We start from the raw sequence: 144,179 nt of genomic DNA on the forward strand, positions 1-144,179 counted from the left end.
CCGTGGTGGAGAATAACATCGTGGAGGAGAAAATCAGTGATGTCAATTGCGCAACTAGTCGGCAACAGCTTTGCTATTGCATAGCATGTCGCATAATCAGTAGCGACGGTCACCCACTTGTTCCCCCTCTAGTTGTCATCAGAAAAGGGCTGAGCAGGTCAAGACCTACGTGAAAGAAAAGGTTCAGAGGGAACTTCAATTGGATGGAGTCGTCCAACAGGTGGCAGGGGAGGTTTCTTCCGGCGCTGACACAATTAGCAAGTTGCGACATAGCAAGCTGGGACCGGGACCCATTCATGTGGCAGCCATGCGGCGAAGCGGCCAATCAGCGACCTATGAGTGGTCCCTCTGGCACCGACGGCAGCCTCGCCACATCGGATCATTCGGCGGCGCCGATATCGTCGCTAGGCCTTTTCCGGTTCACTTCAAAGCTAACACTGACGGTGCTTCAGAATGAATCATCGACTCTCACAAGCCGCAATATTTTCTTACCGTCGTCGCTCTAGTAATAATTATAGCAATCGCGGCATGCACTTCGAGTCGCCAGTTGTTTACCTCTGCTGGCAGAGCACGTGTTGCGCGAGCAGACGACACAGCATAGTTTTATGTTACTTTATTGTGACCCACGTGACCAAGCCGTGTTGCGTTTCCTCTCCTACGACGTAATAGCATCACTCGGAGCTCAGAAACCGAAAAATCGCTCGGTATAGTAATGCTATTATTAAATTATTTATCGGGTATATGTGAATCCCATGGTGTGTATCCTGCTTCCTGAAGCGGTATGCAACGCTTGAATCAAAGAACCCCTTTAAAAACCACTGCCTTTCCAATGTGCTGCTTTCACAGCCTTGGAACTTCTGCAAGATGTGGCCTCTCATCACTTTTGGCTTACTTGCAGTGATCTCATCTTATTTGAGAATAGAAATGAAGGAAGAATTACTACACAAAGAAACACGTACTTAGTGGCATGTACACTATGACATGGATATTTGAGCTTAATTGTCCTGCCAAATCCACCTATAAATTTTCATGCCTATTGTCGGTTCCAAAGCAAAGCAAGGTGCTGGGCATCATGCTGAGTTCCAGCGTTTGCTGCCAGCCTGGATAAGAATGGACTGTACAGTGTGGCTGTAACTGGCCTTTTTCATTCTGCACAGCTTCGATTGTTTTATGAATTTAAGTGCCGATAGCTCTTCTACTGGCACCAGCAAACAGTCTGCCGCAAATTTCGTTTGCTGCAAAAATATGTTTATTATGAACAAACCAGCATAACAGATGGCTTTTCTTGTCTTAAGATGCTTCCTTAGGCTTCTTTACATTGAAGATGTATTGCAGGTTAGCTTACCTAAAAAGCAAAATATATGGTGTTTAATAGTGGAACACTAAAGTATTGGTTGCTGTCTTTTGTAGCTAAACAGAGCTTGCAAACCAGCCATATGACAGTGGCTATTATGTAACTTTTTTATGCCTTCATGGCTGATGCTAATGTTATGGTCCGCCTGCACTACTGCACTTAATACAGGGCATGAGCAGCAGGTAACGGTAACAGATTACAGAGTGGACAAACCCATGCAGCTCGTCCCTTGCAGCTCTCTAGCATGCATTAGAGACAGTGTCGCAGAGTCATGGCTCTCCAAATTCTACAGGAATTCTGGTGGTTGAAGAGCAGACAAATTATATGAAATTGGAAGCCAAAAATCCACCCCATGAGGCTTCTAGTGCAGCTGCCATGCGACTAAGCTTTGCATTCAAGCCAAGCCAACTCGACGAGAATCCCATATTACTCAACAAAACAATGTGATGCATGTGTATGTGTTCTCACTGCAACTAAAGCTACTTTGGCATGCATGCCAGGTAGCATGTTCATGCGAAATAAATCGTACTGCATTTTAATATCCGAAACTTTTCGTTGAATCTTGCTTGAAGTGATTGCAGCAGATTTCCTTCTTTCACTTATTGCTGCAAATTGTAACAAAAATAACTTAGTTCTACATTTATTGCATTCTTCTTTTAGACTGCCTGGAGAAGTATGTGGCTACGCATCCTTCGGGGCCAGCAGCACCACCTGCTGAACACCGTCTCGCAGCTGTCAGAAAACACGTGCGCAGCTTTTTTGCAGAAGCTGGCCGACAGGGAAAAAAGAGTTCGCCTACAGAAAAGAGCAGAGGCCTCCCTGCCAGATGGACAATAAAGATATTTATCACATATAACAGTATACATATTGATTCCATACGGCATATGAACACGTAGCTGCATACTCAGTCACATGTAGATACAGGCTGCATACTTCGCAAGACTCAAGACTGCATGAATATAGACCATCATAAGCTTTTCAAGTGCAATTGCTGCTCATTCAATCCGTTGCACACCTTGCTCTTGACCCGCTGTGCCCATCAGTCACCCAGCACGCCACTCGTCACTCAGCATCACCCAGCACGGCACCCGCCCAGCACGTCACCCGGCATCACCCAGCACGCCACCCGTCACCCAGCATCGCCCAGCACGCCACCCGTCAACCAGCATCGCCCAGCATGCTACCCGGCACCCAGCACCACCCAGCACGCCACCCGGCACCCAGTATCACCCAGCATGCCACCCGGCATCCAGCATCACCCAGCACCCCACCCGGCACCCAGCACCCACCATGCCCAACACCCAGCATACCCACTACCATAATCCACCATTATGATGGATGATGGATTCCGTTATGCCCAGCATCGGGCAAATTTTCAATAGGGTTGTGTAACCTCACATTTCTGTTTCCTGTTGCAGATGGCAGTAGATCACTGAACAAAACATGTCACTTTGGCAGAAAACTCTGGGTGTTTATTGAGGAAGAACTGCCATCATGCATCCAGGTAGCCAGCGCAATGCCCTCCTGCTGTAGGAAACTCTTTCCTCATCCTATAAACAGAACAGCTTCGTAGAACAACCCGGTTACCTTGACTAAGTCGCCTGTACACTCACCGAACTGTCGGCATCAGTATCGACTGCCAAAAAAAGGACATACGCACAATAATATAGACTAAGAAATGCACTGCATGTCTATTACATGCCATGAACTGTTCGTTTAATTGTGTCTAAATAAAACACGCCCTCGATCCATTCCCTTTGTCTCGTTTATGTCATGCAATATATGCAGCAGTGACTGGGCTTCACAATTCTTTTTAGCCTCATTGCTGAATGAAAAGTGCTGATTTCTTATTGTACTTACTCATTCAACGTGCGTTGTCCAAGGTGGTATGGGCAGTAATGCTTCAGCTTGAGATACTCGAAGTCGAGTACATGCCTGTTGAGGCAATACAATTTAAAGTGCGGGTGCTTAGTAATGCATTCGTAACTCTCAGCTGTGTTCACCACCTTTTATTGCTTTGCGCAAGAGACCCTGTCTCTTTCTGCAGGCATGTTACTGCAGCAGTGACTGTAGGAACACCTGTTAAAAGAACGGAAATTACCTTTTCATTGCTTGTGCAAAAACAGATATTCTCAGGTTGCGACAGAGATTGTTCACTCTGCGAATGCATGTTTTTGTCAAAAAACATAATAGTCATGGTGTGCACACTTTTGCTGCGCCTATTATGGAATGAGAGCATATGAGCGCTGTTTTAATTGATAAAATATGCAAACGATAGCCAGTGAATGAACGCTGACAATAGCGCGCACGTGTACTAGTCTAAAATGCGCCGCGGATTTACCTTCACTAATGTTACACTCGTTTTTCAATTTGAAGCAAAAAATGACAGATTTTCATAGGCTTCTGCAAGTTCATGTGTAGGGGTTCATGAACTGATTATTCGCGCAGCATTTCCTTAATAAATGCCACAGCCAAAGTCTCCTTTCTCTACGGGCAAGTTGCGAACGTAGTTCCCGCGGCTACTAGGGCGGCCCTCGCGGCGCTGAGCGCGCACCCGGAAGGATACGACCGGCCCGCTTGCCTTTGGAAAGCCTGTCTGTGCACTGTTTCACGCGTAGCTGTTGCCTTTTCTGAGCAATGCCGAAGTGCAACACGAATTATTGCGTAGTGGGCTGCAACAGCACGTACAGCAACTCACCAAGAACGAAATTCAACACGTTTCTATGTCGACCGTATGAAGTAGAACGGTGTCAACAGTGGATCGCGCTCGTCCAACGGCAGAAGCAAGCCGTTTTATGTTCCGGCGTTATGCCAAGTGCGTTAACGCTGAATTCGTTTCTTTTACAGCAATGATGGCAGCAACGTGACACCTGCACTGCGTATCAGGATATGCCGCAAACAAAGCAGTTTGTTTCCACACTGCACCGCAGTAAAGATGTGGAACTCTTTCCCAATCCTCTTCCATTCAAACAACGTCAGGGCTTGCTGAGAGCTACGACGAGGGGTTGCAGCTAGCATACACCCTTCTGCACGCAGCATATCAACTAAGGGGCGGTTGAGATCACTAAAATATTTGACGACGTGGTTTATTGGAACCTCCTTTGCACGCACTGAAAAATCACAACATAAAAAGTATCGAACTTTTAGTAACTTGGGCTAAAATATTTTCCCAGCGTAGTCTAATGCAACTGGTAAGCTCCTCACTTTTTTTGTCTTTGGGGAGACCAACGTTAGCATACCTCGGGTAGGTCTTACGAGGCGTTCGTAGCCCCACGTTCTTAGATTAGATGTTTTCGATTCGCATTTGCCGTCCTGTGTGTACAGGGCAACTACCGCGGCGTGCTTGCACTTCCCTGCGATGCCAGCACGGCAATCGCAGCTCCCCGCTAGTATTTGTCTGCTGTCGCCGATCTGCAAGAATCAATGCCACCTGTAATTTCATGCGTCCACACCGTAGATAACGAAGTAACTTACGCTGAGCTTCACTCATCTCCCTGGTGCGCTGATTTTCGTTTGCGGAATACACCTAGCAGTCACTTCCGATCAGTGCGAGTTCAGCAGTTCCCTCATGTCCCGCCCCGCTTCGAATAGACAATTTCCTTTCTCTAAATTCTTTCTACAAAATGAGCTGTCAAGATCTTGTAATTCCCGAAACTCGGCTTAAATTAATATCGGCGCTCTGTTTCGCGCCATCAATACAGTTTTCTCAGGGCGCCAAACACGCAGCGCGAGCTGCTCACGCCGTGAGTAATCCTACCGCCTTCGAGCAACTATTCGTCAGATGGCGCAAGGGGTCCGAAAGACAGGGCACCGCCTAGCACTTGCAACGTGCCCATGGCCATAAATTCGATATAGCTAAGTGATCTGGTCGACGGGTCCCAAGCGTGCCCACCCAGTTCAACGAATTCAACCAGTAAATGGTTTCTAATGGCGTGGATTGGATGTGACAGTACCCGTAAACACATGGCTATGAAACGGTTGGAAAATTCCCCCCTCCCCCATGGCATGCCTCGTCACGAAAAAATGAGCTGCGCAGCCGTCTAAAGCCGACCGCGTAAGTAAAGACAAAGCGACGAGCTACGATGCTACTACCTACGATTCAGCCGTAGCGGAATAGCTGCCTTTCTGCCTGAACGTAACTCGCGAAACTAGCCATTTTACATCCTAGGTAACATTACTTTACGAACTGCTGCAGCAGCACGTTAAGTTAGCTAGAGAAAAAGTTTACCAAGTTGCTTGCCCGGACTGCCTGACCGGCACGTCTACGGCCGCCTGCTCTTTGTCACTTGACGCACAGAAGGCTCGTAAGCGGTTATATTTCTTGCAAAGTTGGAATGGTCCATATCTTCAGACGTGTGCTCATCGCTGGTAGAGGCACCAAAACTAGAAACCATTCTCGCAATAGCAGAGTCGACGCGCTTCGAATGACCGCGGACGGCCCGCTGGCTATCCAACGAGGGTGTCGTGACGTCATGGCTTCCGTGGCACGCGCTCACAAAAAAGCCAGAAGCCATCCGCTGAAAAATGAGCCTAGTGACTACTTCTCTTCGGTGCAATTGCACACTGAGGATTCATTTTCAGCACTTTCGTAAAATTTTCATATTTTATGTCGGTATTCAATCCGCCCAGAGACGTAGCAGAACTACACAAAGGGGAACCCCAATAACCACGAGGAAAGGCACGGAGATACATACCCATCGTCTAAAAGATCAGTCTTGGGTCTCTAGATAGAAGCCAGGGTAACAAACGCGGAAACCACAACGCGCCTGGAAAAGAAAGCCACGGTGACTGTTAGGCTAATACAAAGGGTCTCCAACAGCAGCGCGGCATTATAGAAACGTGCAACTCGTCCAAGCCTTCGCGGTTAGCCACGTCGCATACGGGGTGGCATTCGTCCACTGGAACAAGGCTGAGAAAGACAAGATCGACGCACACATTAGAAAATCGTACAGAACGGCACTGGGTCTCCCGCAGTACACAAGAAACGAAAGGTCACTACAGGTCGGGGTACATAACATGCTGGACGAAATCGCGGAAGCACAGAGGATAGCGCAACTCAAAAGATTCTCCGGAACGAAGGCGGGCAGAGAAATTATGGAAAAGATTGGCATAAACTACCACGGAATGAAGGGCCCCAAGACGCAGATTCACCCGGACATCCGAGCTGCAATCAACACGGAAAACATCCCAAAGAATATGCACCCCGTGCACAAGGTCAGGAGAAAAAAATGCTGCATGAAAATTATCCTCAAAAACCACGGCGCGCGAAGGGGGGTGCTCTTCGTAGACGCCGCCCGGTACGCCGAAAACCGGGAAGACAATGGTGGTGTCAGCGGTGACGACACCACCATTATACGAGGTACAATAGTAGTGGTGGAAAGCGGCATCCTCCACTTTCTTTTGTTATTGTCTTAAACGTCCTTTTTCTTGTCTGAGATGGCCCACACTCGATCCACGTGCCGCTCCGTGGGCACAGTGCACAGGCTGGCCTCCTGTGAATAGTACTATTGCTGGGTTTTCGGATCCCCACAAAACTGGAAAACAAGAGCATGGAAGCCCCGACACAAACAGATGCCACAACGCAAAACCCGTTGGTGGAGGCAGCACACGCGGCTTGGGTACGAACAGTGCCCAAAATGTTGCCCCCAAATGGTGAACTCCCAAATGTGTGTGACCAGGTCTTTCACCAGACCATTGGGACCGACCCTCGGTATCGCACCTATTGGCAGCGGGCGATCGCTTTCAGGCTGGTCCAACTAAGCGCCCACCCGCACGAAGCAGAACAAAGGGTGTCAGTGAGCGATGTGCCGATGCGAGTCGTGAGAAACGCTAGGCAGCCGGTGGTCCCTGCATCTGAACTGGATGTCACCCCATTTCTCAACCAGGCAACATTGCTCACTTCCGCATCTTTCGGCGATTTTCAGGCGAACAGGTTGTTCTCCATCTCGCTTTCTGCGGACACAGTCGATGGCACTGTTGACGTCCATGCTCATGAAAGGGGTGTCCGGAATTCGTGACGAGACCCCCCTGTTCAGGTCAGTGCTATTGTCCGAGTGTCTGGTCTCTACAGCCAACGCTCCCCGCTTAATGCAGCTTCCAAGCCCTGTTGCAGGGGACTTGGCCTGTAGGCAGAGACTACAAGAGCAGTGCCCTTACCCTGAGACAGCACCCGATGGGCGTGATGGTAGTAGACCTCATGCGGCTCCTCAGAATGATGGCAGGGAGGGACCCTTTGCCTGAACTTTGCTCAAAATTCGGAGGCGACACATGTGACTCAACAACAGCAATAGTCCCTGTGAAAAGCACATTATGTGGCTCAAGAAAATCCGGCCCTGATGTGCTGTCTTTTGTGACTACCAGCTACTAGAATGCCAGCATCAAGTACATATTTTCCTGTGGCTCAATTCACGAACCCAGCGAAAAAGCGGAGTTGGCCACTCTTCCCAACGCGAGCCTGGGGTTGGTTGACGGTGAGGAAAATGTGTTGCTGGTCGTGATGGACACTGAAGCCAAGGGGCGGGCAGGCGGGTAATGTCAGCATAGACATCACTGGCTGTTGCGTCCCTGTGGCCGGGACGTCAAATGAAGGCGTAGTTGAGCCTGCCGTAAAGGTGCGCTAGATCATGGATGCTGTTATAGGGGCCCAGTACCACCTTGGTGAGCCTCCTGTTTCGCATTTCCATGCGTATGGGTGCTGACCGAGTTGGCAGACCCGACTGGCATGTCCAATTGCATCTAGGCCGCGTTGTTTCTGGCCATGAACGTCCGTTGGGCGGACGTTCATGGTTGACCCATTCATGAACGAGGGACATAAGGGATCTCCCTTGGCCTGTACCAGTTGGAAGAAAACAGCATGTGCAAACATCTCGGCACGCAAGGGCCAAAGATTAAAAGGCCCGGTGACTAGGAGTGGGTGTCACATGAGACACCTATGCTCAACTACCTGTGCTGGTACATCAGCCAGTTGGGTATGTTGACAGAGGGGCATTTCAATGCAGGTGACCCTGCACATGTATAAGCGTGTACAGGGTCAAGCGATGGTACAGCGAGGACCCTGCACTAACGAGGGTACAGGGATAAGCACAGTTAAGGCGAACTTATTCTCCGACGTTTTAGACACGTGGGTGAGCGCCGGCTGAAGTCGGATACGTCAAGTCGGCGACGCTGCGCTGGCGTTGCAAGTTGGCGGCGCTGACGGGCGCGATAACGCGCCACTTGCGAAGCGCATGCGCAGTGTACAGCACGCCACCTGCCATAAAACGCGTGAAGCAATCCCGTAGCTGCTCGCTCCCTTTCTCCTACGCTCTTCCTCGCTCCCTTGCAGACGTTTCGTGCCTTTTCATTAAAAGCATTTGCAGCGTCTCCAGTTCCCGCCCTTCGTGGTAGGACTCCGATTCTTTCTGCAGATGGCGTGGACATACCGAGTGCAAAGAAATATAATCTCGCTGCTGCATTGCCTACGGTGCAAGAGGAGGCAGTCACTGTACATAAGAGAAATATTTGACAAATGTCCATGGAACGGGGAGTACCATCACCTCGTGCAAGAGCTACGACACAGTGATGACACTGAGGCAGGGCCTGTCGAGTAAGGAACTATTGTCGAGAAAATTCACTTTCCTTTATTTCGTATCCGTTTGTTTCATCGTGTTCGGCTCGCATAGCTATTATATTGAGTGCTTTGTTTTCCTTTCGCGTCAAATAATGACCAATCACGTTGCACGCACAGTTCAGTGTCCCTTTCTTGTCGCTGCGTATTACGGTAACACACACAGCGAAGAAATATACGTGCACGCACTAAGTACTCCGGCCTTCTGAAAGAACGAAAGAAGCATGCCGTCAAAAGAAGCTTGTAGAACCCCAACGCGGCCAATGGAAGCTCAGAGTTTGGCGTCGCACAACGCTTAATAAGGAATATCGGCTCAGTTCCCGCAGTAACAATGAAATACGCGCACTACTTCCGACAGTAGCACTCTTTCCGACAATGCGGCCAGCACGCACCGCCGTAGCAGACGACGCAGATCACGACTCCGCCCCTAGAGCGTCTGCGCCAGCTGCTTCCGCCGCCCGATTCGAGCGCTCGTCGCATCGCCGATGCAATGCGCTCAGTTTTCCCCTAAGTGTGAAACAGACTGTACATTGTAGCATCCTGTGAGGAGGTTCCTGAAGTACTGTTAGAGCACATATATATACACACACAAAACATCATAAACAAAAAGTAATTTACTGAAACATTTAGAATGAAACGCGTAAAAAAGCCGGAGCAGTTACGCTCACTCAACAAACCATGGAAAGCCTTGTTTCTGTACAACAGAGTGAGCGAAAATTGGACTAATTCAAGAGCAAATGCAAGAACAATGAGAAAAAAATTTTCGGATGCTGTCATATGTATTTTATTCACTATGCCTTGTGACAGTGTGCTTCCCTTCTTTTTTCTTTTAGCTGTGGATACTACATTGCAAGGATCTCGATATTATTTAATGGCAGTAAAAACTCTGAAATATGTGAGAAGAAAGACTTGAAAATAATCCATTCATCATTACAGTGGAACTGAACATCGTACACTTACGCTGTCCACTTCTGTCTGAACAATTCAACTGTACTGTTGTAAGTGAATTACAAAATATTGCGCTTTTTATATATGATGCTCAAAACACATATGCCATTCTCAAAACGTTAGAGGCCCGTGTACTGCATGATGTCGGGGCACGCTAAGGAACCCCAGGTGGTCGAAATTATCGGGAACCTTCCACTACGACATTCCTCATTCCCCGAGTCGCATTGGGACATTAACCCTTTGTGGGATAGAGGGACAATAACGTCCCAGTTTCTCGTAACTTGAAAAAACCCTTGCGGTACTCGCTGCACTCAGACTTTTTGTGCAATCTCTCAGGTTGTTTACGAAGCTATTTTTGCGTAACTTGTTTATTGCTCAGCAGATGGCAGCATAAAATGTTTCGTTCAAAGCGTTCCTAACGTGCACTCAGTGCGCCTTTTTTGGTGGATTTTGTCGCTTCAATGCACAACTTCTGAACGAATGGTGCATGAGTGCCAAAAGTTTATTTCTTATTCTTTATAGATGGAAGAGTTATGCTAGCTGGTTTTACTGTGCCATGCTCCCGCCGTTTAGTTGAAGATTTTAGCAATGTGTGGTGCAGTGTGTTTTCAGAGTATATATTTCTAAGCCTAAAGTGAGGGCTAGGTTCCCTGAAGCATAGCGCTCGTCATAGATTTCACAGACACGGGTTTCTTGATATTTGCAATAACAATTTTTACAGGGAAGTCACTTTCGGAGGCCGTGGAACTCCTGTTCAGCCTTCAGGATGAGCCACTGCAAAGTGATGTAGAAATAAGTAGTGATGAAGAGTTCGTCCCAGCGCTGGCGCCTACATGTAGCGACGAGTCTTGTGACGATCTCCATGAACCATCAACAAGCACAGGAAAGAAGCGGCGGAAGAATTGTAAAGTAAAAAAAAGCCTAAAAAGCGAAAGAAGCGCTTATCCATTCCACACTCAGACGACGGCGTGGAGGGATGGCCCGCTCCGTGGACAACCATTTTGCCGACAGTTTGCCGACCTTCCCATGTGCGCGAGCCGCAATATTCTGAGAAGTTGACTGCTTCATCGAAGCCTTTGGAGGCAATTCAGACTCCAAAGTTCAACTAAAAAAAGAAGTTAGAACATTATTTGTGTGTTGAAAGCGTCAAGTGCTACTTTGTGCATCTTTTTTTCCCGTTCCATGATCAAAACTAATACATTTTAACTGTCTGTTTGCACTACATGTTCAAATAAATCAATATCTTCTGAGCAAATTAGAGGACATGCCCTGTCCTTGCTTGTAGCTCACGGGACGTGGGCGTTCCATTCTGAATGACAATATTTAGATTTTTACCACTCAAGTTTTTTTCAGTTTTCAGCCTAAATTTACCTGACAAAAATATTGAAACAATTGTGCGTGTGACTCTGCAAAGTCAGCGAAATTTAATCTTGTTAGAAAAGCTCATATAGTCGATTGGGTCAGTGGGACCATAGCGTCCCACATTTTGGTGCGTGTTGTGGGTTCGATGGGACAAATATGTCACACTTTTATTACGACAATAGGACAATGTAAAATGTTAATTTTTTGTGTTTTAGGTGCTAAAGGTGCTACAGATTCCAGTATTATGTTCAAATTACATGCAACATGCGCTCACACATTTTGTCCCAGAAAGGGTTAAACACCATAAACCAAAGTAAATGTGTACTTTACCAAAAGTGCAATCAATATTTCAGCATTAATATTTGTAGTATTTTATCACAACATTAAATAACAGCATATCACGGCTTTCCTCATTGCCTGAGTTGCGCTGGGACATTAAACACGATAAACCAAAGCTAATGTGTGCTTTATCAAAATTGGATTCAATATTGCAGCATTATTATTTGTACTATTTTACGACAGCATTAAATAACGGAATATCACGCCTTACATCACAGCATACCACACGTACATCATTCCAGTAATTTTCGCAGTCTTGTGAGAATAAATGAAAGTATGATTCAGAATTCTTGATTATCTATATTGATAAGCCAGGTATTAAACACTTGCAGTACACAAAAACAAACAAAAATGTTAGATCATTACCATGAACAGGAGCTAAATGCACACCTCTTAAATATTTAAGTTCTTCAATACGTAATGTAAAAAATACGGTAATAAATGCCACAATCATTGATACTGAGTTCAAGCTACTGACGAAAACTGTAGTGCTTGCAATAGAGGGACAAAACAAAAACGACACCTCTTTGTTCTGTTACTGTGTTACGAGTAAAACATTTCTGCTCATGAGCAACCAACTGGCTGGAAAAATAAATCTCCTTGATCAATCTATCTCATCCTCCAGTTCTGCAATGATCTGTATAATGTGACTCCTTTTGATGCCACTTTACGCGGCATTCTATCTAAAATCAGCCCTATCGACAAACCAGAGGCCTCATTTTCTGCATTTGTTTTTCCAGTTTGCCCAAAAGTTGGTCCTCAAAGCTGTCTTTTCTTTGTCTTTGCTTTGGTGCCTCATGTCTCTCGGTCGACAACATTGATGCTGTCACCAGCTTCGGCATCGCTGGTGATGGCAGTTCTTCAAGTAGAGCATCAAAACTTTCAGCTGGTGAAGATGACGGCAATGTGCTCTGCATCCTTGAGAAAATACCTTTGGCAGTGTCATCAAAATCACCACCAGAGCCTCCTAGCTGCATGTTGTTCTACAGAGAAAGGCTGACATTATTCAAGAAAACAAAGGCATATGCATTTGTAAGGCTAAAAAAATGGATTTTGTGCGAATTTTGTTTGGCTGCACCGCTCGCTAAGAATGCCGAAAACTTTGTCGGAGGACTGATTAATATTGATTGTATACAGACAATTATATGGCTACAGCCAACTGAAAAAATGAAGGTTGAAAACTTTCGTGCACTATCGTAGATGCCGTTCCCCAAGCCCAAACCAAAAATTAAACCCAAATAAGGAAGGTAATTCTATCCAAATATATATGTTCAATTTAGTTGTGTTCAAGGGATATGAGAAAAACTGTAGCCTGAATGTTGTGTTAAAGAAAGAAAAAAGACTTAGCCAACTCTGTCAAACTCGTGTATTTTTAAATGAATGCACAAAACAGTGTTAAATACGCGCACTTTAAAAATGCAAACCGCGAAGCAAATCAGGCTAATGCAAGGGGCCTCGTGAATAGAGGCTCGCAAGCTAGGTTTCCTTCAGCGCATTCCAGCAGTGTCCCCATGCGATGAATCTTTAGGCAAAAAAAAAAAAAAAAAGAAACTGACAGTGATTGTGGAACAGTTATGAAAATAGGTGCAAAACTAATCAGCAATAATTGTTATCGCACTAGTGTGAAAAGGCGTAACTCACTTTCTCAGGCTGCCGCAGTATCTGCAGGAGGCCATCGATTCGGCGAATTCGCATGCACGCCTCGACACACATGCACTGCCGCTCCTTTTAGTACTCTATGGCTTTGAGTTCGCGAATGCAGCGGTCTCTTAAGTATTTCCACAGTATGTACCACTCAAGTGAAACAGGAAAAGCAATACAAAAACATTAATGGTGAGTGTGTACTCGGGCAGGAGACGTATCCACACGCATATGTAGCACTGACGCACCTGTCGAGAGGCCGGAGTACAATCGGATCCGCTCCGAGACAGATTTTACGATCCGAGTCCCGACAGTCGACCGGTTCGTATCGCAAACGCATGGATGCTGCTGAAAAGCGTCCAAAAACCTCTCGATCGCAGAACCAGAGGTCCACCGTATTGTCTTGTGAAGCAGCAGTCATCTTTTTCTGATGGCGAGTAGCAACGAGAGAGGGCGCTCGGTGCATACGAGTTCAGCACGGTCAGCGCGAAGTGCAAACAGCTGCATTCGGCGCCGGACGAGGTTCGAGCACACCAGGAGCGGCCGGTCACATGACGTCACCGTGCCACGCACGCTACGTCTGCGTATATTCGAGCCTTACATGCGAGCATGTGGCGACGGCACTGCCACGCCGCATCACGGCAATCGCTGGAAGCACTGCACATGCGCAGTACACGTTTGGCAAGACTTGCAACCGCGTGCATCACGTCACTGGCGAAGCGCGTGCTTCGTCTGCTAGCTGAGCTTTTGCCTCGTGAGCTGATACTTGCGGCACTGCAAGTTCGCTCATTCTTTAAAAATCTCTGCTTCAAGAGAACAGGACTGAAAAAAGAAAACGCGTACAGCTATGGGGGGCGGGACTAATATCTTCAGACTTGTTCAGCATGCAATGCCGCATATAAAACACCGAGCATCTTCGGCAGACGTCTATCGCCACATGTACACATTATGGCTAGTGTTCCCGATCATCAAAGACGCTCTATTGTTGACCTTTCACTGAAAAGTTATTCCAAGCGATGTGTCTGCTCTTTAGTGGATAGGCCTTTAAAAACTGTGAGCCGAATAATTCAGGCATATAAGCATGAAGGTTGCATTCGTGATGCGCCTCGTGCAGCCCCTGTCCTAGGGCTATCACAGATGAAGATGCATGCGTAATTGCATCTGTTGTTAAGAACCCTTTTCTGCCTGCCGCAGCAGTTTGCGAGGAGTTGAATTTAGACGTTTCGTACACTACTCTTCGACGTCACCTGCGTAGTGCAGGCGTTCACAGTTACATCGCAGCACAGAAGCCGCTAATTACGGCTGCCAACATTGACGCACGACGGCTGTTCGCTCAGCAGCACGAGTCATGGACAACTGAAAACGGGTCGCATCATCTTTTCGGACGAGTCTACATTTTTGACGCGACAAGACCAAAGATTGCTTGTGTGTAGACAGCCAGGCACACGGTAAGGCAAACTTTTTCGTTGAAGAGTGAGTTTTTTTACTGTAGTTAACTATACCATGCAGGAACAACCCAGACAACATGCAGCATGCCTCTGCCAGGGGGAGAGCAAGTGTGAGCGTGTGGGATGCGGTTTCACAATATAGTTAAGGACCATTACAACGCATACGTGGGCACTTATCATCTGAGCAGTATTTTGAACAATGTGCTGTTGCAATATGAAGGCAGTTTATTCCCAGACGGCGAAAGGGGCGGACCTTAACGTTATTGAAATTGAGTGGTGCCGCCTGAAAGCTGCCTTGGCAAGAAAGCCCATTTATTTCACGACTTCCCACCAGTTGTGGGCTGCAGTCAACGAGTGGGAAAGCCTGAAAGCCAATTGCGAAATGTGCGAGCACATTATGACTCGCTGACGCCCAGAACAGCAGCAGTCGCTGCTGTCCGCGGTGACATGACTCGGTAATAGAAATGCTCATATTTTCTTTCCCTGCAGTGAGTTTTTTCTACTTACACTGCGAGCTTGCAGTTTAGTTGAATAAATTGTTAAAATACAAACTGCCTTATACTGATTTATTTATTCACGCATCACACTTTATACCAGATGGACCAGCAAGTGCAGAAAGTATCAGCTCAGCAGACAAAACTGCAGCTAGCAGAACACGAACGAGCGTCTCCGGTGACGTGATGCACGTGGTGGTAATATTCTCTCGCACAGCGCATGTGCAATCCTTCCGGTGATTACAATGACCCAGCGCTAGCAGCACCGTCGGCCACGCGCTTGTGTGTTCACCCTAACTACAGTGAACTAGAAGGCTTGTAGTTCACTATATTCTAACTGTGCTCATCGCTGAATCTCCCTCTTCGCCATGGCGGTAGTAGACGCAAAAGGAAAGACTGACTGCGCGTTCTGCAAAGACGAGATGATCGGAAGCAGCAGAAGAAACGGCAATCGCATTGGCCATAATCAACGGTTGGGAACAAGACAAAACAATAATCAGCAACTCCAAGACGGCCATTAGAAACTTCACAAAGGGCTGGGTCTCCACTGAAGCAGCCAAAATCCTGAACCGCAGAGCAGAAAACTTCAAGAACGGCAAAATCACACCCAAATATCTAAAATGGATCCCGGCACATATGGGGGAATTAACAACAGAAGACTTGAGCACCCCTCCCAACCTTAACGACAAGGCTCACCGAGCCGCAAGAGAACTAACCCACCGCGGCTCGGGCAGTGACGGCCCAACACCTCGCACCCCCTGTGAAAAGAGGGGGAAGGGGGGGGGGGTGCGGTGGAGGCGACGGAGAACACAGAGGAGGCGACGATGATGAGATAGCGATACAAGACGACAGGCACAGCGGAGGCCATGTTTGACCGCCATAACTCTGCTTCTGCTGAACGCATTGAAGTACTTTTTGCGGAAAAGTATTTGTGAAATAGCCTCTTTTCACTTCGAATGCCCTTCTCCACTTCAATAAAAAGTGGTTCAGGGCCCCTCTAAAGAAACTGACTCTTTAATTATATGTAGTGGCACCGTATCCCGAAAGAAATTATGAGGATGCATGGTTCACTCAAACTAAAAGACCAAGTTGTTTGACACAACAGATCCTCCAACGCTGCACTCCAAATGCATGTCAAGTGTGCGCAGAATCCCACCTACACATAGAGTTCTGCGCGAAGTCTAAACACGCATTCGCACGAGTAATAAAGGCTAAACCCCATGAGAACGACTTTAGGTGCGACGGCGACGAGTGACGGCTTGGAACGATTAAACGGGCCATCACTTAAACAGATCGCTTGGTCTTGTCGCTCCATCGCTCGGTTCTGGAAATCTAAAATTCGTCACTTGTCACCCAGAAGTGCTATGAGCGACTAGCCAATAGTGCGGCGCCGGAATGAGACGTACATCAGTGTGACGCAGTACCAGTTTGCGCATGTGCGTGCTTCTCAGTATACAAAACGATGTGTCGGAGGCCCCAAGAGCAAATGTCAACGTGCTGGGTATGATCTGACAGCCTCGGGCTCATACGGGATCCCAAAGTGCGTAGTGCATAGGATCACTTTGTGGGGAAACAGGATATCTAAAAGTTGTAAATAGTCTTGGATTTGGCGATGGTTATGTGCTATTGATGCAGATTGTTGAAAAACATACGACAACTATCAGAACTGTGTTGCTGATGATAATCAGTGCACAACTGCCAACTGTGTATATTAGTACTCTCGTCATTCAGCACCAAAAAAGAAATAAAAAAACTCCCTTTACGAGGGTCACAGTTTAGGTTGTGGTTTCACGGTTAGCTGGTTAAGTGAGAGAAAGGGCCCAGCAAAGTGCGGGCAGTCAGTGCTGCTCGTGCTGCATATGTATGTGTAATATGCGAGTGTCAATGGCGCTGAGCCACATGCATATTGGATAGCCCGAACCTTTCGGAGGGCTTGTAAACTGGCGATTGAATATGCTTTCTTTGCTTTACTTTACCATTTTACATTTTTTGACGAGTTCAATTTCGCCTTAGTGCACCTTTACGAAATTTATGCTCACCTAGGCTGTGTTAAGCGTCCCTATTTGTTTTGTTTGATGAGATTAGTGAAATAGAAGACTGCCAATTGGACTTGTTGTATTCTATTCATGTTCTACTCAGGTCTGTGAGTGGTGGTGCTGGCTAACACTCCCAGGTCTCTACTAGGAAACATAAGTACGCAAGGAAGTGGATGGGGAAACGGCACCGTGGTAGCTCAATTCGTAGAGCATCGCACGCGAAATGCGAAGATTGTGGGATCGTTCCCCACCTGCGGCAAGTAGTTCGTTCATCCACTTTCATTTCCATTAATTTATCGTTTATTGCATTTATTAAACACAAGTAATTTCCTCTATGTTGTCCTTGGTGTCAGTGCTTGTTGGCTTCTTAGGATATGACTAATAAAAATCAGGCCCCTCGGTTAACCCCCTTTCTTCTCGTTTATTACATAACGAGGGTCTCGAATCCGGCAGCATTGATGCCTTCAGGTAGCATGTGTGGGTTTATTGCCCAGTTGCCTTCACCCAAAAAGATCACGTTCTCGTGACGCTTGCGGCAGAACGGAAGTTCCACATCCGCCGCCAAGGTTTGCGGGTCGCGGTGCTAACACTCCCAGGTTTCTACTAGGGAAACCTAAGTACCCAAGGAAATGGATGGGGAAACAGCGCCGCGGCAGCTCAATTGGTAAAGCATTGCACGCGAAATGCGAAAGTTGTGGGAACGGCTGCGGCAAGTTGTTTTTCATCCACTTTCAATTCCATTAATTTATTGTTTTATTTCATTTATTAAGCACGAGTAATTTACCCTATGTTGTCCTTGGTGCCAGTGTTGGTTGGCTTCCTACGACATTCCTGGTGAGACATTTCAATGTGGCATCTGTCAACACACCCTTGGGGTGTTTCGTGGTCCTTTACCATCGCTTCTCCCAACATGCTTTAATATTTGCTTGCTTTTGACTGCTACGCCAGCAATGACTAAATTGCTGATACTGTGTAAAATGTACAGAACCCTTTTGAGGCATAGAAACACTGATTTGAACACACCAAAGGTATCAGCAATTCTAAACACACTGTTTTGTGGACCCAAATAATTCAAAAGATTTAGGGTACTTTTTTTCAGCAGGTATTTATGGGCGTCTTCCCCCAGGCGTTAGGAAAGAAATCGGGCGACTTGAAGTGCCCTGCAAGGATATCAAATGGGTCTCTGAAAAGCAAAAAGAAAATAAAAAGCGCTTGGGCTCGTGATCAAAATACCTGGCCACAACTTCGTCGTAGTATCTTGGAATGTGACAGTGCAGTGGAGGAGTTCAGTACAGAGTTGGCTCATCACTGCGTCGAGTTGCACGCCTTCAGTATCACACTTTCGACTTCAATAACGTGGAAGTCATCCATGTCGTCATCAATATTAGCAAGCGTGTGGACCCACAGGATAAATAAAATGGCTTCTGGTTTGGCACATACACAATGTTTGCCGCTGCTTGTCCGAGCTGCTGTTTTTTTTTTCGTTTGTACACTTAACAGCGACAAGCCTGCACCTAAACATTCTATATTTTAGTGGTGGCACTACTGACAAGCTGTGTCTGCACAGCGTGTCGGCACCGCCTGCACCGACATGCACATGTTCTGAATCAAACATTATGGGCCACTGGACCACAATCCATTCGCAGTGCCCGTGCAAAAGTTTTGCAATTCCTGTACAAGAAATTCTCGAGTGTTCGAAGTTCAAATCTTGCTGTTTTAATCAATTTGTACATTTTCGCCCATCCTGGAGTGTTTTGGTGTCTCGAAAAAAAAAAAAAAGGGAACCTGTTAATGACGAGCACGCAGGGGGCCCATACGTGGCAGCAGCGGCAGTGTTCCTTCCGTCGCATTTCTTGATTTGTGATTCGTTAACCAAACAAACAATGTAGCACGTTGTTTTTTTTTCCTGATTGCATTAGTGTAAATCGATATACTTCACTTGAAAAATTTAAGAGAATCGAAGATGGGCTTTCTGGAAAAAAATTTTAAAGTGATGCAATTTAAGTAAAATGTTTAAGCTTGAATGCCTCACATCTACAGTTAGCGAGGACAAAGATATTCCTCTCAAATGTCAACTAAATTTATGTCAGCAGGCTGGTGAAATTTGAAAACAGTGCTCTGTACAGATGAGAAAAAATATCTGAACTTGAAGCAATATTGCCGAACTTTCGATGTTGGCAGTTTTTTCCGCTTAATATCAAAGCAGCGATACTTTGTGTTAAAAAGACAATCAATCCTATTCATCCGTCTCAAACTAATTATTCTGAGAGTTGTACCCGCAACACTCCTTTTATTTTGAGATCAACAAAAATGTGGATTCAGCAAAATCCTCAGAAACACCTTTGACCAACCAAACACTTTTAAGTTCTTTTTCCGGTAGAGATTTCTTCATTCAGAACACATTTTGTACTACTCAGCACTGATTCATATAATAGAATTTTTTTCCTCAAATTAAACATGGCTACAAGGATGCCCAGTCAAACTTATCGCAAACATACTGTAAACAACCTTTGTGGAACAGGCACTGCCTACTTGTTTGCCTGACACCGAATGCTGCGCCAGTGATATGCTGGTTTTGCTGGTGTAGGTAAGACTTTTTCATGGCTACCTTCTTTTTCTCAGTGCTGGATTGTCATGTCGTATTTAATATATCCTTGTTCTACGAAAAAAGGAGGCACCAGTGCTGCTTAAAGGTGCCAACATATCTTAAATATCATGTATTAAAAAAATTTTCAATTATGAATTATCCACGTAAGTCGATGCGCCATCGCCATCAGCGTAAAAGGGACTGTGCTGAAATTACAGGCTTCCTCAGAAAAGTGTGAGGAATGGAAGAGTCTTGGAAGAAGGCAGGAATGTATAATCAAGCGGCGAGCCACCAAGTTCATATTCCCCATGCCAAGTAAAAGAAATAAAATAAGCTCATGAGTAGCAATGAGTGCCACGGGTATACCCATCCTATATTGGACCTATGTGACACCATTCCTTTACCCATGAAATAACCAATGAGGGCCACATTCTTTCACTTTTTCCACCATCCAGCTTAGTGTCCCGCAACAGCAGATCATAACACCGTTTGAAGCTGAAGAGCAAAGGAGCAAACATGAAGGGGCAGCAGACCGCGACGAAAGTTCTCCATTCTCTAACGACAGCAGGTATCAAATGACTGGGAATGTGGGGCCATTGCAGTAGACCACATGCATTAGGCAGCAACTGGGTTGGCATTGAAAAATCCAGAAGGCTATGTGTGAGAAAGCCTAACTTTGCAGACTGATGGTAGATGATGTTAGCAGAAAGTAGCTATTGAAGTGGCTATATACCTATACATTAGAAACTGCAAAGGTAGGGCTTGGTTACAATGAAAAAAAAAACGGCTGTTGTCCAAGGGACGGGTGAAGCACTATGCAGTGAAGTTCTGTAGCTGTCTGGAACACATTGCAGGTCGTCGCATAGTACAAGTATTTCGGTACGACATTGTGCTCAGATATAGCTATATACAGGCAACAACACCATCGTCTGCCTATCACCTGCAAATAGGGAATGCTTAGAGCGGCGGCAGCAAGCAGTCAGCTGCACTGCTGTTCGATCCCGCGGAGCAGTAGGAAATGACACAGCCCAAGGAGACCTCGGCTGGTCCAACTTTAAATCATGGTAGGCGTCAAATAAGCTGGCTTTTCATTGCCACTTGCAGTTTATGCAGAGGGAGAGCGATGGGCCAAACTAGTCTTCCAACACCTGGCGGCGAGTTGGCTGTGCACGAACTGCACAAACTGCATGTAGCACTTAAAGTAACGGACTCTTCATGGCAGCTGTGCAAGCGGACTCAAAAAACCGTGAAACCGTGCTTAGTCGTGTTCAGGAGAGGCCCTCTGGCAGCAGTCACTTAGCAGCAAGACCGCAATGAGCATAGTATATCGCAGGCACAAGAGGACCATCAACACGGTACAGCTTTACAATAACAGTCTTGGGAGCCGCTTGCTCTTGAGGTATGAGCCAGGGCAGCGTCGATGAACGTTTGAGTGAGTTGCTCGAAGTGCTTTGCCGCATAGGTGGTGACATCAACTATTGAGATATGGTGCTGCAGTGTGCAGGAGCTACACTAATTGTCCAAAGAACATGTCCATCCAGGTTGCGCTGGGCTTTGAGGATACCCACGGTGTGGTCAACATGGACACCGTAGAGCGACTGAAACGGCGCTTTTAGAGGTGGGGAGTCGCAAGTCTAGAAGCATTCAGGAGGGAGTTGTATGTGATTATATATTTTGGCCTACTTGGTATTAATACTTCAGCATTCTTAGGGTGCTTCACACACTTTCTGGAAGCTATGCATGTTTGTATGTATGCATCTCTATGTTTGTACCTAACCATTTTTCCACCTACCTGGGTCACTGGGTGGCCTGTGGTCATTCGACCCATCAGACTGCTGTTCTGAGGTAACAGGGTTCCAAACCCACCATCGGACCAACTTGGGTCACTGAGTATGTGCCAATGTGTCCATGTATGCCACTCTTCAATGAACATCTTTCATTCACACCGACACTGAACAAGGCATATGAGGGAGTGGGTAAGCACCGCTATTCGAAGAAACTTTGACGCTGACTTGGAGCACTGGATATATGCCACTCTGGCCTGTGCTGGTCTTCAATTAGACTTTTACAGCGAAGCTGTACACGGCTGCCCCAGAAAACTTTCTGCGTCCATGCGTGTACACCGTCGCGTCAACAAAAGAAAAATTTTCGTCTCCAGAGCTAGTGTGAATGAGAGTACAGTCTTGTAGCATAGAGAAAGAAATTAAACAAGAGGGGACACTCGGCGAAAACTGGCAACAGGAAATACGCCACGCTAGCATTAACACCGACCGTTTGCTGCCTGGAGCATCGAAAAAAAAAAGGATGTGAAATAAAGTTAACAGAAATTGTTTCTTTTTTTATTATTCCCGACAAAAGCAAAAATATCTGCTTTAAATTAAACTCTCTGGCTTACTTCTGTTGCCTAGCAACAGGCAAATCAGCAAATGACGAGCCAGATGCATGCGTAATTTTTCAGACACACCAGTTGGTTATTTATTCGATGGACACACCGCCGAAGCCAGCGAGACCGGCTGCGCATCAGAGCGTTGGCCTGTTCGGCGACCCGTCCGCCTGTACTTCTATTTTTGGATTTAGCCTGGTTTGGTGGGCTCCCGGCAAATTCTTGCGTTCCTTCTGAACTTCGACAAGGCACCACTGCACTATTGGATACTGCAAGGTGAGAAATTTTGTTGGACAGTCTGCGACACATTTCAAGCAATTAGGCTTACAGCACTTAGGCTAGATTTGCGACACAGTTAACAGAAAACGGCACGGCCGTCGTGGTGCAGTTAATTTGAATTAGTGACTCGTACTGTGAGATGTGTGCGACGCTTTCTATGAGCCTTATTTACTTATTTCGGTAGTTTTTCGACACGCTAGTCGCACTGGGAGCTGTGACGCAGTTTCGCGTGTCCTGAATCTTACCGCGACAAGTTTGCGACAATTTTTATGGGCCCGCAACAATTTAAGCGTTTTTTCAGTACTCACACTTATCGAAAATGCGACGAGCAATTGCAAAGAGTGATAACACAGGAGTGTGTTGTTTGTGCCGGCAGAACGCGCAAAAGATAATGCCAAGTAGCTCAAATGCCAGGAACTTGTAACTCGAAAATTCTGTCTTCTGAACAACTGAAGACAGGCTTTGCACCGACGCATTTGTCTTTAGTGCAAGTAGAAGGAATTCTGCGAGCGTCCTGCGTGGTCTGATTGAGAGCCTGTGTTGTGGCCATCTGTGTGTATTCATAGCATACTATCGCGTTGGTTGTAGCCAAGTTCTCCTGCAAACGCACAGTAGCCCGTGTATTCGTGCTCTTAAAGTGCAAGAAACAAGGCCCGGGAAAAGGGGAATGCTTGTAAATAGGATGTTTTCATGGTATGTACGGTATTGTTTGGGATGAGTCGGGTATTTTCTACACCGTGTATGTAAAAGCGAACTGCTTTTGTTTGTAATGTCACCCATTCACCACTTTCGCACGTTTCACCTCTACACGCATTATTTGTACATGTTAATACCAAAATGGCACTTGCTTGTAATTAAATTTTTTCAGCTGACGTCGTCTGCTGGAGCTTCATACAGGAACTACTGCTGCTTACCTGGTACCACAACTTTGGATGAATGCACAAAAAGCCCACAACAAGCATTTATATAGAATAAAATAAACATTTCCTCATTTCACAATGCACTTTTCATTTTGCGTCTTTATGAAATTGCACGTGGCACATGTTCGACAGAGGCTTGTAAAGATTGTTCGCAATCAATTTTAATTTTTCTTAAAACGATTTTGCACGAAGACGGTGCGCGATTAAGCTGTAGAGGCAAAAAAAAAAAATAGATCAGCGCAGCAGGCGTAACGCGTACCAGCTAGCGTTGAAACGCATGTGCCCAAAACCGACACCGGAAATGTGGTTCAGGTATTAACGCCGACGGCTTGGTGCACTGCAGTCAATTCGGCCGCTGGGCTCCATGGGAGTGTCCGCTCTCATTCAATACTTTCTCTATGCTTGTAGGTTGATCAGCATAAGTGCCAAAACGTATGGTGGATGGCCGCATTGTTCATCCTAGGACACTCGTCGCAAGTGTCAAGTCAAGGGACTGATGACCCAGTGTTCTCAGCGTGGTGCTCGTTCGCTGCCGCTAGAGGGTGCGCGCCACTATTGCGACCGTGTCCGTGTAAAGACCATAATAAACGGACACATATGTATCGTCCAATGTGTGTTCATTTATACAGTGATGTCAGTGCCGCCTAGCGACCTTATTGACAGTTCTTGAGCGGTTCGATGGGGCAGACTCGTATCGTGCGCACAGAAGAGGAGCAACATGTCCCAGAACGACGACTGGAGTGACAGCGAAAATGAGCACGCCAGTGGTGGGAACCAGCTAAGGCCGGTCATGCATCCGTCGATGAGCATGGCCGTCGTGCGTGTCAACCGACGAAGACGCGCAGTGTGCCCACCAAGAATGACCAGCTTCGCTGGTCGCTCTTCGCAGAGTGGAAGGGCCGATGAATTTTTGTTACCGACTTGGGTCACAAGGTATGCTAGATGCACGCCGTTCTTTAACGAACGTCGTTAATGCCGCCTTGAGGGACTCGGAATGCCCTGTCCTGAAATGACGAATTCAAGGCTCCGTAAACTTCGATGCTGGACATAATCGAACCCACCTCACAAGGGTTCCTCAAGGACAGCAACCCGATGCGTTAGCAGTCTGTGCCACAGTGCACTAGGTATTTGCCGTTTTCAATGAACGTCTCGCCAACTTGGGTCACGGAGCATGTGCTACTAGTCGTGCAGCAAGTGAGGGAATATTTCTCATGGTTCGTTGGCACCGGCTCGCAGCGCTTCTGATCTCAGCGGCCACGCACAGACTTCTCAGCATTGCTACCAGCTGGCACAGCATAACCCGAAAGAAGCGTAATAAGAGCTTGGTTGCTGCACGACGCGTATCTTAGCGTTGGCATGCACCTGCAGGCCATGCGTTTCGGATGCTACCCCAGGCTTGGCGGAGCTATATGACGCCGAGTGTGAAATAGAAGTCCCGTTGCAGTACATGCCTCTAAATAACTCGTTTCGATGGTGACATGCCCTGCCCATGCCCATTTGTTTTTCTTGACATCTTAGTTGAAATCAAGAAAAAAATGGGCATGGGCAGGACATGTAATGAGGAGGGAAGATAACCGATGGTCATTAAGGGTTACTGACTGGATTCCAAGGGAAGGGAAGCGTAGCAGGGGGCGGCAAAAGTTAGGTGGGCGGGTGAGACAAAAACGTTTGCAGGGACGACATGGCCATAATTAGTACATGACCGGGGTTGTTGAAGAAGTATGGGAGAGGCCTTTGCCCTGCAGTTGGCGTAACCAGGCTGATGATGATGATGACAATACACTGTGTCGCTATATTAATTCAATGCTAATGCATAACCGTCGACTGTCATCGTGAGATGGGTCCTCCCTATTCTTTATGAGCGATTTTTTAAAATTTATAGCTAGGATGTGAATTGCACCCGATTCAAAGGGTGAATCCTCATATCATCATCCCCCGCAAAGGGCAGAACCGATGAAGGACAGGACTGCCGACCACCTCCCTGTCTGCTCGTTTTCTTAAAAACTATTGGTTTTACAGCCACATTTGCACACTGGCTACGACTACAAGTCCGGTGCAGTAATGCATCGCGGGATAATGAGCACAAATGCATGCGCAAACCCCTATAGTGAACTATAAGGGCACGTTCACACTGGGGCACCCAAAGTTATAGTGGCGTGGAATTCAGTTTGGCGGCGGCGAGTTCCGCCGAGAAGGCCCTCTCCACGCCGATCGCCTCCAGACCGATTTCTGACAACACTGACCGCTGGAATCCTTCGCCGCAAACTAACCAAAACCCAACACAAATTTGAAAGATGGCAGTTGCGATATTTTAGTAGCAGTTGCCAAAGCCCGTCGAAACAGCGGACAGAATTCTCGATGTTTTACTTTCCTATCCAACTTCATTTCTGTCCTGTCAACTCGTTCCTTCCCATATTTCTTTCCTAGATGACTCGGGTTAACCTAGTGTAGTAAATTCAGCCTTGGGCATGGTATATTAGGTAATAACAGCTATGTACAGCTGACTGCATTTCCTTGATACTGATGAAGCAGCGCACTTAAATCAGGCAAGTCCACGCACACATGAAAAAGGACGTACGAGGTGTGTTCAAAAAGAAACTGAACTTTTGAAATAGCCCGCGAACCGGCAGAGAGTGCGCCGCGGCTAAGCGCATGCAGCAGCAGGTTTAGACAACAAACTGCCATTTTCTGCATTTCACCATAGAGAAAGAAATTCAACAAGAGGGGACACTCGACCAAAACTGGCAACAGGAAACACGTCACGCCTAGTGTCAACTCCATCCGTTAGTTGACATGAGCATCAGAAAAAAAGAATGTGAAATGAACTTACAGATGTTTTATTTTTTTTATTCTTTCCCACTAAAACTATGAAAGTTTTGCATGTAAATGAACTTATACTTTTGACTTATTTTTCTTGCATTGCCTAGCAACAAGCTAGCAGCACGCCAGACGCGCGTGCATAAGTCATGCACCAGACATGTCAAAAAAAACGAGCGAGGCCTGCTGCGCATGTGAAGCTCGCGTGCTCGGCGACCCGTCTGTTTTGGATGTAGCCGGTTTTTTGGGCTCCCAGCGTACTATTGTGTTACGTCTGCATTTCGACACGGCACCGCTGCACTACTGGACTACAGCAGGGTGAGGAATTTTGTTTGACAGTCTGCGACGCACTTCAAGCACATTTAGGCTTACTGCACAAAACTGAACTTATATTCGCGCTTTCCAGCGCCTATATGTGGAGCGGAGAACGTTTCAATATGGCGGGGATAGAGGTGATAGAGGCGATACGAAAGCGTGCGCACCTGCAGAAGCAGGCGGCCTACGGGCCTCTGGTATCTCTAAGCGCAATCCTTGACCTTGCCAAAGACGCGCAGATATGTGATGTCGAAAGGGAGGCTACGTTTAAAGCTAGCCATATGGCGTGGAATACGAGAGACGACAAGCGCGGCTGTCCAGGTCGAGTGACTGCCTGCAGACAAGCCGCGCCGTTAGAGGCCCGCCGCATACAATAAAAGTTAAAGTCTGCGATGTAACCGACGCCGCAAAGGTCACTACTTCTCCTTACGTTTTGTAATCTATACGCGATGTACGAGAATTGACACCAAGCACTTAATCGGTTGCGCTCGGATGTAAACAAAGCGCAGTACCCCCCTTGCCGCTGTGTGTGCATTCAAGACGAGATACATGGCTCCATGCACCAGCTTAGTTGCGGAATGCTTGTTAAAAATGCCTACGGAAACATTTCAGTAGTGTCGATTTGCAATATTGACACAGATGTGGGGCGCCCGCACCGCAGAACGGCGCGCGCAAAGGTCGGCGCCATGAAAGACGATGAAGTCCGTAGGCTGCACGTTCTTCGCCTGGCCCGCTTTTAAAGAGAAACGTCTCTTTTGTAACACTCCGTCTCCAACCTACGTTACATTTTTCTGGTGGAGGTGCTGGGTAACCCAGATTGCTGAGACGATGCGGTTTCAAATGTGGCAATGTCAGTTACATCAGTGATTTCGCGAAGGAATGCGATTGTCGTTCCTCGCGGTACACGCCGATACTCGTTGCTAAAGTTTGTTAGCAAAACGACTGAACATTTGTTTCGAACCTGAAGAAGCCCTGTGGCTATACAAGTGTGGCGCTCAAGAAGCAGGGGCATGTTCGCCTCAGCAATTCTTTCGGCGTCGTCCTCCATGTCGCATCGGACAAGGGTAAGCACGCTGCTCTTGGGTGGCAACGTGACATGATCGTCAGCTACGCGAAGCGCGACGTCATGGTAGTTGTCATTACTGTTCGCTATGGCTTGCGTAGTAGTGAAGCTCACTCTAGACTTTTGCAGGTCGATGATGGCACCGTTCCCCTGAAGGAAATCCATGCCGAGTATAAGGTCGTTTGAAGATTCAGGAAGAATGACGAAGTCGCCGATGTACGTGAAGCCCCGAATGTTGACTCGCGCCGTGCACCGGCTCATTGGAGTTATGAGATGCCCTCCTGCAGCACGAATCTGAGTTCCGGTCCATTGCGTTGAAACTTTATTCTGGCCCATAACAGACGTGTCCGCACCTGTGTCGATTAACGCCGTGACTTCGTGGTCATCTATGGTAACTGGTACGTCGCAGGATACTGACACGGAATTACACTGCTTTCTCTGCGTCTCAATTACGTCAGATCGCGGTCGTCGTAGTGGAGGATCTTCAGCGTTCGCAACGTCAGCGACCTCACCTCCGCAGGTCCCTGGATTCAGTTTTCATGGGAGGCAGGGCTGGGTGAGCGACGCCTCGTTGCTCTCGGCGTGAAAAGGGGGCTGGAACACCTGTTTCGGGAGGGTGACGGTGACCGGGGTTCACGGAATCGAGGGGCAAACGAGGTCCTGGCGTCCGCGAGGTATGCTTCAATCTCCAGGGGGCGTTCACCATTGCGCGGGCACGGCGCATTCAGTGAAAATCCACGGAGCCCAGCTCGGCGGCAAGGACACGCCCTGTAGAGGTGATCGGCTTCACCGCAATGAAAACACAAGGGCCTCCGGTCTGCGGTGCGCCATACGTCGCTCTTGCGGGGTGGTCGTGTTTCAGCCGTGAATGGCATGCGGCGGGGCCTGAAGTCGCCAGTTGCTTGTTCAACGGCGCGCACACCACGAAAGCCCGGGACGTCGCTCACATCGCGAAAAATCGGGGACAACGAACTTCGCGCTGCTTCCGCATACGACATGCGACGTTGTGGCTGCCGTACCTCGCGCTGGGGTGTCTGGCTTCGCTCTGCGACTTGTACTGCCTGCCTGCTTTCCTCCCGGACGACCTCAGCCAAAGCGAGTCGCTGTACCGATGCTGGAGCCACCTGAAGCTTTTGGAGCTCTTCTTGACAACCAGCCTAATGAGCTCCCGCAAGGCGTCGGTATTGTCCAAGGGCATAGCGAGAGGGTCACGCGACAGGGTCGACACGTCGCGGTTGTACTGCCGTGTGCGCTGCTGCAGTGCGCAGTGCCTTTTCCATTGATGTGGCTTCCGCGAGGAACTCTGCAACGGTCTTTTGTGGGTCGCGTATTAGGCCAGCTCTTGCTCTTGCTTCACACCGCGCATCAAGTTCCTGAGCTTCTTTTCTTCCGGCATGGATGGATCTGCGCGTCGGAAAAGTCGGCACATATCTTCAACAAACACTGCCACGCTTTCGTTCGGCCGCTGTACTCTCGCCTGAATTGCAGATTCAGCTCGCTCCTTGCGATCGAGGCTGGCGTATGTGCCGATTAGCTGCCGTCGGAAATCGTCCCGTGTCGATAGGGCGGCTTCACGGTTCTCAAACCATGTCCGCGCATAGTCCTCGAGGGCAAATTAGGCACTGCATAGCTTGCGCTCTAGAGCCAAGCCGTTGTATTCTGCGACACGATCAAAGTGATCGAGCCAGTCCTCTACATCCTCGAAGGTATCCCCATGGAAGGACGTGGGGATTCGTGGCTGGTTGAGGACGACCTCTGTCGGTGCGGTCGAGGAAGATGATGGAACCGACGTACTCATCCTGACTTGATTGGGTAGCGGCTCGTGCTCAGGTGGCAGTCCTTGAAGCAGGCGGCTTGTCCGTACGTGCACAGGAGTCAGCTCGACCGGACTTCGTACTGGGCTTGTAGACGATGTTCGATCTGGGAGTGGTAGCATGTATCCCGCACCTCCACCAGAAAAATGTAACGTAGGTTGGAGACGGAGTGCTACAAAAGAGACGTTTCTCTTTAATGGCGGGCCAGGAGAAGAACGTGCAGCCTACGCAATTCATCGTCTTTCATGACGCCGACCTTTGCGCGCGCCGTTCTGCGGTGTGGGAGCCCCTCATCTTTGTGTCAATATATGAGCGATACGAATAGTGTGCCAGCGCGCCCTGTTTCCAGCGCGATTAGCGCTTTCCCGTGCTTTAGGGAAGCTCGCATGGGCAGTCTTCATCAATGACCGCCTCAGGTACGCAGTCCTGGCCCTTGTTTCGTGCAATATTGTCATCGAATAGATACCTTATGACGACAAAAGACGGAGACGTACGAAAGCACAGTTCGCAATAGGGGATCAGAAAATTTGGGCGAGGTAGTTCATAGTATTTTTTTCTTTTTTCTTTGTTTAGCCTAGGTAGGATATTAGGCAGTATAGTAGCAAGAGCTTGGTGGCGCAACCCACCGCCCCGTTCCAAAGGGGACGCTCATAATATCCATATATCCATCCAGCGCGATTACTTCGATTTGGCTTGCACTGGCTGCACTAGTTCTGAAAATTGCCGCGGCGGTGCCGAGCGGGTGCAGCGCCGATTCAGCAAGTGCGGCTGGAGTCGCACTAGCGCACGACTGCAAAACGAAGACGAAAGTGCAAGCTTAGCAGACGCATAGCTTTGTTTACGTGTTTTGCATGCATGTTGTGTATCACTGCCCAATGGACCGCAGATATCCAGTGGATATCCGATTTAGATCCGAACGTCCACGTCCGGGAAACAATATCCATGGTACGAACAGGGGACCTAGTTCTGGGGACGTAGCATAACGTCCGCGTATACGGTGGACGTCCAGAGGATGTTTGTTTATGGATTGACCAGCGGCATACGTCCTGCGGATGTCCGCCTACGAGTGCCTTGTAACGTCCATTGATTTATGCCCTGGACATAAGCACAGACGTGAAGCTACATGCGATGGTTTATTTAAATATTTACATACTATTTAAAACTTATATTTTATTTAGGAACCTGGACTTTGAACACGGGCTAAACAAAATCTGACCTAGCACTTGCGTGCGGGTTTTTTACCTTTCTGCACGGCGTCGCGCACCGTCCAGGGTGTGAAGTACTAGGACATCATTCTATAAAAAATAGTACGCTATAATCCAAGCGCTTATTCTGTTCTGTTCTGAGCAAATAAATATTTGTATTGGTAAGAAAACCCATGTTCCTGTTCGGTGTATTAGGATGCTTCACCAAGCCGTATCGTCGTACTAGAACTTTCTTTAGAGTTTTTTTTTCAGCAGCGTGAATTATGCGCATTTGTGTTCTGCTCAAACTACTAAAATCTTTCTTGAAGTTATTTTGAATGTTTTAATAGGCTTTGTGGCATTTCGGTTTTACTATTTTACGTTACCCTTTTGTAGTATGCACCTTCAATCGTCATGGTCATCAATATGTGAAAAAACGGGGAATGAATCGAAAGAGGAGAATGCAAAACATTTCAAATATATGGCCAAGGACATCAGGGAGTTAGCTATGAAACGGGAGATAATCATCCTAGGGGACATGAATGCACATTTGGAATACTTAAGACGGGGCGACAGATACAACAGGGCAGATGTTAGTAGATTTTTGTGAGGCTCATGATTTTGTGATAGTTAATACTGAAATTAAATGCGACGGGAAAATAACATGGGAAAGAAATAACACCCACTCGACAATCGACTACTGCCTAATGTCCCACAAGCTGTATGAACGGTTGGGATGTATGGAAATTGATGAGGAAGGTACAAAAAGCCTGGGGAGTGATCACAAACGAATCAAAATCAGTTTTGGAAGGACAGTACCACTGGTAGAAACTAAAGAAAGGAAAGGTATGAGCAAATTGAATGACAGGCAGCTACAAGAAGTGGCCAAAAACATTGAAAGCATGGTATCCAGGCAACCGCAAAGGGCATGGACATACGACGAGTTAATAGGTATTTTTAAACGAGAGCTAGAGAAGGGACAGATTAGGAAACTAAGAAGTAAGCAGGGAAAATATAAACCGAAAAGCTGGTGCGACCGAGAAGTTTAAGGAGGCCATAGAGCAACGCAAAGATGCGTGCAGAAAACACAGAGCAGCGAAGGGGAGCCACACCAGAAGAGGTGGAGACAAAATGGGAGGATTACCTTGCAATGAGAAGAGAAGCATTGGCATTAATTCAAGCCAAGATAGCAAAAGTTGGGGTACAGTGGATGTTAGAGATACGAAAAAAAGACAGAAATGCCTCTAAGAAATTTTGGGAACACATAAAGCAACAGAGTAAGACAGAGGTGGTTCAGCACTCACTGACCACACCAGAAGGAACAAAGGTAGAGGGAGAGGAAGCTCAGGAATATATTAGGTTAACAATAGAGGCAGCATTTGCAGAGCCAGTGGGTAGCGAAATGGAGAACTGTATGCATGCACATTTCCTATGAGTGCCACTGCATTTTTGCATCTGGTTTGACTGCAAAAGTGCCCTTTGAGAGCTAAAACCAGCTCTCTACAGCATGGCTGGCCCCTGCAGGTCGCCACTCATATGAGCAGGGTGTTGATTTTGCAATGGCTTGATCATTATCCACAAAGCAGGCTTGTACTCGTTTGTTTCCCCAAACCTCACATTTTTTTATCATTCTGCTCTTTTACTTTAATGCAGAATAAGTGGAGGAGGCCATTCCATTGTAAAGCACTGCAGCTGTGACCTGGAGACTGTACAGGCATCGGAGGCTGCTTGGTTGTGGGCATGTGCATCTGGTGGAACTTTGGGAATCTGCTGTGCAATGCCAAGGCATGTTTCGTGGACTAGAGGCAGCTACTCAGGGTTCTTTTTTTACTTTGCACAGTACAATTGCAGAATTTTTTTTTCATGCGTTGGAAGGATTCTGCCTGTCATCTGCATTGTCAAATCACTTGCAAAGTCACGTTCTTGCTAGGCTCCATCAATATGGTTTTGTGCAGAATTTGTGTGCGAGAACTTTTTATTGTTTTTTTTTTGTCATGGCAGTCTTCTGTGTTGGTGAAATTGCTACCATTGCAAAGCCATGGTTTTCTGAAATGCTGTTATTCTTCTACTCTACAAAACTTGTGTGCGAAATACTTACATTAGACGCAAGATCTTTTTTACCTCAATATTTCAGAGTATTTCTGTTTGTTCTGTACATGCATCTACATGTCCACCCATTGTTAGCATAAACACACCAGTGCATGGTTCGTGCACAATGCAGTGCACAAGCGGCAAAAACCACGTGCATGTACGAAACGCTAAGGCAGTGCACTCCGTAGGAGCGTTGCCCGGATTTCTCGGCACAGAAGCAGCTGGCTTGCCAGAAATAAATTCGACTGTTTTGCAACCTTGCTCATCTGCCCGAGACCTATGCTTGCAAGGAGGATCCTGAATCCTTTGCTTGTATCTGTAGGCCACCGTCGTAAGTGGCACATTCACTGTTGCATAAATGCCATGCTTACTGTAGCCCTGCTGTGAAGTGTTCACAATCTGTCATCTTTGCATGGCTGTGGGAATCCCAGCCATTATCACAAGGAATGAAAGGCTGCGACACATGCCTTATTAGTGGCAATTCAGAGGAACCCTCAAAAGACCAAATAAATATGTTAGCTTTTTTTGTCCTGCAATTGTGGCTTGGACTGACCCCGACATGTACGGGCATCACTGAAGAATGCTGTGCATAAGTACAGCAAACAAGCTACTCCTATTGCATTATGCTAGTGTCGTGTTCTGCTGTGCTCTATCTGTGAAATGAACACATTGTGGCCTATTGTGTGATAACGTCACTGTGGTGTACTATTGTGGAAACACATGCTGGTGTGTTCATGCTACCAGTGGGCTCTCTTGGACCTTACTGGAAATAGTAAAGGCCAGCCACTCATTGCAAAAAATGCTGGACAGGCCTTTCTCTCTTGCCTTTTTGTGTGCTTGATCGGCTGAGAATCGCCTCCATTGCAAAGACATGCTTTTGTAAGATGCTGTTATTTTTCCTTTGTCCAAAGCACTTTTTATCACTGGATCTTGAGGGTTGTTCTAACCTCTGCCTTTATTATGCATGTTGCTGCCTCTGCAAAGCTTCCCCTTCGTGAGACCAATATTGTGCCTGTGTAAAATAACTTCCAAGAGCTTTTTACTTTATATAATTTTTATGTCATGGAAGATTCATTTTATATTGCTGCTACTGTAAAGCCATACTTGCGAGACTATCGTCGCGCATATGTATAGACTTTTGTGCGAGATACTTTTAGCAAGACTAACATTTTTTTGAATGTTTTGGTCATCTGTGTCCTATACTATGAGCATCTTGCTTATAAAATCAAGAATGCGCTTTATTGAAGTGCTATTAGTGTGTTTTAGTACAGAACTTTTGTGCAAGATACTTTTAGGATATATTTTATATTATGGGAGGATTCAAGTCACTTTCGTGCATATGTAAGTTGCTTCCAGTGAAGTGTCATTGTTCTTTGTACAAAAGAACTTTTCTGTGAAGTGTCTGATGGGTACGTCTACAGTTTTACAAGGTAGAAGTGCTACCACAGTCTATATGCAAGTTTAACATCTAGTCATTGAGCCAATGAGACAGCCGGTTTGTTTTTGCATCATGTGCATTGCTGTTGTTGCAAAGATGCCATTATGTGCCTTTCTGCAAGAAAATGTGTGCATAGTCATTGTGCCAGATATTTCTTGTTCTCTTGTACTGTTTGTTTAGTTATATTTGTGATATCACAGTTCAGGTACCAGTTCAGGTAATAAACTGACCAATGCAGTCAGTTTATTCTAGTCTTTTTCCTTCATAAAGTGTATGTACATCGCTGCATTAGGTTGACAATTAGAATTTTTCTGTGTTAAGGTCACTTCAAGAAACATCCTTAGTTCTCTTCTGTGCCCTGTACTGATCTTGTCAATGTTAACATATAATCCTGCTGGCATCTTTTGTGATTTTCAATTTCTTGTTGGTCGTTATGGGCTTTTCTTTAACGTGTTCAGGCACAGGTTATGTTTTGCTGTGCCAAGCACACAGGCAAGTTCTTACAGTATACTTTTTAAATAAAGATCCAATGTTTCTGCAGTTTATGTGTAAGTCTATGCCTCAGTTAGGCCATCCTAAAAAGCTGAGCAAGTTTTATTAAAAGGCTTATTACATCATTTGATTTCACATTCATGCAGCTTAATATCTACAACTTTGATGACTATTGGAGTTGATACATAATGCATATTCTGGCTTATTCTGTGCATTTGGAAGCTGCACATAAACATTTCTGATGCCTGTGTACCAATGGAACTTGCATTAAATATGTTGAATGTGCCAGTTTGCATCATGGGCTTCTGCAGTGGATGTTGTGTCCATGCACATTTTCACCTTTGCAACCTGCACCAGTAAGACGGTCCCAGTTCCTTTAGCGGCACTTAATTATTTGTGGATCCAATTTTCACAGTAAAGGAAGTGCAGCATATGGTGCATTGGTTCTTGGGTATAGTACAGCTTCTAATGCATCGAAAAAGCCGCAGTACCAGCAAGGTGACACCCCAACAAAACCGAGCAATTGATAAGTCCCGGATTTATCATGGCTGTCCTCTGTACATCTCGTGGATGCTTCGGTAATAAATGTCCACATTTAAAATCCCACAACTGTCCACGGGATGTCCATGTCCAGATTGTTTTATCCAGCGGACATTGTTCGAATATTTAGCTTAAAAAACGTCCATTTTTAAGGTCCAACGGATGTCCAAATGTCCGAGAAGGGCATACACGGGACGTCCGATTGAACGCTTCTTTTTTTAACGGGACGGTCCCTCAGATATCCGCCGTATGTCATCTGGATTTGTAGGGATATCCGGTGGATGTCCAAACGTCCGGCGCTAAACGTCCATCGGATGTACTGTGGATTATTTGTGGTCCATTGGGTGGCACCGCTTGCCACGTGAAATGACCCTCTTTGAAATCGCCATGGAGCTATTGGACTCGGAAAGGGATGACGACTGCGACTACAGTGACATCCACGTTGACTCCGACGACGAATATGACGATGTGTGTGTTTTGGTAGCCTGTACGTTGGTAAGAGGAGATGCAAATCGTGTGCCGGGGTATGAGAACATGATATCCAGGTATCATGAGCACGAGTTCAAAAGATTGTTCAGGCTCTCTAGAAAAATATTTGATGGTCAATTCAGGGCTTCTACCTTCTGTCCAAACGCGCTTCAAGGGCGTTAAAAAATATCCACTGTAAAGACATGCCTAATTGCTCTTGTGTATATCGGCTCGCAAATGTCGACGTACGCTATAGGAGACAAGTTTGACGTGGCAGAGTCGTCAGTGCATGCATGCATGACGCGGTTCATCCACTTTATGCACACACTTAGCGGTGATTTTATATGCTGGCCCAGCAGTGCAGAAATGAAACGCATCGAGGCAGGTTTCCTTCCCAAGAGTGGAGGCAAAGGCCCACGGAATGCCATCGGCTGCATCGACGACTCCAAGAGAATCGACACAGTCATATTTCAGTCGCAAGAAGTGGCCATCTATCATTGTAAGGGATCTGCGATGATAGGAATCGGTTTCTGAATGTTTTCATTGGGTTCCCTGGATCTGTCCACGACGCCCGCGTTTTGAAGGAGAGCCCTTTCTTCGCACGTGCAGCATTGGAATGTGGTGAACACTACATTCTGGGGGATAGTGCGTATCCTCTGATGCCTTGGCTGATGACTCCATTCAGGGACAATGAAGCCTCATTTTCATCTTGGAAAAAACAGTTTAATAAGCGACACAGCCAGTCTCAGACAACTTACAGGCATCAGCCCTCCTTTCCTTCCATTCCTCCAACCAGTCCAAGAAATCGCTCAAAAAGTAAATCCTGAGTCAAATGAAGCAGGGTAGACGGGCTTTTGAAAGTCATCCCTTACTCTTAGTCTTTTGAAAGGAGTTTTGACATTGACATCTTTCCACCACCTATATAAGCTTATTATTATTTCTATGAAACTGGCGGTTTCTTCGAGATGTTTTAGGTTGTGCTTCGCTCCAATCACTCGAAGTGCATTCGGTCTGGACTTACTGAATACCTGCAGAGCAGGTTTAACATTGTTTCTCAATGCGTGTTGGAGAAACTGCTTTCCTGGACAAAACATAGCCGTACTGGAGTAACTGCTCGCTCTCTAAATTATATGCGTGTTTGATAGTCTTAATATAGGTTGTATTCACATGACGTCACCACCACGCCTCGAGTAGCGCTGGCAACCATGGCAGCACCCTCCGCACCAGCGTGCGACATGATCTTGGCCACTTCAAGTCGCATCCGTGTCACCGTGTGTTAGCCGTGTGCTGTGCTCGGTTTGTGGTTTAGTTGGCGGATTCCCTTTGGATTAAAAATTCCTGGTGTGTACTAACAGTCACCGCAAGAGCTTCCACGAACGCTAAGACGCTGTGAAGTCATGGGCGATGAGCCTGCAATCAGTTCGAGCGCATATGCGCAAAGCAGAGAGGAAGCAGCAAAAAAGCGCTATGTAGAAAAAGTGAAACCTTGCGGCGGTGTTGACCCACTGCTGCTGGGCACGGACGAGCTGTGCTTTGATGTCGAGCTTGTGCCAAAGGTAGAGGTCTCGCATCAAGGATAATTTACTCCACGCGACTAGCTACGTTACACATCAGCAGCTAAAAGCAAAAGAAGTCGCTCGAAGCGCACTACCTGACAAGCGGTTTCGTTCAGGAGCCGCAGATGAAGAAGGTGGTGGACGACGTCATCATCGTATGTGGAAAGGAGAGTTTGTTGAAGCACGTTTTGAACCCCGACAAGCGGTCTCAAAGTCTCTGTGCTAATGCTGACGAACGCACGGAGCGGCGTCACGATGGGAGGCTGATGGCGAGGCAGGCGTGGCAACACAGCGGTGCATAGAGGAAAGTATTTGAAGTGTTTAAACGAGAAGAGAGTAATAAGACTGGATGGTTCAAGGACGCGTCAGAGCTGCGTACAAGTAAGCGTTGGCGGCTGAAAGTTGAGATTTGAAACCTAGCTCGCCGTCGCTTCACAGAAGCGATCGCACGCTCGTTGCATGGCTGCCCAGAAAAGTATGTACGCACAGTTTCACGCGCGCGTCGAGGAACGGAAATTCAAGGATTCGCGCACACGCTGGCTACAGCAGATACGGCGTACCAGGGTGTCTACCAAGTTGACATTTCCAAATTCCCTGAGTTTTCCAGATTTTCCCTGAGCGCCTTTGCAAATTCCTCTGAGCGGTGCAGAACTATGTTTTATATCAAGGCGGAAAACCATGTCGCCCGATGCTGTCACTCTCTAGTAAGCATCTAAAAAAATAATAAAACGACTTAATCCAGTTTGAATACTAAGGAGTAGTGTTTATATTATTCAAAAGGAGAATAGAAGCGAGAGGTTAGTAAAATGCACAGCAAATAAAATGCTTTTGAAAAAAATTGCAAATGAACACGGATATTCTCAAATACGAATAAAAAGAAGATGCATACAGAAGCAAGTATTTTGGAATATGAGCTATTTCTATCAACTGATAGCAAGCTCAGTGGTAGAGGCCCAAACGTTGTTATAATTGAGACTCTCTCACAAGAGCTGGTAAGTCAACCTTAACTCTCCTGACATACACTCAGCCCGCATACTACGCCTCAGTGTTGTGCTTCACTGCTTTAAAGAGTTTATTTTGGTTTGTATGAGGGACACCTGCATCTCGGCGTCAGCCAAAACGTTGTTTTTTAAGCTCAAGCTCCTTCAAAGCGGCGGATGCACGCTTCCTTTCCCATTCATTCCTCAATGCGTAGGTCATTTCTGTTCCCGTCCTCTTTCCGCCGCGCGTTCGCCCCAGGGACCATTTGAAACATCTTCTTGGTCCCTAGGGGCCGCGAAAACGTGCGAAAAATCGGCCAGTTGGAAAAACTGAATGCACGTCTTTTACTGCCCTTAAGGGCTCAAACTCCAAAGCACATTCGAAAAAACTCTGAAGGCCTGTCGGTACACTTATTAGACATATTGGTGCTCTTACTGTGACAGGAGATACCGGGTGTACGTGTGTGTGTAATTAAGGAATACATACTGCGTCCCGTGGCAACTGCCCCTTCTCACGCTTGTTATGCTTCACCGTGATGCTTTTGTGTATGCCTCACCTAGTAACATTTCTGTACAGAGGCGAATCTGACTTTCGGGAACCGGCGTTATACAACGCACAGTGCTTTCCGAGTTTTGAAGCCAATCGCGAGGACCACAAAGGCGGACTCAATGCCATTGCTGACAGCGGCGAATTCTTTTAATGAAAAACACGGCGCCTAATGGCAAGAAGCTTAATAGTGAACGTGAAGCAGTTAGGCTTAGCGTTGCCGAAGTGGTGGCTATGGCTTCCAGCGGATCTGCGTGCCAGAGCACCGGTTCGAGGTGGCGAGGTACTCGAAACTGCAGCGGTGGTGGCTTTCATGAATGCCGTTTCAGACCTGCGGTCACGGCAAATTGTCCGGAAAATCGGACGGCTAAGGGTTATTGCGTGCGAAATTTCATACATTCCGATACAGTGATTCTATGGGGTATGTGGTGGTGCCGCGAAGCGGTCCGAATTATCGGGCATCTGGAAAGTCGGTCGTTGACTGCACACTGGGACTCCTCCAGCCGACGAAAGGCCGTCAAAGACGATTCGTTACGATTGCTGTTTGTTACTCGAGCCAGCATTACCACTACTTTCTTTCCCTTTCAAGAAATTCGCAGCTAGTTTTCCCTGATGGAAGCACAAATTCCCCGAGTTTTTCCATACTAAAATCCCTGAGAATTCCCGGTTGGTAGACACCCTGGCATACGCCGATGCTCACAGTACCGCGCAGCAGTGTGTGTTTTGAGGTTCTGATGGAATCAATTGATTAGGTATTGGAATCGTTTTATTCGGCAATGTAAACCGCAACTCGTTAACTTAAAGCATTAGACCTCCCTATGTCATGAGTACGCTTTTTGCGGCGATGAGCAATAGAGCAATATGGACAGCGCGCAGCATAGCTTGTTTGAACGAACGTTCATTGTAGAACCGAAGGTAAGCAACACTTCACTAAGCATATCTGGGTGTGTGGTGTGTGTGCGCGCGCGCGTGTGTGTGTGTGTGTGTAAGCCCACGAGTGTGTAAAGTTGTACTGCATAGCCCACTACCTGGAGCAAATGAAGTGTCGCGGGATAGATTTAAAGCATTTGTAATTGTGAATGCTTATCAGATACTGTGCCCATATGGTTTAAGCAGGCTCAACCATTTCGAAGAAGTTTCGAAATTCTAAACAATTCTATTCATTGCATTTACAGGTAAACCATTAGCAGTCACTTTCGACACAACCACTGGAGCCATGGATTATTATTAAACAAGACGGACTGGTGAAGGCAGCACACTGTACGTGCATGGCGGGCCTTAAGGCGTAAATATAGTCCGACGTAACGCGCGCGCGCACGCTACGTTACGTTGGCGAAAACAACTCCTTCTATAGTCCGACGCACTGCAGCGCCGACGTAACCGGCGGCTGCCAGCGCGCCCCGACGTGCTCGGCGCAAATTTGGCTCCTGCTCCATTCGCGCGCCGGCGCCGCCGACCGCGTCGACCCACAATGCATTGCGCGCGAAGAAAAAAGGCGCCAACACAAATCCGCAGACGGCTTTTGCGGACGGCGCGCGACTTGGCGAATGTTCTGCGCATGCTCCGAAGATAGCAGCCGACGGCGCACGCGTTGAAGTATAGACGGGATGGCATCTTGGCTGGCGCAGCGCAACCGACGTAGCGTGACTGACCGCGAACGACGCTCGCCCGCGCGCCGATAACGTCGGACTATAAACATTTTACACTCCGACGTAACGCGCGCGCGCGCGTCATGGCGACGTTACGTTGGCGGAAACACGACCCTCTACAGTCCGGCGGCATCCGGCGCCGACGCGACCGGCGGCATCCAGCGCGCTCGGACGTCGTCCGGCGCCGAATGCAACCGACTGCATTTCGCGCCGACCGCGCCGAGCAGGTTAGCGCCTAGCGCCCTCTCTCGTCGAGGTGGAGACTCTCTACCTCGCCGGGCTGAGCCAGAACGAGATGGCCTCTTCCCAAGACAGCGTGCCCGACCTGTGCGGCTCCGAAATTGAAAGGTTTCTGGACGCCGTCCAGCAACACCCGTGCGTCTACGACACGAAAAGGATGGATTACCGGGATGCAGAGCGGAAAAACAACGCGTGGGAGCAGATACGCGTGTACTCCGGCCTCTTGACAGGTGCGTAAATGCTTCGCACGTGCGTGTATACGTCTCCGGACATGCTATACACTCAGCGCCTATTTGTTTGTCTTGTTTTACCTGTTTCAGTCGAAGAGTGCCTGAAATTATGGAAGCGGCTCAGGGACCGATATACCCGTGAGTTGAAAGCCATTGAAGCCACAAAAAGGAGTGGCAGCGGCTACGTGTCTCGACAGGCCTGGGAATTCACGGAGTCCATGGCCTTTTACAAACATTGCGGCCGCCCGAGGAAGTAAGTTATGCAATTTCGAAGTGATCACATTCATACCTGCTTAGTATTGCGTTCACTTAGATGACTATGTTTTGATGACTTGCTTTGTTGCTCACGACAATTATGTCATGCAGTGAAGCAGACGGAGTTTGCTGGGCCCTTTACGCGATCGTGATTCGTTTTGCGTTTTCCGAGTGCTCATCATTAACATTTTGTGTGTGTGTTCACTTAAGATATAGAAGTTTGTTGTGCTTGCCTCCTCCTGCGGCCATTTATTTCTTCCTCCACAGACTGTTCAGGGTACTATACAACTGTCCCTTTAATCCTTGCACGAAATATCAAATGAACACATGTGTACTTCGACTAGATTTCCGGTCTCAATGGAGTTATCCGCGTGTCGACGGCGTCTATGACTTGCACGCGACTTCTTAAACCCGCTTTGTTTTAAAAGCGAGTAGAGCGGTAGTATAATTTACATATGATACTATTGGCCCAAAAATCCTTCGGCATTCTGTGCGAGCTATAAATCCAAATGTAAAGGGGACAGAAGCATGTCTTTAGTTGACAGTCGTGCACCTGCTTCCCTTTGCAACAATGTAGGCTTTTTCTCTGCAGAACGGCATGCAGCCTGGAGCCAGCTGCTTGTGGTGATGATGGCGAGACCGCCGAGACCATCTTGGCATCTATAGCTAGTACGCCGCCATCACCCTCAGGCGTTGACAGTTTCGAGGAATCCCCACAGGAGCTGCAAATGCCAGCAACGCCGCCAGCATTGGCAGAACGACCGTCGGTAGCCGGTAAACACGAGGCTACAGCGAAGCACAAGAAAGTGAAAAAAAATGACCACTTTGAAGAGCAGCTGTTGTCTAGACTTGACAGCAAGATGTCAGAAAATGAGGCATTTGGAGTATCTATCGGCCTCAGCCTGGACAAGATGCCCCGTAAGGTGGCACTGAAATGCAAAGCGCAGATAATGGCACTAATTGCACAAATGGAGGACGAAGACAATGTGCAAACCATCAGCATTAATTAAACTTTGTGATAATTCTGTGATATTTTTTCTCTGTAAGTAGTACCGTGTGTGTGTGTGTGAATATCTGAATATCTGCATTTTTGTTTACACTTGCTGCATTTTTACCTTTGTGTTGCACACAAATATATCATGTTATTACGTACGTAACTAACTGCTCTTGGTTTTTTGTGCACTCCATTTGAACCTTATCATTAAATATCATTTTTTCTACGTGATGCTCTCTGCGTTATCTATGCATGCAGTAAATGTTTTTAAACAATGTGCTCACAGACCACTGCAATGTACACTTGGTATAGAAAGACACGTGGTTCAAAAATTGGCTACAGCGTGCTTCTGGTTTATATATAACAAAATAACAGCTTGTTGCTAATTAATTTGCACTAAATTACTGGCAAATCCTACGTAAGAAGGAGTCAGGTTTAGATTAGGGACTTGACTTTGCTGTGGCCCAGTTTAGGCGACTACAGCAACGCGCAGGACGAGTTCGCACCTGCTGTATCGGCCAATAACCGGAAACGCAGCACGCACGTGGGTTCCGCGAAGAGGGGACGCGGGAAACAGCCACGCGTGCAAAGAAAACGGATTAATGGCTTCGCCGTAGAAAAGGCACTAGATCTGCACGCTCGCTCGGAGCAAAAGAGTAGACGAGCGTGAAATGGAAAGGTAGGGGCGCTTCCCAAATATCCCGTCGACTTTTTCGGTCACGGAAATTGGGCGACGCGACACCGCCCTGCCGGTTTGATGTTTGGTATGCGCCTTCTGAGAATGCCCGTGAAAACGGCGGCACTTGGCCGGCTACGACCGATGTATGCTTTTATGTGCGATCGCCATGGGGGTCCCAATTATGGTGTTTGGATTTCAAGCGAACCGGCACATGGCAGACAGTTTTCTCAGTACTGGCAGGGCAGCCAGTACTGAGCAGTGGCTTCATGGAAACATTCTCGCAGCTTGCAGGTGGGAAGAGGCGGACATCAGGGGACGATACTCGCAGCCCAACGTAGGGGAGGGGGATTGGATTAGTTGAAAGACGAAAAAAGTAAACGCTTTATTTGTTTATTTCAAGGTACTTTAATAAGGGGAGCACCACAGAAAAAACACACAAGAGCCAAAAATGCTTGCAGTAATAACGCGCTTGAAGAAGAGTGTTACAAATACAACTGAATGAAGAAAAAATAACATTACTCAGAAAAAGAATGAAAAATACAATTCTTGGTAACATAAGAAGCAATGGATTGCATGCGTATAAAACCAGCGAAATGTGCACGTAGTTAAAATACATAAACAAACAGCATTCAATAAGCTACAAAAAATCAGCTTGTAAGGCAGTGCTAAACATAAGAGAAATGCGGGGAAAAAATATTGCATATAATACAGTTTTACAAAACACAGCACTCGAACAGTGTTCTGCTAGGAATAAAGAGAACATGTACAAACTATGCATGCATATTTACAGGATATTTTAGCATCGCCTGACAACCTTCAGCTGCCGCGGCAGTGAGCCTTCTGCAGACATAAAATAGTCTGCTAATTCGTCCCTCATTGCCATGGCAGCTGAAGTGGGGCGGTTGTTTGACGGCACTGTCTTTGTGCCAATTTCAGTGACAGTGCGGCGCCATTCTCCGTCAGATACCGTCTCGCCGCACAGCGTGTCGCTGTATTCATCAGGGCAGTAGGTAGCGTCTGCCATAAGAAAATTGTGCAAACACACGGCAGCCTGAATCATGTTGTTGAGGAGCTCTGGTGCGCCTTCCACCGTTCCAAGAAACACCCGCCAACGGGAGACTAGAATGCCGAAAGCATTTTCAATGCACCTGCGTGCCCTCGACAAGCGGTAATTGAAGACCTTTTTTCTATCATCCAGCTTCCTCCCAGGGTAGGGCCGCATCAGGTAAGTCCGCAAAGGGAAGGCTGCATCGCCAACCAAACAAGGTGGCCACTTCGAAATATTTGAAGGCAGCCCCAGAGTACCCTCTTCAAATACTGCTTGGAGGGGACTCCTCTTAAAAAAAGAGGCGTCTGAATATCGGCCTTGGGCTCCGATGTCCACCATTATAAATCTATAGTTGGCGTCTGCTATAGCCAGCATAATTAGTGAATAGAAACCCTTGTAATTGTAGAAGTCTGAGCCGCTCTTGTTAGGACATTTGATCGCAAAATGCTTGCCGTCAATACTCCCTATTGTGTTTGGAAAATCCCATTTGTCATAGTATTCCTCTGCTATGTCGCGCCACCTCTGTGTGCTTGGGCGTGCGAGTACCAGGGGCCTCAAGCAGTCCCAGATCGCTGGTAATGTCTCCTTCAGTACGCTAGCTACAGTAGATGCATGCATTCGGTAGCTCAATGCAATGTCCTCCATGGAACCTCCTGTGGCCAAAAATCTGCAAAGATGTTGAAAGAGCAGTCCGTAAAATTATGGTTCCAATATTTCGACATCTATGTTTACACTGAACCAAATTGTTACCAGCATAATTCTATTCGTTAAAGGGACACTAAAGGTTACTATTAAGTCAACGTGGACTGTTGAAATACCATCCCAGAAACCTCGAAACGCTTGTTTCGTGCCAAGGAGAGACTTATTTTAAGAGAAAATGCGTTCTGAAGCGTCCGCGTACCTCTAGCGCAGTTCAAATCGCCCGCCCTCCGATCGAGAACTGACATCATGGTCTCATAGTGACGTTGCGCCATCGGTGAGTAGAACGACGTCCGCAGACGGCGCTACGGCTTTTCTGCGCAAAACGCGAACGCGCGGCCAGAAACAGAGCCAAGACAGAGCCGACAGCAGAGCGAAAGCGGGAGTATGGTGGCTAGCGGAAGGAGAAACGAATTACGTCCCACGTTACGTCCCACGGCACACGGAGAGTCCGTTTTCGTTAAACTATAGGCTGCGGCGAGCTCGCAGCCTGGTCGGCGTGGTCTATGAGAAGCGACGAGCCTTTTCGCACTCGCAACAAGGCATAAAAATGTGCGAATCGACGCAAAACTCGGCCTAGAAACGTGCTTCGCCACAGCCAGGGCTCAATACGACCCAAGCTGGCACGACCCAGATGTCGTTTCCCGCACCGCCACCAGGCGCCGCTACTATACCTCACACTCCAGCGCAAGACGCCCATAAGCTGGTACTTCATTCTATGACGCTAACTTCGACGCTCGTCGCAATGGACCCTGACACCGACAGATTGGCTCGCGATGGTGGGCTCAACTTCAGCGATTTGAGCACCGACGAGCGCGACCTGCTTCTGAGGGCTCGCACTGCCAGCGTCGTTGCGTACTACGACGGCGGCCTCGACACCGGCTCTCCGGAGCGGGAAAGCAATGAGGGCTTCCCACGACATCACATGGACGTGGCATTCTCGCTGCTTGTTCCAAATGAAAGTTTCGCGAGCAGAACCCTCACAGCACGACGCGATAACGAAACTACTGAAACTCCAAAGCGTGCGCGGCGCAGAGTCGAGCGAAAACGAAACCTTTCGAACACCCATATTACTGAAGGGTAACGTCAAAATGTTATTTTTTCCTAGAATCGAATAGACGTAGACAAGTAGCATTTTTTCCGGCTTATAATCGAATGAAATGATATTTTTAATACGAGTAGTTGAGTATTAGTAACACAAATTATGAGGAGACCTTTCGTCATCGGGCTAGTACCGGAATGTCGCTGGGGGGTCTCAAATCGTGTCATGCATTTACCTCAATTTCTCGGTTACTAAAGCTCTGTTCGCGATTATATTGACGCCTTAGACGTTCTAGAACATTGCTCTACCACTTTAACTTGAGTTTCTGGTAACCTTTAGTGTCCCTTTAATGCCTGCATCGCGTTTTACAGACACCATAGGGCCACGAATAGTAGCAAGAATGGCTCGTCGGTGACTCAGTATAAGCATAACCTAGCAAGCACTATTATTATACGCGGCGAAAATTTTCGGAAATATAAGCGATCACTAAAAAAAAAAGAAAACTTAACACGAGCCAGTATTTTCTTTAATCTCGTGCATGGAGAAATTCAGGGAGGGGAATACGTGGGTTCCGTATTTCTGAAATTACGAAAAGTTGGGAACACGAACAAAAAAAAAGCATATTTTGAGGAATGAATTGTTGCGACATGTTACGAAAAATTTTCTAAAGCTACAGTACACATGGATGCACGAGGCCGCATTGGCTAAATTCTAGGAAAAATGATCAACATATATTTTACCTCAATGTCACAGCGAGCCTTTCTGCCAGTGAGATGGGTCTCCTGTGAGTTGGAGGATGAACAAGCTTGTAGTAAACAAGGCTCAGCAGCTTGTCAAACGATGCCTTTGTCATCCTGCGTGCGACAAATGCATGAAAGTTACGCATAACATACTTAACCGAGCTGGAGCTACACAATTCCGAAAGGAGCAACGTTGTCATTTACCTGAAGTACTTGAAATGGTATTCAGGATCACAGTTCCGCAGATCCTGTACTAGGTGGTGGTACTCTCCACACTCTGGACGCTTGTCAAATATATCCCTTATGTAGAGAGACCTGTTCCTCTTGCGACGCAGACGACGCACCAACAAAGCGAGAATAATGTTTCGTCTTAGGAAATGTGTCTGCGTCCGTGCCATCACCGAGCAACAGTCCGGTCCGCAGTGGCGATCGCGCGAAAAGATTTGTTTGTATGTTCCCCGACAGGCGGCACGGAGGGGCGCGTTGTTCTGCGCATGCGCTACTCCAGCTGCGCGGCGTTGTACTGTAGGGGGACGGACATATGCCTGGCGCGGTGTAGCCGACGCGGCGTGACGTAGCGCAACCACCGCGCGCGCGCGCGCCGGGTCACGTCGAAGTGTATTGGCGCCTTTAGTGAGGCCGTTCTCACTTAGGCATAGTTCTTTTTTATTTGGAGGCAGCAGCTTCATTTCAAGAGTGCCAGGCCTGCACAGACAAGACAAACAAATGGTTGCCACCTTATATGACCAATGTGGCCTGTGTTCCAATTGCTGAGATAGACTGTTCATCATCCAATGCAGAAAGACGGCACCTCAATGAAACAAAGCACCCTTCTGCGAAGAAAAGTAAAGCTCGGATCGAGAGGCCATCAAAAAAAAGAATGGGCTGCCTTCCTGACCAGTGTAAAAAATACTGGAGCACAGTCTGCAGTGCTTACACTCGCAAGGGGTTATTGCAATGACTCCATTGCGTTGTCTCAAGTATTCTACAGCTGTTCTTGGGGAGCTGACCCGTATCAAACCAGCAACATGGGACAACATTCAAGAGGAGTGCCAGATGCTTGCACGAGCGTTCACTGTAGAACTGAAGGTAAGCAACACATTGCTTTTGACATTATGTAAACGTTAAAGCTTGGTGTGCTTAACAAGCTGTAGCATAGTGGTATTCTTACGATAGTGTAGTAGAATGCAATTTTGGTGCGCCTGAGGTGTGAAAGCTTCATTTTTAAGAAGAGTACAGTTTACTGGTCAGTTAAAGTTTCCGTAAGGCACGTAAGGAGCATGGAATTTATTCATTCCTTCAGGCAGTATTGTGCTAAAGTATTTTCAAAAATCTTGGCATAAGGGCTTGTGCCTGTTACATACAGAATGGCAAAGTACTTGTATTTTCCATGCCAGTGTTCAACGTGAGTGATGCCAGTTCATAAGCTTGTTGCATTGCAACACCTTCACTGTTTGAGTGGCCTCTGTTTTGAACATGCAGGTACGTCAGGCTGTAGAGGCACCAACAAGGGAGCAGTCAGCATCTTCTGTTTAGTTTGCATTCCGAGCAGGAAGGGTGACATCAACCGTGTATGCAGCCTTCACAAGCCGTCCATAAGCCTCAAGAGGATGTGCTATCCCGAAGAGCAGAAGTTCTTTTCAGTGGCAACCGATTGGGGGAAACAAAGAAGTAGTAGCCAGGAAGGCTTACATCTCGGCAATGACTGCATGAGAAAGCATGAGAAATTTGTGTGTCATAGCTCTGGCCTACACATTTCTGCAGAGGCACCCTACCTAGCCGCCAGCCCAGATGGCTTGATTTCATGTGAATGCTGTCACGATGGTGTGCTAGGAATTAAGTGTCCCTATTCAGCAGTCTGTGTGGGCGATATGCTAAAGCAGAAAGGTGGCTGTTTGGAGCTATGTGATGACAGTGCACAACTGAAGAGAAGCCAAGCATACTTCTACCAAGTACAACTCTACGTGTGTCAGCGGCAGTACTGTGATTTCGTTTTGTGGACACCATCAGACATTCTATTGATTTGTCTTTCTGCAAAGAAATGACGCAGAAGTCCAAAGCATTCTTTGAACAGGTTTTGCTCTCGCAGCTTTTATTTACACACTGGACTACCTTGCCACAGCACGAAACAATGCTTACATCTGATGAAAGTTCAGCAGACAGTGAATGCTACTGTTACTGCGGTAGTGCTGAATACGGTGAATGGTTAAGTGCAGTAGCCGACAGTGTCCTGGTAAATGGCTCCATTTTGCATGTGCAAATCTGAAACGTCCACCTAAGACCAAGGCATGGTTCTGCCTAGGAAGAAAAAGCAGCAGCCTTTATCAGGATACATTAATCAGTCGACAAGGGGGCACACAGGATGACTCGGAAGCACGTCACACACACACACGTGGCATGTCCAACTTGTCTGTACTTCTCTGCAATTCGCGCACTCGTAGAGGGAAAAAAAAACTGTTCCAAACCAAGACTATTAAGTGAATTACAGCAATAACATATGCTGAATTCACTGAAACGGCACAACAGACTTGCAGAGATTAGTCAGGGAAGAGCATACTGTCAATTTTGTCCAGTTGTGCTACCGTGTCTCCACGTATACCATCACAAGCTCGATTGGAAAAATCGAGGACTAAATTGCATACTTCAGATGCAACAGCCCAATGACTCTGTACATGTATGTGAACATTGGTTATCTTCCGTGTCTTCTCCACCTCTCAGGCCATGAGCTGTCGCTTCCCTTTTTTGAATGCTGTCACTTCAGGATGTGCACAATGAATCCCTACGGCATCGGCAATAGTGAAACCTCGATCCGCAAGCACAGTGTCTCCTGCTAAAAGGTTGTTTAGAATATCACAGCGCTCGGTCAGGAGCTTGTTGCTTGTATGCCCAACCCATCCTTTAGAGATGTAGGTGATGGAACCCTGAGGTGCAATTCAAATGAGATATTTACAGTATTATGTTGTTTGTATTGTGACCACATCTGACAGCGTGGAAGAGCTGAAGACGACCGTTCTAGAAACACTTTGAACCAGTCAATTATTACAGCCACTAGTTCCAAATGCTCTACGAAAGCACATGGGCATGGTTAGTTGCAGCTCCTCCCGATCTGGCCACTCCACAAGTTGGCTCAGGCATATGTACATGACATCAAGCCAGCATTCCAAGATCCTTGTCACTGTGGCTTGGCTGACCTCGACAAAAAAACGCATCAGTGCTCACAGCTGGAGGTATCATGTTACATTGTGAGATTCCTTGCATCTTTTCAAATGCTGTTTTATGCAATGCATAACAATGAGTATTTTCCTGCAAAACATTGTCGCCTGGTGTCTACTAGCGCCATCACGTCGTGGCCGTCAATTGATACAGTAACATTGGCACTAACAATCTCGTCTGTCGTCAAATCATCCGACTGTATCGGCTTCACGTTCAACGGCAATGAGGGTAAGCCACCACTGTGGCTACTTCGTGCATTCCTTTTACTAAAGCACCCGTCTTGATAAGTTCAAAGCGTGTCAAATTACATTCACACTACGCAAGTATGTACTTTCATCACAGCAGCTAACGAATCACAAGAAAAAAATGCTTTCATTTATGATAACCATTCTACAACCGTTATAGTGCATTTCTGGCCTTGCTAAAAACTTGCAGCGATGCATAATGCGCAAATATTATTGCGAGAGCAATGCTTTATTGTTGCTCGAGTTGTAGGAGAAAGCAAAAGCGAGCAAAAAGGGGCATGCCATACCTGCCCTCTGCAAGATCTGTAGGGTTTATTGCGTACCGTAACTGAAGACTTGGTGCCCAGTCTGGGTTTGTCTCGTCCATCAAATAAGATGGCTTTCCTGCAAGTTAAATAAATACAGGCGCGCATGTCAGCACCGTGCCTTACAGGAAGATGTCAAAGCCGCAGAGAAAAGTCCAAGCGACAGCTTTTTACAAAAGACGTCGCAAGTGAGGTTAAACAATTCAGCTGCGCCCGTGCACGCTGACAGTGCAAATTGACGTTGCCTACGTCAATAAAACGGCGGTTAGGAAAGCGTGAATACCCGGAGTACCACAAGTTTAACTGCCCTTTTCTAAGCTGCTTGGTGACGCGACAACACACATTTGCGCACATGGGCAGTGCACATTAACGCCACCTACGTAAATAAAAAAAAGCTGTTATGCAAGCGTAAACATTGGAGTACCGCAAGTTTTAACTGCCCTTTTCAAAGCTGCTTGGTGACGCGACAGCACACACATGCTCAAGAATTACTACGTGGAGCTGAAACAATTCAGCTGCGACCACGCGCGATGGCAGTGTACATACATTAAGGTCGCCTAGGTCCATAAAAAAGCGGTTATGTAAGCGCAAACAGAGGAGTACCACAACCTTAACTGCCCTTTTCAAAGCAGCTTGGTGACGTGGCAACAAACACACTCGTGCTCAAGCATAAAATACGCGTAACTGCAACATTTAGAATGTAAACTGGCACTTACCAGAAATGAAATGAACACCGCACACTTTGTAGTTCGAAGAATTTTTGTCGATGTCAGCACGACGAATGCGGCGAAACCACTCGGCACGACGCCTTTCTGACAATTCTTGCGTCCTGCTGCATTGGTTGTAGATGACTGAATGCACTCCATAGAACTTAACCTTGTTTGTGTTCTTGCTGTTTTTTCGCCACAACCTATTACTGCAGCCATGAACCACGCAATTTACCATGATTTGCTGCGACTCACTGCTACTGCACTACAGGTCAGCTGCTTCTCCGCGAACCGACGAGCTTTGCAAAGTGGCCAGAATCATGGCGCACCGGAAGTGGAACCAGCTCGCGCCCTTCCTATCAGTCCGTGCGGCGGCGTGGGTGTGTCGTCAGTGAATACAACCTATATGCATAATGCATGCACCGCTGCTTCGTTGTGCTTGGTTCAAACTCAGGGAACCAGAAACACTGGTCATTTTGCTTTAATCAGTTGTTGCGCATGCACTTCAGTAAGTGCACTGAGTCAATGACAAAGAACAATGGCCAGTGCGGAACTGATGGGTGCGGCGACACAAAATCATTTGCCAGTAATTTTTTCGGTATGGCTTGGGGGGCCTCGGTCACCGAGTACTTAAAAGGCATCACTGCGCTTTGATTTACAGCATTGTTTTCAGTCACATTGCACATGGCTTTGTATCCAATTTATTCTAAGCCGCGAATGATGTCTCCCAAAACCTTGTGCAGAAATTCCCCACTAGCCTTATGCAAGAGTTCAATGTGTGCTACCTCCTTAAACTTGCACATGAGGCTGTGCACCATAAATACAAATGCATTGTTTGCTGCTCCTGCATTGTTCAATGTGATACCAGCTATGTTGCGTCCCTTTTAATAAAAAGGGCTTTAGGTTAATTTCATCCATCATCAAAGTTGTGTAGCTTCGCTGCTCATTAAACTCTGGTACCTTCTTGGCCGTGTAGCAGAGAAATATACCGTCTTTCTGCTCCAATTGGGGGGGGGGGGGGTCACCCCGAGTGATGAGCATATTCACCAAATGGTCCTTGGGTGTGGCATGATGATGCTCCTGTGATTGCGCATGCACTTGTATGTATGAGGTGATATAGTAAAGACTATGCAGCAGTACACCATGAAGTCAACAGAATAACATCGTCATTGTTTTTTTTTTTTTACATTAGCTGCACTTGCTCGGTGAGTGGTTGAATGGTCGGGGAATTATTGTCTCCTCGTGTTGAGGATATTTTGCTCAAAAGAGATGCGACAGACTCGCAGATGTCCAAGTTTTCAGAATTTGAACTTGCGGCACTGTCGAACCTTTCGACTCCTTCAAGCAACTGCAGCAGCCGCCGTTTGCTGTCGCCCGCCGACGAAACTAACACTCTGGACTTGAGCTGCTTCACTTGTGCTTCTGCGACATTTACTGCTAGAGCTAAGTGCGTTTTTACAATAACAGAGTATTTAATCCAGGGAGCCTTATCGTTACAAATGTGAGCCATAATATAGAGTTCATTGCGTTCTATGACATGCCAAAATGTCAGCTGCTTGCCTCGAATTAAGTTTGCCAAACCTTTCAAATTGCAAAGCCTGTCTGCTTTGTCTATTCTGGGCAGTGACAATTAACACAAGCACCTTCTGTCTGGGTCCTCTTGTCTAGTCCCTTCTCTAGACAGGTAGCTTTGAGCAATCCAGGAACACCATCAGCACGGCCTCAGGTTGAAGCCACAAACGTGAGCGACGTGGTCACTGCGCAGCCGGTGGCTTAGTCAATATAGCTTGTCTCTTGAACGACGTCTTCAGCATTAAAGTGATGCTCGCACACCTAAACAGAAGAAATATATCCTAAGTACGGTTACCTGACATTGCGGGCTATGCGTTACGTATTTAACCTTCACCTGCCACAAAGGAGTCTAAGCAGTGCTTGCAACCCAGCGGTAGCAGCAACCTGCTCGCAAAAGGAACATTCAAAATTTCTTACCCTGGAGTCTCCTGACGCGACCATGTTATTGCTTGGAATGGCATGTATCCACGCTTTTCTTGCGTCGACTTTAGGGAACGAGAAGACATACACCTCGGGCCCTGTCTTTTAATTTCCACTGCACCGCGGCACACATTTCCCAGGCATTTCGCAGTTTATTCTGATTCTGCCCAACCCTATTTAGCACACATAGCATGCAATAAACACCGGTGTCAATCGCCGTCGCCGATTCACGCATGGAAATAAAGATTCAAGCAAACAACCACGTTTTGCAGTGACCACGTGCATTTGACGGTTATGCAGGCACTCGTTTGAACATGCCACTGCACTAGGGAGCCTACATGTCGTGCCATGTAAGCTCCCTACACTGTGTACCGTATTTTCCGGTGTATAAGACGCGGTTTTTTTCCAAAAATCTTGCTGGTGCGTCCTATACAAGGGTGCGTCTTATATGCGAATTTTTCGTTTTTTTTTGCGGGTTCAGAAATTACTCAGGTTCATGCTCAAGCTTTTTTCACCGAAAAAATATCACTACCAATGATGCGGTAGTAGCACGGTTAATACTTCAATACGGGGACCGCCGTGCGCAACTTTTTTTAGGTGAACTTTATCATGAAACGGCGTGGATGACGACTTCCAGAATCGCAAACACGCGGTCGTTTCAGAGGCGCAAGCAAAAGTAATGTGAAATTCCCAAAGATGGCGACAGTCGCGCTTCTCGACATTGTCAAGACAAGCCAAGCCGGCGTTCTTTTTTAGTCATTCTTTGCAACTTCGCAACCGTGTACGTATTACGTCTGTGTTGGTGACTTCGGCGTGTGTTTTCCACTACCTACACCTGTCGTGCTCGGTCTTACTACAGTATGCCACCGAAGTTGCGCAAGAGCTACACCGCAAAGTTCAAATTATCTGCGGTCGAGTGTGCTACCGAAAACGGAAATCGGGCTGCGGGCCGCCATTTCGACGTCACCGAGAAGATGATTCGCACGTGGCGACAGTCGTCCGCCAAACTGCAGGCGATGAAGAGCGGAAAGAAGGCTGACCGCGGGAAGAAGGCGCGGTGGCCTGAACTTGAAGACCGGCTCCTCAAGTGGGCTCTTGAACAACGGGCTCAAGGTAGGGCTCTGTCAACCGTGCAGTTGCGCTTGAAAGCACGCACTTTGGCGAGTGAAATCGGTGCCGCTGATTTTGTTGGTGGGCCGTCATGGTGCTATAGATTTATGCAGCGCAAAGCCTTGTCAATAAGAGCGCGAACGACAATGTCTCAACAACTACCAGACGATTTCGGAGAGAAAGTGGAGAAGTTCCATGAATTTGTGAAGAAGGAAGTCGAAAAGAATAACATCATCGACAGCCACATCGTAAACATGGACGAAGTGCCTCTAACATTTGACATCCCTATGTCAAAAAGTGCCGCTCAGAAAGGTGATAAGACTGTCACAGTACGAACAACTGGGCACGAAAAGTCTCACTTCACTGTCGTACTTGCGTGCTGTGCTGACGGAACAAAGCTGCCGCCGATGATAATTTTTAAAAGGAAAACGATGCCAAAAGAAAGCTTTCCGCCTGGTGTTATTGTCACAACTAACCAGAAGGGCTGGATGGATGAGCAAATGATGGGAGTTTGGCTCGAAAAGTGCTTTTCGAAGCGCCCGGATGGATTTTTTCACTCCCGGAAAGGCCTTCTGGTTATGGATAGCATGCGGGCGCACATTACTGACTTGACACTGAGGCAAATCAAGGCGAAGAACTGTACCCCTACAATAATACCCGGTGGTTTGACGAAGGTTCTACAGCCTTTGGATATTTCTGTCAACCGCAGCTTTAAAGCTATTTTGCGACGTATTTGGGAGGCGTGGATGACGGAAGGCGAGCACAGCTACACCGCAACTGGACGCATGAGGCGCGCTTCTTACAGCGAAGTTGCGAAGTGGGTCCATGAGGCCTGGAGTTGCTGTTAGAGTGGCAACCATAACTGCAGGGTTCCGGAAGGCTGGCCTGCTAGCTTCATCGCCAACCGAGCACGACGACAATCAGACCAGCGGTTCTGAGTATGAAGAGAATGCTTCAGCCGCGTTGCCTCCAGAAATGGGCGAGCTTTTTGAGAGCGCATCCGAAGATGAAGACTTCGATGGTTTTAAGTAAAAATAAAATGTTGTTATGGACATATGGGAGAGTTCTTTCGTAGTATTTTTCTTTCTTTTTTGCTAAAACGTGGGCGGGTATGGCGTGAGTGTTGCCTTTTGCGATCACTTAGCGTTGCTTAAGAACTTCTCACAGGCCGCCGCGGTGGCTCAGTGGTTGAGTGGTGATGGTCGATCAAGCGTGTTTAATTAACCCTGACTAGCCTAAGTGGGTAAATTGGGGTGCGTCTTATACACGGGTGCGTCTTATATACCAACTTTTTCAATGAGAGCCTTCATATATGGCGAGTGCGTCTTATACGAGGGTGCGTCTTATACACCGGAAAATACGGTACTAGAATTATTCTATATACTGCAGTCACCACTGCGCCGTAGATGACGGCCCCACACCGATGACGTATGATCACGTGGCCACAGGAGCACCGCCAGCCTAGAAAGAATTTCCTCTAGGTGGCGTTAGTTCCCCCCCCCCTCTCAAGAGGAAGAAACGAAATCAGGCAGAAACAATTTCTGATAACTCAAAGGGAATATATAGAATAGAATTTATTGAGAGGAAAAACAGGTCGACCTGAGCTAGTGCAAACTCAAAGGGAAGCTCATTACTTTTTGAAATGAGATCAAGATGCCTTAGAACACGCGCTTATAAAGCAAGATATAGGAAGGAAGAAGAAGCATGCACCTGCTGCGATAAGGCTAGGGAAACGATAGAGCACATTTTATACATAACTTGCACGCTCGTCACTTTCGGCAGCTTCCGTGACCGCGTCCGCCATTGCCAGGTACCAACCGATCCAGCAGCCTTACGGACAACTGTGTTTGCGTCTTTCCGTAGTCCTTGTTTTGTTTGAAATAATGCCTATATGCGCAATATATGGTTGCCAAACAAGAAGCATGAGGGTCAAGAGGCCCAGCTGCACTGAAGTGAACGTAGGATTGCACAGTTTGCCTAAAATAACTCAGCAGTGTGAAAGAACGAGGACTCTCTCCGAAAAGCGCAGGAGCGTCTGGCTTGCTCGTATTAATAGAAACGACTTGAAGAACCTTGAAAATGTCCATGTCTGCGGCCGCCACTTCACAGGTAAGGAAAAGGCACACCAGCATACATTTACAAACCGATATAGACAAGCCATGCCGCTGATTGCAATGCACACACGCAGCAGATCTCGTCCGCTGTTTACGTACGCCGATCTTTCTCGCTTCTGTTAATGTATGGTGCACGCCAGGAGTTCTAGATTGCTGTTTACGTACGTATTTAGCTTTTTTCACTGTAAGCCAGCAGTTCTTGACTGCCGTTTACATACGCTGCTCACTTTTTCTGCTCATCCTTAAAGCCCTGCCTGTGCAACGTCGCTATGTGCTATGTAAAAACGTGGGTGCTTTTGTGTCGGCAGCTCGAAGTCGAGCCATCATATGTGATAATTAAATTAGGAGGCTTCGCAATGGCTCTGAATATTTGCAGGCAGGTCTTCCAAGTTGATGGATGATGCAAACCCTGACTGGGCACCAATGCAGCGTCTAGGTTACGGAAGTGAAAGTCCTTCGACCAACGAAGTGAGGTTCCAGCGATCGAAGAAGCACAGCCAAAAAATGAATGGATGTTGTCAAAGCCTGAATAGCAGCGCAACAGTCTCCCGCGGGTATCAAGTTTCCTGAAAGCAGTGCAAGCTCTGAAAGTGAGGCAGAGTATCGAATGGAGCTTCGAGTTTCTACTGTGGACTCAGAACCACGCAGAAGTAAGTTTGCAACAAAATTTTTCGATACTGCCTACTGTGAATCACGTAGGATTTGGTTTACAGTTTTTTCTTCTTTTGCAGCTGATATTTGTGTGCAGATGGATTTAACGGAGCAAAACATTCAAGCAATTAAGGCAGACAACAAGAGACTCTTCTGAATTGTGCATCTTAAAGAAGCAAAAAGAATTGCTTGAAGTTACGGAAGCATCTCGTCATCAAGATGACGCCAAAGTTGTCTTTTACTGGGGAATGATGAACTATTCGGTCTTACATGCTATATTCCAACTGGTCGAGTCTGTTGCAAAACATATGCCGCAAAATGGGTTGCCAAAGTTTCTCAAGAGTTTATTATTTTCTTCATGAAACTTAAATTCAACTTTCTGCACCAGGATCTTGCCTACAGTTTTCACATTTCATGTACTACCGTCAGTAGAATTTTTGAGAAGTGGCTGGATGCTGCCTTTTCAAGGCTGAGGTCACAAATTGTGTGGCCATCACGAAGCGATATATAAAGGACAATGCCACAAGCGTTTTTTTGACTCATTCGGCTCAAAAGTGGCAGTCATAATTGACTGCTTTGAGATCAAAATTGAGAGCCCATCATACTTGCAGCCAAGAAGCGAGACTTGGTCAAACTATAAGAACAGCAACACTGCGAAGTTTTTAATTGGCATCTGTCCACAAAGCATCATGACATACATTACTGAAGGCTGGGGAGGTAGAGCTAGAGATAAGCTCATAACCAAACATTGCAGCATTTTGGAGTATTTGTCACAAGGGGGTGTTTTAGCTGACAGAGGTTTCGACATTGCAGATACTTTAGGATTGTACTGTGCTAGACTCCACATCCCTACTTTCACTAGAGGCCAGAAACAACTCACTGCGCTGGCTGTAGAAAAAAATGAGAAAACTGGCCAATGTTTGCTTTCATGTAGAATGGGTGATATGGCTTGGGTGGAACTAATACTTGATAATGAAGGCAGTCCAGCCAAATTACTACATGGCTAGCAAGACAGGACATGCATTCACACCACTTGACAAGATTGTAACGGTTTGCTGTGCCCTCATCAACCTTTGTCCATCTGTAGCTCCTGCAAATCCAAACCTGCCCTCGTGAACAGCCTTGCAGACATTCTTTGCTGTTTAGAAGTAAGGTTGTTTGGGCTAGTTGGTTACATACAGCCATGGGGGTCATAGCGCAAAGAATGTGGGCAATTGGGGTCACGCATGAAGGAATGTGGTGCATCACCTTCTTATATTGTGCGGGAAGGTTTACACTGCGCAGTCGGAAAGATGGCTGAATGATAGGTTAAAATAACATAACCAAAAAATTGAAGCTGTGCAGGGATCGTCATGTGTCTGTGCACTGCGGTGATTGTGGGTGTAAAGCCTTGTTTAAGAAGCACTCTGTTTTGCATAGGAATGTAGATGAAGTTATGCAAGAAGTTGTTGAAGCTGCTTTGATAGCGAGGGCTGCTGCTACGTGCATCAGTTCTCTTTCAGTTACTCCGACTACAAGCAAATTTGCGTTCCTGGAAGCAGCTGGTTATCATGTGCGGTAATTGGGCCTTTTCGGTGTGCAGACCTACAAATATGGATTTTCCTGGAAATAAACACACAGTTGAAAGTTAGCGCTCGTCCTTGTCTCGCTCTCGTCCGTGTCTTCCAGTACCATGACCCCCATTGTCATTCTTTGCTGACTGCACATTTTCATTTGCGACTTCATTGAGTGACTGCTGCCATTGTTCTCCCATTGCATTATAAATAACTGCGTGTTGCACAGTAGGCAGATTGCAAAGTTTTACTCAAGGCATTCTTTTACAAGTATGAACTTTTATTGCGAAGCAATACTACTTTAGGTCGCACTTCAGCGCGTTCCGTGGTGAGGCGGTGGTAGGCACCATTGACCTTTAGCGTGACCTCGCTGCGTGACGTCACACCACGTGACCTAGAGTGACGTCACACCAGCTGTGTAAAAATGGGGCCCCATCTCACGCCATCGCAAGGCGAGGCGGTAGCCACCAACAGCGGCCTAACTCCCGCTCCACTCACCAGGGGTGCTACGGTCAGAGTGACGTCACACCAGCTGTATAAAACAGCTCCGCTCCTTTCGCCAAGGCAGTCATACAGCCAGATGTTACGATGGTGCCTACGAACAAGGCAGCTCGGCAGAATGCAAAGAGGAATCATCAGCGAGCTACGGAGACGGAAGAAGAACGAGAAGAACGACTTTCTAAGCGGCGTGCCCAGTATGCAGCTCGGCGACAATGTGCAACCTCCTCAGTGGAAACAGCAGAAGCAAAGGAAGAAATTATGAGTTTGCCCAACAGTGAGTCTCCTTCCACTAGTTCAGAACGCTGGAACGTGACTAAACGGCAGAGGCATGTCCAAGAAACCCCGAAACAGCGGCAGCAGCGGCTCGAGAAGGAACGTGCGTTTCGAGAGAAGGAAAACGAAAAGCGAAGAAAACAGCGTGCAGAAGAAACACCCCAGCAGAGACAAGAGCGTTCGAAGAAAAGACAGGAGAAATCTCTCACCAAGGCTGGCCCGAATCAACCCGAAGGACACATTGCAGTAGAATGACGTGAAGAACATGCGAGAAGAGTAAAGGAGTTTGAGACGGCAACGCGTAAATTCAACAGACGCTTTACTAACAACCCGTTCGGCTATGCGTGTACAGTGTGTGACCGGTTGTGGCATAGGGACAAACTTAGGCCGGTGAGTGCTCTCATGTTTCCCACATTGCTTAAGGCTTACCCGGACTGGAAAGAAGAGACTTTAGCCGGTGCCGTGATGTGCAATACATGCAAGAATAGCCTTAAAGAGGAAAAGATTCCTTTGTACAGTGTTTCTAATGGCTATAGATACCCGCCGATGCCAGAAGGGCTACCGCGTTTGAACCCAGTTGCCGAGCGGCTTCTGTCTCCGCGTATACCGTTTGTACAGATTCGGAGACTAATGCATTGGAAGAACGGTCAGTACGGTCAGTACCAATCATGAATGTGCTTGTAGAGACTGACCATATGTTGAAGCAGTTGCCCAGAGACGTGGACGATCAACAGCAAATATTTGTGAATATAAAGAGACGCCGCTTTGCTAAGACGGTGTACCTAGCCGATGAGGTTTCACGTGAACAGTTGCTGCCCTGGGTAGAGGTACTGCAAAATTCTCCATTGTATAAACACTATGACATTAAGATCGACGTCGCCAAGGTAAACAACTTGATTGATATGGCACAAGACAATGAGATGGAGTTGGAGGAGTGTGGTGGTGATGACGACGAAGGTGACCCCATGTCAGAGGCAGTTGCATTAACAATGGATCAACACACTATAGTGTATGACGAACAAGCAACTCTGAATCCTGTGGTAACAATGGCTCCCGGCGAAGGTCAGAAGCCTATAAGCATTCTGTACGACACGCATGCTGAGGAGCTGTCGTTTCCACAGATCTACCTCGGTCATGCAAGATGCATTAAACCTGAGGCTAGGCCTACAATCCTGACCATGGCATCGTCCGAGATTAGAAGTGATAGACGAGGAGCTCTACTGATGCATGTTCTCTATATGGCTATGAAGGTAATTCGACACCGTGTGTGTGATAACCTGAATACCATGTTTAGGAACAAACGAGGCATCGAGACGTTGACCAGAGGTGATGTAGAGAATCCTGAGAAAGTGGAGAATCTCATTGAGAGAGACATGGGATTTATGAAGGGTGTACCGAATACTATACAGTACAGTATTGGCATACCCGTAAAGCCGAACTGTTTGCGATGATTCGTCAATTGGGCAAACCAACGGCATTCCTGACTCTTTCGGCATCGGAAGTACACTGGCCGCGGCTTCTCGAATTACTGAAGAGCTTGAAGGCAACCCCATCTGATATTGGTATAGGTGAACATGAGATGAATAGCTACTTTGCTGCAGTCTTGGTGAACGAAGATCCGGTGGTTTGTGCCGTGTACTTTGAACATATGGTTCGGGTAATTATGCAAATCCTCTGCAATAAGCGGCTTAGCCCATTTAAGCCTAACTACGTGGTTGAATACTTCAAACGCATTGAATTTCAGCATCGAGGCAGTGCTCATGCTCACCTTCTATTTTGGCTAAACGATGCGCCAAACGAAGAGGTCGCCAACAACGACATGCCGGAGACGGTAGCGCTGGCCGAACGACTGCTTTCACTGAATCACAATGCTTTGAGTAGGCCTAGAAGCCAACGACACGAACATACTCATACATGCTATAAGGGTAACAGGAAGAATTGCCGATTTAATTACCCACTGTGGCCGATGCCTTGCACCAAAGTGTTGACACCGTTGGTTGCCCCGGACAAGGAAGCAGATCCCGAGGGTGCTAAACGATTCGAAGTACTGAAGGAAAAGCGAGATGCGCTTCATGAAGCCTTAAACACAACGGCCGTATAAATCAATGTGGGAGCAGCACGGCATTGAAGACTTTGAGCAGTACGAAAAGGTTCTCCGGACTGGACTTTCAAGGCCTACCATGCTGTTAAAGCGACATTTAGACCAATGTAACATCAACGCCTTCAATCCTTGGATAGCCGAAGTGCTAAACTCGAACATGGATCTGCAAATCATTTTGGATGTATATGCCTGCGCTGCCTACGTAGTCGAGTACGTGAATAAGGCTAACCGCGGTGTATCGTCTCTTAGCAGAGCCATTAAGAATGTGATTGCCGAAGACCCAGAGGCTCAACTGTCTTACGAACAGGTGTTGCGAAAACTGGGTGTACACATGCTGAATGCCATCGAGATGTCTGCCCTAGAAGCTGCCTGGATGCTACTTCAGTTTGAAATGAGCCAAACAAGCACAGATGTAATCTTTGTGAACACTGTATGGCCGGAAGAACGGGTCAGAAGTAGGAAAAGTGGACGTGAAATGGATGCTGAACACTTGGAATTAACCAGCACTGATATTTGGCGAAAGAGCGCTGTGGAAAAGTATGAAGAACGCCCCCCTGAATTGGAGCACGTCACGCTCGCAGAGTTTATGACAGATTACAACATCAACAAGATGACCAAGTGAAGAAAAACGGCAATACTTCGGTGCCGGGACTATGGTATAAACGATGTCGTCAACTACAAACGAGAGCATGTGATGTTATACTTACCATTTAGAAGGGAGAACGACTTTCTGGATGGCAATGCATTTGAAAGCATCTTTGACGAGAACAAAGAAAGATTCATGGAGGTGAAAAGCAAGTATAACAGTGGAGTTACGAAGGCTGAACTACTGGAATACATTCGTGACATCAATGATCAGAATGGCCAAGAGGTGTCATCCACAAGTGTGCAGGAAGAAGACGAAAACGGGGATGGGGTAAGCGAACGAACTCGCGCTGGGCTGGTCGAAGAGAACGACGACACTGACATTGTACCAGAAAGCACAGTTACAAGCATAGTCGTGGCTGCAATGTGCCCAGGGGTGAAGAAAAGGGAAGACTGTATGCCTTTGGATGAATTTTACGCAAGAATGAAGATGACCAACCATCGCCAAAGAATGTTAATCGAAGAGGTTATCAATCGCGTCACCAATGAGGACGCCAAGCCTCTTAGAATCTTCTTCACTGGACCGGCTGGGTGTGGCAAGACGTTCACTCTCCGTTTAATTATGGATGTCTACAATCGGTACTGTAAAAGTCGAAAGATTGGTTACGGAGATGGTGAAATATCGGGAGTAAACGCCTACATAGCATGCACCACAGCCGGTAAGGCTGCCGTTGCACTTAATGGTATAACTGTGCACTTAGCCTTCAAGATTGTCATGACATCAGGCCGTGAAGACAAGGGCTTTTCTGCCTCGGATCTGAACACATTTCGAACCCTGTTCAGAGGAGTGAGATGTATCATTATCGACGAGGTCAGCATGTTATCTTCGGACCTGCTTCGACAAGTGGACCGGCGGCTTCGTGAAATAAGGCCGGACGGGATGTTGGAACCCTTTGGGGGCTTCGATATCATTCTATGTGGAGACATGAGGCAGCTGCCGCCCGTTAGAGCATCCGAGGTGTACAAGCGGCCAAAGTCGTGTGGAGCCATGTATAACACAGATGTTCTACCGTGGCATCACCTGGAATACTTCCCCCTAACCCAAGTTGTCCGCCAAAGCGACGCAGTCTTCTCAACTCTCTTAACCAAGATTGGCGATGGCGAAGTGTTGGAGGACTTTGAAGTTAAACTACTGGAATCTATAGATTTATAGACCCGGAGGATAATGCAGCGCAGTGTTACGACGCAGTTTGTCTGTACTACAGCAACAGCGAAGTGGATGCATATAATGAAAAGGTTGCCCGTGCAAGTCGAAACAAAGTAGAACATCTAGCGAGAGACTTGGTAATTGGCCACAGGTCACAAGAGGAGAAAGATTTGGCTAAACGATCATTGGAAACCTTTAGTCGAGTTGAGACAGGCTACTTGCCTTCACTAGTCGTCGTGTGTGGAGAAACCGTACATGTTGATACGGAATTTAGATATTACAGACAGATTAGTGAATGGTACAGTAGGGACACTCAAGCTGATTGAATATGATGCACAGGAAGAACCGTGCAGAATTTGGCTACGTTGTCCACCTGGAGTTGGCCTCATAGCTAAGGCAAAGCTTGCACAGCGCGGGTACGGTCGTCATATAAACAGCTGGATACCCGTAGATTTGGTGTCCATGCAGTTTCAACTGAAGGGAAAATTAGTAAAGCACATGTCAGTTAAGCGGACACAGTTTCCTTTGATACCTGTCAGCGCCATGACCATACACAAGTCTCAAGGAGGAACCTTCGATGCTGTCGTGTATGAGTACGCATCAAACCATCCACAGAAATTTGTCTATGTAGCCCTGAGTAGGGCTACAAGTCTAGAAGGGCTGTATCTTACCAACAAGGAAGGATGCCATTAGTTTACACACAGAGGACCTAATGCAGACAGGTTCCTCAAAGCGGAGTTTGAGCGTTTAGAGAGACATAGGCTAGACACTGCGTTTAATCGATGTGAGCAGTTGGTGGCGAACAGCACGATTACAGTGGCCACACTGAACGTTAGATCACTCGATGCTCATAAACAGTAAATAGCCATGGACTCATTGCTTATGTCCGCTCATGTCTTAGTCTTTACTGAAATTGGATATTACGCAGGCGAGTGTCCTTTGGATATGCGTGGTTTCAACTTTGTGGGTGCAGCCAGACATGTTGACCAGACTAGAAATGCAGGAGTGGCTATATATGTAAGACAACCTCTGCAAGCTACTGTTGTGACGCCTCCAGTACCGATGGAACAAGGAGAAGCACTGTGTATAGCAATTTCTGCCTTGGACTTAGTTGTGGCTGCTGTTTACATCTCGCCCCAAACAGGAAATGATGCTGCTCTTAACATCTTGGCCAATGGTCTACCGGAACGAACAGACAGAAGAATGCTCGTCTGTACAGGAGACTTCAATAAAGATCCTACAAGAGACCCATCGTTCATCGAAGCCCTCGACACAGATATTCCCTTGACCTATGCCCACTACAGCCAAAGTCTACAACTCAGTGGGGAAGCAGTTTAGATTTAATCATGTACAGACATTCTGACAAATATGTAATAAGTGATGTACAAACCAAAAGTCATTACTTCACAGATCACCAAAGCGTATCTATAGGTTTAAATAAAAGATGAAACAAAGTAACACGTGTGTGTCGTCATTCTTTACTACGACTTGGTAAAAACTCTGGTGTTGGGCATCGGGTGCCATTCCCAAGATGAAATTCAGCTAAAAACGCGTGTGGTAGTTGACGTTCTAGAGATAATCGCACAACTCTACTAATACGTGATGACAGACCGAGAGCCCACGATGCTCAATTACTACTACATCAATAAATACGCCTATCAGAAGTTGCTCGAACATCGGCGCGCCAAGGGAGTCGACGACTTTAAGTTTTTCGGCGACGACGCCGTAACGTGGGAACCCCTTCCAGTGGATTACCCGTGCCCGGATGGTTTGACGTGTAGCAATGGTCGATTCGTGTTCACGAAATGTGGGTGTGAAGCCACGTCGTGCACGCCGTTCGGGCCATACGGTCGTCTCGGCGGTCCGTCAAAGACGCCGCCCAACCCCATAAAGCGGTCTACTCGAACCATGTTCAACAAAAACAAAATAAAAACGCGTTTTGCTACCTGGACGAGGTCTCTATAGGCGACGCGTACGAGCGCGTACCGCGCTACAAGAACGACATTGTAAGACGCAAGATGGGTCTACCGTCGGACCCCGGGGCAACCAGCGACACGCCGGACACGCAGATGCACAAGTGGGGCAAACTTAAGATGACCAACGAACGATGGGGGTGTTATGCAGACAACTTGGCCATCTACAACGTGGCCGAAACATACAAGCTACCGCTAATGCATCGTGAAGACGACGAGGAGACGTACAACAAACTGTATCACATTTTGGACGGGGACAATAACCCCAACATTTATTACGGCGTAACGCTACCGTACTTTAACGAACGCTACTGCAAGCACCGAGTGGGCATATCTTACGACGCGGAGAAAATGGAGTGTTACCGCACCGTCGGCCAATCGATACTGGAAGATTTTGTAATGGGCACGCTAGTGAGGGAAATGTTTGTCGGCATACACGGATTTGACGGATGACTTCCTCTTAGATGATTCACTGTAAGCCGTAACACTAGCATAACCCAAGACTATCACCAGCCATACTACCAGCTGATCCGAGAATAACAACTATTGCTTCGCAATCACCAGGCTTAACCAAGCTAAGCCACGGCCGCTTTTTTTTACAAGTGTTTTTACATTTGCACAAGTATTCACTCAAGCACTAGGTGTGTGTCTACAAACATGCATCTTTGAACAAACATGTGCTTGTAGATTTGTTCTGAATCTGATCTGCAGTGTGCGGTTGCAGCATGTGCATATTCTTCCTGTAGTTTAGTTGTGACACAGCTTCTCTTTCCATAGTCCATTTTCTGATTCATGTACGTTGAGAACAAAGTGTACATTTGTGTTCTTTGCTTATCAAGGAACAGTTTGTCGTTTGAATGATCTTTATGTGTGTGTATTTGTTCACACACTTAATTGCAAGTGCCTTTGCACCTCAAATAAGTTTTGACTCTGTGCATAAGCATAATTCATCTTTTTACCCTCTGAAATACTGTACTGCTTGTTTTAGTATTCACTACTCCTGTCTTGAGTGCAAATTGGTAGCTTGCAGTATTGTGTAAATTGCACAGGCACCCATAAAATGTGCATTGTACACACACCACGTCAACAAAATGAAAGTCAGAGATGTGACCAGCCTTCTTGTGAAGCATTTTGGAAATTCATGGCAAGACAATAAAGAGCTTGCTTACTTTGTTAGTGTCTTCAGGTGCACCCAAGAAAATGATCCTGCGGAACAATTTGAAGAGAGCTGCTTATGCTGCCAAGAAGACGCACCTACTCTTCATATATAGTTCTAGTGTTCTTGAAGCACAGCAGTGCCCTGCTGCCAATGTTATTATGGCTTTTCTGCCAAAATTACATCATGCCATTCTTGAAAGCTAATTTCAATGAAGTTTTCATGGCAATACCGCATCAAATCCAGTGTTTCAATTCATTACAAGCCAAATCCAAAGTTCTAATCCTAATATTGATCAAATCCGCCGCATAATATTTCATTACTTGTGGCCGTAAACTTGCCTTAGCTGACATGTAAGGCATATCATATAATAGCTTTGATAGCACTGCATTTAGGTCCGATAACAGATTTTCGCTTTTTTCTCAACTTCTGTTTACGTGGATTTGACCCATTTCGAAAAAAAAAACTCCTCACGTGTCCTGCCCATGCCCGTTTCTTTTTCTTGATTTCAACTAAGATGTCATTAACTCGCATTTGTTCCCTCACCCAATCTGCTCTTTTCTTATCCCTTAACATTACACCCATCATTCTTCTTTCCATAGCTCGTTAAGTCGTCCTCAATTTATGTAGAACCCTTTTTGTATGCCTCCAGGTTTCTTCCCCGTACGTTAGTACTGGTATGACACAGCTGTTATACACTTTTCTCTTGAGGGATAATGGCAACCTGCTGTTCATGATCTGAGAATGCCTGCCAAACGCACTCCAGCCCAATCTTATTCTTCTGATCATTTCAGTCTCATCATCCGGATCTGCAGTCACTACCTGCCCCAAGTAGACGGGTTCCCATACCACTTCCAATGCCTCGCTACCTATCGTAAACTACTGTTCTCTTCCGAGACTGTTAAACATTAGTTTTCTGCAGATTAATTTTTAGACCCACCCTTCGGCTTTCCCTCTCCAGGTCAGTGAGCATGCATTGCAGTTGGTCCCCTGAGTTACTAAGCAAGGCAATATCATCAGCGAATCGCAAATTACTAAGGTATTCTCCATTAACTCTTGTCCCCAATTCTTCCCAATGCAGGTCTCTGAATACCTCCTGTAAACACGCTGTGAAGAGCATTGGAGAGATCGCATCTCCCTGCCTGACGCCTTTCTTTATTGGGATTTTGTTGCTTTCTTTATGGAGGACTATGGTGGCTGTGGAGCCGCTATAGATATATTTCAGTATTTTACATACGGCTCGTCTACACCCTAATTCCGTAATGCCTCCATGACTGCTGAGGTTTCGACTGAATCAAACGCTTTCTCGTAATCAATGAAAACTATATATAAGGGTTCGTTATATTCCGCGCATTTTTCTATCACCTGATTGATAGTGTGAATATGGTCAATATGACACACCGGGCAGGACCACTGCGATCGTCCACGACATAGTTAGCCTCATCAGACCCAGTTCGTTCAAAAGCTTATCGCGTTTCGCCTCGTCAACGTGAAGTCATGGCCGCTGAAATAAACAAGATGTTAGAGCTAGGTGTAATAGAGCCAGGAGAGAATGATTATACCTCGCCTCTTATCTTGGTTGAGGTCCCAGGAAAGGAGCCGCGACCATGTATCAACTACTGCAGGCTCAATTTAATCACAAAGGACGAGACTTATAAAATACCGCACATCGAGGAAAGGCTTGAGAAAGTGAGCAGTGCTAATTTCATCTCTACGCTCGATTTAGTCAGAGGGTATTGGCAGGTTCCATTGACCGAGATGGCAAGCAGGCTTGCGGCGTTTATTCCCCCGATGGGAACCTTTCGTCCGAAAGTCCTGCGCTTTGGATTGAAGAATGCGCTGTATTGCTTCTCTAGCCTTATAGACCAGGTGCTACGAGGAATGGAGGACTTTGAACTTCCGTATCTCGATCACGTAACAATCTTTTCTTCATCATGGGCCGACCATATGCAACACCTGCGAACCGTGCCGTGTCGTCTACGAGAGGCCAACTTAACTGTTAAGGCTCCCAAATGCGAATTAGGGCGCGCGGAGCTAGCTTATCTAGGTCATGTAATAGGACAAGGCCACCGTCGGCCTTCCGAGGTTAAACTAACCGTAATAGACAACTTCCCGCAACCACGCACCAAGCGCGACATCAGATCATTCCTTGGCTTGGCGGGTTATTACTAAAGATATATCCCGCGGTATTCCGAGATTGCGAGTTCTTTGACGGATGCTCTCAGAAAAACAGAACCACAAATCTTAAAGTGGGATGATGCAAAAGGCTTTTAGTATGCTGAAGAACGCACAAACGAGTCAGCCAGTGTTGAACACGCCCGACTACTCTAAGCCATTCATTCTTCAGTGTGATGCTAGCGGCAGGGGTATGTGGATGGTGCTCTGTCAAAAGAGAGATGACGAGAACGAACACCCTGTACTGTACACCAGTAGCAAGCTTTCAGTTCGTGAGGAAGCATACAGTGCAGAAGCTAGCTTGCTATATCGCTCGTTCAAGGTTCACTGTAGAGACTGACCACTGTCCCCTCACATGGCTGCAGTCCATGTCTACAAAAAACGGTCGTCTTTTGCGCTGGAGCTTGGCTCTTCAACAGTACAGCTTCGATATTCGCTGCAAGAAGGGTAAGCTTAACGGCAATGCCGACGTTTTGAGTTGTTGCTCTAGAGTAACGAAAGCCTCCTGCTCACCCAGGCTTCCATGGCATTTGTACGTTCGTTCATACGTTTTTTCCGAAGTGTAGCCGATTGTTAGCCGATTTTAATAACCACGTCTTAACACTTTCAAGAAATGGCTGTTTTTAGTGTTCAGGGGGGAGGGACGTGCGTAAGAAATGGGAAAGGTGTAGCGGGTTTTTTTTTTAAAGCCTGGTTTGTCTTGGAGGAAGGTGGCCTTGTGCTCACTGCTTTGTGGTTGTGGGTCCGGCACTGTTCTGGGGCGATTGCTTGCCCACGCAGGAGACGAAAAGTTGCAAGACTTGCTTGCAAGACCAATTTCACCGGACCGGACCAGGGAGAAAAGTCACAAGAGCACCACGAGGACTGATGACCACTCCCAGGAATCTACCAGCTACGAACTAAGGGTTCGTCACCTCTAAGGGGGATTCTGCTACTGAAACGCCGATCCCTCGAACAGCGGCTGCTGGCCCCTACGCGTCGGGATCTTCCTCCCTCGCCGGAGATGCTGTTAGGGTTGGCGTCTGGCACCATGTGCAGAAGGGAATTTCAACCGACCATCTCTCACCCTGCCTCGTCGAAATGAGGCGTGACTTCACCTGCTATGGTTGGCGTCCCGCACCTCGTGCAGAAAGAACTTTCTCTCACCCAACCTTCTTCCACCAGGCCTCGTCAAAATGAAGCGTGACTTCCTAATTTGGCATGACCATTTCGAGTGTCTGCCAGTCTGGTGGAAGCCCCGTAGCTTACAGGCCTCGTGTGCGTGTGTGTGTGTGCGACTTTAGGGGGCCCCTTTCCTCGAACGGCCAAAAGGAGAACTTCCACAAACCAGCAACGCACAAGGGAGACGGACAAGCGTCTACAATTCCAGGAGGCGGGATGGACCTCCTCCTTGCAGCTGGCTTTCAGTGCCGGTCACGTGACGTTGATGGAAGCAGGAGCCCTCCTTCTAGAAGCAGGCTTTCAGTGCCGGTCACGTCTCCTTGCAGCTGGCTTTCAGTGCCGGTCACGTGACGTTGATGGAAGCAAGAGCCCTCCTCCTAGCAGCAGGCTTTCAATGCTGGTCACATGACGTTGACAGAAACTATATCCCTCCCACGATTGTAGAGAGCCTGTTTAAGGGGCTCTGAAATGTACTTTTGATCACTTCATTCTGTCATCATCTTTTATCTACCTTTGAATAAACCGTCGAAGTTTCACACTAGAAATCGTCTCACCCTTGCTTGGTCGCCATGGTCTACCGGATGCCTGCAGCCCGCCGACAATGCCAAGCTACCCAATAAGTATCGTCAGTCGAGCTTCGTTAGGCAGGCACCGCTACAACTCGGCAGCAGTACGATACGCTACCCTGGAGTATGCAACAGCTGGTACCTTGCACCTGCCGTGTAATCCACACAGCAGAAAACACAGAAGTGAATTCACCAAGGCATTCTTTTCAAATTGTGGTGCAAGGTGTTGTAGGTATGAGCTCATATCTACACCCCCAACAAACGCATCCCTTTGTTTGTGGTACATGTATTCCAATCTATGCTTGATTCGCATCTCATCAACCACAAGTCCACATACCTTCGCCTGCGATGCTTCCAGCATTTGCAGCTCCATTTCTGAAAAGCAGCGGAAGAATTTGGTGAAGCGAACTTCTGAAACAGTCCCTATGTGCTTCCAGAGAGTATTTCTGCATGGAAGACAGAGGAGTCCTTCACTTCTGATGTACTCATAGGACATTGCTGATAAATTCCTGAGCACTATGCAGTGCCTAATTGTCTCCAATCCCTGTGGCTTCTGAGCACGGTAGTTTTTCAGTTGATCGAGCAGTAATACTAATCTGGCATTGCCTTATTTAACATCATCAACTTCCATGAATGCGCTAAAATGGCACTGTTGCTTGAGCTTTCGAAGTTCTTTGTAGGCATCAACAGTCTTTTTTAAACCAGTTTTGCCTTTAACGTACGCTGTTTTACACGCCATCTCTTTCTCTCGGTGTAAAAGGTCGAGGCATATTCGCTCGTCTGCATGCCAAACGACCGCCTCACGTACCCTCTGGGCATGACCTCTCTGTCGACGACCGCAGCAGCATGCTGCTTGAAAGAGTCAGCAGTGAGCGAAGTGCTGCCTGTGTCATTCTCACAGTTGGTTGAAATTACTTCAAGGTTTCCTTCCATCCCTAACGTTGTAGCCTCACTCAGAGGAGAGTCAGTCGAAGCACTTTCCTCGCAACGCAGTGACACAGGTGCTTCGCTCTGAACCTTTGAAGTGCTGTTGCTGGTGGGTCGCATATTGTCTGATGGTTCTCACTTGTGCTTCTGAATGTTGGCGCCGCTGGCTTCGCCATATAGGACGGGTAACCAGGGAACACACTTGGCACAACACCGGGCTTCAGCTGCCGCTCCTTGCAGTTGTCGTTGAAATCAGACACTTGGAAATGCAAACTGCACACGACAGAGTAGTTCGACGTCATGTTTTGCAGCCAGTTCTTCCTCGAGATAGCCTTCAGCCATTGTTCACGTGCAGTGCTGTCGGCCGGTATTTCATGAAAAGAAACACCTAGAGGTCTTTTCCATTGACTAGATGCACACAGTGGAACAACAGTATTGCATGACCGCAAGAGTTCATCCACACAACTCTAAAACATTGTCGATACTACATTAGCACAAACAAAAAGGACACAAAACATGCGTGGACAGCGTGCACAGCAGCAGTGACCAGTCCGGTCACGTCTACGGTAGTGTTGGTAAACAACGCTTCTCGCGACCGTTACAGCTGCATGGATGAGAGAAACAGGAAAGGGTTCGGCAGGAAGCCTGCTGCTCACGCGACTTGCATCTTCCTACAGCAGGTGTGACTATACCTAGGTCCAGAGGGAAGCTAGTTAGAATGGTAGAGAAGGAGGAGAGGAGGCAGAAAATAGGTAGAGTTGATGCAGTGGCGAAACTGCTACTCTTCGTTTGCGTTTTCCATACAAGGAGGTTGGGGGGAGGGAGAAGGATCGGTAAAAGGTGATGCGAGAAGGCAAGGGAACACTACTACTATAGACACGACCGCGGTTGCGGGGAAACTGGATAAACTGAAGTTCTAGGTACAGTGACATGAGAGAGAGAAGCGGATACGATGTGAAAAGGTTGGCACTACCTTCTGCAGCCCTTGTGGGAGCACAGCTCAGCGCCACATGACAACTTAGTTATACCCCAGTCACACGGGCACTTTCAAAGTCCTTTGAGGTTAAGGAGCATTGAGCTTTCAAAGGCCCATTAGTTCAAGGGAGATGTGTCGGTGCTACACGGTCTCCAGATGGTCTCCGTTGAAGCTTTTAACAGAAACCGCAACGTATCCTTAGCGCTGCCATCGCCTCGTAAGTAATAAAAAAAATATGGCTCAAATGCGTCTGATAATAAATTTATGTATATTTTTTCAGCAATATTTTTTTTTTTAATACATAGAAACATCAAAACAAAATGCACGCGCAGTAAAGGCATTACTTTACCAAATACAGACGTATTTATTGTAATGATGGCCACCATGTGTGCCGCTTCGTATACCGCATGTTGGCGTCGATTCTTCGTTGTTGCCCTTGCTTCAGTTCGTTAGGTTTAGTGTTCTCGCCTGTTTTCAAAGCAACGATTGTGAAGATGAGCTACGACGCTGAAGATGCACGAAAAAAGTATGAAATAGCACTGGCGATTGCTGCAGTGGCATCGTTAGAAATGGACGTCGAGGCGTCAAGCAAAAAGGTGCGCGATATACGGCGGCGTCTCATCGCCAACAACTGCCTGTTGACGGCGCTCGCTTCATCGCGACGCGCAGTTCAGCGACGGGTCTGGGCCTATCGTCGCCATGAACAATGGTTCGAGAAAACGCTACCAAACCTTGGCAGCCGGCATTTCAAGCAGTCTTTCCGGGTATCAGAAACGACGTTCAGATACTTGGTTGACATCTGCCGGCCAGCAATGCAACGGCAAGCGACCAACATGCGCGAGTGCGTCGCCCTAGAAAAGCGTGTGGCGGTGAGCTTGTATAAGCTGTGCTCGTGCGCGGAGGACAGGGCAATAGCAGACATCTTTGGCATTGGTCGTTCTACCGTGAACGTGATCTACAGGGAATTTTGTGCGACTGTTGTTGCCACCCTCGAGAAGGAATGGGTCACAATGCCTTCACCGGACGACATGCCAGCGCACATAAAAGAATTTCAGGCAGTGTGTGACTTTCCGCAAGGCGTCGGGGCCCTGGACGGCTGTCACATACCAGTATCGCCGCCAAAGGAGCACGCAAGTGATTACTACAACTACAAAGGCTGGTAAGTATCTCTCTCTAGGTCGTTTTGTTGTCGTTGACGTGATGAATAATTATGGCTGTAGTTGATGAAAACGTTTCACCAAATTGAAGGATTAACATTTAACATTGCCTTCGTTAAATGTTTTCAAAGCAATTAAAAGATAAATGCTAGGCTTGCTGCGCGTTTCGACATTTCACCAGTCATAACGCTCGTTCTTAGTGGTGCACTATGACCTGTGTAAGTGTAATTCGTTGCTCTTTATTTTCTTGTGCTATGTAACTTAATAGTTATGACGTTGTTCTTTGCAGGTACAGCATCATATTGCTCGCCATGGTCGACCATAAGTACCGGTTCAGGTACGTGAACGTCGGTTCACCAGGGCGCTGTCACGATGCGTATGTGTACCGCCAGTCAGTATTGGCCGATATGGTTGAGGGACCCTTGTTCCAAGCCCCAACAGCAACAATCAGCGGAGTTGTGGTACCACCGTTGATCCTGTGCGACCAGGCGTTTCCGTTGACTTCTAACCTGATGAAACCCTTCAAGAGCTTTGGAGAGAACGATCGGCACAGGTCGTACAACTATAATTTATCAAGGTCCCGAAGGATTGTTGAAAACGCGTTCGGGAGGCTCAAAGCTCGATTTAGGCTGGTTCTGAAGAAAATGGACGCCGACATTACGAATGTGCCAATGATCGTAAGGGCCTGTTGTGTGCTCCACAACATATGTGAACACTTTTCAGACTCTCTTTCACAGCAGTGGCTGCAAGAGTCTGATATTGAAAGTATGGTGTATGTGCAACCTGAACATTCTACAGATGTGCAAGTTGGAAGCGGACCAGATGTTCGAGGAGCCCTCGTTGAATATTACCGCGAGCGTGAAGGCCACCAAAGTTTGTGATGCAGGGCTGTGTTCAGTTTGCTGCGTTGCTCTTCATTGTCCACTTGTATGCATACATATCCACGTGTTTTTGTTTCCCCCTTTGAATTCTCTGTGAAATAGAAAAGCAGTTTCTAAGTCAAAATAGCTACATCACTGAATAACAGCATGTTAGTGGGGTCATCATGTTGCTTCACAAGTTATCTTTATCACAGAAACAACAAAATTGCCTGCATGATTATACGCATTACAGTGATGCGAAATAGTATCAAATATTTTGCAGGCCTTTTATCAACATTTTCTGTAGGCTCATAATAGCTGTTACCTTCAGTCAAACTAACAATTCCACAGTAAATAGCCAATTATAGGAGCTGCTGAACAGCTCCCCGTTATGTCTCTTGCATCTAGCAACTGGTATGTCACACACAATCATGATCCTCATACAATACTTTTTTCTTTTGTAGCAGAGAAAGTAGGAAAATTAATTTGAAAGCTGAATGACTTATCTTACACTGTTCAGTCACTGACCTTACAATGCAATAACAGTGCAAGACCAGATGTTTTTACACACTGCAAAAGTGCAAACCAGCATTTATAGGCAGACTGCACTACAACACAGATCACCTTTAAGCTCTCCTAGCACATGTAAACATAGTGGGTAGCAGGTGGCGGCTCTGCTGTAGCACAGCCAATAGTTCCGACAAACAATTACGTCTTGTAACATTTATTCAACTGCCATTTTTGTTTAATGAACTAGCAGTTCTGTATCAATATGACAGGAGACTGGACTGATTGAAAACATGTTTTGTGGTCCCTTTTGTACATGTGCGTTGCTGATGTGCGCCAGCTGATGCTGGCACTTTGTATCACAATATATAAGGTTTGTCTGGGAAGTAGTAGCACTGATTTTTTTCCCACCACAACGTGGTGAAGGAGGAAGATGTTATTGCACTGGTTGGGTGGTGGGGGTCTTAGCTACGGTTGCGCCAGTCGTCTGCAAGCCTTCAGGGAGTGTAGATAGAGCTTAAGCTGAACCACTTTAAAAGTGCATCGTCATCTGCAGAATGAATCGTCTGTTAGAGCAGCGTTACGTAGTGAAGTTTTGCATCAAACTGCATAACTGTGAGTGAGACCCATTGCATAATGAAGTGCGTTTGAGTGGCACAATTTGTTTCAGGAGGGATGAGAGCAAGGGGGGGGGGGGGTGTAGCGAGGAAGCTGAAGAGCATTTCAGTTTCTGCGTTCCAGTGAGCCTTCAGTGATTGGCAAAGTCGCTGAAAATGCTGCGTTGATGCAGACCGGGCATATTTTGCTAAGTATTAAGTCGATGTGTCAAAATTGTGAATACATTTTTTTTTAGTTCAGTCCTACTACTTTCTGGAGAAGCCCTGCATGTACACAATAGAAAACATCTATTAAGAATGCTTCTGTACTACTAAAGAATTCCAGCATCATGCACAACCTGCAGCCCTGAGGCTGTAAGCTGAGCAACAGCTGCATCAGTTTCATTCTTCACTAGGTACAAGGATGAAATGACTAATAGGTCACAACAAATGCGGGACGCGACCTCCCGTCAATCTTTATTAAAATACTGCTCCAGCAGTCCAACAAGTCTTTCTTGAGCATTTATTTGTCGCTCTCTGAGCACCCGGTCTTCTTTGGTCGCCGATTCCAATGCCTGCCGAAGCAGGCGTTGCTCGTTAAGGAGGTCCCGCTGAAATTCGCTTGTGCTTGTGAGCTTTCTCTTTCGAGAACGACGCTGGTTTTCATTTGTTATTCGACTTCTCTGTGATGGTGCCTCATCTGCTAGTTCTGATGCGGGGACAGCTTCCGATGGCTCCAGCTCCCATTCATCCTCGTTGTTTGGCGATTCGTAGCCATGCTCCATGCTACAGATCAACTGAAGGGTGAAAAGAATTGTATCTTAAGCACACATACACAACAGTGAAACTTGATTTAGTAGCATCCTACTTAGCTCATTAAGGCTGCCTTATCACATCTGATTATCAAAACCATACACTTGTCTTCTATAGGCATTTTTTACATTGTGGATCTAGTGGTCACGACACCAAAAAACTTCCTGTTGCACACTTTCTGCATCCAGTTTTACCAGAAAGCATGCGATTTGTAGCGCTATACATGAGAAGATGGGGCACTACCTCATTATATGCCTGCATGCACATTGCAATGCTTTAGAGGGCATTCTTGTCTGCATATGTAGGTACATTGCTTGATATGTGGCGTTGTTACAGCTTGAGTGCACATCAGTTCTTTACTGTAATAAAGGTACGACGAGAGCAAGGGAAATTGCTGAAGCATTTTAATTAAGCTTGATGTGTGTAAACAATTCAACAGCATCATTAAACTGCACTTGAATCATGCCTTTATATCATGTTGCTTTCCATGCTCTTCTGTCACCTCGTTGTCATTCAGTTTATGTATACAATTTTCATTCTTCTGAATAAAAAATTTCCGGGAGCACTTGTCCTGCCTCAATTGGCAATTTGTTTTGTTTGCATTTTCAGCCATACCTATCCGAAGCTGTACTGACTTGTCCATTCTTATGCATTTAAAAGCACGTCATGCTGAGTCTGCTTCATGCACTATTATGAGCATGCATTTGTACAGGTTTATCATGACAAACTTGCCTGTTCAACTGTGGCATCTGAGTGCGCTGCACTTTCTTCTACCAGCGACTGGTCATTCGCTGGCAGCGTTCCAAGAAAGCGATGCATTTCCTTAAAATACATCCATGCCACAGGTGCAGAGCCTGTTGTGCGTTTCTTTGCCCAACTTCTGGAAAGGTCGGTGAACAGCATAAGTGCTATTGCATGAACTAGGCAAAATCCATAGGCATAGTAAGCACACTTCATGCAGGAAGAAAATTACAGTATGTGCTTTAGCGCTATACTTTCAAAATAAACAGTGGCCGTGTGCCAGTGACCTCGATTAAGCATGACATAACTAGCATTTGCGCAACTCTCAAAGTTAACATGCATGCACGCACTGCTGTTTGAACAATTTTCACTGTCGCTGAGCAGGCCAGCGAATTTTGCACCATCCAGTAGACATGGTTAGCTGTCTTGGTAACAGGGAATGAATACTTTAGGGAATTTTATGTTCCATCAAATCACACTACAGTTCACACTACACACTTAACTTAAATCACACTACACACTTAAATCACACCACTTAAATCCCACTACACACTTAACTTTACGCTCCCAGCCGTTCCCTTTTTTTTTTGAAAGACAAGCACAGCACATATGGATCTGAAACTGACGCTGCGGTAGTGCTCGTGTGAGGGAATTCAGCTGTTGCGTCTAACGTTTCAATTCGGCGGGCATATCAAGTGCATCTTCACCAAATACAAAAAGACAAAGAAATAAAACAATGCAGTCCGCGTTGAATGAACCACGGCCGATCGACGAAAACATGCGCATGAACCCAAACACACATCTCACGACATCAGTATACTAGCCTTAAATGACTGGAAATTAAGTGCCAACGCTGTTTCTGCCAATGTGCAGCACATAATATCCAGGCTTACCTGTACATTTGGGTGAGGTTGTCGATCTTGCTCTGCACCTGTTTCCTTGTCCGGATAATTTCGAGCCTGGCGAGTCCTTGCACAATGCGATCATATACTCTAGCATTCCTCCGCTCTCCTCTCAGGTGGTCTAGATGCTCTTCCCAAAGACTTATAAGAGCCCATGTCTCCCGTTCGCCCCACGTTGTTCGTGGTTGCGGCGGGGCCGTCTGTTGGGTTGCCGTTTGCGAGGAGTCGGAGGCGCTCATTCCTTGTGGCTAGGCAGCGGTTGGTGGGCGTAAACGAGGTAAAATACAGAACTACTAAACAAAAGTGACGAGGGAAGACGCGCAGAAAAAAGCCGAGGAGACTTGAAATGCCTAGCTGCCGCTCGCCAAAGAAACAAATCGCACGTGGCACCCGTGTTGCCCGTGTTTGTGTCGATGTTGCTGCTGACGACAGGCCGTGCCGGCGCTGCTGTACCGGCGGCTTCATGATGGAGATTGCGGGTGTCCCGAAAGTGTTTAGTACCTTAGTATTAGTATTTCGTACTTATAAGCTTGTTCTGAAGACGTAAAAATTGAACTTCCATATTTTTGGATATCTTTTTTTTCTGCTGTCGGACGCCCTCTAGGTTCGAGAGTATTCCCTTGAGGTTTCAAAGGACGAACGCGCACTCCTTCAAGTCAAAGCTCCCTTCCAGTAGGGCTCCTTTGCTGTGCCCGTGTGACAGCGCGCATTCTCCCTTGAAGTAAAGGATCTTTGGTTCAAAGGACTTTGAAAGTGCCCGTGTGACTGGGGTATTATCCCCCTTCAGACTTTCCCTTTCATCCATGTCGCTCTTTCCGATTTTGTTGTAGTGCAAGCTGAATGACAAGGACAACAGAAAGGCACATCTGACACACACAGCACAAAATAAGGTATGCCATACCAAGAAGCTCCTATTGGGGGCGAGGACTTACGGAGTCGCCATCTGTCGGAAGCGCCTCCCTTGCGTAGTGTGAGGGATCATGCGGCATGCTCCCGATAGGTTTGGCTTACAGCACTCAATAAAAACACCATACGGCAGCCCTCCTAGAGATTTCTGTAAGTACTCTCAAAACGAGGGAAGTTTTTTAATGTTAAAATAATGATCTAGGACAAAGTGTAAGCACAGAATAGTTTGCATACGCAACCTTTTTACTGAATATGTAGAGTGAATGCCACAGCGCATGGTCGCCGCGATGGAGTCCTCCGAATCGGCTTCTTGTGTAAAAGGTAGGGAAACGCCGAGAGAAAACTGAAATATGTCCTAACAGTGGGCTGCCCCTATAGCCGAATGAAGCCACAATGCAGCGATTGCACAGGTTCGCGGCGCCCGACTGCGCGGCTGCATGCATGTGCGCGCACAGTGTTTTGCTGTCACTGCGAGCGTGTTTTCACACCGTGCCACGAGCTTTAGGGCGCAGAATATGAGCATTTGGCAGTACACAAGGAACCGTTGTTGCGTGGATGCTATCAGAGCTGTTCAAAAATAATTTCGTTAGAGACTTTGACGCCTACGGCGATTGTGATTTGCCATTGCGACAATTCAATTTTTTGTTTCTTCTAAATCCTTGAACATTTCGATATTATTTCTTAAGTTGCATCGCACTGTATCTTATCAGTCTGCTCAGCGTGCGATTTCCCACTGCTTCTTGTTCGTAATCCAATAAATTATTTCATAACACAAACAAGACCATGTGCCATGCCTTTCTTTTAATGCGCTCCTTACCGCTCCCTTTCCATTCCAATGAATTTGCCACAATCTAGCATGAACAAGTTCACTTACCAAATAAAGCTTCATGACATTAGCCGGGCAGCGGGCGCAGGCGAAAGTCTCAGTGCACGTTTTCTGCTACTGACAGAACATTGCAGTCCCAGCGCCGTAGCAGAGATCTTCGTGTTTGTGCTTGCTCCATACCCAAGCTGTAACCGATGGCTGCTTGCTGGTTCCAAGTTTCGCGAGCCAAGCTTCAAGCAGCTTCTTGTCCTGTGGCTACGTGTGAATAAGGCTGGCACCAGGCTCCGTGACATACATCCGGCACTGCGGCACCGAGCAGTAGCCTGCCATGCTGCACGCCTCCAAAAGCAGCCACTACCTATTATACTGCTTTCAAATGCTGTCAAGCAGATACTTAAAGCGGGAAACCCTCGCCACTTAATCAGAACAGCAGTGCAGGTGGGACTTCAAATTTTCGTTTTCAGTTCGCTTCAGTAGCTGTGTCCACGTGATCCCTCATGCTACGTCACACCGACAGTGGTGCCAGCTTTTCCAGTGGTGGAGCTCGCCCCCAACAGCTATCCTCATTGCTCTTTCGGAGCCCGCCCCCTGAAACTTTCTGTAGAAGGATCGACATTTGGGCGAGTTGGCACTGGTTGAACATCTTGAATGGGCAGCTCAATACCACGAAGGCAGGAACACACAGGACAGCGCTGTCCTGTGTGTTCCTGTCTTCATCATATTCTGCTGCCTCTTCAAGACAAACTTTCTGTTCCATGGGAAGGGGGAGCGGATTTCGTCAGAAAATTTCGGGGAGGGGGGGGCTTCACCAACCCCCCCTCCTGGCTACGCAAACGTCTCAGCAAGACCATGCTAGACACTGGCAGAATTTCTTCTACTCGCACTCAAGTCAAATGCGTGGGTGCAAAGCCTGTTTTCAGTCGTTCAGAATACAGAATTTTCAAGTTCTTGGCTTTCGAGTTCCGCGGCGTTATCTCTTGCGTGTTGTGCCGGCATAAGCAACACACTCGTGTTATCACTCCTGGCAATCGCTCGTCGCATTTTTGCAAGCTTGAGTGCCGAAAGAAGGTATATAGCTGTTGCCGGGCCACAAAAAGTATCACGAGCTTGTCCTACTGAGGTTCAGTACATGCCAAATTTACTCTCTTATCATGTAGAACTAAAAGATAGCATAAGAGAGATAATCAAGACAACTCCTTTCCCCAGAAATATGCACCCGGTGCGCAACCTGGAAAGAGGAAAGGCAAGGGCCAAAGCTCTCCTGCAAGAGATAGAACACGACAGAGAACATGCTGCTTTTGCAGATGCTGCATGGGTCAGAGGTAAGAAAGCCTTTACGGCAATAGTAGTAGATGCAGATGGTCTCACTCCGGATGCTATTACAATCATGAGTAAAGACATGACAGTCGCGGAACTAGCGATAGCATTGGCTTTAAGGAATGATAAGTGGACGAAGATTTACAGTGACTCTAAGATGGCTATTAGACACTTTACCAATGGCTTTGTAATCAAAAGGGCTGCCCAGCTGATCGGTGAGTTGGACAGCCAAGGGATCGAAATCCGCTGGTTTCCTGCGCACATGGGGTCTGTCAATCCATCTCAGAAGAATTTAAACAAGATGGCTAACGCAGCTGCACAAGGACTTACTATCTGTGCACTACGTAACCAGGACCTTAATAATATAAATAATGCTATGTACACTATGGAGTGCGCCGACAACGGACTTGGCTATGTGCACTACGAACCTTGTGGCGCAATCTAGAAAGAGTGTAGTAAAACATGTTTGTCACGTGACCGCACCTTGCCAATTTTGCATGTAGACGCACAGAGCGCTGATGAGCGGACCAGCGCTGCCCAGACGTTCTTGAGCGCGTTAGTCATCGAAATTGCTACAGGTGTGAGGTTCGATTTGTATGATGCATTTGACACTGCTCTGTGGCATTTCCAAGTGCAGACAAATACTTTATTTGTCAAGAAAACATCGAAGTCGATAGATGTTGTGACACTTGTCACGCGAGGCAGTAAAACTGGACAGCAAGCTTCGATTTTCAAACGCCACTTTCACCTGCAAGCACGGGGGACGACACAGGACTAATGCCACCGGAGTTCGTCCTAACCAACGGTACGTATAGCGACGAGCTATGTTCCGCGTTTTTGCGTTCTCCCTAGCATCCACGCTAGGCGTAACCCTTTGGCAGCGGCATTTTACCTGGCCACGTGTTGCACGGGGCTCTTATTCCCTCCCCTGTGCAGAGTAGCATGTCAGCGGAGATGGCTCGGCACAGCAAAAAAGTTTAAAAGGCACTTTTGTTCTTTCTCCAGGTCTATGAAGAAGGACTGCCCGGTAAAACTGGTATTAGCGGCAAGGCGTGCGACTCAACAACTGGAAATCACTGCACTTAATTTACAGCACAATCATGAAGTCAGCAGTGAAACCTACAAGGCATATCCTGAATGCCGGCGGCTCACCACTGAAGAGCTCAGCTTCGTGCAGCCTTTAATGGAGCTAAATGTGCCCCCAAGCATGATCGTCCAGAAACTGAAAGAACAAAGTGGTAAGTAGTTGAGAGTTTTTTTCTCAGTTTGTGAAGGTATTGATTGCGTTATTACACATGCCTTGGTTTTAATTTTTTGTATGTGCAGGAAAAACAGTGATCGCCAAAGATCTGCACAATCTGAAGCATGCAACTCACACAGAGGATGAAGCAAGCCTACTAGTGGCAGAACTAAAGCACTGCCAAGCCACTTATGGTGCTAGAGCGCTGTCGATCACTAACGAGAATAAGGAGCTGCAAATTCTCTTTATTCAAACGCCACACATGCAGCAAGCATTTAAGTCTTTTCCAGAGGTGCTCCTCCTTGACACCACCTACCGCAACAACAAACTACGCATGCCCCTGTATGTGATGGCTGTCCAGGATGGGTCCGGAAGTACCCAAGTAATCGCATATGCCTTCGTTGCATCCGAGCAACAGCACGTTGTCAATCAGCTTTTGGAGACTTTTGTTCAAGGGAATCCTGCTGCTGCTGATACACAAGTGGTTGTTATGGACAAATATTTCACGGAAATCAATGCCATTAGAATGACGTTTCCAAGTTTACCAGCTGTTCAGTTGTGCCAATTCCATGTCACCAAGGCCTTCAAGAGTGCAGCTGGGCAGCTTGCCAAATCATCAGATGAGCGAGAATGTTTATTGAGTAGTTTCAATGAAATGCTGCTTTCCCCCACACCTGCCAGATACAACGATGTGAAAACTGAATTTGAGAGGTATGCAAGCGAAGCTGTGAGCCATTTCGCAAAGAACTGGGGCAACATTACTGAAATGTGGGTCCGACACTTATGTGACCGCAAGTTTACAGCTGGAAATAATACAACCAACCGTGTTGAGTCACATCATGCAAAACTAAAAAAATGTCTTAGCATCATCATCAAAACTGCATTAAACAGTGTGCAACATTTTAAAAATGTCAAGCAGCATGCAGCAAGAGGCATGCCACAAAACTATACTGCTGAAAACATGCGAGTTCTATTCTCATCAAGAATCTGAGGGTGTAGTGAAGGAATGTGCCAAGGTGCTAACACCTTATGCCTGCAAAATAATAAAGCAGGAACTGGCAAAGATGCAGGATGACCCTCCAGAGGTCAGAATCGTATCTGAGCAAACTTATGCAGTGGCATCGAGTTGCACTGATGCATGGCACGGGATCTCTCTTGAGAATCATGCGTGCAGTTGCACTACGTACTCGAAAATGAAGCTGCTTTGCCGGCATTTTTAATATGTTTGTGTGAAATTTAGCATTAAACCCGACCTGACGAAGGCTGTTCATAAGCATTGGTTTAAATCTTACTAACTCGAGTTCATGGGTGGGGCTGCTGAAACCAACTCTGAAGCTGCCAATCACGAAGCACCAGAGATACTCTCTATGCCTGGGCCCTCCTTCAAGAAGATGAATAGAAATCAGCGCTACAACTACGCATTGAGAACGCTTAAAGCTCTTGTCGACAACATGGCCGAATGTCAGCCGGATGTTTTTGTAGAACGCCTTGCGTTCTTAGAATCGGTAAATGCCTCTTGGCTGAAGAGAGATGGCACTTTCACACATCCTCATAATGAGGATGAAATTGTGCAGGCAGATAATGCCTCTGTGCTGGACGTCTTGCCTACCACATCAAGTGTACCCCAAGAAGCCGGACAACTGCCTAGCGCATCGCCTGTATCCCAAAAAGAAACCGAACAACCGTGTGGCAGACAAACTGATAGTTGCACCAGTGATGTTGGGAGCCAACAGTGTTCATCAAGCAGCGCTTGTGACCTGAAGCTCCCTGAGGTAAAAAGTCGAGGGCGCCCATGCAAGCGAGACCTCCAAAACTGATACAAGCGGGCAAGAGAAGCTGATGAAGAAGGGCCTATGCCTTTCAAGTCTCTGTCTGAAAAGGCCAAAGCAAAACTTAATACAAAGTACTCATTGCGATTTGACATCCCCTAACTTGTTTTTACATTTTGTCTTTCCAGTGCTACTGGCTGGATTCTCTGACAAAGCCCTTTGTGATCGTGTGCTGAATGGAACGTGCCTGCTCGACAAGGCTGTCATTGAAGTTAGGCCAGAGGCCTTACCCAGCGCACTGCTGGACGGCAGGGTTTCCCTGCCAAAGCTATAGAAGTACTGCACTCTGTTAAGAATGGCGAGCTGCAATGCGGGATTGCCACCCAATTACGACTGGGAAACAAGACGCGCATCCCCCCCACTCTCCGTCGCTTCAGCTAGGATGCATTCGGTGAAGCGCGCTTTGTGCTGAAAACCGCCGCCATCCTCTAGCCCCATCGCCGTTGTGACGGAATGAGTTCGGCAGACGAACTATTGTGCCCGAACTCCCCAGCGCGGACCTGATCTGCTACGCTTGCGCAAGCTGCCGCGGGAAAGCTGTTTTTTGTTGCTTCCCACGCGCCGACCGGGACGCAGGACAACAAGCTACCCAGAATGGCTCCGAGGTACCCGGAACGGCTCCCCTCTGCCGTCGGCTCCGGACATCGGAATGTGTGTGCCTTTGTGTGCGTAAGCCGTCCTGCGGGAGGCGGCTAGTCTTGCAATGAAACACGAACATTCGCCGCCTTGTATCACCGGCGGACCGAGTGTTTAAAAACTGCTGTTGTGCGGATGTTCGATACACTTTCTCTTGAGCAGTCATGTTGGACTGACACTTTTTCTTAAGCAGTCATGTTAGACTGATGCACTTTTCTCAAGCAGTCATGTTAGACTGATATAAATACTGTAAATAAACCCATTTTCCTCGTTCTCGATGAGAAGCAGTTCTTCCCTTCATCAGCGTTCTCAGTGTGGATAAGTTGGACGACGGCATGGGCCAGCTACCTTCGAATTCATGCCGGACTCCAATCTTGACAACGGATCACGAGCGATGGGATTGAGCCCCCAATCCTGACAACTGGCTGACAGCGGTGCGATGGACTTTGCCACATGGTGCTGTATCTGCGGTGAGTGCTTGGTTCTTGCTTTGACTCTCTGGGCTTCATTTTGTGGTTGTTCTGTTTAGAACTGTAGGGAAGCTAGATTGTTGAGTGTTAGATAGGTTGTGTTTTCTTAGCTAGATTTAGAGAGCAGAATCAAGGCAGTAAAGCAGCAATCATGGAGTTAAGGACACTGCTGAGAGACGAGTTGTTGATTGTTGGTGAGGAACTGGGCCTAGATGTGCACAAGGAAATGCTAAAATCGGAATTATTGGAGCTAATTTCCGAAAAGGCCAGTGAGGAAGAAATTGAAATGGGGTTTGAACTTCTGAAAAAAAGAGAGAAACGGGACAGAGAGAGAGAAGAACGGGAAAGAGAAGAACGGGACAGAGAGAGAGAGGAACGCGATAAAGATCGCGAGTTAAGAAAAATGCAACTTGAACTTGAAAGCAAACGTTTGGAGTTGTCTCAAGGAAGTGAAGGCGCTCTGGGACGATCAAGTGAGGCAGAATCGTACCGCATGGACAGGCTATTAAAGCCATTTGAGGTCGGGACCGACATAGGCTTGTTCCTAAGCAATTTTGAAAGGACTTGCGAAAAGATGAACTTCGGCCCGAGTACATGGCCACAGCGGTTGCTGTCTATGTTGCCGTGTGAGGCGGGGGACGTAATCGCCAGACTGAGTGCTCAGGATGCATATGATTATGCAAAAGTTAAGGCTAGTCTCCTGAAGAAATACCGCCTTTCAGCCGAAGCTTTTCGGCAAAGGTTTAGGAGCACAGGCAAGAAAGATAGCGAGGGATATCCGGAGTTTGCATATAGCTTAAACGCCAACCTAGTCGAGTGGCTTAAAAGCGCGGAAGCGTACGACAGCAGAGACATGATCATTGAATGCATGTGTCTAGAGCAGTTTTACAAAACCATCCCCCAAGCTGTGAAACTGTGGGTGCAAGACAGAGGGAATGTAAACACTGTGGAAAGGGTGGCCGAATTAGCCGAAGAGTACGCAACCCGTAGAAAGTTGAACGCCGAGGACGGAAACTTGGACGGTTGAAATGGACCGCAGAAACCATTTCCGTTCAAAAGGGGTGAGCAGACTAGACGATCGGAGCCTGTAGACATGGCGGAAAAGCCCGCAGGAAAGAACGAGGAGAAACCTAATGGAGAAACCGCACAAAAAGAACAGAAAAGAAAATTCGAATCTTTTAGACCAATTCGCTGTTACAAATGCCACAAACTGGGACATTTAGCTGTAAACTGCGGGAAGCCTAGCGTAGTTTTCTCCTATGTGGAGGAAAAAGATGAGAATATGGAACTTTCAAGTCCATATCTTCACGACCTGCAAGTTAATGGAAAACCATGCCGAGTGCTAAGGGACAGTGCCGCCACGATGGACATTGTCCATCCATCTTATGTGACGGTAGATGACTTCACCGGAGAAGTAGCATGGCTAAAACAGGTTGTAGAAGAACACAGCGTGTGTCTGCCCATGGCCAAAGTCAAAATCAATGGACCGTTCGGGGAGCTAGAGACTGAGGCTGCAGTTTCCAAATTTTTGTCACTGCAGTATCCTTACATTTTTTCGAATCGTTCGAATCAGTTACTGCTTGACAAAGGGCTCAAACTGGGAGAGGGCATAGTACAAGCATTGACCCGAGGCCAAGCTCGTAAGATCGCGGTGCTTTCGGCTGAAAATGCACAAGCTCCTCCAGCGGAAGCAGAAAAGGGGATAACTTCAATACCCAAATCCGAGCAAGGCCCGAGGGACAAAAGAACAGTTGAGGAGAGCCTGCCAGCTGACCAGCTCAATGAGAGCGTAGCACTAGAGTGTCAAAGTTCTAGCCTGCAGGAAGAGCAAGCTGACGCATTCACAAGCGAGACAGGGTCGTTATTATCACCGGCCTCAAAGAACTTTGATCAGCTCTTACGTGTGGATAGAGAGTCACTGGCAGCTGAGCAAAAGAATGATGATAGCTTAGCTAAATTACATGACACAGCTAAAGAAGGCATTGCTAGACGCAACGTGACGATAGATGAGAGAGGAGGATTGGTGTATCGGCACTACAGAGATCGAAAGGGTATGATTTTAGATCAGTTAGTCGTACCTACTAAGTATAGGGAGGACCTTTTGAGTCTGTCATGGAAATGGGTGGTCCGGCCACCTAGGCATAAACAAATCAAAGGAAAGATTGCTTATGGAATACTACTGGCCTGGCTGTTTCAAAGACGTAGAAAACTTTGTAAGATCATGCGACGCCTGCCAGCGTTCTGGTAAACCAGGAGAGACATGGAAAGCTCCACTGAAGGTAGTGCCCTTAATAACAGAGCCTTTCAGACGACTTGTAATAGACACGGTAGGGCCTCTTCCAAAAACAAAATCGGGCTACAGGTACTTGTTTACCATGCTGTGTCCGGCTACCAAGTTTCCAGAAGCAATCCCTTTGAAAGAGCTCAGCTCCACCTAAGTAGTAGACGCGCTTTTGACAGTGTTTGCACGAGTTGGGTTTCCAGCCAAAATTCAGGCAGATCAAGGGTCAGTATTCACGAGCGCACTGACTTCCACATTCTTGCAGAAGTGCGGAGTAAAGTTAATACACAGTTCGGTCTATCACCCTCAGTCAAACAGTGTAGAGAGGTGGCATTCGGTGCTTAAGCAAGTTTTGCGTGCGCTCTGTTACGAGCATAAGGAGGACTGGGAGAACTGTCTGCCGGCAACTTTTTTTTTTTTGTTTGCTTTGCGAACGGTTCCACATGAAGCGACAGGGTTCTCACCAGCAGAACTAGTGTATGGGAGGACACTCCGTTCTCCACTGAGAATGTTAGGAGAAATGTGGGAGGAAAGAGGGGAGAGTCCAACAGTGGTTGAATAGGTGCTAAATTTACTGGAACAGCTAAGCGCAACCCAAGAACTAGTCGGAAAGAACATGGGAATAGCTCAAAAGAACGCCAAATTCTATTACGACAAGAATGCGAGGCTTCGTACGTTTAACGCCGGAGACCAGGTAATGATCCTCAAACCTTCAAGAAAGAACAAGCGAGTCCTACACAGTGGAGTTCTTTTCGATCAAGTAAAGGCCATCCAGAAGAGCCACGATACAGCGGTAAGGTTAAACCTTACTGTCCCGACGTGGGAGCCGCCTGCGTCAACCTAAGGGTTGATCTTCAGGACATTAAATAAAGTTCATCATACCATGCCATACGACCGAGCTGCTTTTCGCTAACCGCATCACAACGCCAGGCGCGGTGAGCGTAACTCAAAAGTGTCCCAAAATGTAAGTAACGAAATTACAATAATGTTGAGGGTCACAGAATGCGTCACGAACTTGTCCCAGCAAGATTCAGTACACGCGAAAGTGCATTGCTCGGCCGCGCTGCTTTTAATTAACTGCGTCACAAAGCCGGATGCGGCGCGCGTACCTCAAAAGTATCCCAAAAAGTAACGAAATTAATTACAATAATGTTCGGGGTTAGAGAAAGCGCCAAGTCTTGTCCCAGTAAGATTCAGTAGACGCGACACTGAGTCACAACGCCGGATGCGGCGAGCGTGCGTCAAAAGTATTCCAAAAAAGTAACGAAATTAATTACAATAATGTTCGGGGGTCAGAGAAAGCGCCAAGACTTGTGCCAGTAATATTCAGCATACACGAAACTAACTGCGTCAGACGGCTCAACAGTTTTTTGCTAATTGCGTCACAAGTATCGGTCTCATGCCGAAATGCGTCGCAGACGATTAAACAAAATTTCTCACCTTGCCGTAGTCCACTAGTGCAGTGGTGCCGTGTCAAAAGTGCACAAGGAACGCAAGAATACATACGCCGGCAGCCCAACAAACAGGCTACGTCCAAATGAAACGGGTCTCCGAACAGGCTAACTTCACACGTTCAGCCGGTCTCGCTCGCTTTGGTGGCGTTCCCATACAATAAATAAACAACTTGCGTTATTGGCGCATCACGGCGCATGGCTAGCACATGGCCCATGACATCCCATGACATGGCCAATGCCTCAGCATGGCGCTCATGGTGCGCGCATATGGCGCGCCTGGCGTGACGCTAAATTGTTGCTAGGTCGCAAAAAAATAAGTCACAAAGTATAAGTTCATTCATACGCAAAACTTTTTGCTTTTAGCTAGAAAGAATAAAAACATAAAACGTAGTCTAAGTTCATTTCACGACTTTTTTTTTTGATGCGCGCCTCAGGTAACGGATGGGATCAACCAGAAACTCTATGGGATTAACACTAGGCGTGACGTGTTTCCTGTTGCCAGCTTTTGCCGAATGTCGCCTCTTGTACTTCTTTTTCGTTCCCAACGTTCTTCAAACGGATGCTCACACGCCCGTCCTACCGGCACGCAGTGTGCGAGTGTAGCTAGGCTATCACCGTGCTGCTGTGACCAACCGGCTGTGTCGTAGCCGTCGTAGTGCACCGTTGTAGTGGTGGTAGCGGCTGCCGTTCGTGCGTTTATAAACAGCGGGGGCAAAGCCGCACTCAACGGAAAGGAAAATGGCTACGATGACAAAAACAAGTCTACGGGAGGCGCTGCATCAGAAAGGAGTTGCGGTGCCGCCCGGCTCCCCCAAGGAGACACTCGTGCGGCTCTACCGCGAGCACTTTCCCGGGTCGGACACCGCGCGCGACGGTCTCTTGGACTTCTCGAGTGACGAAGAAGTGGACAAACAGGCGAGTAAGACTTGTCAGCTGCGTTGGGTGGTGTTCGCTCGCCGGCGGCCTCATTGACGGCCGGTCGTTGGCGCCGCGTTCGAAATGGTGCGCAGCCCGTTTCGCGGCTTTGCGTTATAGGTGTCTTCCCGCTGCCGCGATCCTTTCGTTGTGAGCGTTGGAAGTGACTGAAATCAAACGGTGCGCTGCCAACTTGGGCAGTTCACTGTTCCGACACTGAGCCTCGTTTCATACCGGAGACATTCCTCTTTGTTGACAGATGTTGCCCGACGTGCGGGTTGCATTGGTCACAACTCCGAGGCGGCGGCTGCCGCTTCTGCTGCTGCTAACAAGGATTTAATTACAGCTCCAGTTAACTCGCAGGTTCGCGTTCTTTGTCGATATACATGCTCTGATCCGGTGCGTTCTACAATGTTGTTTACTCTTTGCACCAACGTGCTAACTTGGGCTGGTTGGTACGTGACTGAGACAAACGAAGCGCTTGCAGTTTAGGTCTGTTGTTTTGCCCATAACTGGCTATACGGTTAAGAAAAGCACCTGGGATGTTTCTGTCTAGGCTCCTTTGTACGCACGAAAAAAACGCAAGTATAATAGACCATTACACTTCTCAGAGCAATATGCCATGGAAGGAGCGGTTGCAGTGAACTTGTTCACAAAGAAAAAAAAAACAACCCATCTTTGGTGGGTTGACCGCCACCAAGAATCGCATGCAGGCTTTGCTACGACTACTGTTGCCTGCCGCGTATGTTGGTGCAGCTGTTTATCTGTGTGCATTGTGCAGTCACCTTTTCTTTCTTTCTCAAGAATAGCACCTGGCCTTCGTTCCACATTTTTCGAAACCACACGTGCAGAGCTGTGGCCAGTCAACTTAATTTTGAGACAAACTTTTACGGTTGCCATTATGGCATAATTCCTTGTTCACATGCTCCTTTATGAACAAAGAACACCCTTATCAGCAGGTGCAACTTATAATATAACCTTAAGAAACCTCCATCAGTTACCTTATTAAAGCGAAGCTTTCTTTGCCTCTTCCTTCGACTTTCCCGCTTGTGGGCTGCTGTCATGCACACTGTGTCGAGGGGTGCTTCAGAGCGAGTATATAGATGACAGCACAAGTAAGAGAAAAGGCAACGAGAGAAACTGCGCACAGTGCCCTCTGGAGCTCCCTGGCCGTCAGCGCATTAGCCACTTGACAGCTGTGATTATTCGTGACTCCCCTCAGAAGCATTGCAGAAACTGTAGCACTTCCCTTTCTACTAACGTGCGAGGCCAGAGGACACGTAGATAGAACTGTAGAGAGGAGGGAGAAGAGGCAGTTCCAATATGAGAGGGGGAGGTGAAGTGAGAAGGCTAGGAAACCCCACTACTATATGATGCCAGTTGCGGGGAAACAGGATAAGCTTAAGTTCAAGATATGGTATAGTATGTTGCTGCTATTTCTGAAAAATAAACACCATGCAAGTATGTCAAGCGGGCAGCTTACGCAGGGCATTTAGAAGCAGAGCCGCATAAATTAAAGGTGCACCGCAGGGTCCAGGAGGCACAACGGAAGCGGTCGACCATCAAATCAACACTTCTGTGGCCGCCGCGTTAGCTTTGCGGCTATGGCATTGCTAGAGGTCGTGGATTTGATCCCAATCACGGCCGCTGCATTGCGACGGGGGCGAAATAGAAAACGCTTGTGCACATAAATTTTGGGACATCACAGGGTCAAAATTAATCCGCTGTCCGCCACTACGGCTTCCCTCATATAATCCGAGTGTGGTTTTGAAACGTACAGCCCTATAATCCAATTCAAGTTCAATACTTCTGCCACAATGTGATGTGCCATGTGAGGAAATGACAACGCTCAACCATCTCAGAAGTTACAAAATATGGCGCACAATAACGCCTCAAGCAAACACCTCTCCCTGTGTGTTCTGTGTACTGCGCAGACAGCAGTGGTGCACGCAAGGTAATGTTTAACATCAACTCACCACTCCCGTGTTAGCCTAAATGTTGAAGAAATTAAGCTTTAGTTGTCAACATCACCGCTTATTATTATCAATCAAAGCATCCAGCACGGAAAGCTTCACTTACATCCATTCCCACAGTGCGTGGGATCTGCATCATTTTTATTCTCTGATATTGTAATGTTAGGTAATGAACTTCTAGCTGGTTAATGCTTAAAGGGGCCCAAACCACTCCTTGGGCTTCGTGATAAAAACACAGCCTGCGGTTAGCATATGCTGCTGTAAATATCTCAGCCAAATTTTGCAATCGTGCGCAGAGCGTATTCAACTTTCTCCCAAACGTTCTTTTCAACAGAAGCCTGCTTCTCGCTCTTTTCTGAACACTTTGTCATAAATAGCAGATTCCAAAGCACAGCTTTTATTGCCCAATAGCTGGCATCAATAAAGAGGATGTTTGAATTGGTGCACTTTTTCCTACTGTTACTGTGTATAATTATTGAGCGTTTAACAGGCTGAAGTAAGAGAAAATTGTCTAATTTCGATAATGATTAGATACTTCCAGAAGAAGCCAACTCGTGTCTGCTCAAGCTCAGCTGCGGCCACCATGCTTATCAGTCTTGTAGTCTTCAGGTGTCACCAATTTAGACTAATTTTGAACACCTCGCCTAGCCTCGAACCACGCAAAACTACAGGTCAGACCACACGCACACTTCGTAATGATGGCGCTATTGATAGCGCTTCTAAATGTGCGAGTTGGGTGTGGCTACTATCCATCGGTCAAGCTGCTGCAGGACAAAGCCGGTCTGCACCACATAGCACAGCCAGACAGGAGCCTAAGAGTACAAGCGCACATTCTAGCCCTGTCATGCACAAAAGCAAACGCTCGCAGTGTAGGTACCGCGGCCACCACGAGGTGCCGGGACAAGTTCACTGGCTGAGTGCACTGCGGCTCACCAAGGACAACCATGTTTGGCGCATTGTAGGCGCCAAAAATGGAAATAATGTCATCTACGTGAACATCCAAAATCAAATTTGAACCATGCGCCACGGGGACGGTCAGCAGGTGGAGTGTTGTGGGCACACCCCACTTCACTGTAGCCTTCGCAGTGCAAATCATCGAAGGAGTGGAAGCACCGCGTACACTGTTTGATTGCCAATGACTCCACTTCTGCTGAATGCATTGAAGAACTTTTTATGGCAAAGTATTTCTGAAATAGTCTAATTTATCTTCAAATGCATTTCACGACCTCGATAAAAAGTGGTTCAACGCCTTTAATTTGACTAAAGCTTGAATATGCCTTTATTGCGTGTGGGACCCTGACAACTCGTGCAAGAAAACAGCCTTGAACGAATATTCACAGGCAGGCTGACTGGTTGGGCAGCACTTGTCTTGTCCACATTTAACGTACACGCCGTACAATCTTGATATTGAACAAATCCAAGGGCAGGTTTTCCGGCTTGTGTACAAACTTTTTACCTCAGGCTCTCTAAGCGATCAATGACATTTTGGTACCTGAACTGCTTGGGAAAAAATTGTGGCTGGAATTTTTTTTCCGAACTACTTAATAGCAGACTGGCTAATAGTAACGACCCATCCGCCAATGACAGGACCAACTCACCACACTAAAAAAAAATGCTTTAACCCCCTGTTTTGCCCGAACATGTTTACTTTTTACAGCGTAGCTCTTGAGGGCTACTCCTCCCAGGATCATGTCCGTGTGTCGACACAAAACTCTAGCCTTCTCCTTTGTGTCCGCAGTAGGCACCACCTGCGTTTTCGTCTCCAGTTTCTCGCAAATGCTCTGTAGCTCTCAATCTAATATGGGTATCTTGGGAAATATTATACTGAAATTCGCCGCTACGACAACTCTACCATTACGCAGAGTTTCATTTACTTGTTATAATTAGTTCTCAGTGAAGTTGCAATGTTAGAGAATTCCCGTCTGCTGTCAATATATGGCCTTCTACAGAGGGCGTATGGTTATAAAACCGCTGTAACTCTTGTTTTATCAAAATTATCCCAAAACAAATTATTACAATTGGCCACTAAAATGTCTCTAGCATTACGCCGAGTTTCATATACTTTTCTTAATTATGTAGTTCACAGTGAAGTTGTAAATATTGTAGAATTCCCACCGCGGCGGTATTTGCACATGTTGCTACTTCATAAAAGAATAAGAATAAATCACTCCACAATCAAAAGGTGTGTTCATTGTCTGTGTCCTTCAATAATAATAATAGTAATTTTACTTACTATATACGTATACGTAAATGTGTTGATTGAAGTAAAACTCCGCAGCTTTGCTGCTCATCCTCCTTCACAGAATGGAAGGGCTGATGATTTTTTTCCCCGCACTATCGATAAATGGAATGTCCTTGCTTTGTGGTAATTCTGTTTGCTCTTTCTGAACTCTTTGTGTTCATATATATTGTGCATTGTTTTCTGTTGTTTTAATTTATATTTGCCCTCCCTGCATGGATCTCATGTCCACAGTGTGCATTAAATATATTATACTAGCTTACCAGCAATGCAATAGCCCGCGTAATGACAGCAAAGTCTGTGCATGTGTAGCCATTGTGGCACAAGATGTGGAAAATGATAGTAGTTGTCGATACATCACACACAACCATTGTGCAACAATTTTGCAGCTCCAGCAACATTGGGCACTCTTATGTTTGCATGAACCAAGGGTCTGTGTACTATTAGCAGAGCAAAACTTTGCAAACACAGAAACCAAATAAGGATAAAGCGGAGTTGTATTGTCTTAAGAAATGCAAGTTCTTGGGTAGGTAGTTCAAAGCAGCAGGAGAGGCAGGCTGCAACTCCTAGATATATGGTTTCAGATAAAAAGTGGCGAACTATAACTGGTGACTGTTATTAATTTGCTTGAAAATTTTGCCATTTCCTCGTAACTGCAGTGACCAACTTGGGACAGATACCTTAAGTGCAGACTGATCTACTAATGTGGGAGACTAGTGCTGAGCAATGCTGACAATAGAAATGGGGCTGTTGGGGACAACTTGATCCTATGCATAATCGTAATGCCCAATTGAATCACAGCAGTTCACTGTATTGCACTTTCCTTCTAGCATGAGCATGTCGGTAGTGCCACTACCATAAAAATATTTTTATGCGCATACCCGCTGCAGTGGCACTGTGGCTATGGCATTTTACTGCTGAGCACGAGATCATGAAGTTGTTTCTAAGCTGCAGTGGCCACATTCTGATAGGGAGGGATGCAAAAGTTGGTTAATCCCTCTTTTAGAGGAATTGTTCATGACACAAAAGTAAAACCTGCATTATAGGAAGCTGTGGCAGCTTCGTTACACATTCACAAAAACAAGTTCATGAATGTGCAGTCTTAATAATTACAGTTTCGCTTGAAAAAGAAAGTAATGACAGCGATAGCAAAGCACACAATGCCTGTGCTGCTGTGCAGTGTGTAAACAGCAGCACAGGTGTTGCAGGTGTATCTGATGGAACGGTGAGTGTGTATGTGGCAAAACTGCGTCGTTAGAGTTCTGTTGGCATTGTGCGCATGCCCGTACACATCAAAGGTGTGCAGACGCGCATTCAGCGACTGCACTTCTCAAGTGGTGTCTCTGCACTGAAAACGGTCACGCAGTGAAAAGCGAGCAACCTTGGTTGGGCTGGCATGCCATTTCCCTCCACGCTCCCTTTTTCAACCACTTGTCCCGACCCTCCAACCTTCTGCAGGTGAACCTCCCTACCCACATGGTGTCACCCTACCCTTCTCCGACTATCCCCCTTTCAGCTCCCACTGCCTCACAAAATGGCAAAGTAGCACTATCTCATGGGAATGCCAGGAAACTTGCAAAATGATAGTGGTGTGATGTTTGTATGTGGTACGGATTTTCGCTTGAGCTCGACAGAGAACACTTTTATTTTAAAACACTCGTGTACAATGCAGTTTACTGTGGTGTACAGTGCGCGAACAGCGTGTTCCGGAGTATGCGGTGCAGGCTGCTGGGTTTGAAATAGTGCGCTCAAGACCGTACACAGCCTGATAGGCATGCACAGTGAAGCTAACACTGCGACAATGGCACCGAGAGGCAAACTATGCTACATATTGAGACATTTCAGCAATATATGAAAACTCTGCGCCCATTCTACACCGAAAGGGTTGCTTGGACCTTCAAGAACGGAACTATAGTCCTCAAGCGCTGTTTCTCCACACCATCGAAAGTGACATGACATGCATGAACCTGTGGCTGTATTAGCTTTGCGGTGGATCGAGTGAAGCCTAAGTTTGCCTGGCTCATACTCCAACCAACGCACCCTGTGCCCATGATTCCGCTGTCCCGCGGCGCTACAGTATGACAGCGTCTTTGGGCCATACACTCACTCAAAAACATGAAGACACCTTTACCAACACCATTGCTTTTTAAGAGCAATGCTGGCAGATCTGCATGCCTATTAGTGTGCCCAAGAGCCTGTGCAACCTTTCTCAGACCCAGCAACCACAGTCGGGCATCACCCCAAAAACTGGAGCAGGCCGCTCACACACTTCACACAGAAGTGAGTCGTACAGCACCTTGCTTTGTCTCCACTGTTAAAGGGACGCTAAAGGAAAATACTGAGTCAACCTAAATTGATAGACTAGTCCTCGAGAATCTCTAAGGCATCAATATTATCGCGAACAAAGCTTTAATTATCGAGAAATTGAGGTAAATGCAGGACATGATTAGACTCTCCTGGGGCATTCAAGTACTTGCCCAATGACAAAACACTCCTCAGTTAGATTCTGTCACTAGTACTCAACCACTCGTTCCACAAAGCATCCTTGTATTGTATTATAAGACGAAATAAAATGCTACTGTCCAGTTCTGTTTCACTTTTTGAAAAAAAGAACTCATTGAAGTAACCCTAACAACGCAGGCGTACGAAAGGTTTTGTTTTCGCTCTACTCCACGGCGCCCACACTTTTGCATTTCAATAGTTATAGCGTTGTGCTGTGCTGATTTTGCTGGCTTGCGAAACTAGCACTGACTGCAAGTAGCAGAGAATTCAACTTCCATGTGATGTCGCGGGATGTCTGAATGGTCTACGCCACTTGACCAAAGAGCAGCTGCAGCGGCGAATCCGCCACTCTGTCTTGGCTCGGCATCGCCGTCTGTCGGGCGCCGCTTTGCTCGCGCACGGCAGCAAAGGGTGGTGATGGCGTATGCAACGTCGCCACTCCCCCAGTTGGGTGGTGGGAGATTTGAATTGCAATAAAGGTATTAGGACCCTTCAGATGCAATTTTCTCTTAAGCTAAGCATTTCATTGGCACGAAACAAGAGTTGCGAGGTTTCTGTAGTGATATTTAAACTGTCCACGTTAACTTAGAATCTGCCTTTAGTGTCCTCTTAAGAACCTCAGGTTTGTCAGAATTAACTTGGAGCCCTCCACCATGGCATTCATCATAGCCCACTGTGCAGCTTTGCGATGTTAAACCCCGCAATTTATCTGTGTACAGTTTTTCAGAGCAAAGAATCGGGTAGTCGCAAACTATTCTAGCACATTATGATCTATCATTGTCGCAAGATGTTGATATGCGCACTGTATTTCAACTCGCAGCTGCATTCCAAGAGCCTGTCTTAAAAGGTCACACTTCCTTTGAACTTCTGTCATTCTTCCACACTATGAAAAGGCTGGTGGTGTCAACCCATACATAATGCCATTTTCCGCTGTGACCTCCAAGAACACTTGTGCCATGATTTGAGTGCACGTCAGTGAACTGCATGCAGTCAAAATTAATCTGAAGCTCTCCAGTGCAGCTTCAGTTTCTTTTGGATGGTGAATGTTATCAATAATTCATTCTGTTGTTGCGGGGATAAGGAGTATGCAAACGTAAAGGAAAGTGTACGAAGGCCACTCAAATAAAGATGTTAAATTTGTTGTAAAATTTCAAATTTACAGGCTACTGATCCATAAGTTGACAAAACTGCTTCAGCAGTGTAAACAATACCTGATAGGTGGCAGATGCACGCAGCTGAACATTGTCATGGTCTCTGTGTAAAGATGGCCTCCCCACTTCAGTGATAAGTTCAGTTATCAGAGTTTTGACGAGTTAAGGAGTACAACGCATTGAAATTTTAGACAAATGAAAGTTAAGTATGGTAATGCATGTCAATCTCAGTAGCAGTTGTGTAGAAAATTCACAGCTGGTGACATTTGTGAAACATGCTAAACATGCATGTCACATGTTCGCAGGGACATTGAGTTGTGATGCCAGGCCATGATAATGCTTATCCTAATGCTGCACGTGCAAGCGTTTATGAGCATTCGTGAGCTGCCCCTCGAGTATCTTGCAAAGTCTCCTTGCTCACCAGATGGCACTTCGAGTGGTAATGACACGTGCGAACCATTCGAGGAGGCACTGGAGGAAAGAAATTTGATCAGATGACTGGTTTTGCAGGCAAACAAACTTTCTTTTCCACTGTAATTCAGTTGCTTTGCAAGCATTGTAAACTTCTGCGGAGCATGAGGGAGGTTGTATAGTAAAGTTGTGCGTAAGGTTTTATTCTTATTGATGGACCTTCATGTTTGGAAACAGAACCTGCCACAATATGGTGGACCCACACCTTGCCATTCGTTCTTTACATGGCCCAGGATATTTAGTGACCTGGAAAAGTCAGTGAATTTCTGAGCACTTTGAAAAGTTCATGGAATTGTCTAGTAATTTCTCATTTTAGTTAGTAGAGTCCTGGAAAATGAGATTAAACTGCCCAAGTTTCGAATTCATTTAGGTCGTTTCCTACAGTTGAGCTCTCCTGCACATTAATATAGTTTCTGATCACCATAACAAATGAACTGATTTGTAAATTATGTGCAGTACTGGCTTCTGGATTGATGCGAGTGCTTGTCCCGTGCATGCACTTTCAAGTCAGTGCAATCTCCTAACGCACTACACTTGTTTGTAGGCAGGGCTTTCCATACGTGAAGCATCTTGTATGTTGCAGTGAAGGATATTGATAGTGGCAATAGCGACACCTGGCACGCACCGAATAGCTGAAGGCTTTAGTTCGCTGTGAAGCAGCACGAGCTGATAGACTAGTGTGTTCTGCCTACTAAAGCAGCAGCGCGAGGAATTTGAGGATACAAGAAATGTAAGAACAGACGTAATGAGCGCTACAACTAACAAGAGTTTTATTGCTGACAAACTGGCCTATATAAATACAGAATATTGGCATGATAGTGAGAGAATAGCATCAAAAATACAAATAAAGATAGGCAATGCCATATAATTGGCATCAAATTAGGGCTGAGGTGGAAAAAAGTGTTAATTTGTATTTATGTCGCTTCTGCCATAATTTAAAAAAGATTGGCAGAAGGGCAAAGATTGATGTCTCTTTTTTTCTGTGCCTAATCACCTTGCTAGTCTATGCCATCAGCTTAACAATGGAGCTAGTTCAGGCAAAAGCTACCCTAAGCCACGCTGTCAGTAGTTTGTCAGATGCTGAAAAAATGTAGTGTACTCCATCCCACTGTCGCGTAAAAAAAAAAAAAATTCGCAGCTTGCACTAGTGGTGCAAGGCTGGAGTCAACAGCAGAGCTTGTGATCACCTAGCTTTTACATGGCTTGGCTAAGTCGGTTCTAGGTTTTGCGAGGTTATGTTAGGCTTGTTCCAAGTTGCTTCTAGCTTTTGCGAAGTTATGCTAGGTTTTACAAAGTTGTATTTAGGTTTGGCTAAGTTATGCGTGGCTGGACTAAGTCTCATCATTTCCATTCCGGTCAGCCCCCCACACATCACAGTGGTCATAATATGGTTACGATACGGCTATGTTGAACCAAAGTCAATCAGACGCAACAGCTGTGCTCTAACTCTGAGCCCAGAAATTCACACTGGAATCAGCTGTTCGCACCCCTATCTCTCGGCGGGCTTGATGCTGGAAGTTTTCGAGCAGTCGCAAGCCAGGATCACTTTCTCAGTGACGTCAAGCGTTCAGGCGCCGACTCTCGCATTCCCTGGACTGAAACTCTGGATCCTCGACTCGGCGTCCTCTTTTCAGCCGCAGCTTCGGCGCGGTGTTCAGAGTCAGTTCGGCTGCAACGCTTCGCTTCTCGCTTAGCAGTACGGCACTCTTCCTGGTAAGCCGCTTCTTCTTCGGGCATCCAGACTTTCTCTGTCTTCCCAAGGCAGCAGCACTTACGCACGGAGTAGAGGAGGCAAGAGGTGTGTCGTCGCGCCTGCTGTTCCAAGCTTTTACCCGCCTGTGACGTCACAACTCCGCCTTACGCGCGTGGGGTGTGAGGGAGGTTACGTGGCTCAGGGCTCTCTCAGGTGGTTGCTAGGCATCGCGAGGTGGTGCACAGCTGGGCTGAATTTTTGGTAATGCTCCATGGCAAAACTAAAAGCTTAAATAGCTAGCTCACTCTTAAAAAAGAGTGTACATAGGACAAGCAGGCTGTTGTCTCAACAAGCGGATCAGGGAACGCAAGTACAACATAAACTATGCTATTTCAGTGCATTTAGCCTTCCGCTGTAGGGGTTACGGATGGGTGCCACTGTTTCAAAAATAAATCATGAGCAGGAACTTTGATGAAACCGCACGAAGTTTTAGAAGCGAAAGAAATCTTAAAGGTACAAGGCACCTGTATCAACTCCTCTTCACTTGCATGTTTGAATAAAGTTCAATTTGTGCGCAGTTATATATCAATACCCTACCTGCTACAATATATTGTTATAGTCCAGAGACGCCGTCATTTATCTTTATTTGCGTTTCTTATGCTGTTCTTTTTTTTTTTTGCTCTCCTAATATTCAGTATCTCTACACGGCGCTTTTTTTTTTCTTTTGAGACAGCATATCATTTGTAAAAAGGCTGAGTGCAGCGAATGTGGCGTTTTCACGAAGGAGTTATTAGGTGAAGTGGACATACTTTGCTGCTAATAATGTGAGCTTTAGAAGGCTAATTAATGACAATTCATTAACTGCTTGTTAGGGACAGTTCTTTAAATAGCAAATGCAGTCTTTATTATAATTATTGTTGTTAAAAGTTGCGCTTCATTCAAAATATTCATCAGATTTCAACTGTAAATCAGGGCAATATCGGAACCGGATGCACCGCGAGCACAGGAAAGGCAGCTCTGCTATCATATCAAACGGAAACTCCCTGTGACAAAAACTGCAGGCGGAGTTTAATTTTTCAGGCGGTGGAGGGGCCCAACCAGCTTTACACACCCACACACACACACGTGTGTGAATGAGAAAAAGGGAAACCGAGGGCCTGATATTTATTAGTCGTACCATAGGAAGCAAACAAGCACCAACTACAGCATAGAGTAAATTGCATGTACTTAATAATTGAATTAAAGAAAATAATAAACTAATGGAAATGAAAGTGGATGAAAAAAGAGCTGCATGCAGGGGACGCACGAGCCCACGTCCTTGCTTACGCATGCGATGCTGTCCTTGGTGCCCTTGTTTCTTGGCTTCTGATGGTATGATTGTATATATAAACCTTTAGTGATAGCAAAGTATAAGACAATTACATAAAGGAAGCTTGCACCATTGAGAAACGCCAGTCCCTTGGTGGTGCAAGGGACTCTGACTGTAAAATTGAACTGTTTCCTACCACGAGGTCTTGTAAATACTCATATGAGGCCGTCACTTAAGTGAATAATTCTTTGAGGTCACACGAAGTTTCTATAAGTGCAACTGTTATTAACCCTTGCAGTCGCAGCATGCACATTTGTGGACGCAACTTACCTTTGCCCACGGAGCAAGAATTATTGAGGAGGCAAAACAGCACTCACTCGGGCGCCCCAATAATGTGGCAGCGTCGGGCCCTGAAGTCACCCAAAAAGTGTGAACTGATTTTAGAGTGCAGAGAACACGACACACGCAAGCGCCGCTACCAACTGTGTACTGTTTCTTTATTTACCGTTAAAGGAATAAGGTAAACTGCACGAACTTGCCCAGCAAGAAGCAAGTTCTTGCTTCTTTAAGTACCCTCAAGTCAAGACAAGGGGTGTTGAAAGCTTTCAAGTTTGCCTGCATGTCAAGGGCATTAGTGACCAGAGGTTGGCAAATGACTTCATTTTTTTGTTTTACTCCCTCACTTTCAGCTCACTAGCCTCGTCCTCATTTTCACCTTGTAAGATTTACCTGCCCTCCCTAGCCCTCGGGGCATAATTTTCCTCCTACCCTCACTCCCAGGTAAAATGTGTCGCCTGTCCTCGCACTAAATTTTCTGAATTTAAATAATCGGTTTATTTGTCCCACAATTGAAAATTGACCATACACATTGGCACTGCTAAGTAAGAATAACTTTTTTTCTACGAACCAGCTTCAGGGCTGATGCAAGCTGCATATTGTTGTACTTTTGCAAAGAAGAAAACTCTGCTGCATTTTGCTGGGAAGCATGCAGCAGCAGAGTCGTGTATCTTATGTTGCACACACATAAGACTGACACAAATCTGCGTACTTGTACGGTTTAGCAACAGTAAGAGTGCCATTTATATATAGGTAGAATAGGTTGCGGTCTGTGTGGCGCTTGACAAACATCTACGATCCTGAACGAACAATTGTTGTCTTTCCTGTGCAGTTTTCAACCTGTGCTTGCTACAGAACATTCTCGGTTTTGGCTTGTTGGCCCTTTCAGATGCCGCTTTATCCCGTTACTTGAAAACTTACTTTCACCACATTTCTTGCGTCTTCACAATCATAAAGTGTACAGCTGTAGAAAAGTATTAAACATTTTCTATTGTTTAGTGAAATTTGCCGCTTTAGCAGAATGTGGACTCCATGCAAAAACTCGCTACAGGAACATCAAATATGAGAACATAAACTATCTCATGTTTTCAAAAGCTTGAAAATCACTTATTCAGCGACTTGAAAATGAAGCCTGGTGCATGGCATTGTGAAAACCAATGAAAGTGAACCTGCTACATACAACATACTGGCATCGAGTAAACGCCAAACCGTCTACCTTTCCACTCATTCTGCTAAAACATTCCGCGCATGTTATTCAAATTTGCAGTGCAATTCCAATTATAAGCGTTTCAAAATGTATGTGGCACATGTTAAATATCATTACTTTCATGAGTGCTTTTGCTTTTGATGCACTATCTCACTGTACACAACTGTGTACACTGTCTGAAAGGGTTAAGTCATAGTGCCAATCGAAGGCTCTGCAAATGTGCCTCAAAATGTGCCTTTGCTGCAAGGTTGATGCATGGAAGCTAATGCACGCATAATATTGTTTCAATAATGTGCACTGCACACTTGTATTATGTATTTACACGTTAGCTATACAATTACTTTTGTTAAACACACTGCGTGCATGCACCTACTAGAAAAAAATTAAAATATGGGTAAATAAATGTCATCGGTGAGAGCCACAGCAAGAGATTGAAACAATTAGAATGATAGAATGGGGTTATCTAGAACAACTCGAAAGGTGCTGTCCTCTCGAGTTGTGAACTTTGTGAAAGTTTCTTGTTCACTGACCTCTCACATTCAAAAGCATGCGGTTTGTCCTTTGTACAATTTTAACACCACATTATTGTATGTTAGCGCATTTCTTACACTGTATTTTTTGTATATGTATTCACATATGTATTCTAATTATTGTATAATCTTTAAGTGTACTCTCCCCCTTACACGATAGCTCTAGGAGCCTGTAAGGTATCTTTAAATAAATAAAAAAGCATCACTTGTAAAAATCTTTGTATGCAGCTCTTTTGGAATTCTTGCGCCGAGAGTCAACAAAGGAAACTTCCTCGTTTATCCATTCATTCAAAAACCTTTTGTCTAACAGAACTTTTTGAGAGCTGAAATTAAAAAAAAAAAAATCTCATGTTTTCATTTAGGTGCACATTGAAGAACTTCCCACCTTCCCCCACCAGCTGGTCCAAATTAACCCAGAGTCCCCCACTACAGTGTGGCTCATAATCATATTGTGTTTTGGCCATGTAGAACCCCAGAATTTTATTTACTTATGTTCAAAATTTCATTTAGGCATGGGAACTAGGTACTTGGCATTCAGCAGGGCAGGGACACAGAATGGACACAGAAGCTGCCTTGCTTGGCCTGTCTTCCACATGGTTCATCCTTGCGATGCACAAATAACATAACTCAGGCAGGCATTGCACGCTCTCTATGCTTGTAGTGAACAAATCGAGATGGGAAAAAATGTATTTGAAGTTGGACTTGCAGCTACATTGCTTTGCATCTTGTTTGCCCTCCCTCATCCTCACAGGCTTTTTACTCTGAATCCTCACGTCACGTGATGTCTCCCTCTGCAGGGGCATGACACCAGCCTACCTGTGGAAGTGTCAGAGGGGGTACGTTCTTTGACCAACGATGAGCTCTACACCAAGTTGAAGGAATTTGGCGAGCCAGTTGGTCCCATTGTCAGTGAGTGTTTGTTACTGAAGTGGCAGAACGTTTTCTTCCAAATGGTTGCGAGCTTTGTTCTCTGGCATGCAGCTGTCAAAGCCCAATAGCAGTCAACTTAAGCAACTTAAATTTCCCTTAAACAACTTACATTTCTCACTGTAGCCATTTGAAATGTGCGCACAAGCAAACCTTTGTGAGAATTGAATGAATGGGAAAATATTTACTATTTCACCCAAAGGCAAAGCACTGTCTGTGATAGAAAGGCTTAGCAATCCACTTGAACTCTTCGGACAGTGCTCTAGCTACACAGAGATGCGACGCTACACTAGTGTGCGGACTACATGAGGATGCGGCAGAATTTTGTACACCTGTAAGCTTGTTAGCTTGTGTCAGCTGTGTCAGCTTGTTATGCTGACACATTTCTTAATGCCAGAGAAGTACTGTTGACATTACATGCGTCAAACGGGACGCAAGAGACAGTGCATTTGGTACGGCAGCATAAACAACCTCCTTGCTCAGTTAATTACGAACGGTGTCAGCGATCGCATCCATGTTTTTGCGAGAGAGCTACACGTCTTATAAGTGAGCACTTATGCCAAGCACAATTTTCTGTAATATTTTATGGGATGCGTAAAGTGCAAGTATGATGAAGTTAAAAAAATCTGAATTGATAACAACCCGTAGTATGTGTCTAGATCACGTGTTGCCGTTGCTTAAGTGGCTCGGCAGCTCATATTGACTTTTCTCGGTGTGGAACAACGCAGCCCATATGCACAGATATGTGTTTCGCCAGCGGCTGTGGTTTTACTGCGTTTTGACAATATTTTTTATCAGCGATTCAGCATTTCCTTAATGTCAGGCTAAAAATGATTTGTGGCTGTAGATGTCGATATAAACAAGCGCACCACTTCGGCAAATCCTATGCGGAATGCTGAGCGCGAAGGCTTTCTTGAATATGTGAAATGTCTAATGAATATGTAAAAAGAATACAAAGAGAAAGGTGCAAGAGCAGGCAACAGCAACAGCAAACTCCAAGGTAGCCGCGTGGGCATACTGAACTCAGCGTGCCTTTATCGGCCGCACTATTAGCACATTAGTGCACTCAGGCCTGCTAGTAGTTGGTGAGTGCTGCATAGCCTCGAGGAATGACATGCTGCCCCCATTAATAATTCATCGCTATCCACAAAATGCACAACCAATGCACAAGGTACACAAATTAACTGGTGAAAGCCCTGGCATCCTTCCATAATGTTTCCGGTGGCATGTGGCAGGGGGCAGCACAGGAACATGAAAAAGGCAGATGGTTTCAAGGCCTTTTAACACGACAACATAACAATTTAGGTTTAGTGCTGGCCCTTAGTGTCTCTTAAAAGCACTATTGCCATTAGGCTTGACCCTGTAAAGGTAACCACGTACACGCACACAATATTCAGGCAACAAGCAAAGGGACAGGCAGTCCGTGTTATGGCATGGGACAAGAACATGGGTGCAACATTGCGAATAGAAGCGGTGACAAGTTTTCATTGTTGTCGGAGTAAACACAATCATGGAACTGTAAAAAAAATGTGCAACATGCCATGAAGCGAACATTTTAGCCAGGATGTACTAGATGTTGATTTAATATGCTGTTGTGCTGCTATCCGGTAGGTAGAAATCAAAACACCTCAGTGGTTCTTGGTGGCATCTAAGACCTAACAGTCAAAACAAACAACTGATCACACTAATGACTAAACATAGCCAATACTTTGCCCTCACTGTGAGGTCAGACCAAGTGGAGGCTGATTTTTACCATTTATTTCCGGCCGTCACTGGCGAGAGCAAGTAGCAACAGCTAATTCAGATTGAATCGAGCAGACCGGTTGCCGCTATGTGTTTGCACAAGCATGCGGTGACCACTGCAGCAACAGATTATCCTCCACAATGATGAGACCTGTCACTTGAGAATCACATACATGCAGTTGAGCTTTAGCTTGCGAGCACGCACAGCCAGCATGTGGCATCAGTCTACAGCAACTGTAATCTGTCATTTTGACAGCTGTCATGCTTCACCCACAGCCATTATGTCCACTGTTGACAGGTGTCGCATGCCAACTTTAATGATTAGAGTGCATCGGCCAATGTTTCACGGAGCTGGCTGTGACGTGCTCGCGCATTTGGGTGGTTTGGCTAATGGTACACTAAACAGCGTGAAGCCAGATTGGTAAATTGCGTTTCTGGAACACGCCTAGCAAGCAAAAGATGCAAAATCGAAAGAATATCTTAAAATGCTTGGTTTAGCTTCTGATGTTTTGGCATTCGGGTAGCATATGCTCGAGACTACCCAATGGCCCATTGATAAACAAGGGTTACTGTTCTTGATCAGTGACAGCTTTTCCTTTCCATAAAAATGGCTTGAATGCATGAAAATACCTTGAAATTCATGGTCATGCTAATGTAGCAGCACTGTGGTTTGAGCTCAAGCTCCAAGAGGGGAAACTCTGTCTTTTGTTTTCTCTGGTAATAGCCATCCACTATCTGCTAAATAAGCGGAATTCGAAGTTTGAAAAAATGCTTTACCAGACTAAATCAACATGTTTTACCTCTAGTGCCTCTTTAAGCTGCTGCCTACTGTTGGGTGACATGATGCATGCACGCAGGCACGACACGGAACTTATACGAGAAGCGCCTACAGCGTTTCATCAACAGTGGTGGCTCTCCCAAACCACCTCCCAGCCCTCCACTCAACGTCACATTCTCAGCCACGGAGGACGAAGCTGAGAACGATGACGACTATGAGGGCACCCCATTGCAGGACGTTCCTCCATCCCGGATAGGGCTCGGGTATGCTTGCATGTTCTTTTTTTTTCTATTTCTTTTTTTCTTGTTTTTTTTAAGCAAAGCTTTCTTTGCCTCCCTCTCCACAATTTGGTGTGTTGACGTCATTGTCTACTGTCTTGTTGAGTAGCATCTGTCGTTAATCATGCCACCATTTGCTCTCAGGGATGCAATGTGAGGTTTAGCGTGACTCAGTACTGGGTGCGTCAGCGTCTACGGCTGACAGCATTTCTGGCACTATCTGTGCCAGGAACGGCTTCGTCAGTGTACTTGGATGCATCTGATGCCAAGTCATGCGAAGTCTCGAGGAGCTGATAGTATCACTGAAAGTGATAAATCAAAAATACTGCTTCTGGTAAAACTTACCTTTTCTCTGCAAGGTATGCCACCGCTGCTGATGACTCCCAACGGGCAGGTCACAGTACGCATTCATTGAAATTTGCAGCAGACTTCTTATCGTGATGTGCTGCTCTGTCTTGCAAACTCATCGAAGCTTCATTTACGCCGATTCCCACGATGCAGAGGATCTTCCTGATGTTTTCTTTTTTCCTCACTCTTTTATTGCAAAAGCAATTGCTATACGGAAACTGCAGCAGCACTTGCAGCACCAGCATCATTTCTCGGTTATGTGTGTGTGCATGTGTTGTCCCAGCCACCTGCAGCAGCCCACTACAGGTGGCAAAAGAGGATGCAGAACTGCTTAGCCGTGTACACCGCGTACAGCATTCCCCTGCTGAGTACAAAATGCTATAGACCATTTTATTCACTGTACCACCATATTGCATACACAGTGATGTCATTTGTGAGCAGACCGACTTCACTGCCACCCGCCATCGTTGCTCAGTGGCTATGGTGTTAGGCTGCTGAGCACGAAGTCGCGGGATCGAATCCCGGCCACGGCGGCCGCATTTTGATAGGGGTGAAATGCGAAAACACTCATGAACTTAGATTTAGGTGCACATTAAAGAACCCCAGGTGGTCAAAATTTCCGGAGTCCTCCACTACGGCGTGCCTCATAATCAGAAAGTGGTTTTGGCACATAAAACCTCATAATCATAATTTTTTTTTACTTCACTGCCAATGCTGGCTTAGGCAAATGCTCTTATTTGTATGCCAAGTGTATAATCGGCTACAGTCGCTAGTGATCGTTTTCTTCCTGGAATGGTCTACTCGGAATGGTGTGGCATTTTGTGCATAGCAAACAATTCTGTGAGATGTACTGAAGTGATTCAAGTCAACATGGCCGGAGTGTTTGAACCTAAAGTCAATCTGCCTCTGAGATCGGTGCCTTATTTATTCATGAATGTGCCCTTATCGCAAAATTCACTATGCAGGTCATCTAGGTTTTAGTTTAGCAGTAATGAATCACTCAAGAAACGATAGTTCTGACAGCATGGGTGCCACTCTGCTGTTTACTTCGACAGGCACTCAACCTGTTCTTTGTATATTCATTGCACTACTGGCTCGTTAGAAGCATTTTTGTAATAATTTTGGTTCGTAATAACTCTATGCCATACAATTTGCAAGGTGACAAAAACTGCCTTTTCTGTTTGGTTTTGTCAAGCCTGCTTTCATCCGATACGCTCACCCATTCTGTGTAGTCATGTCCTTATGAAGAGACATTGCATTCTTAAGTGGCTATTCGGCCAGCAGCTGGGCAGTTGCATCTTATGCCTGCTGTGCCCCTAGGTCGAACCAACTTGCTTTCCTCTAGTGCAATTTGGCCCTATGAGATGATTGAGCATGTAAAAAAAAATATTGATATTGGCAAACGGAGGTCTGAGAAGAGCACTTGAGATTGTAATAAAGCGGCTGGTGCAGGATCTCCAGCACTCAACAGTGCCTTGGAGACTTATTCTGTAAGAGTCCACCAAGATTGTTATTGACGAGTTGTATGCATGGAACGATGCGCAGTCTTGCGGAATAAAAACAAGCAAGAAAAACGCAACTTCACGTGAGTCTGAATGACACCGTAGAAACCAAACTCAAGATTTCACGCTAATAAATATTAATGCTCGCAGCCTAGTGAACAAAACCACTGAATTTGAGCACCTTCTTTTTCTGTATAACCCCAATATTGTCATTGTGACTGAAACCTGGTTGCACTCGGACATAGACGACAGCGAAATAATGCCCCCCCCCCCTCTTATCAAATTATTCGAAAGGATCGTGAAACTCGTGGTGGTGGCGTAGCGATTGTTCACAAAAAAGATATTGAGCTTATGATGATGTGCGAATGCCCCGATAGCAAAAGTATTTGGTGTAGATCAATGCTGTGAGGCTCTCTTTACATAATTGGTGCTGCTTATAGACCTCCTAATGCCCCTCTTGTATTTCTAAAATCGGTTCACGACTTTTTGACTGACAATGTATCTGAAAACACACATCTAATTATAGCAGGTGATTTTAACCTGCCAGATGTTCTTTGGGATGTACGACAGATTGGCTCAGCAGACTTCAGACACTGTGATGCTTTATTTGACATGGTATTTAGCGGAGATCTTACGCAGGTTGTTAATGAAGCAACTAGAATTGGAACAACTACTCAGGCAGTGCTTGACATTGTATTTATAATAATAATATTAATAGTAGTACCCTCAAGACCGAAGTATAAGTAAATTTTAAAAAATAGCAGGATTTCTGATTATGCCGTTTCCCTTAATGACAGACTATCAGACCACAAACTTGTCCTATTGAGCATAAAAAAAGTTTTGCCAGTCAAGCTTCACAGAGAAACAATACACATAAGAAATGTTGTTGCTGCAGCAGGTGATGTCAGCATCCTAGATTACCTGGACATTGCGCTGGAGACGTTTGATGGAGCAGCTGAAGTCAATACGTTGTGGCATAAGTTTAAACGTATATGTAGTCAATTACTGTATGCATAACTATATTCCAATGAAGATAAAAAAAGTGAAGAGAAATCCTTGGGTGAACCGAGAAATCGTTCAGTTAAAGCGTAAATTAAAACGTAGAAGGAAAATTAGAAACAAAAATCATGAGATTCGAGATCTTTCGATAATACTAAAGGAAAAATTATCCACTGTGAAAGAACATTACTATTCCCAAACTTTATTACGGTTTATGAAAGATTCACCACAGCATTTTTGGCGTCACTTTGCTCCATCATGTGAGGATGTGAGTTATGTTACCAGCAATGAATGTATGATTACAAATTTTGCGCAAATTGCTGATAGATACAATACATTTTTCCATTCAGTGTTTGACCCTCCCCTACCATTGCCTGCAGAAATAAGAGAAAATTACTAATGCTCGTTCAGACAAGGTAGACTTTATCTTAACTGTAGAAGGTATACTTTAACTTTCTTTAGGTCTAGACACGAAAAAGTCTCCTGGCCCAGATGGCATCCCTAATGAATTCTTGAAACGATATGCTGAATGGATTGTGAAGTATTTGCTGATGATTTTCCATGCGTCTCTTGAACAGACCAACACAATTTACCAAATGATTGGTTTATGGCGCGAGTCGTGCCAGTTCATAAAACTGGCGACAAACATAGAGTTCAAAATTATAGACCCATTTCAATTACGAGTACTTAGTGCAAGATGTTCGAGCATATCCTATCAAAAAGCTTGTTCAACTATACTGAAAGCTCGAACATATTTATTTGTAACCAGCATGGATTTAGGAGCCGATTGCCCACTATCACCCAGCTTGCAGAAACAGTACACAATTTTGCTCAGGTAAAAAATGAAACAGGTCAGGTGGACGGAATTCGCCTAGCTTTATCAAAAACTTTTGACCATGTTTCACACTCAAATCTGGTTGGTAAACTAGTTGATCTCGGAGTTAATTTAAATATAGTTAAGTGGATTCTTTCATACCTTACTAACAAGTCGCAATATCTGGAAGTGAAAGGATACAAATAGAAGATTCAAAAAATAACATCAGGTGTCCCTCAAGGGTCTGTGTTAGAACCTATATTGTTTGTTATATTAATGACATGACAAATGGCTTTAATGATAAGGTAATTGTTTGTTTATTTGCAGATGATTGCTTAGTGTACTCTAAAATCTCATGCCATGAGGACCAATTAAAATTAGGTTCAGCACTAGAATCAATCACCAGTTGTTGCAAGCGATGGAAAATGGAAATAGATTACGAAAAAACTGTTATGCATGAATAACTAGAAAAACAAGGAATGTATTGCTTTCCAATTACAAGTTATACAGTAAACCAATAAAACAACTGAGCTGCTTCAAGTATTTAGGCGTTACGATATCAGATTACTTATGTTGCAAAAACTACATCAGTAATTTATGTAATGCCGCAGAGGTTAAACTTTGGTCACTACGACTTGCTCCCTGAGATGTTAAACTAGCTGCATATCTGGAATTCGTACGTCCCGCTATAGAATACCGTATTTACTTGCATAATGATCGCACTTTTTTGTAAAAAAAAATTGGCGCAAATTCTGGGGTGCGATCATTACGCGGGTTAAATTTCCCAAGAAAAAACGCATTTTCTTTTTTCATCCTGCATTTGCTGCGGGATGACAAGCAGGCGGCTGCCGCTGTCAGTGCAAGACACCAAAACAAAAATGACGGCCGGCAGAGCAAGCCGAACGCGCCAAACACAATTATTTTTCTTCTCGTGAGTACATTATGCGCATTGAAACAGTTTCTTCCGTATCAGTAATGAATAATATTGTTAATATTGGCAAGTTTGTGACAATAACATAGCCAGGTCCACTTTGAGGGGACAGAAACGGAGATGGGCGTGCTTAGCTGCCAGTGACATAGAAACACATGACGGGCATGCTGCGGAAACTGCGGCATTTGTCTTCACTGCTATCCTAACAGGGCACGTTTCTGCTAAGCGTGAGCGAATATCTTAGCTGCGTTACAAGCGTCGGTGCATAATAGGGCACACTTATAACGTATCAATGTAAACGTGGCCACTATCGTTGCCACTCGCGATTTGTTGCGTGCCCACGAGTGCAGACGAGAAGAATCGAAAGGTGCCCTTTATGTTGTCATTGTTGACCAAAACCATTATGAAGCCTACAAGTAATAAAGCCGAGGCAAGTTTGGATGTAGCTTTATTTTTTTCATGGAAGTGCAGAAAGTGATGGAAAGGAATAAAATGGGGGCATCTGCTTAAGAATGTTGGGTGCGTGCAGACCGCTTGTTATGACTTCAAGAGTCATTCACGTAGCATTCGACAGATGGTAAGCGCGATCATCATGCGCTAGACTTGGCACACGACATATCGCTGCGACAAGTGCAGGGTGCGATCATTACACGGGAAAGAAAAAAATCTAATTTTGACGACAAAATTCAGGGCTGCGATAATACGCGAGTAAATACGGTATGCTAGCATAATAGGGGATCTGTATAAGAAGAATGAAGTAAATGAAACTGAAAAAATACAGAGGCATGCAGCAAGATTTATTAGGTCAAAATGTAGGTACACAAATTCAGTGACTGAGATGGTCACTGAACTTGCCCGAGCTTTCAGTGTGGCAAAAAGTGGCTAGACTAAAATTAATTTATTTAATGAAACATAACCGCTTCAATTTCGACACTCAAAGGTACTTCAAAAGAAAACATCACGGTTATCGCATTCCGTTAGGTCTAGCCATAAAGGCCAATATAGGCCCGTACCTGCAAAGGTTGATTCATTTAAGTACTCCCTCTTTCCTAAAACGATTGAAAATTGGAATGCGCTACTGCATAGCATAATGAAAATTGATTCTCTAGAACAGTTTGAAAAACCTGTACTAGCCTTTTATTCTTCTATGTAACCACCCTCACACATTGTTAGCTTCTTTGTACAATGATAGGCAGCATGTGTAACATGACATGATTGAAATGATTCTACGGGATATTGACGAAATTCCTTGTGTGATGTTGAAAATTTTATTTTTCAACGACTTATACGGGCGCCAGCGTTCATGGTGCTGTGCCAAGCACTGTGCGGAACTACCTGCACGCAGTGCCAGAACGCTGTTGGCTGCATAATTTCAGAAGTCGGACACAGCGCCTCGCGAAAATGATGTATTAGTATCTGACAGTAGTAGTAATGCTAGAATAATGCCTCTGTGTGCTTGGTATCAGTGGCCAATGAAGCGTAAATGGCAACAATGACTGGCCACGTCCATTATGAGAGGTCATAAAAAAAATTGGCCTTTTGTGAAGGTCAGTTTTGCACATCTCGTTTCTTGCGATTGCGTAAATGGCAACAATGACTGGCCACTTCCATTATGAGAGGTCATAAAAAAATTGGCCTTTTGTGAAGGTCAGTTTTGCACATCTCGTTTCTTGCGATCAAAGAGGGGGGGGGGATTCATTCTTTATTTTTCTTTCATAAATCAAAGGGGCATGCTACATTCAGGTGAAGTTTTATTTTGTTAGTTTAAATACGAAAAAATTGGGTGTGCATTAAAATGAGGTAAATATGGTATTTTGTAGGAGGCATCAACGATCAAAAAAACTACTGCACTGAGAAATGCACAGCGGGACTTCTATGACTGTACTAGTTGTGTAGGAGCTTCTGCAGTGTCGCCTGCTGAGCATAAAACTGAATTTAGTATTTGGCACGTGTGCTCACAGTGTCTCCCTGGTTTCAGCACCCATGGTGGCGTGTTCGGCTCCTTTGACGCTTTTGAGGGGCCCTTGACAAGCCAGACGAGTGCCTCGTTCACGGGGGCCAGCCCACCACTGCAGCAGATGTCATTGCGTGCTAGGACGTGAGTGTCGACTCTTTCCTTAGATTTCATTCTTGGGCTTTCAGTACACTGGTCTCAGAAATGCAGATACAATATCAGGGTTCTCCCCAGAAATTTTTGAAGTGCAGACATCTGACTGAGAAGGAAGTGGGACGCACATGTACCGTATTTACTTGCATAATGAACACACTTTCATAATGAATGCTACCCCAAGTTTAGTCGTCAAATTTTTTATTTATTTTTTTCTCCCGGGTAATATACACACCCCCAAATTTGATCCCCTGCAGTTCCACAAATTGCCGCGCCGTAGCTTTCCCACTTTACCCAGTCCGGCTGATGTCATGGAAACAGAAGCAGCAGCCACACTGCGCCTCCTTGCCCTAATGCTGTTCTTCTTTTTTTTCTTTTTCTCCCCGCCCCCTGCCACGCGCACTGTTCTTTTTTTTTTATTATTATTATTGCATCCCTTTTTTACCTGTGTGCACCACATACTTGTTTTTGGAATATTCATGTGCCATGAACGGTGCAAGTGTAGAGACACGGCAGCACACAAGCACACAGTGAGCAAATAGCACAAAACTGCCCACAAAACTACCCACAAAAGTTTGAGGAGCCCCCAGCAACCGGCGGTGCCAGCACAGTGACAGGCGCTTGCGGAGACAGCCAATCAAAACGACGCTAGATAGTACAGAATCTAGCCTTACATTTTTTTTCTTTTTCTGGCAGCCACTCCTGCTCAGTGACAGCATTGTCAGGCCATATTAAACATTCACTTACTAACTAAATTAACAAGCATGGTGTCACACACACAAGCTCAGACACGTCTCACTCAATGACCGCGGAAACTCTTTAAACGCTGGAGTGAGGAAGTGCGGTAGCAGGAGCGAGGAAATTGACATTTGTGCGGCTTCTGGCTTTGCCAAGAACTAAGCGACGAGAACAGACTTATGTCTCCGCCGCAGATGGCTTTCAAGATGGGGGCCGGCTGGCTGTGCCGTACGTAACAGCCGCCGGTGTAGAACGCCTCTCCTCTTTGCGCCAGTCCCACACGCAAGTTTCAGGAACTCCGAATGCCCACGATGTGGCCCGATTTCCGTCCATATCCGCACATGTGATCGCTTTCCTTTTAATTGCAGTATTGTGATCAACTCGGCATGTCTTTGCTGTCGGCACTTCCATGCTGATAGAGCAAACGCAGGAAATAGGAAGACGGACGGCGCACTAACCTAAGCCAAAGGAAGCAGTGTCTAAACACATCTACTACAGCATGGAGAAATGTACTACTACATGGAGAAAGCTACGGCAGCTAGGCTCGAGGCGCATACAAGGCGGCCATCTTGAAATGCCGATGCGATATGGTAAAGCAGATTTAGGGTCGTACTCAATTCTAATGTGCACACAATTTTTGGATCCATTTTATTGGAAGAAAGTGCGCATTAGATTCGAGCAAATACGGTAGTTGTGCAGATGTGCAGAAAACGAGCGAAGATTCTGTCTGCATTCACTTCTCAAGCGCATGTTCTCAGGGTCACTGCACATGAGTAATACCTTTGTAAGCTTCTTGGGCCTGTAATATGCGTAAACCTTAACCATGTAGCCTTCCAGTAGTGCAGCGGATTTTTTGAAGCCATAGAACATTATCAAAGTAAAGCAAACGAGGTATACTGCAAGGTGTAGGAAGTAAAAGAAAAAAAAAATTGCTGTACCACCTGACCATAACAGGGAAAAGCCTGCAGCACATAAAAGCTTTGACCTACAAATCATTTGTGCAATAGAAACTTTAGTGTGCATCTTCCATCTGGAATCCGCATCAAACTCTTATCGTAAACGCACTTGAGTCTCGGTACAAAGTCGTGCTACAGTAGACTTTCATGAATTCGATCTCAAACTAAGATTCCGGCCTGCGCCCATGCATTTCTGTGGGCCCAAATATTTGTTTCAATCCTAGAATTCGCCTTTGCTGGATCATTCAAGCTTGGTCAGTCAGCATGCACGCGCCTCACCCCTTTGGTGACCCCTTCAGCAGCAGTGCCTGTTTTGGGAAGCTTAAAGGGCAGTCAATGTGTTGAACACATGTGATCACCCATCAAAAGCTCCTATTTTCAGCCAGCCTTATCAGCCAGCCTTAGAAAGAGCTTCAGACAAAAACCATAGCTCACATTGACTGATTGCAGTGAGTGCACATTTGATTTGGAGGCAGGTTAGACGCTAGCAAATACTACCATATGAATTGGCAGTGTGTTTCGGCATTTTGATCTTGTTCAACCCACCAAATTATACAGTAAGTTTTGTCGGTCTGGTTAAGGTTGAATTAGCGGAATTCGACTATACTAAACAGGGCGTTGGAACTAAATTTTTTGTTCTGGTTTCAGTTACGTTCTACTGAAAAAAAGTTTTGTCCCAGTTCTACTCCAGACAGAAAAAGAAATGTGAACAGTTTATAACAATTTTAGTTCGCATGCAAAACTTCCGAAACAATGTAACAATAGAAACTGTTTATTCTTCTCAATAAGTGAATTATGAGTTCTGGGATCATGCTCAGTGCCTTGGGTCAAGGCACTGAGCATGATATCAGGAGTAGCTCATCATCGGCTGTACTCGTCGAAGTAAGACCGCTGTTCTGATAAAACAAACTTAAAGGAACATAAACGAACAATAAAACTTCAGTAACAAAGCGTTGTACCCGTAGAAAACGAAACAATTAGCTCTTCAGTACACAAGCCCTAGGTTTTGCTACAATGCTGATCTGCTACTGTACCGTGCGGCAGGCTTCGATATGTGGAGCGTTCGCCCAGCTATCGCTTGCACTACGCAACCTGATAAAGGCGCTTATGCGGATGCTTGATACGCACTAATTCTGATGTTGCTTGGTTGCGGTTGTTTCAAATTGCCGACTTTTCCCGCGAACCGAAAACCGATAAAGATTTCGGTTTCATTCTGAAACAAAATAATGTTTTGGTTACATTTGCGTTCCGGTCAAAAATATTGTATTGTTTTGTTTTTCGTTTTTGTTTTCGTTCTGTTCCAACACACTGGTACTAAGTTCATTCATTCTTCATATTCATACAATATTAGCATTTCATCATTGAAAGCAGAATCTGGTTTGTCCACACTTGTTTCCGTCGACAGGTTTCCACTCTCTGCCTTACATTTAGTTTTCTACGGTTCCCTTAATCATCAGCCATACATAACTCTGCAGGAGTCAACCGCTTCAAGTTGCACACATGCCTGGAACGCCACTTTTCTTTCACCCCCCCCCCCTCTCTCTCTCTCTCTCTCTCTCTCTCTCTCTCTCTCTCTCTCTCTCTCTCTTCTTTTTCTTTTTTTCTTTTCTTTTTTTTTTTTTTAGCAGCAAGAGACTGGGACAGACTTGCTCACAAGCCCATCTGCCTTTGCCGAAGCTATTGTCACCCATATTTCAGAACAAACACCTGTTTCTAATATATTTGTTATTCACTCCTTATGTAACACTCTTGCAGCGGAATTTTTAAGGAAGTAGAGTGCAGTGGGCAATGTTCACTGTATGTAGTAGCGCTCATTGCTTTGCTGTAAATTGTTTGTGTAACATGGTTTAAGCAAAAATGAAAAAGAAACGTAGATGGTGAAAATTATCTGGCAACTCCACTACAGTGCTTCCTGTAGCCATTGTAATCTAGGGCATTGAATGCCATAGCAAAGAAATGAATACTTCGGAGCAGGCTGTCTGCCTCTTCGCGTGCAATAGTTGGGATTAGTGTGTAACAGAGCCCTGCTCTCGTAGCAGCCACGTCTTAAAGGGAGACGCTCTACGAAACAACTTTTTCTTTATTACTTGTACTAGAGGTTTCAAAATTCAGCCAGTATAGAGTTTTCGATGCAGATTTTAAATGTCATTACTTTTTGTGTAGCTGTTTCAGTTTCCGAGTTATGGTGGTGTACAATGACAAAATATAGTAATCTTTGTGGGCACTTTTTTATGTACGAAATTTTCACAAAAAGCATCGTGCTGTAGCTTGTTTAGCTCTTTGTAGATCACAAAGTGCCAAATATCTAGCCAAACACCATGTACAGATACTGAAACTATGCAAAAAGGTTAGAGCACTCAACTAATCTTTTTTCTTGATTCCCTGAAATATAATCTTGTACTTTTGCAACTACAGTTAAACCTGGATATAACGAAGTTGACAAAAGCTCGCAATTTCTCGTGACACGCAGGTTTTCGTTGCATGCAGGTTTCGCGTGAAGGCTCGTACAAATGATACAGAAACTAAAGCAAATAGCTCAAGATATCCGTGAAAAAATAAATAGTAAAATCGACCTTCATCTCATCTCGCACCGAGAACTTCGAGGATGACGTAGGCCCTCGTCAGGGCACGCGAGCGTCCAACTGCAGGCATAAATAAAGTTTCTCTAATCCAATCCAATGCCGTTATTATTGAGTTACCACGCCACGATGCAAAAAGGTCTGCCTGGCGTGTCACTCGAATATTATGTGGATGTAGTTGCCGCTTTACCACACACACGTGAATGCACGCACATACTTCGCAACCAGGCTGGGAGATTGTGCATGCAAGGGTGATGACTTGGGAGGCTGATTCTGATAGCACTGCACGATATCTGTCCTCAAAGGCTTTAACGCATGATTTGTAATGTGGACCAGTTCTGGAGGCAGTGCAACGTTAGAGCACCTAATTTGTTCCTTAAATAGAAGGAACAACCAGGCTAGTTGATAGCGTAAGGCAAGAAAAGGATGAAACGAGATGAGGACATTGCCTTTCTCTTGTCCTCATCTTAGACTGTGATACCGTCCTGATAACTCTCCTCATAAACAACTTGTCTTCGGCAGCATATCTCTACATGTCTAACGAGAAGCCATTGCTTGACTTCGAAAATCATTCTCTGGTTGTAAATTGGCCAATATTTTGAATGAGAATCATACATGTTCAATTCATGTGCAGGGGTGCGGCAGGAAGGAAAGAGGAGGCAAGGAGTGGAAACCATGTGCGGCCACAAGTGGCACAGCAGAGGCCGCGGAAAGGTATCCCTCTGCTCCTCAAGTTTGCCATCGCAGCAGCCGTGGTCGGCGTCAACCTGCTCATCTATGCCAACCTGGAGTACTTCAAGTCGGATGTGCCCGTGCCTTCTGTAGTGAACAAATGAGCAAGCTCGCCTCTCCTGCAACCACGAAGCAGTGCTTGCCACAGACTTTAGTCATCCTTTTAACTGTTTCGTCAACTAATGCATTTTAATTTTATCATGTTCTCTCCTCTGCCATGTCTAATAAAATGTTCAAATAAACGACTTGGCAACTTTGTGTTCTTAGTTTGGGTTGCTTCCCAAAGAAATGGCCTGTTTATGCAAATACATCAATGTGGTAGAGTCGAATCCCGATAATTCGAAGCCGCTTAATTGGAATTTTCGGTTAATTAGAAGTGAAGTGCTGGTCCCGTCAGTTTTGCATGTAATCCTATAGAAGAAATCGCTCGATAATTCGAAGTCCTCATCCAGTAATATTGTTTAATTGGAAGTTAATTTTCAGCCGGGATCCTCGAGGTTACCGTCATTCTTTGGTAGAATGTGCAATTTTTCAAGTGTTGCAACAGTTCCGTGCTCCGCATTGGTGTCATCGCCACCGCAGCCGCCTGCAACGCCATCCTTCTTGGAGCGGCGCGATTATTCATTGCTACGGCTGCCGTGGCCTCCGCGATCACCTCCGGCGGGAGGCGAAGCGGCTCCCGCCGGAGGCCACGCTGGTGCCATAGGTGCACGCAGCGCTGCATACTGGCAGTGGCGAGATTGTGCGAGATTAGTCTTGCAGCGTGCGCAGCGTACGTCAAGGCGTGTGTTGGTCGAGCGCCTTTGTGCGGGAAGCTCGTAGGCTAGGTTGTTCCACGAGTGATTCGGAATTGACTCTACCTAGTCGCGCAGCTTATAGCCATGGCAAACCGTGGCTCTTATCGCACGCTCGACCTGGCAACGAAAGTCGAGGTTTTGAAGGAAGTTGAGAAGGGAGGTGCCGCCAAACAAGACATAGCGCGGAAGTACGGGATCAAGCCGAACATGCATCAAGAACAAGCGCACAATAATGGATGCATTTGAGAACGACAAGTTCAAGACTTCTCGGAAGCGAATGCGCACCGGCGCTTACCCAGAGTTGGAGAAGGCTCTGCTGGTTTGGATTAGGGAGGCCAGGAGCAACAAACTTCACCTCAGCTGAGACATCGTTGTGATGAAAGCCTGAACGCTTGCAGCTATGTTGGGGATCGATGACTTCGTTTCGTCAGATGGATGGCTGACTCGCTTTAAAGATCGCCATGACCTGGTTTTCAAGACCGTGTGTGGTGAAAAGGCGTCCGTTAACCAGGAAACATGCGCCACGTGGAAGGACGGAAAGCTGCGTGAATATCTCGCCGAATACAGACCGGAAGACATCTTCAATGCAGATGAGACTGCACTCTTCTATCGGCTTCTACCAGAGAAGACCCTGACATTCAAGGACGACGACTGTGCTGGGGGCAAACGCAGCAAGGAGAGAGTGTCTGTGCTGATCGCGGCAAACATGACTGGCACGGAACGATGTCGGTTACTTGTGATCGGGAAAGCCGCGAAGCCGAGATGTTTTAAAGGCGTGAAGACGCTGCCTGTGGACTATGAGGCGAACAAAAAAGCGTGGATGATGGACGAAAGCTTCAAGAGCTGGATAAGCAAATTGGACCGCAAGTTTGCTGCTTCGAACCGCAAGGTGTTGTTCCTTGTCGATCACTGCAGTGCTCACGTGAATGTGCCAGCCTTGAGTGCAATACGCCTCGCACTTTTGCCTGCAAACACAACGGCTGTTTTGCAGCCAATGGACCAAGGCATCATCAAGAATGTTAGTCCTGTACAGGCGGCACCTCCTCGAGCGCATGATTTTGTGTATGGATAGCTCCACAAAGTACGAGGTGAGCCTGCTTAGTGCCATCCACATGTTGGCGCGAGCATGGGATCGTGTGAAGCAAGAAACAATCGCAAACTGCTTCAGGGCTTGCGGTTTTGTGGCAGCTTCTTCGGAGGATGCCTCTGAAATTTCAGCGCAGGAAGTGTCAACAAGCGAGCTTGACGGCACTTATTTTGGTGATGCTCTCGGGGACGTCAATTTTGAAGATTACGTCGCCGTAGACAAGGCGGTCGAAACGTGCGGTGCGCTGACGGATAGCGAAATTGTAGAGATTATTCGGCCCCAGGAAAGCGACAATGACGTTGAAGGCGAGCCGCAACCTAAGGCTGCCGATGTAGCTGCGGGCCTTGCTCTTGCGGAGCGCTTCTTTGCCGCTGAAGGTAACGCGGAAGAAGCGTTCCGCCACATCTACAGCCTGCAGAACTTGCTTTCAGCAGCGCGATTCGGCAAGAAGCAAAGCAAGATGACCGACTATTTTTCTTAGAGAAAATATTCGATTTCACCACAAATAAATGCTGTTATTTTTGTTTTGTGCTTAATTGGAAGTTCGTTTAATTCGAAGTTTTTTGCGGTCCCCGTTAACTTCACATTAACGGGAGTCGACTGTATAGAAGTTACATAAACAAGGATAAAATGCCTCAGAAAGGCTGGCCAATGTTTTGATAGCTGGACCTATCTCTGTCAAAGGCAGCCTTGAACATTAACACGAAAAAGGGTGTAGAAAATTGATTCAAAAACAGAAAAAGATAACTAACCGTAATCTCATAACTTGCTGTGCAAGCAGCCATCTCGCACCAAGAACAGGGAACTCCAATCTAGAAACACTAGGTGCAGCTGAAGTCTCCACAGAATTAAACCAGTCTAACGTAGAAATTTCAAAAACATTAAGCCGGGAGGAAATAAGCGTGCTTAGCAAGGGCCTAAACTTTTGACCCACAGACAACACAACTGAATTTGAGCTTCACAATGACCTTGCAGAATTTGCCCAATGAATGCGCTTTAGGCATTTTTTTGCAGACAACGTACAAGACACTGGTACGGCACCAATCGGAGCACAATCCACTTCAACTCCTGAACCAGAACAAGCCATAGAGCTTTACCGATATGTTAAAACTGTTGCTAAAGAAATTATAATCAAATCTAAGACAGCTAAGTGACCTAAAAACATAACCGCCTCAGAGAATCGTGTCGCCTCAAATCTTTGTTCCTGTAACGACATTCTCATTAAGAAAGATACGGGTGGAAGTGTAGTTACTTGGCCAGTACATAATTAGAAGCACAAGGCTTACAGTCTTTAAGCTAGACCACAATCTGACATTACCATGCACACTAACGATTACCAACAGGCTGAAATCACTTTTTGCTGATGAATTGATAACGTCAGAATTCAAATTTCTTAAACCACGCAACAAAACTGAACGCTTCCACCTCCTGCCGAAAATTCACAAAATTCCACCCACTGGAGTATGCATCACAGAGAGTCGTGTATCATGATAGTATCAAATAACAGCCCGACAGAGAGCCTCCACATTTCTCAACCACTTTCATGGTGATTTACTCAAAACTCTTCCGTCATTTACCTGCTGCCGTGGCGTAGCGGCTATGGCGTTGCACTGCCGAGCACGGGGTCACGGGATCAAATCCCAGCTGCCACGGCCACATTTCGATGGGCTCGAAATGCAGTAATGCCTGTGTCCCATGCATTGGAGGTACATTAAAGCTCCCCTGGTGGCAGAATTGCTCTGGAGTCCCCTACTACCGCGTGCCTCATAATCAAGTTGTGGTTTTGACACATAAAACACCAGAATTCAATTCATTCTTCCGTCATTTGTGAAAGGTACCCCCTACATACTGAGAATTATGGAGGACATCAATACTGAGGGCACACTACCACAAAACATAATTATCGCAACACTAGGCATCATGTCCTTATATACACCAACATTCGAATCCCCAGTTGTTTACCTTCCATAAAAGAAACTATCCAAACAAAGTGCACAAAACTCTATGGAAGTTTGTTTGTGTCTTAGATTAGTCGTCACATATAACTGTTTCGGATTTGAGGACATTTACTGCATATACATATATGGGACAAATATGGATACACTTTCTTCATCAACCTAGGCAAACAGACTTATGGGGACTCTATAAACATTTCCTATCTCGCTGTACAGACAACGTATAACATGGGGGCAAGGTCAGGAGAGTCTAGGTAAATTTGTAGCATTCCTAAATTCTTTTCACCTAACAATATTCACACAGGAATCTTCAACTGAACGCTTAAACCTTCTGGAGAGAACAATATACAGTCGAATCTCGATAATTCAAACTCGGAGGGCACCGAAAATTTGTTCGTATTAAAAGAAGGACTTGTTTTTGAAGTATTTGTGCACCGTAGCACGATGCAAGAGCAGTGCGAGTGGTGAAATATCGCAGCACACAGTGAGCGAGGACCACGAAACTGCCCATGCTGGCCAACATCCACTTCCCCATAACGGCAGAAAATTAGCCTGCTCCTCAAAGCAGGCTAAGCTGGCGCTGGCTGGGAGGCGTGCGCGCGCGGAGACCATCGAAGATGAGAGAGTTACGAGGGTGTTGAGATGGAAGGCGAGGGGAGTGTAGTTGCGAGGAAGGGCGGGAGGGAAGCATATTTGCTTTCCCGCCAGCTTGCTGGAGGTTGCTAATTACTGCAGCCACCGAAGCAGCAGAGTTGCCGAGGCCAGGACTGGGACTCCACTGCTGCTTCCCTCTGCGTGCTTACGTGTTTCTTCCTTCGTCCACGTACAGACAGGCGCTGTGCTTACCTTCTTCCTGCATTCTTAACGCGAGTCATGTCTTATCAAGATGATGAAGTCGTTGCCGCTGATCATAATCATGTTGGTGTGCTCCTTTTTTTTGCGCCACCCCCACGTTCAAAAGACAAGGAGAATGAGGTATGAGGTGTCGCCTTCACGCCCTTGTATTCAGGGTCTGTCTCGTCATACAGAATCGGATATGGCACACTGGCTCCAACACCTTTCCATCAGGACGTCTCGGTTTAGATGCGTCAGTGTAAAAAAACAAGTGCGAATGAGACTAACCAAGCCAGCTAAAACAAGCGAGAGTGAGAGCTGACGCGAGCAGACGATAGTGTGAAACAAGCGGCCCGGCTGAACCAGATGCGAGTACGAATAGGGCGGTCGGGCGGGTCCGCCTAATACCAGTTTCCTGTGCGTTCATCACTATAGGGGCCACTCTTATTGGTCTCCTCCTATCGCGGCTTGCTTGCCACCATGGCAAGCCACAAAAAATCGGCCCAGGACCAATCCCTTGCGTGGTGCACATTTTGCAGCTAGTGCGGCTGGGGCATTACAGCGCGACGCAGAAACGGCGACCTTGCCATTAGAGAAAGGGTAAAATTTCCAACACTTCTTTTTTTCCACACGTTGCATTGCGGGATTTCTCCTAAGCCTTTCCTCTATGGCAGGGTCAGAGCAACGCTGATCAGAGATGCCGCCGTGTGATTTGGCAAACTGCTGAGAACATTGTCAGAGCGCAGTATGTTCGAATTAATGGCATGAAAATTTCAGGAGTTATGTTTTTAGTGATTCTAAGTTGCCACATGCCAAAGTGATTCCTGTTAGGTGTAAGCATTTCAACTTGTGTATGAGGTACGATTCTACATAGTTTCTCTCACACAGTGAAAGGACCTCTGTTTGTAGTATATAGAGCCTTGCTTTAACAAATATAGTGCCATGTTCATTTAAATGGCCCGCTACTGCTTTGGGTAAATTGTGTTTTCTATCTGTGAAACGAACGTTGGTTATTATATGAATTTATTGTCCAGTCCCACATATGTATTCTTTGCTACAAATGCTACACTCTAGACAGACTACGTTGCTTGACGTGCAAGTGAAACTTGAAGTTACCTTGTGAAGGTAATCGGATGCCGCACTTGTTACTGTAGTAGCAAATTGTGCATGTTTGCATATAGGGCACCTGGAGCGGCCATAGGGATGGGATGTTGGCTTTGTCTTTGTGCTTAGTTTGGCATGTACAAGAATGTCCTGATAATTAGAGTTGCATCTATAAGCTACACTGGACAGGTCAGGAAATATCCCTAAGTTTGTGGTTGCTGGTGAAAATTGGGTAGTATTTATTGAGAATGTTGTTCATGTTTGGGAGTGCGTTTGAGAATTTAGAAATAAGAAGAGGCTTGGTTCTTGTGATGTAAGGAGCGGGGTCTGAGGACCTTGGTTCACTCATAGGTGTAGGCTTTTTTGAAGGCAGCGTTCAGGTGGTTCCCATTTGACAGGGCTTCTTTAAGGTGATCGAGTCTATCTATATAACCTTGGTTTTCCATACAAATGTGACAGTCATGTGGCTTGACGTTTAAAGACATCTTATTTGCAATGTCTGGGATGGTGGCTTGTATATACTAGGTATTGCTTGTCAAAAGGTTTCAAAATTATGGAATTTTACGCGCCAAAACCACTTTCTGATTATGAGGCACGCTGTAGTGGAGAGCTCCAGAAATTTCGACCACCTGGGGTTCTTTAACCTGCACCTAAATCTAAGTACACAGGTGTTTTCGCATTTTGTCCCCATCGAAATGCGGCCGCTGTGGCCAGGATTCGATCCCGCGACCTCGTGCTCAGCAGCTCAACACCACAGCCACTGAGCAACCACGGCAGGTTCAAAAGGTTTCCTGTACAGCCATGTCTTTAGCGTCCCATTGTCAATATACAGTGGAATCTCGTTAATTCAAATACGCTTAATTCGAACTTCCGGTTTCTTCGAACTGATGCCATGGTCCCGTCAAAGTTATGTGTATTCCAAAGGGCGAAAATGCCCGGTAATTGGAACAGCCTGGTTTATACATCCTATGGATATCCATACGATTGAACTTCTGGGATCTAAACAAAATCCCAAAACTTTAATCCTATGGATGTCCGAAGGATGTTTTCTTAAAATTTTTTAGAGGGGAAATTAAAGAAAAGGGCTCTTTAGCCCCCTGAGATATCTAACAAGGGATCATCACAGTGAACTTCAGCTTCCTACGATCTCCTGGTATTTCTCCAGGCTCTTCCTCAGGCATATACATGAATCACCTAGTTAGACCTCAATAACTCTGGAACTAATAAACATATCTTCATCAAACTTTGGAGGTCCTCATAGTTCGATGGTGTGGAGGTACCCTGAAAGTTTCATCTGGATATGTTAAAAAATAAAAAAGTTCGGTCACTAGGGTAGCCTCCCCCCTTAAATTTAGACAGGGAATTGGTTAATCGAGTAACAGTAAACTTTTTAATCACTTTACTAAAGAATGGCAGTATACATATTGGGCAGTAATTTGTTACTAAAGAATGATCGCCTCTCTTAAAAACTGGAATTGCCTTTGCTCGTTTCAGCTCAGATGGAAAAATGACGATCCTGAATATTAAATTGATAATAAAACATAAAACATCACATATTAGATAAGCAACTAGTTTTATGTTACTAGGATGAATATTATCAAGACCGGCACTGGTTAATTTCAGCGTGTGAATGCAATCAAGAGCCTCATGGGGAATTGTAGGGTAACGAAAAAATGAATGTGGCACACAATTCAGTGACAAAGGACGGCTACTGATGACTGGTTTGTCCGGGAAAAAGGCATCACTGAAGGCTCTTGCTATCTCAAATGGTTGATCATATGTAATGTGATCGTTTGTGATGGTATCGTTAAATGAGAGTTGTTCATTTCTGCGCAAAAAGGAATTTAAAACTTGCCACTTTTGTCTTGAATTGCTGCTGGACTGACCAAGTTTGTGCTCATAGTAGCTCTTCCTTACATTCTTTATTTTGCTGTTGAGTGCATTGCAAAATTTTTTTATCTTGCAGAGAGGGTGACATTAAAAGGCTGCCTTTTAGTTTTTTTATATAGGTTGTCATGTTTCTGCATATTGGCTGTATGCTAGCATTTAACCAAGGGTTTGAGGAAGGGAGAGGATTTTCTTGCATTTTTTCTTGACGGTATGTGAATCGATTAATGATAACAAAATTGTGGAGAACTGAGAAAAGGCTTCTTGCGGATCATTATTTTCAAGGACAGCAGACCAGTCAGTTTGAGTCACAAATTCCAAAAAGGCATCTTTGTTCAGTACGTAGCTGAAGTATAAAATAGTGGGTGACTGCAGCTCTGAGTTGAACAAAGATAGGGTAATGATCTGTTATGTCGACATCAAGGATACCAGCCTCTGGCGGTGACGCCATGTTGCTTAGTGCATGATCTAGTAGTGTGCCCTCATTTAGCTTATTACAATGAGTAGGTAGCGTTACCAAACTTTCAAAACCGTAACTCTGAAAGCAGTTGCTATAAAGGGAGGAGGTTGGTGAAGTTTCATCCAGAAGGTTTATATTAATATCGCCCATAATAACCACATTCTTGTTCTGAAATGATAGTTTCTCTAGGGATTCGAGGGCAGAACAAAAGTCAACGTAAGATGAAGACGGTGATCTGTAAATGCAACCAAAAATAAAGTTTCTGTTATCAGCCTGAAGGAAAGGATGATTGAATTCTAACCAAACAGATTCACAGTTTGCTAGCTTTAAGTCAAGGTCATGACGACGTTTATAGCTAAGATGTGATGATACATAAACGGCCACACTACCATGACTGCCAGTTCATCTATGACAGTATTCGGCTGAGTAGGAAGGGAAGGAAAATAAGTTTTTGTTGTCAACACTGAGCCAAGTCTCAGTAAAGCTAATGATGGTAAATTGGAAAGAGAGCATAGACAGAAGGGAATTAATGTCGTCATGGTGTTTGCACAAACTTTGTACTTTAAAATGAGTGGCCAAGCATGAACTATTATTGGATCCTGCTTAAACATTTGTGGGAATTGGTGCTGCGATCGCAGCACTTGTTGCTTGTGATGGTTCGCCGGCCGTGGTGCTGAATTTTCCCACGTGTTTCTGTCAAATAATTCGTACACATTTATTTCTGCGAATAACAAAACTGTTGGGTTACTTCTTGTGAACTGCTGCTTATTTACATGTTCTCGGGTGCATGCTAGTATGTTGGTGAGGTCAAGCTTACGTCTCCGCTGTCTGTAACGATCGAAACGTTTATGCTTCTTATTAGACTATTGCTCCGATTTCGCACATTGTAACATTTTTATTGATGAAGTCCCGGCCACGGCGCCCACATTTTGATGAGGGCGTATTGCGAAAACACCTGTGTACTTAGATTTAGGTGCACGTTAAGAACCCCAGGTGGCCCAAATTATTCCGGAGTCCGCCACTATGGTGTGCGTCATAATAAGATTGTGGTTTTGGCATGTAAAACCCAATAATAATAAATTTGTTTAGTAATGGAGACCGTTTGTCTCTTTTAACTGTTAACTAAATTCCTGTTGGGTGATTTACCGTGTCACTTAAGCTTCATCTACCGTTCGAGTTTTCTTTGCGTAACCACAGTTCCAAGAGCAATTGTACAACCGCGGATGTTCCGAATAACGGAACTATATTGTAGGCATCTGTATTTCAATGGCAGCATCTCTTACACTGGCTGGTTGACCAAACCGTGCTGCTTCAGTTTTCTTCTCTCATTTGCTATCATTTGGGTCACCATATGTTCTGACGTGCGTGCGCGACGTACTGGACAAGATTACAAAACTGTTGCATCCTCATATCGTCATTGCATTTTTAGTGAAGCTATATAGTCGACATTCGGCTAATCTTTTTTTTTTGGTATTTCGATCAAAATTTCGCTGATGCGGACGTGCGTCGCAGTGGGTTGTTGCTTCGTGAGTGCTATTCCTGTGCAGCTGTAGTGTCGAAGGTCACGTTAACTTGGCTCTGGAAACGCCTTGTAGCTGGAAGCAGCAAGAAGCGATCGCTTGTCGCTCCTGCCCCGCTTCATCATGCCAGCATTCATGCAGCGCTTTTACCGTCAGCGAGACGTGTTCATATTTGTCTTTGCGCATGACATCAAGTTTGTTGATTTAACAAGGAAGCAAAGGTTTACTGTAATTTACACTGGCGATAACATGTACAGCTGCTTAAATATAGCTGTCTGGTAATTTGCTGTCGTAATCGCTGCTTCGCTTTTCAGACGAAACTGCCACATTTTTTATTGTTAACAGCTCGCTTGACATAGCTATGCTGACATAGAGACTAGGAGAATTCCTTTTGTCTTTGTACAGAGTTGAAATCATTACAACTTCTTTTTTGAGAACTGTTAGCTCAGTGAGTTTGTATTAAACCACAAGAAAGCAAAGTGGCTGCCAGAACCTGCGGATTGCTGCTAAAGGTGCATGTTATTACCATGGACATGGTGGGTAGAAATTTTCATACATATTTCTAACACGTTTTTATTGCATACTTTACAGCCACGCTGTGTTCCTGCCATCAGCCTGGTGTCACTTTGAGTCGACATCATTCTTCGTTGATGATCAGCACAGAATTAAACAAGCCCACGGAAATCTGCTTTAGTACCTCTCACTTTAACAGTGCATTTTCGTGTCTGCAACCATTGGAACCGATCCTGCAGGATGAGTACTAAATTGTCTAGCGTACCCGTGATCTCTTTTTTTCTGCATCTGCAACCACGGATGAAAGGCTGCACCCAGCGTGTGGTAACTTCCTTATGGGCTGATGCACCTGTGAACTCTGGGTTAATTTTTGTCTCTGGGACTGTTCAAGCAAGTCCACAGAAATGCCCGACTAAATTTCTTAGTACATGTGAACTGCAATGTAGTTGTCTGCGACCACTGAGCCAGCCTGCAGTGAGCCTTAGTAAAATGTTTAGTCGCCAAGATACCTGTGATCTCTTCAGAAGTATTTGTATCTGCTGCCATGGAAGAACAGCCACGCTCTGCCTCTGGTAACTTCCACCGAGACTGTCTGATACCCGTGAATTTTTAGGATGAACTTGTGTTTGTGTGTGGCCGCTGAAGCAAGCCCACACAAATCCTCTGTTAGCTTTTGGCACGGGTGAACTCACATAATGCATTTTTCTGTCTATGACTGCTGAAGTGAGCATGCTGCAAGCCTTTAGTTAATTGTGTAGTCACCAAGGTACCTGTGACGGCTTCGGCAACATTTGGCTGCAACCACGGAAAGGTTGCATTCAGCTTCTGTTTACTTGCTGAGAGGCCTTTGAGCCTGTGAACACTTACAGTGAAGTTATGTTTGGGACCACTCAAGTACAGCAAGTATCTTGTAACTTCTAGAACCTGTGAAATCAGTTTGGTTTTGTGCCGAAGCAAGTGTCTTGCAACTGCTTTTTTATCTGTGAACTCTCCAGTAATGTTCGTGTTTGCAACTGCTTAAGTGATCCTTTAGTGACCTTATTAATGCCCAGTGTTACTATCAAGTCGTTAGTATACTTTTACTGTGTGTGAAATAGGCCAGCAGAAAGTCTGGAATAGCTTCCCTCATGGCTAAGACACCTGTGAACTTTCCAGCAAATAGTGAATTTATGTGCCTGCGATCATTGAAGTGAGACAGCCCGCAGTAGCCCTCCTACTAATTCCTTTCTACCCCCCACCCTTGCAGAGGGGTTTTAAAGTTCTTTTACTCACCGAGGTGCATCTGCAAATTATTATCTCAACTGAAATGGTCTCATCACTACACAAAAGTGTCACTGTTTGCTCTGGTGACCTTTACCAAAAGTTGTTATGGATGCATAGCGCATTTGCTCTATAAATGAATGATCATACAGCAGCTGTTTGTGTCTATATATGACTACTGAACTAGTCTCAAGTAATTTTGTGAATGCCTAATGTAGTTGTGACATCTTTAGCATAACTCGTGTTAGTGTACGTAACTGCTGAATATGGCCTAGGGAAAGGCTCTGGCAACTTAAAGTGGCTAACAGATCCAAACTGTTCAGCAAATTTTGCATTGATGTGCCCGCGATTACGGAAGTGAGCCCACAGCAAGCCTCGTGATAACTTCAGTAGTGGCGCCACTGTGAATTCTTAAATTTTCTTGCTACCCAAGGTGCATTTGTAAGCAGTTTAATTCATGCACACTTTTATTAACCATGGTGCATCATAAATAACTCCTAATGGCTGAGCTTGTATGATGATATTATTGAGTTTTATTTGTTTGCAATGATGTGCTTTACTGAAGACTGCTGAATGCATTTGAGAGTTGAACTCGTGATGTTCCTGCAACTGTTTTATTGAAATAAATGCCGTATTTTTAATGAGATTGTCAAATGATTCAGCAGCCTGCAAAACTTAGTTCTGTAGCTTCGTCCCTGTTAGCACAGAAAAGTACAGGTTGCATGTCTATATGTTTCGAATTAATGCATTTTTATCAAGTTGTATGTAATGTATTAGCTTACCGTAGCAGGGAATCTTGTGCATAGTGCTTAGTTGCACTGCAGCCTTCTTTTAACATGCTTTGAGATGCAGTAAGCTGTATTCGACCTGTCTCCTGGTACTTCAGCTTTTACATGACAAAAATGTTTGGGCGCCTTATCAGACTGCTGGGATAGGTATTCAAGAGCCATGCAGTTCCTTTTCCTCATTGCCCCACAAGCCAACACAAAACCAGGCCACGCTTACCTTGTTAATAGTATGTAAAATGCAGCGGGCTTGCTGCACTACTAGGGCACATTCTGAGGAACATCCCAATTATGGTTATTTATAATCAATATGGATGCCCTATGGATATTCTAAATCCACAACCAAATGTTACAGAAGCGTCCTACGTCCTAACAAAAATGTCCTTAGGATGTACTCAGGATTAGCAATAAAAATAATCCATATTTAAAGGGACACTAAAGTGAAAAATGATTTCTTCTGCATCAGTAAATTACCGTTATACAACACCAAAAACACCACTCTTACAACGATAAGACGTTTGTTAAGCCAGAAAAAGCGCAAGAACGAAATACGAGTGGTGACGCCTGCTTAAGTTCCCGCACCTGGGGGCTGTGACGTCTTGGATTTTGATGGCATCTTCTAGGGCCTACTAATTATATATAGCGGTACAGATTGACTACATCGTGTTCTAAAGGAACCAAATATTAAACATGGCAAGTTTCGGGAACCTTTATTCAGTCATCACCGCCCAAATGCGAAAACATACTTTGGAATCCCTGACGTCACGCTGACGCACCGGCGCTGGGGTTTCGGCGCGAAATTCAAATACTGATACTTGGACCTTCATTTTCTCATATAATAATCAAACAATTTTTTTGAAATGACTGCCTGCAGGGTTCTCAAACAATGCTTCAATAGTCTAAACTGATTTATTGTTTTGCTTTAGTGTCCCTTTAAACATAGCTTGGACGTCCGAATATCCATTATGACATTCAAGGGACGTTTCTATGAACGCCAATTTGCGTGCATGGGACGATCCCATGGACATCCAAGAATGATCCACAAGCTTCTTAGATATGTCCTAGGGACATTCAAATGTCCCATTTCAGGTCTCTGCTGGACATCTGTAGGACATTGACAGTCCAATGGCTAGGGCAGGCTGCCTCAACGTTATCCTCACAGGAGGCCCGGCAGATGATTCAGTTCCTCTGGGGCTTCGTTTTCGTGAGGAACTTTCTGCTGCACTACGTGGAGCATTTAGATGCCTTGGAGAAGGATGTCGGCAAGCTTCGCATAAAGCATGCAAGGCTGGCTAGCAGCCAGGTTATAACAATGGAATTTTCGTGGCACCTGAATATTGTTATAAGCGGGTTCAACTGTATATATATATCCTGCATGACATGCTGCCAGCCTGCTTTATGGTGCGCTCTTCTGAAGAGTCCCACATGAAATTGGTGTTCAGAGACAGAGCAAAGGTTCGTTCATTGTTTAGGCTTCTTCAAAACAATAATAAAAATGATTTATAGTTATTGAGGCCTTGATAAGCAAAATTTCACTTCATCGTGCTTACGCAGTTTTTTTAAAATTTACGATCAAACCCACTTTTAAATGCCAAACATGACGCTAATTTCAGACAGAATGGTGTGTCGATTTTGCAAATACTAGCCTGCAGCTGCAGGCTCATGGCTGCTGAAGTTAGCTTCACTTTAGCTGTTATATTTGTAAGGCAGTTCATACCAACATGTTGCACTGTGGTAAAAGCTAGGTTTTGCCTTCTAAAATATGCTATTTCCGAAAATCCTTATTTCTTCCTGTACTGTTTTTATTCAACTAAAGCAAGCGACAAAATAATATTAAATTATTGTACATGTCATGCTAGCTCATTCTCTCACTTTAGTGACCAACATAAATGCAAAACACATTGATGTGTGTATTTTGCGGAACAATCTTTTTTATTTTGCACTTATACTGGCATATAAAGCGGCACTATTTTTTCCAGCACACCTTTCTGACCACCTCTTGTCGTGCCTTCTCAACTATAGTGAATGACAGCCTAAGATTTCAGTACATGGTCCGCCCACAAAAAATGTGGTGTATTTGCCCTTCACCGAAAGAAAGCTGAGCCAGCTGGAGTCTCAATTGCTCACAGCTTAATGACGTTGCTCTGCTAATGTAAATGCTAGCCTAATTGGAAAATAAAAACTTGTTTCAAGCTGAAATATCACCTTTGAGTGAGCAGTAATCTCAGGATTGCCTAAAAATTTGACAGGACATTTGGCTTTTGTCCTAAATCTAGTAGCACAGGGACAGATTTGTACAGAGGAAACAGCCATTTTAAGCACGCAAAACCACTTAGCGACGCTGATTAGCAGGCACATCTTTGCAAGTTGTGTTTGAGTTGGACGGCGTACACATATCCTTTTATTTTTAGGTTGCCACTGACTACAGACCATTGTAAATCACCGTGGTCTCGCGCATGGGGCAATCATTTGTTTTTTGCTCCAATGGATCCTTGTGTTGTCGGTCAAACATGCTCTTGATAAGTCGAATTATTCTTCCCAGCTAAAAGTTGCTGTTAAGTGTTCTCCAACATTGTAACGCAGAACGGTTTCTGGGTCTTCCGATGTGGAGAACACAGTACACGTGTTGTTTATAATTATGTACCATGGCAGAAATAGAATTACAATAAATTGGCGATGTCTAGTTTAGTCAAAGTGGCAAATGAAATGGATTTGCAGCCTCACCCAAGACAAACGTTTAGCACTCCAGGACTATGTGCCCCTTCCATTACAACTCCGTTCCAGAATCTCAGCTTCCCATTATATTCCTGTTCCAGCTGCCCGACTCACATCGTTCCATTCACATTCTATTCCGGGCATTTGAAAATGTGCAATTATTCCGGAATCATTCCAACTCCAGAGTTTCCACAATGCAACTTTGGTTCTCATTTGATATATCGAGTACACAGCTAGCGCACTAGACACATTTGACATGTGATTATTATGCAAAGGACCTTAAAAAATGTGGGGACACAGACAGCCAGCAATGCAGACTTACAACTTTATACTTCGGAACACCATAAAAACATACGAAACCCTGCCGGAATGTATTGCAGTCGACGTGTAAAAGTTTTTCCGCTGAGAACATCCTGCTGCGGCATGGTACCCCAGATGTTCTCACCAATAGAGGAATGGCTTTTACAGAAGAATTTACCAAGCAGTCAGAGAAGCCACAAAAGAACAATTGCCTACCACCCACAGGTGTATGGTCTTACGGAGTGGCTGAACGAGACCCTCGCTGACATGATGGCAATGCACATCGACATTGAGCACAAGAAGTGAGATTTTTTACCTATATATTTACTCATACTGCTAGCCTGTCGGCCGTTACAGGGCGAGTCAAAAGCAGCACTTCTGCAATAAGTACAGTACATGAATATTCCAGTATTGCATAAAGCACAAAAAGCAGGTCAATAGCAGCATTTCTGCAACTAGTGCAGTACATGAATAAGCAAACATTGTTGTGCTTTATCTCTTGACAATAATGGCCAAATGGATATAACATACTTAGATTTCACCAAAGCCTTCAATAAGATTCTGCACGACGAATTGATCTTTAAACTTAAGATTATTGGCATACCTGACATCTTCATAAACTGGATTATTGCTTATCTGGCCAAATGCACCCAGTATGTTACAACTGATGAGCATAGCTCAGCCACTCTTCCAGTTACATCAGGGGTGCTGCTAGGTAGTGTCTTGGAGCCTTTGCTGTTCATAGTATATATGAATGACATCGTTAAGAACATAACTCCCGGTGTGCAAATTAGTCTGTTTGCCGATGATCGGGTTTTTTACAGTGGCCTAACTTGTCAGAATGATCATAATGAAGTGGTGTAATGAATGGGGGATGTTTATTAACACTGAGAAATCTTTGTTTCATTATAAATCTTGTAAAAAAGAAAACAGTAACTTTTTCTTATATACTAGGTTCTTCAGCACTGTGTGAGACTACAAATAGGTGTTACTTAGGTGTTACTTTGACTTCCACTTAGTCGCGGAACAGGCACATTAATGATATTTGTTCTACTTTTTGAAAACTCTGTTTCCTAAGACACAAACTGAAGAATGCCCCTCCTAGTGTAAAATTACTGTTATTTTTCTTTTATTAGGAATCCTTACATGGAATCCTTACACTAAGTCAAATATCAGGCATCTTGAAGAGATACAAAGAAGGGGAGTTAAGTTTATATTTCATAAATTCATAAGGCTGGACTCTCCCTCTGAAGTTATGTCAGTAAATTCTATACCTACTCTTGAATCACGCGGAAAGTAGCCAAGGCTTGAATTCCTTTCGCTCCTTCTCAACAAGCTTGAAATGAAACCATCGGCTTACATAATGCCTGCAACAACACGGCACACAAGACAGTGTCATGCTCACTCACTAATACCCTATTATGCTAGAACTGATACACTTAAATTTTCTTTTTTTCCCCGAACTATATCGGACTGGAACGATGGTTTACAAACACACTGTGACTAAGCATTGTATAAATTTGTACTTGCTTGTTCCTGATTTGTTCGCTATTGTTTGCATGTATTCTATTGCCCCTCTCCTTGGACCGAAGGGTCTGCAGTATGTACTAAATAAATAAAATAAAAATAAGCGAACAATAAACATAAGCCTACATAAGCGAAATATTCTGTACATGCACCAATCAATAATACAAGCCTATCAATGCAATGTTAACAAATGAGCTCATACACACACAAAAGAAAAAAAACCAGTGAGCATGTACATATGCGTGAATCTTTCAATGTAGTTTCACTTTATTCTCAAGTTTTTCTGCACTGGTGCTTTCTCATGTTAACACCGGTAATTAATTCCATTGTTTGATGGTTGTAGGGAAGAAAGAAAATGCACTAGAATTATTGCGCATCTGAGATATTTGAAAAGTACCATCTTTGCTTCTCCGTAACGTTCTACCCTGTCGTGCAATCAAATACTGTTTACTAATGATGTTTAATGTATTTTTAATGAGAAGAAAGAAGAACTTTAGCCTGGCTATGTGCCTGCATTCAGTGAGCAAAGGCAAGTTCAGCAAACCGAGCATTTTGGAGACAGAATCTGTGCAAAAATATCTAGCTAGAATAAACCTTGCTGCTTGACATTGAACTCTTTCCAGTCTCTCAATTAACCCCGACTGATAAGGGTCCCAGGTTATGCTGGAACATTCTAGTGTAGGCTGAACGTATGTTAAATAAGCTGTTAGCTTTACTGACCGTGAGGCTAACTGCAATTTTCATTGGAAGTACCAAAGCTTCCTTTACACGGTTCTGCATATTCTTTTGTAACATGGTTTGACCAGATTAATTTCACAGATATATGTATGCCTAAGTATTTCAGCATGTCAACCGTAGAAAGCACCGAAGAATTCACTGTATAATAAAAATCGAAGATATGATTTCTTTTATTCGTTATGTGCAATACAATAGTTTTATTCTCATTTATTTTCATTTTACATTTGTTGCACCATTCTTCTATAGTCCTAAGAGCATCACTGAGTAATTGCTGATCTTCGATGCTATTAATTTCTTTGTATAATAGACAATCATTGGCAAAAAAGTCGCACCATGACTCCTTCGTCAATCGCAGAGGAGATGTCGTTAACATAGACTCAAAAATAATGCAGTACCTAACACAGACCCTTGTGGCACACCTTTGATTTAATGTGTTCCACTTTACGTATTGAGTGCTGCTCTGGAGGTTATCCATTTTATTATTTTTCTGTTTATTCCCATATCAGTCACTTTCACAATCAATTCTGCATGTAGAACTCTATCAAATGCTTTTGACAGATGGCATCTATCTTTTTCTTGTTGTTTAATGCGCTGGCAAAGTCATGAATTGTTTCAAGAAGCTGCATTGTTGTGCAAAGGCACTGACAGAATGCGTGTTGGTTGGAAAAAGAATTAGTTTGCATTTTCTATGTACCTGTAAATTAACTTGTCTGTAATGTGTTCTAGGAGCTTGCAGTAAATGCAAGTCAACGTTACTGCACGATAATTTTCAACACTCTATGTCCAGACTTGTGCACAGGTATAACTTTTGTCATTAGCCAGTCATCAGGGACTTGGCCTTTCGTGAGTGACGTGTCAGATATAATTTTAAACTAATGTCCAACCCATTCCGCATACCTGCGCAGAAATGCATCCAGTAACTCATCGGACATACTGATTTTTTTTACGTCAATGTTCAGTAGTAGAACCACAATTCCCTCATACGAGACTCCAACGTTTGGCATTTCTTCCGAGTGAGGCAATGGAGAGAGTGTGGATTCAATACTGGATTGTGACAGAACAGAAAACACCAACTGAAAGAACTCGTAAGAAGGTCAAAGCAAGCACTGCAGGATCAGTAACCACAGTGTTATCTACTACAATGCTATGTGACTCGTCCTTTTGCCACATATGACGCCAAAATTTATCGGGAAATGACCTCGTGAAATTTGTCAGTATTTTTTTGTAATATCTATTTTTGACTTCAGTAATCACAGAATGCACTTGTGTGGACAACTCAGTTATTTTTGCGCTGTCTTTCGTTTCTTTCCGTCTCTGGCAGTTCATTCTATGATTTAGTTGGATGATCTCCCTGCTGATCTAAGGGTTCCGTTTAGTTTTCTTCTTTTGCGATGCCGTCATTCCGTAAGTAACTTTCGCTTACAACACGGCAGTGTAAGAGATCATCGCTCAAGCACTGCGTACAGATGGTTAACCAGCGGAGCTGTAGCGTGCGGCCCTGGTGTTTATCACTGGGTTAATCCCGACGGTTGATTAAACGACGTCTTGGTAGGCTGCCGGATCCTTGGTGCGCGGTTCTTGCTTGCGCTCGGCTGCAAGAGTCTGTACTTGTACCCGTGCTGCAGCATCGGCACGGCATAGATGAGCCTGTTCCCGGTTCTGCTCGCAGCGTTGCTGATCGTAAGCTGCCTTCTCCGCAGGAGTACGTATGACGCGTGGCTTACCCATATCGTAGCCGGAAAGAAATTGCTGCACGAGCGCTCGGCTGCGACGGAAAGCAACGATGGCACTATATATACTGGCGCAGTCAATCGCGCGCCTCTCTTTCTCTCTTCTTTTGTTTCTCGCGTGCGCATGGGGTTGCGCCGGAGGAGCTTTCGGCGTACAGGCGACAGACGGACGGACGGAGGATTTTTCTAGCCTAATACACCTTCGCTGTAAAATTCTTTCTTCCATATAAACTAGCGAGCGCTTCGCAGTTCACGCACGAGACCTGCATTCCGTACAATCAGGAATTGTAGCTCATAGTTACCGCTTGTCTAACATCATAGTTTTCCTCTCACCGCATGTCAAGCGACCAATTTGAAGATCGAATCCCTACAACGTAAGCTACACGGAACGCCTCCGACCAACTTGCAGCTCCTTTTCCGGCATGCCTTCACAGAACACCTATGACGCCTTTCGGCAACCGTAACTGACTGTAATTCATACTTCCCGCTCCTCCACATGAGCGTTAGCACACGTCCACTGTACAACTAAATATTTTTTTAAGTAAACTTAAACGAAACAAAACTCTAAGGCAGCATTAATGTTAGAAAATACTTCTCAATATATTATAATATACTCAGCGAAAGATTTGATGCTCGCAGTCTAACATTTTTGTGATCCTTATTGTCTCAAATTAGCGGCTCAGGCACGGCGGTCTCTCAACACTGTCTCTTTGCCGTCCGCGTGCGCGCTTGTCGTCGCTGCGTCCATATTGCGGCTTCTCCGCCGGTCATAACTTCCACAAAGCGGAGCTGGACCTTTGAGTCGCACAACAGCAAAGCCATGAGTACACCGACGTTCATCGATGTCGGCGTGGATGAGCAGTGCCTTGACCTGCGCGCCTACTTCAAGAGCCTCGGCGCCGAGATTTCGGACGAGCAGTTCCCCGAGACCTTGGCTCTCAACCTGGCCGAAATCATCAACGTGTGCGACGTTTGCTTCCGCGAGGCCACCGATTCCGATATCGAGGCCGTGCTCAACAGCATCGTGTCCCTTCTCGTGGATGTGGTGCCGTCCGAGGGCGAGCCGCTAGTGAACGCGTTCTGCGCCAAGCTGGCGCAAGCCCCTTCCAACCGTCTCGGCGTGATGGCCGTGCGCGTGCTTCAGAATCTGTTCGAAGCGTTAAGCGTGGACAGCCCACTTCGTTACGATGTCTACTACAACCTGGTCAAAGCGGCAGCCAAAACGGACATGATAATGTCGGTGTTCAGCGACCTCGCCAAGGTAAGGTGACAGCAAATCCCCCCGACCACGCTTCTGCTGACAGCTTTGGGTGCCGGTTTCGGCAAGGTTCTGACTGGTGTTTTATAAGTCGCGGGTCGCTTTTCTTTCTTCGCAGCGATATTTTTACGAGTACTGCTCCAGAAGGGCACATGTTACCGGCAAACGGAGGCCTCTGGAGAGCACCTGAGGTTATAATAAAGCAGGCGACGCAGGCTCCAGCGCACCCAAGTGGTAGCGGGGGGATCAAAGCTGGAAGCAGGGCGGCCCGTGGGTTGGGTCCGCGGAGGCCGAAGCGTGCCAGGGGTTCGCATAAAAAATTGGCTGTCAGTTGATCTTACACACCCCTGGCACGCGCAGGCCTCGGCGAGCCCCAACCAACGGACCAGTCCGGGTTCTAGCTTTGGTGTCCCCGTTTGCCGCTTTACCGCTTGTGATATTCCCACTTAAACTTTGCCGATCCCGTACTGATAGTTTCGCTCATTCGATGCACCAGTCCTTGCGCGGTCACATGATGAGACAAGTTGCACGCTGATTCACTCAAATCTTAATCATCGGTCGTGTCAACGCCTCGCATCTCATTCACAACGCTGATTCTTACTATTGCTGTGTCACCTGTGAGAGCCTATGCAGAAGCAGCGAGACCATGGCTCCGTTTCAGTGCAGTTGCAGTGACCCCTTCATCGCCATAGCTGCTCAAATGTCATGTCAACAAAGACAGTGGGCTTAATGACTTTAAATAAATTCTTTCATTTTATTTGTCTTCTATATTTCATACCAGCATGAAGAATTGGCGACAGAAATCGAGGACATAAGCGAGCGCCGAATGACACGTGCATTAAGGTTTGAAAAAAAAAAAAAAGATGCATGAGTTACATTAATCACTGCCTGGAATGCACAGTCTCAACATTGATGTGCAGAATGGTTTGATATAATATACCTGGACCCTTCATATTTCTAACTACTACGTAGTTTAGCATTAAACGCTGTGTCAAGTTCGTAGACCGATCATATGCCAGTTTTTGACATTTTTTCTGTTGCAGCCATTGGAATTCCAGTTTGCATTCAAGACAGCTTTTTGCCGTCACTTCATGCTATTATACCAGTGTCACACGTACACGTCTGATCGTGATCGGCTCTCTCGCGCATTTTGTGCCAATCACGACCGAGAAATTCGATCCGGATCGGGCTTGATCGCGATCAAAAGTGCGCCGTGTGACACCCGTATAGCAGATACTGTGCGTTTCCGTTTTCAGTAGGGTTTCGGAGTTTTGGCTGCACCTCAATTCTTTAAATACAGTAGCACAGCATCGCATCACTATCAAATGTTAGTGTTCTCCTGAGCAGTTCAACTGCCATTACTTATGTCGTAATTCTTTTTTTCTTTTTTTTTGCCACCAGTGGACAGAGCATCAATCACGTGACACAGGTTGCAGTTGTACTGTTTCTGTTATGTGCTCCTGTAAAGAGCAAAGTTTCAACAGGCCACATGCGTGGGCATGTGAATTCTATAGTTTGGTTGAGAATCGGACTCAACAGTTGCAACTCATATGTAATGCTTGCTTGCTTACTTTAGCTGTTCATCCTGTTCATTCATGCCACAGCAGTATTGACTTTGTAGTGTCATTTTGTGGTGTCGGATCTATGCTGTGCCAAAATAGGGAGTGGGGGGGGGGGGGGGGGCTGTAGTACTCCTATTAGGAATAGGATTGCAAGTATTTCTATAATATTGCATGCCAACATAAATATACATTTAATTGCCACACTGACAGCAATCTTTCAATGTTACTTGCCATATGGGCAGAAGATGACAATGGATAAATACGATGGAGGTCAAAGAGAAGGAAGAAATGCTAGAAGTTAGAACATGGCTATCTGTGTGGCAATTGCAAGTGTAATAGTTACAGCAACGGGATGTATCCATATATTCACTCATTTGTCCTAAATTTAGCACCAAGATTGCTTTTGCTAGCATGTTTTGTCTAAAGCTATGTTTAATTACAATACTTGCTTCTTTTATTTGATTTATGCCATGGTATGGCTTCAACAAAAATATTGAAATCCTCTATGAGGAAAGAGCCTCTGTAAGGCCTGCCATAACCACTGAGAAAGCACACTGTTGTTTTAGTGAGGTTTAACTTGGTAGCACATTTTGTGTGCTTATATCTTGTTAAACACTCTTCTCACGGCAGCAAAGTGCATGTGTCCATTAAATGTTGCCTGCACCTGATTAAAGGAGTAGTGATAGAGAATAACATGCTACAGTTTCTTTTGGCACTTCTTCGACTCCTGCAAGCATGAGAAGTGGTTTTCTTGCATAACATTTGATACCAGCATGGCAGGCGTCTGTGTATTGCTGCTCCCATAGAGTTTCATACAATTACTAGAGGGAACTGTGGTACTAGTGTCTATTGGAGCTGCGAGCAGGGTGGTTCATCTGGCATGGGAATGATGGTTAGTGCATGTATTCACCTATACGTTGTTGTTCTGGCTTTAAACAGCTTTGTTACTTTTCGAACTGATCATTTTCAAGAAAGTACTGCGTTAAAAACAAAGCATTATTCATTTTATCTGACGGCAGGCTTTGAATGCAGGACCTCTATTACAGCCCAGTATTGAAACCACTACGCCACGGATGCATGGACATGCAAAACTGCTGAAGTTAACAGCGATTGTGCGCATTCGCAGTCTTGTTGTGTTCTGCATTAAAAAGAAAAGTATTGAGTGCCTCGAAATTTAGGCCAATGAATGCAGATAAAGTACAATAAGCTAAGCCACAAGAACGAACATCAGATGAATCCATGTACTCACCATTATTCCCGTGGTGGCTGAATTATCACAGCACCAGCATTCCCTCTAGTAATTATTCTATGAAGCTCTACGGCTGCTCCTATGTGAGTGCACAGACAATATACATTGATCCGTACAGGCATAACAGCACTCTTAAAAGTTGTACTGAATAATTCTCTCTACAAGATGGTTCATTTAATGTTAAGGACACTAGTGCGAGTTGCTAACCCTTTTGAACTGCCCTGCCCAAGTATACTTGTCTGGGTGCGACGCACGCCAATAAAGTTTTTACACACTGCCTGCGCACACCCTACCTCCATTGAGATAATTTATAACTGTGAAACATGTATATGCCTGCTGCACCAGCTACACAGAAGATGGTTAACCTTTTTGAAATTCTGTGGGATGTTTTGTTTTTACGCGATCAACTTTATAACAAACCTTTTATCTCTTGGAGTTGCTCTCATCTCTTCGCTTTTGACATGGTGGACCAGCACCAGAAGCTGGTTGTAAATCAATAATTTCTTCTTAACTCCAATTTAGAGGACTTTGACTTCGATTACTTTTTGCCTGTGGAACACTAATTATCCTAGTTAAAATAATCAGTTAACATGTCTTAATTTTTGTTTTGAATATTCAGAGGAAAAAAAAAACGAATAATATGTTCAGCAGCATATCACCAATAAATGAATTTCAATTTAAGGCCTGCTAAAGTGTTATTTGCACAAAAAAGTGAATTTGTTGCACTTTGGAATTTACCTCCTGTATACACTGAGCAGAAGCAACTGAGGTGCCAGACACCGAAGGGCACCTTAGTTGCTTCTGCTCACTGTGTCCACTTCTCGGTGACAGGCAGAGTGGACTTTTGCTGTTGAGGAGAACCTGTAAAGGGAATAGAATGGGTTGTTATTTTGGCTAGTTATCATTTTGTCAGGGACAACAAAACACCGAGGAAGAAGTGCTCTTGTATGGGTCCTCATCATGATTAATGAGAAACTTTGGGCATTGTCAGGATTACTGTGTGTTTTGTGTGTGTACTGCTAGTTCGAAAATGGAATACACCAAATGGCACCATTTCTTCTGAAAATATTCTGCACATACAAAAGGTAGTAGTGCCTTGCTTTTTGAGGCCCAAGGACAGAGACACAGCGGAGCAAACACCTTCAACAGGTTGACACCAATGTCTGCCGCGGAGTACAGTCCGGTGATGACTCGGCATATTGTAATGGAATGTAAGGATATCCCTCCAGCCAGAGTCAGAGTGAAAGTCCACCTTCCCGAAGCACTGGAGTTCAAAGTTTAAGGGAGCTTAACTGGGTCAGTGGGGAAGATAGACAAGAGACGATTGGGGAGTCTTGGTGTGAAAAAAAAAAGGCAAGGAAGACATGGGCCCTCACAGGCATAGGTAAAGATATGCAGATTGCTAGATTGCAATGGGATATAGCAAGACCTCATTTATCAGATATGCAACACGCAGGCCAGCCATGTTCTCAGTGCATGCATTTAAGCAATCCATAATAAAATGAAATACTACTCACAATGACATTGATAAGCACCACCATCTAGATCCAAAAACTGCTACTAGTAGCAAATTGGCTGACACACTTATCGGTTAATATTTAGTTTTCCTGGGAAGAGCATTCAGAGGGATATAGCGACGAATAGTGATGGGGCAGAGGTGATCACGAACGACGGTCATGTAGGGAATGTGAACGGCTGAAGCGTCAGGTTGATGTAGAAACGTTTCGGAGCGGCGAGCTAGGACGAGTAGAAAACAGTGGGGGATGGCTGTCATTGTGGTGATGGTAAAAAAAATGAGCGAGAGGATAAGGGTGGGCAATATCGGCAACAAAGAGAAATATGACCCACGCTGTGGCAATAAAAGCAGATGGGCTTGTCATCCTGTATTCTCCATTTGGCAGGATCAGTGAAACGTTGCTGTATTTCTAGGCAGAGCAACAGAAGAAACCTGAGAGTGTGTAAAGAACCGGTGGGCTGTAACGTTAGCCTGCTCTTCTCTAATGATAGATTGATTTGAAGAGATTGTTGGTCAGGAATTATCGGAAGAGTGTGTGAAAAAGGAAAGTGGCGAGGCCACCTAGATTCCATGATGCATGATGCAGACAAGGTTATTGGTGTTAGGCAGCTTATTGGGTGGCTGAAGGTGCGCGCAGGATGACATAGCAGCAGTATTTGGAAGCCGTGTGGCAATGCGGCGACTCTTCAGTTCTTCAAAATGCTTGCACTCCTTGATAATGTCAACGGCTGAGCAGTCCTAAAGGCAAGCAAGTTGAAAGCATCATCAGTGATGGCTTTCAGGATATCGCTTACCTTGTTCATGTTGATCATGTTGGTATTGACTCTGCAGCAAAGGGCAATAATGTTGCATATATTCGACACATATGACTCCGTGGAAAATTGAGCATGACAGGAGAGGTCTTTTGAAGTGGCGTGCTGGCAACCAGTTGGCTTGCCAAATGGGTCATAAAGCATCTGCTTGCATACATCCCAGCTCGTCAGCTCTGCCTCTTGAATGTCAAACCAGATGCGTGCTGTCCTGAGGTAGAAAGCGACATTGGTGAGCGTCACTGTTGGGTCCCACCGATTGTTCACTGCACTGCACTCGTATTCCCAAGACAGTCATTGATGTTCACGGTATCGGTGCTGCAAAGAGAGCCAGGGTCGCAGGGTTGGATCACGATCACCAGCTGGGGTGCCGGTGTTGTGGTTGAAGCAGTGATCCCATCTTTTGGCATAGTGGAACTGGGCAGGACATGTCTGCTGTGGAGTTCCGTCTTGCACACTACCCCACACCTCCGCCAAAATGCCACAGGTAGAGATAGAAATACAGTTGCAA

At 45.7% G+C, this 144,179-nt stretch overlaps 4 protein-coding genes and 1 pseudogene across 9 annotated transcripts in view; 4 read left to right on the forward strand and 1 right to left on the reverse strand.

Annotated features, from left to right (window-relative positions):
* Positions 1–22,192: 22,192 nt before the first annotated feature.
* Positions 22,193–88,589, reverse strand: LOC142584850 (uncharacterized). Of its 6 annotated transcripts, none has more exons than XR_012828948.1 (4): positions 88,291–88,586; positions 52,392–52,581; positions 50,060–50,120; positions 22,193–22,467 (listed from the first exon to the last, which is right to left on the reverse strand). XR_012828948.1 is itself a non-coding variant. In XM_075695153.1 (4 exons), exons 2-4 carry the CDS (start codon positions 50,984–50,986, stop codon positions 22,458–22,460), a joined length of 336 nt encoding a protein of 111 aa, XP_075551268.1. In that variant the 5' UTR covers positions 50,987–52,581; positions 88,291–88,589; the 3' UTR covers positions 22,193–22,457. The 6 variants fall into 6 exon arrangements, 1 of the variants encoding a protein (XP_075551268.1); XR_012828946.1 differs by having other exon boundaries at positions 50,024–50,120; XM_075695153.1 differs by having other exon boundaries at positions 50,024–50,120; positions 50,758–52,581; positions 88,291–88,589.
* On the forward strand, positions 72,575–76,264 carry LOC142584848 (uncharacterized). Its single transcript, XM_075695151.1, has 2 exons — positions 72,575–72,928; positions 73,216–76,264. Exons 1-2 carry the CDS (start codon positions 72,582–72,584, stop codon positions 73,805–73,807), a joined length of 939 nt encoding a protein of 312 aa, XP_075551266.1. The 5' UTR covers positions 72,575–72,581; the 3' UTR covers positions 73,808–76,264.
* LOC142586174 (uncharacterized) lies at positions 81,404–84,371 on the forward strand (annotated as a pseudogene).
* Positions 88,590–88,825: 236 nt separating the features above from the next.
* Positions 88,826–118,320, forward strand: LOC142584849 (lamina-associated polypeptide 2, isoforms beta/gamma-like). The gene is made up of 5 exons (XM_075695152.1): positions 88,826–89,219; positions 103,428–103,539; positions 106,158–106,341; positions 112,929–113,048; positions 117,965–118,320. Exons 1-5 carry the CDS (start codon positions 89,043–89,045, stop codon positions 118,164–118,166), a joined length of 795 nt encoding a protein of 264 aa, XP_075551267.1. The 5' UTR covers positions 88,826–89,042; the 3' UTR covers positions 118,167–118,320.
* Positions 118,321–137,968: 19,648 nt separating this feature from the next.
* eIF3m (eukaryotic translation initiation factor 3 subunit m) overlaps positions 137,969–144,179 on the forward strand; it is an 8,851-nt gene continuing 2,640 nt past the window's right edge. The window contains exon 1 of the mRNA XM_075695154.1: positions 137,969–138,535. Coding sequence (XP_075551269.1) covers positions 138,095–138,535 — 441 coding nt within the window. The 5' untranslated portion in view covers positions 137,969–138,094. The remainder of the gene's footprint in view (positions 138,536–144,179) is intronic.

The sequence above is a fragment of the Dermacentor variabilis genome, chromosome 6 (assembly GCF_050947875.1).
Source record: "Dermacentor variabilis isolate Ectoservices chromosome 6, ASM5094787v1, whole genome shotgun sequence".
NCBI classification, from domain to species: Eukaryota; Metazoa; Arthropoda; class Arachnida; order Ixodida; family Ixodidae; genus Dermacentor; species Dermacentor variabilis.

Bases quoted from the DNA above. Each gene is read 5' to 3' on its own strand.
- LOC142584850 (XM_075695153.1), bottom strand. From the start codon at position 50,986: ATGGTAAATTGCGTGGTTCATGGCTGCAGTAATAGGTTGTGGCGAAAA. The intron at 50,121-50,757 runs GTAAGTGCCAGT...TTTAACTTGCAG, and splicing joins CGGTGTTCATTTCATTTCTG to GAAAGCCATCTTATTTGATG.
- LOC142584849 (XM_075695152.1), top strand. From the start codon at position 89,043: ATGGCTACGATGACAAAAACAAGTCTACGGGAGGCGCTGCATCAGAAA. The intron at 106,342-112,928 runs GTATGCTTGCAT...CCCTGGTTTCAG, and splicing joins CCATCCCGGATAGGGCTCGG to CACCCATGGTGGCGTGTTCG. The intron at 113,049-117,964 runs GTGAGTGTCGAC...ATTCATGTGCAG, and splicing joins ATGTCATTGCGTGCTAGGAC to GGGTGCGGCAGGAAGGAAAG.
- LOC142584848 (XM_075695151.1), top strand. From the start codon at position 72,582: ATGCAACGGCAAGCGACCAACATGCGCGAGTGCGTCGCCCTAGAAAAG. The intron at 72,929-73,215 runs GTAAGTATCTCT...TGTTCTTTGCAG, and splicing joins TACTACAACTACAAAGGCTG to GTACAGCATCATATTGCTCG.